The 120,756-nt window shown below is 42.3% G+C and overlaps 29 protein-coding genes across 29 annotated transcripts; 13 read left to right on the top strand and 16 right to left on the bottom strand.

The window, feature by feature from the left end:
• Positions 1-4,199: 4,199 nt before the first annotated feature.
• Positions 4,200-5,683, top strand: EAF01_006676 (uncharacterized protein; the record flags this gene model as incomplete). The annotated part of the gene is made up of 2 exons (XM_038914930.1): positions 4,200-4,522; positions 4,585-5,683. The coding sequence occupies 2 exons, from the start codon at positions 4,200-4,202 to the stop codon at positions 5,681-5,683; spliced, it is 1,422 nt and encodes a 473-aa protein (XP_038769885.1).
• Positions 5,684-6,269: 586 nt separating this feature from the next.
• EAF01_006675 (uncharacterized protein) lies at positions 6,270-8,687 on the bottom strand. Its single transcript, XM_038914929.1, has 2 exons — positions 7,979-8,687; positions 6,270-7,714 (listed from the first exon to the last, which is right to left on the bottom strand). Exons 1-2 carry the CDS (start codon positions 8,409-8,411, stop codon positions 6,285-6,287), a joined length of 1,863 nt encoding a protein of 620 aa, XP_038769884.1. The 5' UTR covers positions 8,412-8,687; the 3' UTR covers positions 6,270-6,284.
• Positions 8,688-10,290: 1,603 nt separating this feature from the next.
• EAF01_006674 (uncharacterized protein) lies at positions 10,291-11,769 on the bottom strand (the record flags this gene model as incomplete). The annotated part of the gene is made up of 5 exons (XM_038914928.1): positions 10,291-10,778; positions 10,870-10,937; positions 11,002-11,387; positions 11,452-11,556; positions 11,626-11,769. The coding sequence occupies 5 exons, from the start codon at positions 11,767-11,769 to the stop codon at positions 10,291-10,293; spliced, it is 1,191 nt and encodes a 396-aa protein (XP_038769883.1).
• Positions 11,770-16,983: 5,214 nt separating this feature from the next.
• Positions 16,984-17,289, top strand: EAF01_006673 (uncharacterized protein; the record flags this gene model as incomplete). Its single annotated transcript, XM_038914927.1, has 2 exons — positions 16,984-16,992; positions 17,047-17,289. 2 exons carry the CDS (start codon positions 16,984-16,986, stop codon positions 17,287-17,289), a joined length of 252 nt encoding a protein of 83 aa, XP_038769882.1.
• A 94-nt stretch (positions 17,290-17,383) lies between these two features.
• Positions 17,384-20,000, bottom strand: EAF01_006672 (uncharacterized protein; the record flags this gene model as incomplete). The annotated part of the gene is made up of 5 exons (XM_038914926.1): positions 17,384-18,088; positions 18,227-18,282; positions 18,332-18,801; positions 18,881-19,620; positions 19,824-20,000. The coding sequence occupies 5 exons, from the start codon at positions 19,998-20,000 to the stop codon at positions 17,384-17,386; spliced, it is 2,148 nt and encodes a 715-aa protein (XP_038769881.1).
• An 83-nt stretch (positions 20,001-20,083) lies between these two features.
• On the bottom strand, positions 20,084-20,482 carry EAF01_006671 (uncharacterized protein; the record flags this gene model as incomplete). Its single annotated transcript, XM_038914925.1, has 2 exons — positions 20,084-20,188; positions 20,237-20,482. The coding sequence occupies 2 exons, from the start codon at positions 20,480-20,482 to the stop codon at positions 20,084-20,086; spliced, it is 351 nt and encodes a 116-aa protein (XP_038769880.1).
• Positions 20,483-22,497: 2,015 nt separating this feature from the next.
• EAF01_006670 (uncharacterized protein) lies at positions 22,498-28,484 on the bottom strand (the record flags this gene model as incomplete). The annotated part of the gene is made up of 4 exons (XM_038914924.1): positions 28,114-28,484; positions 27,836-28,031; positions 25,871-27,785; positions 22,498-25,782 (listed from the first exon to the last, which is right to left on the bottom strand). The coding sequence occupies exons 1-4, from the start codon at positions 28,286-28,288 to the stop codon at positions 22,498-22,500; spliced, it is 5,571 nt and encodes a 1,856-aa protein (XP_038769879.1). The 5' UTR covers positions 28,289-28,484.
• Positions 28,485-28,711: 227 nt separating this feature from the next.
• EAF01_006669 (uncharacterized protein) lies at positions 28,712-29,193 on the top strand (the record flags this gene model as incomplete). The annotated part of the gene is made up of 3 exons (XM_038914923.1): positions 28,712-28,826; positions 28,890-29,121; positions 29,175-29,193. The coding sequence occupies 3 exons, from the start codon at positions 28,712-28,714 to the stop codon at positions 29,191-29,193; spliced, it is 366 nt and encodes a 121-aa protein (XP_038769878.1).
• A 192-nt stretch (positions 29,194-29,385) lies between these two features.
• EAF01_006668 (uncharacterized protein) lies at positions 29,386-30,563 on the bottom strand (the record flags this gene model as incomplete). Its single annotated transcript, XM_038914922.1, has 2 exons — positions 29,386-29,908; positions 30,067-30,563. 2 exons carry the CDS (start codon positions 30,561-30,563, stop codon positions 29,386-29,388), a joined length of 1,020 nt encoding a protein of 339 aa, XP_038769877.1.
• Positions 30,564-45,684: 15,121 nt separating this feature from the next.
• Positions 45,685-46,645, bottom strand: EAF01_006667 (uncharacterized protein; the record flags this gene model as incomplete). The annotated part of the gene is made up of 3 exons (XM_038914921.1): positions 45,685-45,738; positions 45,793-46,542; positions 46,595-46,645. The coding sequence occupies 3 exons, from the start codon at positions 46,643-46,645 to the stop codon at positions 45,685-45,687; spliced, it is 855 nt and encodes a 284-aa protein (XP_038769876.1).
• A 1,260-nt stretch (positions 46,646-47,905) lies between these two features.
• EAF01_006666 (uncharacterized protein) lies at positions 47,906-49,574 on the top strand (the record flags this gene model as incomplete). The annotated part of the gene is made up of 4 exons (XM_038914920.1): positions 47,906-48,250; positions 48,309-48,355; positions 48,422-48,862; positions 48,917-49,574. The coding sequence occupies 4 exons, from the start codon at positions 47,906-47,908 to the stop codon at positions 49,572-49,574; spliced, it is 1,491 nt and encodes a 496-aa protein (XP_038769875.1).
• Positions 49,575-50,787: 1,213 nt separating this feature from the next.
• Positions 50,788-51,554, bottom strand: EAF01_006665 (uncharacterized protein; the record flags this gene model as incomplete). Its single annotated transcript, XM_038914919.1, has 2 exons — positions 50,788-51,161; positions 51,218-51,554. The coding sequence occupies 2 exons, from the start codon at positions 51,552-51,554 to the stop codon at positions 50,788-50,790; spliced, it is 711 nt and encodes a 236-aa protein (XP_038769874.1).
• A 3,182-nt stretch (positions 51,555-54,736) lies between these two features.
• EAF01_006664 (uncharacterized protein) lies at positions 54,737-57,008 on the top strand (the record flags this gene model as incomplete). Its single annotated transcript, XM_038914918.1, has 4 exons — positions 54,737-55,174; positions 55,231-55,405; positions 55,453-55,707; positions 55,759-57,008. 4 exons carry the CDS (start codon positions 54,737-54,739, stop codon positions 57,006-57,008), a joined length of 2,118 nt encoding a protein of 705 aa, XP_038769873.1.
• Positions 57,009-57,797: 789 nt separating this feature from the next.
• EAF01_006663 (uncharacterized protein) lies at positions 57,798-59,276 on the top strand (the record flags this gene model as incomplete). Its single annotated transcript, XM_038914917.1, has 1 exon — positions 57,798-59,276. One exon carries the CDS (start codon positions 57,798-57,800, stop codon positions 59,274-59,276), a length of 1,479 nt encoding a protein of 492 aa, XP_038769872.1.
• Positions 59,277-60,114: 838 nt separating this feature from the next.
• EAF01_006662 (uncharacterized protein) lies at positions 60,115-60,933 on the bottom strand (the record flags this gene model as incomplete). Its single annotated transcript, XM_038914916.1, has 1 exon — positions 60,115-60,933. The coding sequence occupies one exon, from the start codon at positions 60,931-60,933 to the stop codon at positions 60,115-60,117; it is 819 nt and encodes a 272-aa protein (XP_038769871.1).
• A 464-nt stretch (positions 60,934-61,397) lies between these two features.
• EAF01_006661 (uncharacterized protein) lies at positions 61,398-62,767 on the top strand (the record flags this gene model as incomplete). The annotated part of the gene is made up of 4 exons (XM_038914915.1): positions 61,398-61,413; positions 61,547-61,673; positions 61,736-62,630; positions 62,678-62,767. 4 exons carry the CDS (start codon positions 61,398-61,400, stop codon positions 62,765-62,767), a joined length of 1,128 nt encoding a protein of 375 aa, XP_038769870.1.
• Positions 62,768-64,362: 1,595 nt separating this feature from the next.
• On the top strand, positions 64,363-64,788 carry EAF01_006660 (uncharacterized protein; the record flags this gene model as incomplete). The annotated part of the gene is made up of 1 exon (XM_038914914.1): positions 64,363-64,788. One exon carries the CDS (start codon positions 64,363-64,365, stop codon positions 64,786-64,788), a length of 426 nt encoding a protein of 141 aa, XP_038769869.1.
• A 359-nt stretch (positions 64,789-65,147) lies between these two features.
• EAF01_006659 (uncharacterized protein) lies at positions 65,148-65,843 on the bottom strand (the record flags this gene model as incomplete). The annotated part of the gene is made up of 1 exon (XM_038914913.1): positions 65,148-65,843. One exon carries the CDS (start codon positions 65,841-65,843, stop codon positions 65,148-65,150), a length of 696 nt encoding a protein of 231 aa, XP_038769868.1.
• Positions 65,844-66,186: 343 nt separating this feature from the next.
• On the top strand, positions 66,187-68,853 carry EAF01_006658 (uncharacterized protein; the record flags this gene model as incomplete). Its single annotated transcript, XM_038914912.1, has 5 exons — positions 66,187-66,399; positions 66,459-66,801; positions 66,851-67,069; positions 67,116-68,365; positions 68,419-68,853. The coding sequence occupies 5 exons, from the start codon at positions 66,187-66,189 to the stop codon at positions 68,851-68,853; spliced, it is 2,460 nt and encodes an 819-aa protein (XP_038769867.1).
• Positions 68,854-73,204: 4,351 nt separating this feature from the next.
• EAF01_006657 (uncharacterized protein) lies at positions 73,205-74,419 on the top strand (the record flags this gene model as incomplete). The annotated part of the gene is made up of 2 exons (XM_038914911.1): positions 73,205-73,484; positions 73,539-74,419. 2 exons carry the CDS (start codon positions 73,205-73,207, stop codon positions 74,417-74,419), a joined length of 1,161 nt encoding a protein of 386 aa, XP_038769866.1.
• Positions 74,420-76,084: 1,665 nt separating this feature from the next.
• Positions 76,085-77,847, bottom strand: EAF01_006656 (uncharacterized protein). Its single transcript, XM_038914910.1, has 2 exons — positions 77,219-77,847; positions 76,085-77,140 (listed from the first exon to the last, which is right to left on the bottom strand). Exons 1-2 carry the CDS (start codon positions 77,387-77,389, stop codon positions 76,259-76,261), a joined length of 1,053 nt encoding a protein of 350 aa, XP_038769865.1. The 5' UTR covers positions 77,390-77,847; the 3' UTR covers positions 76,085-76,258.
• A 5,022-nt stretch (positions 77,848-82,869) lies between these two features.
• Positions 82,870-86,020, top strand: EAF01_006655 (uncharacterized protein; the record flags this gene model as incomplete). The annotated part of the gene is made up of 4 exons (XM_038914909.1): positions 82,870-83,245; positions 83,294-85,596; positions 85,687-85,776; positions 85,877-86,020. 4 exons carry the CDS (start codon positions 82,870-82,872, stop codon positions 86,018-86,020), a joined length of 2,913 nt encoding a protein of 970 aa, XP_038769864.1.
• A 1,004-nt stretch (positions 86,021-87,024) lies between these two features.
• EAF01_006654 (uncharacterized protein) lies at positions 87,025-89,693 on the bottom strand (the record flags this gene model as incomplete). Its single annotated transcript, XM_038914908.1, has 4 exons — positions 87,025-87,753; positions 87,805-88,327; positions 88,377-89,009; positions 89,077-89,693. 4 exons carry the CDS (start codon positions 89,691-89,693, stop codon positions 87,025-87,027), a joined length of 2,502 nt encoding a protein of 833 aa, XP_038769863.1.
• A 664-nt stretch (positions 89,694-90,357) lies between these two features.
• EAF01_006653 (uncharacterized protein) lies at positions 90,358-90,858 on the bottom strand (the record flags this gene model as incomplete). Its single annotated transcript, XM_038914907.1, has 2 exons — positions 90,358-90,618; positions 90,829-90,858. 2 exons carry the CDS (start codon positions 90,856-90,858, stop codon positions 90,358-90,360), a joined length of 291 nt encoding a protein of 96 aa, XP_038769862.1.
• A 670-nt stretch (positions 90,859-91,528) lies between these two features.
• On the bottom strand, positions 91,529-92,590 carry EAF01_006652 (uncharacterized protein). The gene is made up of 2 exons (XM_038914906.1): positions 92,132-92,590; positions 91,529-92,078 (listed from the first exon to the last, which is right to left on the bottom strand). The coding sequence occupies exons 1-2, from the start codon at positions 92,518-92,520 to the stop codon at positions 91,637-91,639; spliced, it is 831 nt and encodes a 276-aa protein (XP_038769861.1). The 5' UTR covers positions 92,521-92,590; the 3' UTR covers positions 91,529-91,636.
• An 874-nt stretch (positions 92,591-93,464) lies between these two features.
• Positions 93,465-96,222, bottom strand: EAF01_006651 (uncharacterized protein; the record flags this gene model as incomplete). Its single annotated transcript, XM_038914905.1, has 6 exons — positions 93,465-93,575; positions 93,629-94,570; positions 94,634-94,744; positions 94,799-95,028; positions 95,088-95,847; positions 95,896-96,222. 6 exons carry the CDS (start codon positions 96,220-96,222, stop codon positions 93,465-93,467), a joined length of 2,481 nt encoding a protein of 826 aa, XP_038769860.1.
• A 686-nt stretch (positions 96,223-96,908) lies between these two features.
• EAF01_006650 (uncharacterized protein) lies at positions 96,909-98,336 on the bottom strand (the record flags this gene model as incomplete). The annotated part of the gene is made up of 1 exon (XM_038914904.1): positions 96,909-98,336. The coding sequence occupies one exon, from the start codon at positions 98,334-98,336 to the stop codon at positions 96,909-96,911; it is 1,428 nt and encodes a 475-aa protein (XP_038769859.1).
• Positions 98,337-107,524: 9,188 nt separating this feature from the next.
• Positions 107,525-111,169, top strand: EAF01_006649 (uncharacterized protein; the record flags this gene model as incomplete). Its single annotated transcript, XM_038914903.1, has 1 exon — positions 107,525-111,169. The coding sequence occupies one exon, from the start codon at positions 107,525-107,527 to the stop codon at positions 111,167-111,169; it is 3,645 nt and encodes a 1,214-aa protein (XP_038769858.1).
• A 5,972-nt stretch (positions 111,170-117,141) lies between these two features.
• EAF01_006648 (uncharacterized protein) lies at positions 117,142-118,951 on the top strand (the record flags this gene model as incomplete). Its single annotated transcript, XM_038914902.1, has 4 exons — positions 117,142-117,324; positions 117,370-117,549; positions 117,598-117,828; positions 117,887-118,951. The coding sequence occupies 4 exons, from the start codon at positions 117,142-117,144 to the stop codon at positions 118,949-118,951; spliced, it is 1,659 nt and encodes a 552-aa protein (XP_038769857.1).
• Between the last annotated feature and the right edge of the window lie 1,805 nt (positions 118,952-120,756).

Below are 120,756 nucleotides of genomic sequence, written 5' to 3'. Positions count from 1 at the left end.
AAGTATATCGATACATCATATGTATATATACTTTGCGGTCCAGGAATTACCTAGTATCTTATTTTGTATGGGGAAGACTTTTGTTGAATTTCGAGATTTGGAGTGAGAGGGGTTTGTAATTTCGAGATGAGTTGAGACGCAAGATGGGATATGGAAGATACATCGGTAGAGATGAAGATGAAGATGAAAGGAGAACTTCCTTCTATGTTAGCAAGAGACAGGTTGGTATGAAGAAGAGGGAGGTAGCTTTCCATGAGAATAATGAATGTTGATGAATCTTTACTTCTTCATTAAAAGGGGTAGAAGAATAGAGATGGGATGGATAAATGTATGTACAGGAGTATGTATCGTGTTGGGAGATACTTCTCTCTTTCATTTGCGGAAACACATATAATGTATGAAAGAGGTTGGAGTTGATTGCAAGAGTTTGATGGATCTGGACAATCTCATGAGTTGTGAGAGTATATATTTGTTTACGTATCTAAATCACTGTCTTGATCTCATCTCAAGTTTAGTAAACTGTAACCAAACACGTTCTCAACCCAACCCCGAGCTTGTATTGTGAGTAGCACACCATTCAGACGGGCTAGAATTGTCAGAAACTATTTCAGCAAGTCTCAATCAGTGGATCTAAATGAAAAGGTATAGTATCGTATTGGAGGAGTCACTATGTAAATAAGAGCTCGTATAAGAGTATCTTATGAAGAAAATTCAAGAGGGATGGATGATATACAGATATTCCAATTGTTGCTGAAAGGAAGGACGAGAAGAGATAACCTTCATACGGTATGTGCGACAGGAAAAACATAGTTATATGATCCTTAACTCCCCTTAATTTGAATTCTCGACTAGAATGTGGACTGGTCTATTGGCCCATTCTCGTCTGTTCTCTTTTTGATATCAAGCGTAAATATCATCAATGTTAGAATGAAAAATGAAATTTTTGAGTATTCTTGGATCAAACGAGAGATCAAATTGTAGTATCATTCTAGAGACAAGAACGTCGTAAGAAATATACAAAGTCCGATTTGTCTCTGAATGTTGATCTAGGATTTGTAGACTGGCAAATCTCCTTATGAATAGGCAATAAGCAGAGTCAAAAATGATAATTTCATATTTGGTGAATTATACTAGGTTCTTCCGTGACTTCAGTATAGATTAGATCTTACTTGTTGATTTCATAGAGGATTTGTAAATGTCTGTTGGCTTCAAGATAAGAACAATAATGGATCTCTACTTTGAGATATTTCGAGGAAAGTGGAAAGGGCGGGCTTTTCTTCTGGGAGAGATTAATGAATGAAGATATCATACGGTTGTGTACTCGATTCGACTGGAAGGTGATGAGTTTACTTGACTTACCAAGGAGAAAAAGCACACAAAATCCAATCCCCTATTTTCTCAACACAAAACGAGAATGTAAAGTTCATCAAGTCCCACTAATTCTTCGAGATACAAAGCCATAGAGCTAAGTGAAGCGAGCTCGGAGCAGAGCAATACTCCCACACAAGACTTTCTCATTTATTGAACTCTAATATTCACTCCGGTGGCTTAAGACTTTGTACTAACTTCGTCAATATTTCCCCAAAGCTAAACACGACGAGTCTGGAGGAATCGGGCCTATCATGGATTATGAGAATCCCGCTCCCAGCACAGATCGAGTGTCCCGCGTGCTCGACTAGGTAGGATACCGCTACTGAGAGTACACACCAAGGAAGTGGATCCGTGGAGTGCGCTCGCTTCTCCACCTGGAGACGAAAGGGGATGAAGCTTTGGGGAATGAATCATGAGTTTACTGATGGGGATCAATAGTGGATATGGGGAAATTGCGCGGATGGAGGTCAATGGATCTGGGAAGTGATGGATAAGAGTCTCGACTTCGTTCCAGGTTGTTAGGAAGTGGATGCGTGTGAGAAAGACCAAAGAATAGTATGAGTACCCATCTGCTCTAGCATGAAGATTGATGTATCATCAGACGTAGCTATGCGATGAAGGCCACAGACAAAATTAATGTGATGAGATGACATTCCAAATGATGATGAATAACCCACTTGAAGCAAGCCACAATCACCAATTGTCGAGTGTAACCCAACCATAAAGTTCCGATCTAGGACAGAGCATCAAACATCTCGTCGCCTAACACTTTCATATGTTCCTCAATCGTATTTGCCTCCTAGAGAAGTTTCCAGCCACATGAAGATTGTGGCATGATGGAAGTCACACTACATTAAGCCTCTTTGAAGTTTTGATAAGCTTCTAGAAGCCTTTTAGTCATTGCATTAACGATCAACCGATGATGAATGTGTTTTGTTCTTGGTGATAGTGTTCTGGGCGAAGACAGAAAAAAATAAAGTTCAGCCAGCGAGAGAAAAGGAAAGTAATATTGATAAAAATTGAAGCCTCGTGTTTGCCGATGAAGTGCCATAATTAGCGTCAAAAGATGCTTGAAGATGGCATTGAATTTACGCTAGACGAGAAGATAGCGCTAGAATTGAACTAGAAGCAGACTAGAAGGTTTAGAATTGCATACTAGATTGCTCACGGGCGTTGTCTAGATTCCAATATTCAAATACCATGCAGACGCAATATCAGAGAATTTTCCTCCCATTTTCTTCGGCATGTCCGTCTATCAATGATCGTTTTCATATGGTCTTGATTGATACCATGTTATCGCAATGCAGAAAAGATATGTACGGGTATGCATGAGTCCTGGATGAGATTCAGCATGAGATTCAGCGAGGATCCAATGATAAAGGGGTCATGATTGGAAGAGACGAGGAGGTATTCGAGTAGCCTATTCGTAGGTACATGAGAAAGAATGAAAGATGCTGATTACATCTTTGATCACGTAGATGAATGATGATTGGTTGATTCTCTTCGACTAGGTCATGAACATCCCCCGCGCCATTCTCTCTGTTCCTTGTCTTTCCTATCCTCCCTGTCTTTCCTATCTTCCCTGTCTTCCCCACCAACTTCAGTCCGTGTACGAGTGGATCTTTGGGGAAATTTGATATTATTGCCCCTCTTGCACATACCTGGATACTTACATGATCGTGGTCACTTGACCTCGACCTCATTCAAACCATTACCGACTAGATGCCAATCTGGATGTTTCCCCTTTGATCAATGAAGCATTCGAGGTTGGAATTGCATCCAAGTCCAACACTTCGATGTCTCCAAGATCCATAATAACCCCGATGACCAGGGCCATAATGCTGGGACAGTAGGAAGATCATGTACGATGTAGATGATAGTCTGGAGAAGAAGAAACTTGACCCAATCGAAGGATTGGTCCGGGTAAATGTGTCGAGGAAATCATGCTAAATGGTTAAGCTTTCACATGAAGCTTTCCTCGATTTGCCTTAGTTCTTCTAGCTTTTCCATACTTGCATTAGGTCTCTTGGCTTCTCCAGATCTTCCCAGCTTTTTCTTCCACCTTTCGCACTTCTTCAATAGATCAGCTGCGGGAGTTTCCTTGTTCGATCATATTTTCGGAGTGTCCTTAGGCGAATCAAAATATCTGACTAGGTATCTCTCCCTTCGAATAGAAAACCAATGGCAAAATAGCCAATCAAAGCAAGTCAAAACTTTCTTTTGAGACGAGATCGTGTACTGCAGTATGAATATGGCTTAGACGTACTTAGGAAACTCAGACGGTCAAAACACCTGTCTGTCTAGGTATCTCCCGATATTCTGGAAGTACGGGATAGGTAGAAAATAGTAAGGATCTTACCTAGGCCGAGCTAGGTAAGAATACATTCACTCCGACTTTGTATATCATTTGAATTTGAATAATTCTATATTTCAGAAGTGTGGATACCCTTATGCAATCATGGTGATTCAGTCTGCTTGATTGGATCAAATTATTCAAGGTCTAGGGTTAAAAAGTATAGAGTCGAATGATGAACATCTCCAGTGGTAGGTGGAGGTGGATGGAGGTGGATGAGTGGATTGAATGATGGGTCTGGGGTAATTGGATGGAGACTGGGGTTTGGGGAAGTTCGTCTTTGGAAATACTATAAAGATAGAGTAACCCAGCTCTAAATACAACATCAACAACATCAACAACAACAACAACAACATCATCATCATCATCATCATCATCAATTCATCCTCTCTCTTTTCAATAAGAACCTCATATTCTCTCTATACTCTTCACCTCAATAACAACAACAACAACACTTCCCTTCAATACCTTCAAAATGGCCGGTGGAATTCCAATTTCCACTACACCCCTTTCAACGGGTTTCCTTCGTGGAAAAGCTCTCATCCTTCCTCTCTCCCTCGTCATTTCTCTATTCTTCCTATGGGGTTTCTCTTATGGTTTACTCGACGTTCTCAATAAACATTTCCAAACAGTTCTCGATATCACCAAGCTTCAATCTACCGGTCTTCAAGTCGTTTACTTCGGTGGCGGTTATCTTCTCTTCTCTCCCATTGCCGCCGAAGTCATGAAGCGCAAGGGTTACAAGATTACTATCTTGATGGGTCTTTCACTTTACTCTCTTGGTGCCATTATGTTTTGGTGAGTCTTGGCATTGATTCACAGCTTTGTACCACTCGAACCATAGCTAACATAAAATCCAGGCCAACTGCTCATTTCTCTACATACGAAAATAGGATTGCCTCATTTGGTGGTTTCTGTGCTTGTACATTGGTCATTGCATGTGGACTTGCTACTCTCGAAACTGCCGCCAATTCCTATGCGGTTGTGATCGGTGACCCAGCATCCGCATCAGCTCGTCTTCAATTCTGTCAATCATGGAATGGAGTTGCTTCATTCATCGGTCCATTGATTGCCGGAAAATACTTCTTCTCGGATGAAAATGCTCACAACTTAACCAATGTTCAGTTCGTCTACCTGGCAGTTGCATGCGCTGGTGCCGCCATCGCCGTTCTCTTCCTTGTCGCCAAACTTCCTGAAGTTTCCGAAGAAATGCTCGAATCCAGCACCGTTAAGACTGAGAACTTGGCCCTCGATGAGTTTGGACATGAAATCGGTCAAGGGCCAATCTATAAGCAATACAACATGATCTTTGCCTTCATTGCTCAATTCTGCTACGTTGGTGCTCAAGTCACTGTTGCATCATTCTTCATCAATTACGCTACCGAGAATGCATCGTACTCTTCCTCCCAGGCTTCTAACATGCTTTCCTACGCTTTAATCACTTTCACCGTTGGTCGATTCATCGCCACTGCTCTCGCAACCGTTTTCCAAGCTGATTTCCTCATGATCATCTACTCCACCTTTGCTATCGCTTTCACAGCTGTTGTAGCTGCATGGCACGGAAATGGCGCTGTGGTTATCCTCATCCTTCTCTTCTTCTTCGAAGCTCCTATGTATCCTACTCTCTTCACCATGGGTACAGCCAATCTCGGTCGTCATACTCGTCGTGGTGCAGGTATTCTCGTCATGGGTGTATCTGGTGGAGCTGTCTTCCCTCCTATTCAAGGTGCTATTGCCGATTCTGCCGGCACTAGAATCTCGTATGTGGTTCCATTGGTTGGATTCGTTTATGTATTGGGATATGTTACTTTCCACTGGATTAGACATGGAAGACACATCATGAGAATTAAGGATGTCGTTGCAGCTGAATTTATGGGAGGAGGTGCAGGTGGTGTAGTTGAACAAGTTCATTATGATGGAGATAAGGTGATGAGTGTTGAGCAAAAGGAAACTATCTAAAGGATTTCCATTGTCCTTAATGATACCTTGGGAAATTTAAAAAGGTGAAATGGGATGGTTTGGGGTGTTTGGGATGGGATTATGAACATCTTGATAGATGAAACTTATTTATACACGCTTTTTGCTGGCAATTGCATGGGTGGCTTTCCTCTCTTCCTTTTCTTAGATGAGATTGAGGGATGGATGGATGAATACGATACCACAACTCGAAATGAAATGGAGACATAAATTTCTAATAAATTCACATATTCAATATTTAATTTTTGTTCATTTGGAATGTGGTGGTGCAACTGTGAATGTGATTTTATATACAAAATCTTTGAACTTTCCCATTGAAAATCACTACATTGTAGTTTTTTGTTCAACCGTACTAGATACTTTTCTACTTCTCTCCCTCTAATTTTTTATTTTATCAAACTCAGCTATATATCTAGCATCTTGGATTCATTATTTTTGTATATCTTGATACGTGTATAATTACTCGAACTAAAAGCTCGTATGTATTGTTTCTAGAGGTAGTTCGTTGAGATGATCAACCCTTTATCAGAGAAAGTTTGGATAACATGGAAATTGAATAAACATTAAACACCCATCTCACGCCTCATTCCACAACCACCTCCCCCTCACCCTCTCCCGAATCCGGCACCTCAGGACTCGGCACCGCTATTCTCGCCTCAGCCAAAAGTTCCGCATAGAGCTCCGGCTCTTCATCTTTCAACCCCTGTATCCACACCGGATGCTCCTCATCATCCACCTCATCCTCCTCCAACTCAATCCCAAATCTCAACTTCCTCTCCTTCACTAGTAACATCAAATGAAATATTCTCTCCTCATCATCCTCCGCCTTTGCCGCCTCCTCCTCCTCCTCCTCAATCTTCAAATTCCAATCCCGCTCCCACAATTTCTTCACATGCTGTTCCGAAAATCGATACTTGAGTACATTTTCCTGGGAGATGGCCCAATCGGGAAGACTCTTAAACATATGCGGAATCCTTTTCTCATACCCCATTTGCAGAAGCCTTCCTAATTTCTTCTCCTCGATCCTCTCTTCCCGATCCTTCTCCGTCGCTGCCCCAACTACTTTATTCAACTGCGCACTATATATCCCCTCAATATCTTCTTTCGGCTTATCACCTTGCACTCGCGTCGCAAACTGATATATCATATTCCCCACCGTCCACACATCCGTGCGCGCATCATAGAATTCTTCATCTGGGGTCTCAGTCTCAACGCCCTCTTCGGTGGGAATGCGTCCTCCGGGGGGAAGAAAATTCGCCGTCCCAAAATCCCCAACCTTGATATTGGGGTATACATTTCGTCGCTGCTCCGGGGTGACGGCATGAGCCGGCCATTGCAGAAACACATTCTGCGGTGCGAGATCCATGGTGATGATCATGGCGCGATTTTTATGTTCCGGAAGCGTATTGTAATCGGTATGTTCGTTGTGTAGAAAGAGAATCGCGGAGATGAGCTGTGAAAATATGTGCCAGAGGAAGAGTTCGGGAGGGAAAACACGCTCTGCTACGGTAGGGAGAGGGACATAGGGTTCGTGTCGCCAGGCCCGGCCTATGTTGACGAGATTGGCCATTTCTCTGTCTGCCTTTGCGCCGTCAGTTTTTCGATGTCCTTCGTGATATCCGTTGAGGATGCGGAAGAGATCGCCTCCATCGCAGTACTCGTAATAAGAAGCAAACATCACGATTCCTCGTTCTTCCACGGCCCCGAATTGCGATGTAAAATCGAGAAAGGCGTCGAGGGCGCAGATGTATGGATGTCCGCTTTTGATGTATTGCAGATAACACCGGTTTTCGCGGTAGCGTTTGGAGAGAAGATTGCGGGAGGTGATTAGGGTGGGTGAGGTGATGGTTGCTTCAGAGGATGGGGTGATGGGGGGTGTGTGCGAGAGGGGATCGGGTGGAGTGTGTGGAGTAGGGGGCTTTTCGCGTTTGCGCCGCGAGAGACGTTGGTCGGTGGTTTCAGATTGGAGTTTTAGAGCGTAGCGTTTTTGGGTGAGAGTGTTGAGAACGAGGTCTAGAGTGGGGGAGGGGGTTAGCTTGTGAGTTTGGATTTTTGGGGATGTAATGGGATAGGGGTAGCGAGAATACTGTGCTCTAGCGCTGGTTATCTGATCTATTTCGTTCTTTCTCAACGCTCAAACGCAGGTAAATCAAATACCCCTCATCCCATTCGACTCCTTCTCCAGAAAACATCCAACAAAAAAGCAAGCACAAAAATCTAAATCTCCCCAAAAAAACAACAAGCACAAAAATAAAAAACCAATAAAAAATAACATACAAACACTCCCAAACCCACCCACCCCCAAAATCCCCTCAAAAACCTGATTTTCCAACCCCCCCAACCTTGGATCTTCTCTCCACTTATTCCGTCTAATACTCTTCGGTTCCTTTTGCAACGATTGATAATAATGCGCTAGTCTTTCTTCAGATTCACGGATGTCGCGTTTCTTGAGGGTGGTTTTCTGGGGTGGGGAGGGGGGAGTTGCTGGATGGGAATCGGAGTGCGAGGAGGAAGAATGGGAGGGTGTATTTTGAGAAGAGTGGTGAGAGGAATTATCATCATCGTCGTCGTCGGGGTCTGAGGGATCATGACCATCGTTTGGTTCTGAGTCTGAGGTTTCTTCTTGGTCATCTGGATCTGCGGGGGGTGCTGGGGCGGCTGGAGCCGGATTATGGAATAATCCCAATGCTTGGAAAAATCTCCTGGCCATCTCGCGAAGATTCCCGAGGAGGAGGAGAATTTTGGGGGGGATGCGAGGAGCTCCGATTAGTGAGGGGTTGTGGGGTGATGCGGTGTAGATGGTGATTATGAGGGAGAGGTAGAGGTAGCAGTAATTGAGTGTGTTGCTTATGATGAATAGACGGGAGAGTTGCGAGATGTTGGGGAGATGGGGATGGGAGGGTTTGGGTTTGGGTTTTTGCTGCACCCGCACGGTTCTGTTTTGTTCGGTGAGTTCAGTGAGTTTTTGAGTTTGAATGGATTTTTACTATTCTGGGATTTGAAATTTGGACGACATGTTGTAAGTTCTGTGCTTGGAATTGAAATTGGAATTGGAATTGAATGAAATGGGTGTTAATAGCTTGAAGAATACTGAGCTACTGATTGATAATGCTGAAAGAAAATTAACAGGTATCAGCTTTGTTACAGATGGCTTTACAAGAAAAATTCATGAGAACAAAGAAATCTGCCGCATTTGTGGAGAAAGATGGGATTGATGGCTTTGTTGTTTAGGTTTATGTGAATGATTAATATATAGTAGCGAGAACTTTTCGTTTAGAAGGTGTTGAAAGTATGTGATCAATCAACTAAGGAAATTCTCCGTGCTATTTTCTAGGATTTCTCGATTTTTGGATTGGGGTATGGTTAAATAATACCTGAGTAGAGGTATGATCAAATACTAGCATAGCAATTGTAGCAATTGTAGGGAAATGAGATATTGAGTTTTTTCATTCACAGAATAAAAAGGTATGATAGATATCCTTGTGTATGTTATGGTGAGTTAGAGATAAACTATTTCTACAAGATTGATATATATCCATCTTGGAATTCTCTCATGTTATTGATTGCTGATGCGAAAATTACCGGATGTAGGTATGGTCGCTTGAATACTCTTGCTCCTTTTATTAATGAGAAGGGGAAATAATGAAGGGGAATATACGATGAGTATAGTATTATTTAATCTTCTAAATTCAAAGGATCGGTGGATCTCGAGGGATTGACATCTTATCTGTTGTATTAATATATGTGTGTATGGAAGAGGGAAAAGGGGATATAAAGTGACTCTACACACTGACTGACTGAGCGATAAACCACTCTCTATATCCCAGATTAAGCCGAGCCATTACAAACCAGAATATTTTATCTGTCAAGAAGGAATAGGTATATTACTAAAGTCAAAATCCATCATTGTTATCAGGCTTTTCAACTCCTTGCTGCTCTCTTCCCAGCAGAAAATGTTGAGAAGAATGAAGCGAGAAATCTCATTAATAAAGTACTACTATTGTAGAAAGAATGAATAATGAATGATGAATGATGAATTATAATAAGCGCATCAATTACACAGATACTAAGCGAGCGTTAAATCGATAATCTCACAAAATGGGGCTTAGAAAGCAGGATTCTGAATAGATGCTTTGGTCCCTCACTTGGACTTCAAAGTCAACAAAATGGATTCTAAATATCAACTACTCTTTTTGACTCTCGAGGCGTCAGTTTTGATAGGGTACCCATAAGTTATTTGTGTTCGCCTCCTTTTGATATCGCAAAATTGGGAATGTTAATCTGCCATAATAGCCGTGTATCTTTTAAATAACTTCCGTCGCTAAAGCAAGAATGATATCAAGAAGACTATTCTTGACTTTAGAGATTGATGAATGAGAAAGACATACTCATAAGGAGGTGGATTTTGAAAATAAAATAAAAGGAAAAGACTTGCTAATATAAACATATATATAGTTCACTCGGAGGGTATATTTTGTTGGTCTCCTTCAACTCAGATGCATTTAACTTTCCTTCCTTTTATGCACATATCTACCAACGCCATCATTATACAAGATATTTTACATTTCATCATTAATATCAAATGCAAATCAAACCATATCCCTCTCCAAATAACTCATTCTCTCATCATATTCAATCTGAATCTCCGTCCGCTTCTCAATTCTGTCATTCGGCCTCGAGACTAATTCATATTCCTCATTTTCCCGTTCCCCTCTCCTTTCATTATCAGTAAATCTTCTATTCGGACTCCCCAAGATTCTCTCCTCACTGTATCCACTTTGCCCACTCCAACTCGTAACTGTCTTCAGATTCGAAGATTGCGTATGAATAGTAGTCCCCAGAGTTAATTCATTTGACTGACGACTCGCAATGGGGTTACTCCCACCAGGAGGAGTTTTCTTGAATCCACTCCAAGAACCCGATCGTGGGCCTCCAGGTTCGGTATCTGAGCTTTCCTCGCTAGAGAAACCAAGGATTTTCCAGCTGCGAAGAAGAGGACGGAGGGTGGCGATTGATGCAGCGACTATGCCGAGGGCAATCTCAATCGTGGACCAGATGAAAACGGGAGCGATAGAATCTTTGTGTGGGAGATGAGATATTAGTCAACGAAGTGAGTTTACGCGTGTGTTATTATTTTGAATGATAACGCTAGCAAGAAAAAAACTTACACAATGAATCTGTAACGTTCAGAAAAGCCACCAGATACTTAAGACGAACAATCGTAACAGCACTCGCACTATTAAGGCACAGCTTCATGTCAGTTTCCCTGTAACTACAAAGACGATAGATTGTTTCCTTACACAATTCCCAAACTCAGAATAATCATAATCGAGAACTTCAGCCGAAGACTCATCTTGATTTTCCACAACATCGGTATTGGCAACAAGGCAAAAAGCCAGTCAAAGAAAATCGTCTCGGCCGAGATGGCATATGCAAAATTCGCAATGATACGAGGTTCGAGACAGACTCCTGGAGTTACTGTATCCCATGCTGCTTTTAATGGTCTGCATTGTGCACAACCAATAGCAAATGTAACTATTGTCCATATCCATACTATAACCAGACTGGTCCAGATGAGATATTTGTAAAAGGTCTTGACAGAAGTAATGCGAAGGAGGAGCAACCCGACGCTCGTTTTTATAATGGCTGTGCAAAGAATATAGCCGAGTTCGACGATAACTTGATACTGGATGTGTTAAAATCTTTCTACGCATGGCAAATTAACAAAGGATATAATTCATAATGTATACCTTTGCAGCATTGATCAACTGATCGTAAGTGAGCTGAACTGCATGCACTCCAATTCCATAATTAACACCAAGGTATGCAAACACTGATGCGGCAGTATGCCCGGCCTGTAAGTTCGATTAGTTGAAACTTGCTTGAGATTCCAACGCCATCATTATATTTTCGGATCCACTCACCAACCCAAGAAGAATCCAATAATCATCACTTCCAAAAGTCCTCGAAACGATTGTCCTCGTATAACATCGCAATCCAACACTCAACCAAGAAAAAAACAGACCCACGGTCACTACGGTCAGAATCTGGATTTGTCGACCCTCCATGATATAAGCAACCTCGTCGTAGTGGGTAACTATTCAGACATTAAGAGGATCAGTCATGATAAGATACAGATGTAGAATTTTTTTTCATATACAAGTTTCCGATTTAGACCCAAGCGGTTCCACATATATGAGGGGATGAAAGACTGCCTCGACTGCATGTTCGACTTCCGTACCTAGATCGCTTTAGCATATTGAGAGATAGAGGGGATTTGACGATCCGTGCAGAGATACCATACCGTATGAGCTCTGATGTCAAGTTGGGGAAGCTGAGCGATATGTATGGATGCGAGAATTAACCCTAGCAAAGTCGATACTTTCGAAGAAGAGTTTAATCCAATTTTGCTTACTTTCCGTCAAAATCCCCGAGATTGGTGCGGAACGAAAGCAAGCTAGAGCTGATTGTAATAAATACAATAAAAAGACTCATTATCCGTTTATGGAGTTTGTAGTTGTAATTGTGCTCGGTTATGCAAGGGGAGGAATTCTGTAAGACTTGCATCCTGATGGTAGGTAAGGAAGGGTCCTCGGCTTGGCAATGAGTGATGCAATTAAAATCCCCGAGGAAAAAGATCAATTGATTGAGATGCATACTACTTTAGACTTGCTCGACTTGCGACCGCTCAGACTTTGAAGTTTGAGTCCTCGGCATCTATTTTTTTTACAAACAATCAAACGACAATCCAAAAGTCGAGCATCGAAGTTAAATATTATCCTAGAAGTCGATCTGTGGGTCACGAAACTCTATGCCGGGTCAAGACCTAACAAGCACCAGAAGGAGGAAGTAACGTCTCGTCTCTCAAAACCGTATGAACTTACCGAACAGATTCACTCTCTTGGCAACCAGGGCCTCAACGATTGGCGAGATTGTCGTGTCTAAGGAATGGATTCGACCATAGTGAGCCACAAATAAGCTATAGCCTGCTCTACCACATCTAGCCAACCTTGGAACTCCCAGATTTCCCGACAGAATCAATCTGTGAACCATTCGCCCGGGAAGACCCTTAAATACCAAGAGATTGAATCTACAAAGTTTTCACGGGTATTTTAGAGGGTTCTTTCCGTGGTTGAGTTCGCTAGTTAGGTGGGGTATCAAGAGATCATCTCTCGTATTATCCGAATATAACTAATAGCTCAATACTCATTCTCCATAATAGAACACTAGAATCATGAAATTTATCTTTTGTACCCAGCGCAGTGATACACTAAATTGACTTAGGTACCTAGGCTCATGACGAATATATCGTGCATGAGCATAAGTATACGTAACACAAAATATTCTTCATCTTCCTTCTCCGCAGTCAACTGCAAATGGAAGAAAGGAAGTATCATTACCGACCCGTTACGCTCAGTCCGAGGGGTTGCCACCTCCTTTGTCATCGCTTGATATATATATACCTATCTAACAATCTAGCTATTGAAGATCTTTAAGTAGAAATCTTTAACTTGAATAGAATAATACTGTACGTTCCACTATACCATGACAAATACACATTTCCTTCCCGAGAAACAAGTGCCGGAACCAGACTTCTCAACGTTTTGGAGATTTACCGAATGCTAGATAAAAAACCAGCTCACGCCCAATCTTAAAGGTCGAGGGTCTTCTTACTTTTATAACACCCTTTTACATGCCAGCCTACCAAGAGAGGCATCTGGCGCACGTGATACGGATTGATATGCTGCGATCGACCGAAATGATTGGGATCAGGTTTATTATTATAATAACCTTGGTGTATAGCATATAAACGAGGCGCTAAACCCAATCCCGACCATTTCCTGTGATATACACCAGAACCCTCATCTAGCATACTAAGTCGGGTACCCTACTTTCTGGTCACCCCTGTTTTGAGCCACTCATTTACACTAAAAATGGCTTTCTTAGCTTATTAATATCTCTATCAAAATATTATATAATTTATCAAAAATTCATATGTATATAATTCAGATCATTTTAAGCTTATTCTGAAAATGTTAGATTTTTAGGATTTTTCTAGGTGGAGATCTGAAGCTTTAAAATATTGATTTTTTGATTTATATAGGAATTATATATAAATTTAAAATCAGTTTTAAATCTTTAACAACTTTTTAATGAAAATTGTTAAAATTAAGTTATAAATTTTCATTATTTATAATATAAAACATTCAGAAAAATTAGAAAAATTTCAATTAATAAGTATTTATAAAATTACTTTCAAAATTACAGGGATTATTTTTCCCTACTTAAATTATATCTCTATAACTATTAATTCTTTTTAATTTTTTCTAATTTCTATATAAATTCAAGCTCAAAACTTTCAAAAGTGTAATTAGTTTCTTTTTATTAATTATAATTGAAAAGTTATTAAAGATTTAAAACTGATTTTAAATTTATATATAATTCTCATATATATTAAAAAATCGATATTTTGAAGCTTCAGATCTCCACCCAGAAAAATCCTAAAAATCTGAAATTTTCATAATAAGTTTAAAATGATTGAAATTATATATATATAGTACTAGGACACAGCTATTCGTCGGCCGGATTTTACTCGGGAATCTATTAATACTATTCTCTTATTCAATTCTATTTATTAAATCAATTCTTTAATATTTTAATATTAAATTTTGATAATCTCTTAGTATATATATATATACATAATAATTGATATAATTTATATAATAATATTATAGCTTAAGCTCTTAATATTTAGTATACTAGTCATTTGTTATAATATAATGTTACGATGGTCTGCCACAATAGACGTCACGTGACCCCGACGCTTAGGTAACCGGATCAGAGGGATCATTAGTGATCCAGTTGATCGGATCAGAAGGATCATTTGTGATCCGACTGAGCACAGAGAACGAAGGTCTATATAAGGGAATGGGTTTCATTACAATGTAGAGCTTCGTGCTCAAGAACAATCATTAGTTTCATTACTATAGTTACGAGAATTGCAACCAGTTACAACCTTATTGAATTCCTACTTGAAGTCTAGTCTAAACCACCTCGAGAGATCTCTAGCCACTTCCACGTGACCCTAGAGGCAGCTCCCGTAACATTGTTTTTGAGATATTTTTGAATATTGTAATAAACAAAAGTAAGATAGAATATATTAGGTAGAGGTTTGAGAATGTTTTATAGATAGCTTAGAATACATTAAATAATTAATTATTTATAAATTTGAGAGCTAATATGAGGAATAAAATAGAGACTTATATGTTACGGGAGCTGCCTCTAGGGTCACGTGGAAGTGGCTAGAGATCTCTCGAGGTGGTTTAGACTAGACTTCAAGTAGGAATTCAATAAGGTTGTAACTGGTTGCAATTCTCGTAACTATAGTAATGAAACTAATGATTGTTCTTGAGCACGAAGCTCTACATTGTAATGAAACCCATTCCCTTATATAGACCTTCGTTCTCTGTGCTCAGTCGGATCACAAATGATCCTTCTGATCCGATCAACTGGATCACTAATGATCCCTCTGATCCGGTTACCTAAGCGTCGGGGTCACGTGACGTCTATTGTGGCAGACCATCGTAACAAACAAATGCTTTTAGATGTTACGATGGATCAAGTAATAGACTGTAGAATCACCAACTTATAGGCTATAATGGTATTATAGGCCTCGGTGATTCAATTATAGTATACTGGGGGACATTAGGCATTTAAGGACACTTCAGGTATATATATAGTATTAGTTATAGAATACACTGAATCATAGGATGTGGTTCCTAGGACAATAGGGTTCTAGGAAGAATAAGTAATACAGGGCATAGTAAGCAAGAGAGGTCTTACTAGGATTAGTAAGCTCCTAAGGGATTAGCTTTAGAATAGGAAATAAGATAGAACAACAAGATTCACAAAATTAGTGTCATATAATAGATTGTTTTATTAATCCTATTAATTATTATTAATAGGATTAATGGGATTTCATTACTCTTATTACTTTTAATGAGTAAGATTGGTGAGATAATAAAGTGTGAAGGTTTATATAAAGGAAAGGGTTTCTTTATATATAGAGCTTTATGCTTAAGAACAATTATTAGTTTCATTATTATAATTACGAGAATTACAATCAGTTACAACCTTATTGAATTCCTATTTGAAGTTTAGTCTAAACCATTTCGAAAGATCTCTAGTCATTTCCACATAACCCTAGAGGCAGCTCCCGTAACATTAGATACTATTAAATGTGTTTAATAGAATTGAAATCAGGATTATAAGAAAGCTTGAAATTAATTAAAGGAATATTCCTAGCCCTAAATTATTCTAGTACCTTATTAGCTTAATATATAAGAATATTATCTTATATAAATTAATATCCTTCATCTCATTCTTTTTCAAATGAAATTACTTCCGTATTAAAGATTTTAATGTAAAAATTAATATTATATTCAAACTTCTTACTCTTGAAATCTTTATTCATAATATATAATTGATTTTTTTCAATATTATTAAAACCTTCCTATATCATAATCTTTATATTCTTGTATACACTATATATTTAAATCATTTTCCGCTTTTATTTCTAACTTAGAAAGTGGAACACCTCCTAGTTGATAAGAGAACTAAAGACGATCAAGCACATGTAAGTTATAGCTTTATATGACGCCCTTGTGAGGACGCGAATCATAACATCCTGTATCGTGTTTTATGTGGCTTGACAGTAGGAGTGGTTGAAGTTTTAATGCGCGGCATCAGAATTCCAATAAACCAAGAAGATGTAAATTTGTAGAGTGCGTACCTAATATGAGATTTAGTTGAGCCCAGATCAAAATAATGATAAATGTTTTCTGAATCATTACAGCCCAATTGCACCGGCGCGCAATTCGGTCACTATCGGGCGGCTGAGCAAATTGCATGAGCATAATGACCAACCTTGCCAAACTCAGCCTAACCCCACCAAATCTTTCCCTATATTTATTACATTTTGACAATCTTTTTCACGTCCCATATGGGATATTCATCCCTCGCTCAAGCTTTTAACCTTCTACATCAACTTTATCTCGATCAGAAGAATCTGCAAAGTGGTGTATACATTTCTTTATACACATCCACCAGTATCGCTAACTGAATAACAGCCAGTTGATTTTGATTATCTTCGCCAACCCCACTTTGGAAAGAGTTTCTCGACAGATGCACATCCATCCCCTTTTGAAATTTCTGCCGCTATCGCTAACAGAAGTAGTACGAGAGAAATCCGAAATCCGGCTAAGGAGATTCGGTTTACCGCAATGCCTGAAGTAGGGCCGCCGACTATATCCACATTTGTACCAATTCTAATGCGAAGAACGCAGGTCGGGGCTGTGGAAACTTCCAAGGGAGAATACGAATATATTGAATGGTTTACTTTTGGGGCGGCTACCTATCCGAGACTTATGTCATGGAGGGCCTCTAAAAACGACTCCGGCAGAATAGGTATTGGTCCAGGATTTGTGGGCCTTCGTGATGCAAATGTAGATGTTGAGGGTGAGGAACTTCCTGCGGGAAAGACCGTTGTTGTGTCAGAAATGGAGTTTAAATTAGTGGCAAAAACATAGCAAAGATATTCTGCATTAGAATGGAAAGATAGTCTTGAAAATGAATGCTCCTGTGCTGAAGCCCAACATTGCTTCAACTCTGCAATCGCTGCCACTATCTCCGCTGTAATAAGGTCTTTGACTCTTCGACCGGTCTCAGTATTGCCTCCGCAATAGTTTTCCCAATTGACAAACACACCCAAATCTCCAACTTGAAATCCTCATCGCCATCGGGAAGATGCAACCGGACAGTATCGGTCAACCTCGTGCCTCCTTCTTGATGTCTCTTCCAACTTGTCTTGATACCTTCATAGAAAAGGCAAGCTCCAAAGGTGCTCTCTAGCTTGTTGATATCAGCCATTACTGCTATGTTCGTACTCATGGTCTCAACCTGGAGAGTGCCTGACATTTGAGATGTTCCATTAAAGTCCACATCTTCCAAGGTATGGTTGACACTAATTTTACGTTGTTCGTGTGTAACTGCAGTCAACGGTACGGAGAGGGATGGATCCTTAAATGCAGGTCCGTTCGTTGATTGAGAGGGGGTCGAATCGTGGTTGGGGAATGAATCATCACGCCTTCGTTTGGTAAGCGGGCCATTCGCCTCTGCCTGTGGCTCTAAACTCCTAGCAGCCCTTTTGCCAATCGCATCCTGTTTATCAGTGGTAGAATCATGATCGTCCTTCTCTGCGAGCTGATTGCTGTACACCCATGGGAGGCGGAACAGATTCTCCTTCACATGAAGACCACGATGAGCGTAGGATTTAAGTTTAAGAGCGTTGCAGACTTCTGCATAACTGTCCCATTTAATTAGTGGCGTCTTTAGCAAAAGATATTAGCGATTGCATTCTTTTTATTGAGAGCGACACTGATGCAGAAAGCAGGATTGAATTGGTATTGCAAGTTATTCGCTGGAATCTGCTTTCCACTGAGAGTTTCCACAATAAGGGCGACAAACCATTTGTCGTTTTTCTTGAGACAATCTTGAGTAATTGTGAAGAAGAAATTTCTGCCCTGAAAACATGTTAGAGGGGTCTTTATCATTTGGAAGATGGATTTTTACTAGCAAAAGCCTCATAAACCAAATCCGCCTTCTCACCCCAGGTTTTTGCCAGTCCATCGTCGATCATATTTATCGCATCAGCTGCTACGGTCCATCTCTGAATAGTCCAAAGTGTTTTATCAATATTTTCGACCGTTGGTTCACTACAGCCTGTCTGGCCAAGGCGGACAATACGAAAGCAAGACGCGAGAAACCTGTAATTCCATGCCGTTTTTTTTGCTTGGTGAACACATTTAGAAGACTGCAGCCACAATTGATCCTCGATACATTTGGATAAACTGTTCTTCACACCGAAATCCACGATAGGTTGTGTGTTCACTTCATCAACCTCGTTTTTAGGAGCCTTCAATCCCAAGAGGATCTTTCGCACAATAGCTGTTGAAATTTTCGTGCACTCTACCAATACCGTTGAGTCCTCAACAGATTTTCTACCGCCATTACTTTCATTATTGGAGGTTTCTTGGCTAGAACTATTCGAGGTAACGAAGCGTGTTTTTTTACGGGCATTCTTGCCCGTAATGCTAACGCGACTGGATTGCTTTTTGGTACCCAGGGTGATGAACAAAGAAGATAGTACGTTCCCGAAGTGTTAGAAAGGAGCCACAAAGACCTATGATCTCCGATAGAGCTTCATAATCGCTAAAAACTCTGTCAAGCATGTCCACAAAAGCCATCAGCTCGTCCAGCGTGACGGGCCGGTACACAGTCGAAACAACAGCCAGTATACTTCTACAGAGCTCAGCATCTTCTGAATGCATGATTTGGTCTAACATTCGCTGGTAGAGGGCATTGAGTCCAGGCGGTAATAACGTCACCTTCTGTAGAGCTTTCCATCTCGAAACATTTGACAGCTCTTGGCAGATCAAAGCCACCCAAAGAAAAGTACCGTTTGCGTTTAGTGTTAAATACTGCTGGATAGCTTCCCGTGTATCATTGTGGTATTTGTTTCGCTTTGCTAGCCACTCCACCTTGAACTGGATAAATGTCGCAACAGCAGCAGAGACGGATTTTTCATTAAGCTCGAGACAAAGCCTTAGCTTCTGCGTTACAGTGTCGAGGGTCCTCTCGATATTTGGCCAGTTGCGGCTAGAGACAATCCACTTAATACGAGGAGATATTGACGAAGTCTGCACGATGACGTCGAACAATTTTGGCAAGTCTGCTACACATTCGTCGAGCGTATCGACGATTAAGTACACGTAATCTAAGCTGGGGTCTTGCAACATATTAGCGATGATCTCGGAGAGCACAACCCAAGTATTTGTATCCTCGAAGAGCGTTTTACCAGCCTGGTCATACTTCGTCCGTATGTGCGAGATGAGAGACGGCTGTTGGTCAACAAGCAAATGAATTAGACCTTGTAACACGGCCGTGGCGTAATTAATCCGGGAGTCAGTGGCCTGGCAGAAGAAGTACGATAGAAGAACCGACTTGGCTTTGGACCTCTCTAGCTCGTTGATAACTCCGCAGAGTAGCATCGTCTTGCCCTTACCAGGATCGCCCTCGATCCCAAGCAGCTGGCTTTGCTAGTCGCTGCGCCATTGTCAGAACTCGGGGTTGTCGAGGGGGAGTTGTATGAGTCTTGTAGTAAACCACCCTTGGTGCCCTCAATACGCTTCTTGTTATCGCGCGGATCAGAAAGCCGTAAGTCTTGGATACATCTCTGCATCTTGTGGAACTCGTCTAGGAGCCGAGTGTACGCACTTGCTAGTCCTTCGCCGTAGATAGGGAGTATATAGACATCAAAAATGCCTAGTAAGCAGTACGCTTTATCTTCTTCCAGCTTGGTCTAGCGATGTTGTATCCACCGCAATCGCTCCTCAACGCTAAATTGAGACAAGGAACATCCCTCAAGCGCTATATGAGGAATATTGGTTATTTCGCAAATTTATCTTATTAACAAACTTTTATCACCAAGTCGCTTGCCTTCTCGAGAGAAGAATTCGACAGAAGCCAGGGCAAGGAGCTCTTAGAGCGTCCAGCCCCGAGTGAACCATCTGCTTTTCCGGAAATCCGATTCCCACAGCCGCAGCATACACTTGTGGTTACCGCCGACGGAACACCCAGAGATGTCCGACAAATAAACATAACATCGAGTTGCGTTACAGTACTAACGAAACATAGAGTTGATAGATCGTGAGAGTTCGGCATTGTTGCTCTTGTTGATACAGCAAGTGCCAATCCAAAAGTAACATAGACCATCCTGCCTAGCCTGTTCTCCACAGAATCGGATTTTCTCGTAGCCAGGCTTGACCTCGCCAGTACCGTTTACTATATCCTCAAAGGTAACTTCCTCGTTGTCTGGTCCTCATGTATGCGACAGTATGGCGTAGGGGGGAATCTGATCGTCACCAATGAAGTCCTTAGTGAGGGTGAATTTGCCCGTCTCGTTGTGTAGAAGACGCATGACTAGGTGCGGAGCCAGACGCTAGGAAGCAGTTGAAGTCGGGTGGGGTTCAGAGACAGCAGGGTGGAGCGGGGCATCAATGAGAGGCGGGTACCTGACGATTGAGGTTAACAATACAAAGCAAGGCGAGGACATCTAATACGTTATAAAAAAAAGATTGCCGTCCTCTTCTGAAGATTGTGAGAAGCTTTGTTTCATGGGCCTGACGTTCTGGCTGCACAGCCCACACTTAATCACAATGAGGCTGAATGCAACCTTAGAGCTCTTTAGCTGTATGCAAGGAGACTTCATCATAGATATTTTAAAAATATAATTAGCACATCAATATATAGATAGAATGAAGCTTTAAAACAGTTATGGATTGTTCCGAGGAAAAGTGACAAAACCTAAATGATCTTCCGTGGAGGATTGGAATCATGATTACTAAGCATTGTCTGAATCGTCAGACAATCAACTGAGCCTCTTACCTAATAAGTGCCTAAGAATATGTTGCTTGAATACTGGACCTACACATATCCTTTGCACACCGCGGGCAATACAGTTAGCTACTGTTGCAATCTCGCCTGATTTGAATTTTCATCTAGGACAAATGGCTTAGGCCTTCGAACATCTCAGGGTCACCTAGATCGTAGGAGTGATATTGCTGTAGGATATCGTTTATAGGACACATCTCCTATGGCTGTATATGTCCCAGATGGTTTGTCCTATATACCCTCTCATCCTAGGACAAATATCCTAGGACAGATTCAAGTCTAGGATCATTATACCAGCACAGTTATCACACTAGGACTACTTCAGTCATAGGGCTAGTGTCCTATCTAACCTTGTATCACAGGACAATATTCCTAGAGTACTTTATACTCTAGGTTCCCCAAGATCCATAATTTTCCTAAGCCATTACCCCAGGGGTGGCCAGAAAGTAGGGTACCCGACTTAGAGCGTAGTGACATGTAACTTACAAAACATCTCGACAAACCAAACAAAAGCAACATTTTAATAAAGCTTTGTCTAAAACATCTATCACTTTCCACCCCCTTACTGATACTCTTTGTTGCTTTTAAGTAAGGGTTGGACATGCTGTGTACTCGGTATTGTCAGGTAGGTATCGCATAAGAATTCCAGATTTTAGAATTAAAGATCAAGCTCTGTCTTTTCTAGCAAGGAAGACGATACGAACTACCGGGTCACTAAGACACAGTAAACTAAGCCGTCCACGTCACTTCCACCATCATAGGACAATTTTTAGCCTTATCAAATACTTTCACGGAATAATTTCTTATGATACTTTGCATTGTTCAGACGATCCCTCGTTGGAACTCGCGAAATCATGTTCATGAGCCTCGCTCTTCTTGCCGAGCACTTGGATCAAATGTTGAATGATTAACTGTTGCTTTCTATTAATACTATTTACTAATGTATGATATGATTGATTAAATCAACCAAAGATATCTATTGATTCCATGGGACCATTTTCATCTAAGCACCAAGCCAGATGCTAGCCATTTTGGCATGCCAGATAGACCATTCCCACCTGTATTCCTATGATGCGCAATTATTTATGTAGCACTTCCTGATTCAATAATCCATCCCAGAAAAATGATTCCAGCAAAAAGTAACATTCGATGGAATGAATGCTCAGGTATCTCGAATGATAAAAATGTAATTCCTTCCCGTCCCAAACCGCCACTGTACACATTTTAGAAGCCAAGCGAACGCCACAAGTAAACTCCTCTTCAGAATCATGCTGGATGGCTTGGAATCAATTATCCCAGTCGCCTTCATCGTTGCGCTCAACAGAAGCTCCCTTTCCGGAAATTAAACTCGCTCCTTTTGGTTTACCTCGTCCTCTTGAGATTGAACTGGACCTAGCTCGCTTCTTTCGCCCCCCTGTAGATCCATTGGTACCAGCCTTTCTCTTACGGCCTCTTCCGCTGCCACCCGGCGGGCCTGGTGTGCCGTCTTCATCATCACTAGGCGTACTCATTCTACCTCTCTCGTCAATCTCGTCGTTTTCTGCTGAAACCTTGAAGTCGTGATCTACATTGAGTAGTTCCACAAAGGCTCGACATTGCGCTTCCATTTTGTCCTCAGACTCGCAACTAGTCATTCTACCACAAACTTCGCTCCAGAATTTGTCTCCAGAGACGCTTGTTACCTTTACCGGAGTCCGGCTAAGATCTCTGGTTGCACCTTTGACTTTTCCATCTCTATTCATCAATCCAAACTGACGTCGAAGATATGTACGAGCCTCCCACAAATTCGTAAGCATGATTGAAATTGCAGTGAGTTGTTGTAGGCGCATTAGATCTCGCTTTGGTACTTCTGGATGAATATGACCATTTGCATCGGTTTCATTTGCTGGTTGGTCGAGGCTGATATGAAGGACCTCTGTCTCAATCGCATGAGCAATGCCCGTACCTGTACCAGCAACCAATTTTTCCATCGAATCGATAGTTGATAATAATTCATCCACAGTTTGATATTCGAAGAAAGCTAGATTCTCGATGATGAATTGTGCGAAATCCAAATGATGTGGTAGATCTTCAATAGTGTCGAGTTTTGCCGGGTCAAAATTGATTCGAGAGCATAGGCTATCGAACAATTTCTTTCTGTTCTTGACTTTACTGATTTTCATGATTTCAATCATCATCCAGAGTTTCGAAGTGAAAGGATTAAGTGTAGCACCATGAGTGTCCTTGACTACATCTCGCTGGTATGCGTACGCAGCCAAAACAGCTCGCATATATTCCTTCTCAAGAATCGTCTCATGCTTCTCGTGAAGAGCCCTGTGCTCCCTGAATGCAATGTCGGCAATTTTGCTGGTAGGTGAAGTTTCCAGGGCGATGAGGGTGCAAGCAGTTTCCTTGGGATGGACAAGACCTTGTCTATTGATGCTTGCCACAACCTCTGCAGCAAGAAGTGCTTCCTTATCTTGGCTACCAAGCGCAATGCGAGCAATATCTTTCAAAAATCTCTGTGCGATGTCCAATGCAACACCGTCACCTTGACTGCCGCCCATGACACCCAATTTCGCCTTTGAATCTGTGCCAGTGCCGACCGCACCATCGCCACTTTCCTCTGATCGCTTTTCCTCAATCGAAAGATATTCCTTGAAGGCTCTCATCACAATCGTCTCCAATTCTAAATCCTGATCACTAAATACTTGGATAAATGTGGTGTAAACGTTGGCGGCGGAAAAGTTCTTCGGCCAAGATTGACAGACCATACCCATTGCATCAAGCGCATGCTTCCGAACCTCCATAGGCTGAGAAGGTGTCGCAAATGGTGCAAAAGTATCAACCATCAGTTTCGAAACCGAGTTGCCTTTCATCTTTGGAAACTCCTTCTCCTTGAAAATCTCATGTTGAGGATCAAGGTCGCAGTGCTTACCACACATGCCACAAATAAGGAGAAGTTTTGTCAATTTCTTAACAAGATCAGCTCGCTTCGGATCGTTCAAATCGATGCTTTTCATCTTCTGAATACCAGCCAAACTAGATAATACGACTCTTGTTAAGTTATGATAATCGTCAAGGACACTACTAATGATCCATAAACACGCAACAATGTCATCTAAAATAGATTTGGGACTGCGTGTCATGGTTGGCAAAAGATGCTTCCTAATCTCAGTGAGGAAACCATGTTGAACCTTAGGTAAACTGGGAAGGACGTAGCGGAAGATGATAACAACTGAACGATAGATAGCAGCTTCATCACCACTACCGACGTTTGCAACATATGGCTGTAATAATTGGATTTGATCAGCTGTGAATAGATTTGCATTGGACTTGGCAAATATGGTGAGTACTTCTAGAGATTCCCGAATGTTTGGTGCATCGGAATCCTCAGAAGCGGCGTTATCAATAATGGTCTCAAACATAGCAGCAACAAGTGCTTTGCAGACCTTGAAATTCGCGTCAGGGTATTTCGACTTTGGTGAAAGTAGATTTTGAAGCACTTTGTCTAACACACCAGAGGTTCCATTTTGTCTTTGGGCCGTCTTGACGATCAAGGTAACGTGATCCGAAATAGCAAGTTTTGCTTGAACTGATGTATCTTCAGATGCAGTTATTTTGTAGAAAGGTAACATCCAAACTTCCTCAATCGTTGACCGAGCTAATTCTTGAACACCGTCATCAAGGTCGGTGACTCTATAGAGGATAGCATCTGCAATAGAAGCCCTGACATCTTTATTGGTGTTGTTCAAATAGATGTCTTTTAGTAGTTTCATGGCTCGTTTTCGAACACCGACACCACTATCATTGACACGGTGAAGGATACTAGGAGTCATCTCCACCTCGAGTGATGGTACCAATGAGATGCATTTTCCGATGAGACCCAATGCCGAATCTCTTACACCAACTGAAGGATCATTTGAGCACCTCAAAATCATTTGCTTGGCGGTAGGCTCTCTTTCAAGAATGGTTGGATCTGTTTCCAGAACCTGGTTTACACTCTTCAGACTCTTACTTCTGACGGTAGCTTGTTCGCTGAACATTGATCGAAGTAGTATATCCAGCACACGACTGAATGATGTACAAAAGGTTGAATGCAACAAGGTCACAGAGTAAGCTAAGCGGGCATGACTAGGATCAACTGAGCCATGACCATATTCTGTAGAATACCATTTTTTATCTGTGATCATCATCCTAAGTCGGTATGCCACTTTACCATAGTTCTCCTCGATGCGCTCGTGATCAGGATCACTATCAGGAATGTTGTCATATTCATCTGCTAATTGTGAAGCCCATTCAACAATCAAGAGAGAAATACTGCTGGCTAGCTGAGGATCGGCAAAGCAGCGGCCTTCCATGAAATCTAGGCACATGAAGTAAGGTCCACCCCATGTCAAGATCTCATGAGTATTTGCTTCGTGTTTAAGTGATTCTTCAACCATTCTTGAAAGAGCCTGTCCCATGCGTCCATCTCGATTTTCAAGCGAGGCGGCACTCTTTCGAACATGGAAGTGCAATTCCGAGATTGCTGCACCCATTGACCCAAGAAGATCAAGGGCCATATTCTTGGCAGGAGCAGGTGTTTTTTTCTGCCTCAGCGAGCTGAACCATTTTGAAGAGAAATAGGCGTAAGAGTAGTTCTGCAGCAGGCCAGTCCGGAGAGTTCAAACATGTTACAAAGTCTTCGACAAAGAGGTCTAGCAGATTCCGGTAAGGTGTATCGCCATTCTTCGTAGATTTAATTGCTCTACTAACAATGAAGTTGACCACATATCCTGTGTTCTGTGTCGCACTTTCCAGTAGTGAAGCTCCGCAGTCTTTCAGCTCTTGGATCGCTGTGACGTTCTGCTCGATTGCTCTTCTTTCTGTATCGTATCGTCGACGATTATCAGCATCATTGATTCCATCCTCTTGGCCCTCATCATCTCCAGTTAGGGCATCCTGTGCCTTTCGTCTTCGCTTCTCTTTCGCATCGTCCGTCTTGCTGGCACTTGTCTGAATCAGCTTCATAATCAATGCCGAGACAAGTTGAATGCTTCCCCCATCCGCCAATTTAAATTGTCTAGCGCTCTGTTTGGTAACAGGAAGCTTCTCCAGGGATGTCAGGATTTCATTAAAGATTTCTGCTCTTTCTTTTGGATTGTTGTTGAATACTTGTCCAAGTACATCCATCGCTATGACTCTAAGATTGTCGAATTTGGGGATACCAAGTACGGAGTCTTTCTCCGCATGAGCATTCTCGACAAATATTAGTTTGGAAGCTGCATATTCAAGACTGTTGATGACCGTTTCAGATAAATCAATATTGGCCACGAGAACTGCCATGAGTGACAAAAGGCGTCTGCATTGAGCAAGTAGATTAAGGATAGCTTTCTTCTGGGCAGATAGGAGCTTAAACAATGTTGAAGTCGACCCCGTGCTACGAAGTTCCACAATCGGGATTATGAAATTCTCCATAATATTTTTGAAGGCATTCAGAGCGGATTGAATTAGGTCTTCCGAGTATAACTGCTTCTCGTCACGCCCGCCAGTCATAATTCTGAGCGAGGTGCGAGCAGATTTGAGTCCAAGTTCTGCATTCGAAATTTGTAAAATCAGACTTTCGACATCTGACTCTCCCATCTCCTCGTCGATCTTCAAGTCGAGTGTCTCAGCTTCTTTTAAAGCAGCTTCGGACAATTTTTGAATTCGAATCAAGTCTTCCAAGGGAACCTGTTTGATTCTGCCAACTTCAATAATCCTGTTCAAGAGGCCCTCGAGTCGCATTTGAGCATTGGCCGCAAGGCCAATTCCCTCGTTCGTCGAGATAAGAAAATTGCTAGAGATGTTAGTTTCAGGCTGGAATTGATTTTCGGCCTCAAAAACATCTTGAAGATATTCTCGAAGGTTTCGCGCGGCAATATCGGCCTTCTCTCTTTGGTCGATCACTCCAGAGACATTCCCTTCATATTCATCAGAGCCCGCTCGTCTTCGGTTCTTGGGAGGACTTTCAGGAGAGTCTGGAAGAGGTTCTACAACCTTGTATTCCTCTGGTTTTATCTGTGATTGCGGAATGACAACGGATATGCCTGGTTGTGAGGAAGATAGTGGGATGTTCTGACTTTGCTTGCCATCCTGGAAAGCGGCCGGTGCAGCTTGTGGAGGGACCGATGATTGAATAGGCGCTATTTTGGGACTGATCTTCATGACATGTAAATTTGACGCAGGGCTTGGACTTGGTTTGTGAACAGGCGCAAGTGCCTTTGGCAAAGGAATTTCGACCGCGATTTGTGACTTTGCTTTAGGCGCGACGATCGCATATTCAGCAGCAGGCTTCGTGGTAGTGGCTTCAGAAAATATAGTGGTGTTTGTATTCGCAGTATGGGCCTGCGAAATCGAATTCACATAGCTGCTACTTGAATTTCTCGACTTGGATTGCGACTTGGTCCTCTGCTTCTGGATTTTATGCCTCATAGCTGGCACTTCTAGACGCTCCGCTCTCTTATACTCCACTTTGGTTGAGTCGTATAGCATCTGTGCAAAGGGTGAAAGGTTTGGTTTCAATGAAGTAGCATCAGGAAGTGATGCGATCTTTGGTCCGATCTTGAAGTTACTTTTTCGAACGTCAGTCAGATCGAATTGTTTTCCGGATTTCGAACTTACTATATGGTATGATCCTCTGGTTTAAGCAACTGTTCAAGATCTTTCAGAGTTCTCTGCAGGCGCTGCGAGGTCTGATATGGGTTCGTTGCTTCGGCGTTCAAGCTTTCTAGACTTTCTCTGCCTTGTTGAGTTTCTGCTGCATTTGAAAATAACGAAGAGGAAGAACCAAGTCCTATTGTGGGTAGAGGGATAATATCTGTAAATTTAATGTTGTTAGGAAGACTGATAACAGTAATTGCGGATAGGACAGGTTTGAAAGTGAAGAGAAGGCAAGGTACCAGAATTGAAGGGAACGACAGAAGAAAAAGGTGAATATGGAAGAGCTTCGTCGACGGTGAATGGTCGTGGCCTCATTTGACGGGTTTCACTTGAGGAAGACGCGCCAGTTGACCCATTATGGCCATTCTGGTAGTTGTATCCATAGCCATAGCCATACCCATGACTTGAATCCATGGTGAACTTGTTCGGCGTGGTGAGGCGTGGATGGGCGCAAGGCCGGAAGGCTCGTAGAGGTGTGATGCGAAATTAAAGACCCAATAGAATTGAATTACAAGATCATATCGTTGTACAATCCAAAGTCGTTATCCCCAATACATAGTGCTCCCCTTGAAGCATAATAATAATAAAGGTTGTCGGCGAACGACCAATTTGACTTCACCATTGAATATTATTCCTAGTAGCCGTCCGTTACAACTTATGTAGGCAGCCTTGCGCTAAAGATCTGGATTGGATGGGCCGTCACTAGCGGCTTTTTGGATTTCACCTTTGGGCCTTGCATGCATACCTTGTAGGTATAGAAATTTATTTTTGAGGAGCACCAAAAAAATATCAAAACACCATATTCTTCAAACCTTGACAATCAAACAGAAGTTCAAAATGTCTGCAGTTGGATCTCTCGTATTTTGTACAGATTGTGGAAATCTGTTGGAAAGTTCTACTGGTAATAAGAATACTATCTTAACTTGCGATTGCTGTGGTGCAGAAAATAAAGGTACGCGCAACTTGTTTCTTACCATTATTAGAGTGAATAGTACTGATCAAACTTTACTTCTAGATACTGCTTCACAAACAATCGAGACGAGAACGAAAGAAGCATCCTTCCCCTCAATATTGCGCCAAAAAAGATCGGTAGTTCAAACGGTAGAGAAGTCGGATTATGAGAATCAAGCAATGAGTAAAACACCATGCCCAGAATGCGGCGCAAAGGAGGTCAGATTCACAGCAGTACAATTGAGAAGTGCGGATGAAGGAAGTACCATTTTCTACAACTGTACCTGTGGAAACAAGTAAGTTTGCATTGTGTTGATACAATAGTTTCCTCCCTATTGACATATACTAGGTGGACCGAGAACAATTAGTTTACGACGCACGGCGCATGGAGATATTACCTCACGATTCACGAATTGTATATCATATGGTATGGGGAACTTTTTATCTGGTGTTTGAGAGGGAGATATTGTGATTATTTTAATGGGCCAAGCACTTTGGCACCAGTCGTCTATTTAAGTAAAATAAATACGACAAATTTATTTGGAAGAAAATAAAAAGACTTATGCGGTTGCGACAGCTTCCTTCTCTGGTATCAGCGCATACTCGGTCTCCCCGCTCTGCTCGAACTCCGCCATATCCAACGCAAGGATGACACTATCTCTCACTACCGAATCCTTATCGTTCAAGAACTTCTTAAGTATATCATCGACGCCTTCCTCGTCACCTAAGCTTCCCAAAGCCTCGGCCGCTTCATGTCTAACCATACTGACTTCATCCAAATTACTCAAAGAATCAGTAAGGGCAGGAATGGATGCTGGATGAGACAATTGTCCGAAAACGAAAGCGATTTCGTGTCTGAAAAGTGCAGATTTATCATGGAGACCTTTGGCCAAGGCAAGAACGGCAGGGACGGCGGTAGGAAGATCCGGGGGTGATGCAAGGTCTCTGAGACCAAACATGGCCCTGTATCGGATGAATAGAGGAACCTTGGTATTCAGGAAGGTTGCCTCAAGTTTCTCAACTGATAGTGATTCTGAGTTTTCTTCTGCGGTTGGTGGAGCAGGGTCAATAGATGCGAAATCCCTATGATTAAAGATATTGTCAGTAATGCAATTCAAAAAAATTACCCAGCAAGTTACGGAAGAAATGTCTTAACCATTTGAGAATTGGAGCGTATCGCTACGCTAACTCTGCCATGTGCATGTTCTGTTTCTTTTGAAACATAGAAAATGTTCACTCACGATTGTCGTAACTTTTCTGCTTTTCCAGCGTCCGAATGTGCCCACTCGATGTTTTCCACACTCAATTCACAGGTTTCCCTAACCTCGACCGGCTCATTGGGATCATCCCTCCTCTCTTTAAGCAACTGCAAACAATCTCTATCTGCCAAAGCACCCAGAGCCTCAGCGGCCTCATGTCTAACCATACTATCTTCCTCTCGATTCTCCAAGACTCCTCTCAAGAATTTAGAACTCTCGAGATTCCTGGTCTGACCCAAGCAATACGCAAGCTCATGTTTCAAGAGCGCTGATGGAGAGGCAAATGCAGCTGCGATGGCTTCGATGGCGGGAACATTCAAGGGTGAAGATGGCATACATGCGAAATGTTTAAGGGAAAAGAGGGCGCGGAATCGGAGACCGATAGGTTGTGATTCTGAGCAAAGGGTTTTGCGCAGACTGAGGATGGTAGCGGTTGTAGTAGTCTCCTCGGGAGCAGGAGATGTTGCTGATGGAGCCATTTTGATATTTTTCTATGAATACGTCTCTAAATAGTGTGGTGGTAGAAATGTGATGGTTTTTAAAGAAAGAGGCAGATGGGGGAAATAAATTATCAAATGATTGACTTATAAGGCGCATGGGAAATCAAAAATACAAAGAGTGCCCGCACTAAAAGATTCGAGAAAAAATTGTGGCCGATTCGCGGGGTCTATCTAGATTACGTAATATGACACATGCATCTGCACCTACTGGGTTTGTAAAAGCGGATCTTTGCACCAGAAGGGAAAATCAGGGACAAAACAACAACAACCAAAAAAATGTCAATCAGAGAACCGGCAAAAAGAAACCCGCAGTTGAACTTCAGAATCGAACTGAGGTAGCAAACAACCTTCAGATGAGAAGGTCGTAATAGGAATCGAACCAATATCTCCGGAATCAGAATCCGACGTGCTAACCATTACACCATACAACCATTTTTGGGGGTTTTTTGTTATTGTCGGGACGCCTTGTTTAAATATATTCTTAATTTATAAATAAGATCATGATGCATAATAAATCACATACCACAACGGATTCCCATGTCTATATTCAACATCGCATCTGATTTCAAATCCTAACAGTGTCTGAATGTTCAGTCCGAGTCTGAAAACTGAAACTATCTAAAAATACCAGTTAATTTTGAATACTAATAATATCTGAGTCTTGAATTCGTATCGAACTATTAAAGGTATTCCAACATCTAAGCTAGTTTATATTATCCAGCTGTTAAATTCAAGTTAAAGTACCGAAAGTATTCATTTATTCTTAAACATCATTAATATCTAATTAAAATCAAAATTAATAATATACAAATTACTTTAAGACAATATAGACAATAGTATATTATAATAAAATAATAGTATATATAAAGCTTTTAATATAGTAGATAATATATATTAAATGTTACGACGGTATTCAACATACCGCGTCACATGGTCAAACGGTCATGTAATAAACCTAGAGGATCTAAGGGATTGAAGAATAAATATCTAGATCTATAAGATCCAAAAGATTTAAATAGAATAGAGCCTTATAGTTTTATAAAGAATAAAGATTTATATAAGGAATAAGGTTTCTTTATATATAAAGCTTTATATTTAAGAACAATTATTAGTTTTATTATTATAATTATAAGAATTGTAATTAATTATAATCTTATTGAATTCCTATTTGAATTCTAGTTTAAACTATTTCGAGAAATCTCTAGACACTTCTACATAACCCTATGTTACGACAGACATCACATGACACATTCGCGTGTCACGTGAGGGAGCCTTGGGGAGCTACGGGCTCCAGGAGCATACGGATCCCAGGGGCTCCAGAGGACGAAGGTCTATATAACAGAATGAGTTTCATTATAATATGGAGCTTCGTGCTCAAGAACAATCATTAGTTCCATTACTATAGTTACGAGAATTGCAACCAGTTACCAACCTTATTGAATTCCTACTTGAAGTTTAGTCTAAACCACCTCGAGAGATCTCTAGCCACTTCCACGTGACCCTAGAGGCAGCTCCCGTAACACCCTAGAGGCAGCTCCTGTAACATAATTCTAATAACAATCAAATTAAAAACTATTTATAAATAATCCTTTTAAAAAAAGTATTCAATATTATTATATTTAAAGATATTATTCGATAAACAAATAATAATTTAAATCTGAATATAATTCTAATACGTATAATTATTCCTAATATTAACAAGCTAATTAATAATCTTATTAATAAAGTATATGAATTATTCTAACTAATTAATATTATATATATAATACTTTAAAATCCCTATGCTTTGTTACAACGGATTAGTAACAGGCTGTAGAATCACTGACTTATAGGCTATAATGATATTATAGGCCTCAGTGATTCAGCTGCAGTATACCGGGGGACACTAGGCACCCAAGGAAAGCCTCAGGCATGTATATAGTATTAGTTATAGAATACACTGAATCATAGGACATGGTTCCTAGGACAGTAGGGTCCTAAGAAGAATAAGCAATACAGGACACAGTAAGCAAGAGAGGTCTTGCTAGGATTAGTAAGCTCCCAAGGGATTAGCCCTAGGACAGGAAATAAGACAGGACGACAAGACTCACGGGACTAGTATCACGTGATGGACCATCCCATCAGTCCCACCGATTATTATCAATGGGATCAGTGGGATCCCACTACGCCCACTACTCTCAGTGAGTGGGATCGATGGGATCGCAGAGTGCAAAGGTCTATATAAGGGAAAGGGTTTCTTTACAATATAGAGCTTCGTGCTCAAGAACAATCATTAGTTTCATTACTATAGTTACGAGAATTGCAACCAGTTACCAACCTTATTGAATTCCTACTTGAAGTCTAGTCTAAACCACCTCGAGAGATCTCTAGACACTTCCACGTGACCCTAGAGGCAGCTCCCGTAACACTTTGAGCACCATTTCTGCTTCAAGTACCAATTCAATACCAACCGACGATATGGCACCCACCAATACATCCGCGAGCAGTCAGGCACAAGCACCCGACATCAACGATATCGAGATGACCGACGCTCCCAAGGAGATTACCATCAACGAAACACTCAAGATTGCCTTACCAGACAAATACCAAGGAATTCGACAGGAACTCGACACCTTCCTCTTACAACTTGAAATCTACTTCAGATTCAACGAAGACAAGTTCACCGAAAAGGAATCCAAGAGTGTATGGGCTGTATCATATCTCAGAGGAGAAGCAAGCAAGCGGATTCAACCATATTTACGAGACTATTTCGAGCATGACGACCAGGATCGCATGCAACCCACTCGAACAATCTTCAACAGTTTTGAAGGATTTAAGACAGAGATTCGTAGAATCTTCGGGAACTCCAATGAGCTAGAGGTAGCGGAAGATAAGATCTTCAACCTCAAGCAGACAGGATCAGCATTGAAGTATGCTACGGAATTTCGAAGATATGCTGGAACAACCAAGTGGGACGAAACCGCCATTATGAGTCACTATCGTAAAGGACTCAAACCAGAAGTCAGACTGGAGTTAGAAAGATCTGCCGAGAGTGTAGACTTGAACGACCTAATCCAGGACTCCATCGAATCAGATGATCGTCTTTACCGATATCGACAAAGTCAAAGATCATACAAACCCCAGGGAAATCAAAAGCAAGAGCGTTACCGCAAGAATGAGGGAAGACCACGTTACAATCCACAGAGATATGGAGACCCTATGGAACTCGACGCTACGCACCACAAAGGTGGGAATGATGATCCGGAAAAGAAACGAAGACGAGAAAATAACTTATGCTTTGAATGTGGGAAAGCAGGGCATCGGGCAGCAGAATGTCGAAGCAAGAGAACAGGGGGCAAGAAGGGCAACTTTAAGAATAAGTTCGGCAAGGGCCAACTAAATGCCACCTTCACGCCACAATTGTGTGCTGCTAGCATGACAGGGCTAGCCACGCCACCACCAGCTTACGAAGAAGAGCTCGAAGAAGAAGAAGAGGACGAATGTCTCTCATGGGTAAACAAAGACCCGCAGTTAGGAGAATCATGGTCTATTCGGGAAATTGACCAATGGAACCGTCGTATCTGGAAATTTGGAGATACAGCCGAAGGAACTATGAACGAGGACCTCAGCGTAACAGACGCTGAAGAGGGCGAATCGTATGAGGTTCGGTACGTCGATCAGCATCGAATTCTATGGTTTGGAATCACTACGAACACATCATTCATAGAAAGGATCAGTACCGATCACCTCCAGTGGCCAGACAGAGGAGAGCTATGGGAAGTGTTTTATCACCACACATCTGAAAGAAATGAGAATCAGGTTCTATTTTTATGCAGAAGAGTAGGAAAAGAACACCGGGTCCAGGCTCAAGCCATATTACCACCACCAGTCGTGGGTACGATAATGAAAGTCACTCGAGGGAACTACCGGTACACCCTATGGAGGGATTTACTTGATGACAGAGCTATATCAGGGACAAGCGCTGTCTATCTAGAAGAGGAAGAGCCTCGACGTGTAACATTTGCCGATGAGATCATCCAGAATAGCGAGAATAAGCAAATTACACCACAGCTGAATGCTACAGGACAAGCAGGACAAATATACTGCAGAGTCAAGATAAACGGACAAATACAACAAGCCATGATAGATTCAGGGGCTACAGGAAATTTTATTGCACCAGAGGCTGCAAAGTACTTGGGAGTCCCACTCCAGAAGAAACAAAACCCCTACCAATTGCAGCTAGTTGACGGACAGCTAGCAGGATCTGACGGGAACGTTTCACAGGAGACACGACCAGTACGAATGAATATGACCCAACATTCGGAGGTTATACAGCTTGACGTTGTGCCATTGGGCCAACAACAGATCATCTTAGGAATGCCATGGTTGAAGGCACACAACCCTAGAATAGATTGGTCACAAGAAACAGTGACATTTGATCAGTGCAAGAACGGTCACGACGACACGTTCAAGGCGTCCGCGAGACGTAACACGCGCCAAGGAGAGTTGAACGCGAACAACACCGGCGACGTAGGACACCCAGTCCAGGGTCCTTCATTAAGAGCGAAGGACAGTACACCTCCTCTACAAATGCAGAAGCCAACGACACGGCACGAAATCGCAATTAAGGCAAAGGAGCCTATGATACCAGAACAGTACAAGAAATACGAACATGTTTTCAAAGAACCAGGGATCCATGAGGCTTTACCAGAACACAAGCCATGGGATCATGAAATAATATTGGAGGAAGGCAAGATGCCTGTGCACACCCCAATTTATTCAATGTCGGCCGATGAGCTAAAGACGCTCAGGGAATATATCAATGACAATTTGGCCAAGGGATGGATCAGGGAATCCACGTCCCAAGTGGCAAGTCCAACTATGTGGGTAGCCAAGAAAGATGGTACTAAGAGACTAGTTGTGGACTACAGAAAGCTCAACACGCTTACCAAGAAGGATCGATATCCACTTCCATTAGCTACGGAATTAAGAGATCGATTAGGCGGAGCTACCATATTCACCAAGATGGACCTGCGCAACGGGTACCATTTGATCAGAATGAAGGAAGGCGAGGAATGGAAAACCGCTTTCAAAACAAGATACGGGCTATACGAGTACCAAGTTATGCCGTTCGGGCTAACTAACGCACCAGCTACTTTCATGAGACTCATGAACAATGTGTTGTCACCATACTTAGACACTTGTTGTATATGCTACTTGGACGACATCCTAGTATATTCAAACAACGAGAGCCAACACATCAAGGATGTTAGCAGCATCCTCGAAAGCTTAGCCAAGGCAGATTTGCTATGTAAACCAAGCAAATGCGAATTCCACGTCAAGGAAACAGAATTCTTAGGGTTCACCGTATCAAGCCAAGGGCTCAAGATGAGCAAGGACAAGGTTAGGGCAGTGCTCGAATGGAGGCAGCCAACCACAATCAAAGAAGTACAGTCCTTCTTGGGATTTGTCAACTTCTACAGAAGATTCATCAAGGGTTATTCAGGGATTACTACACCCTTAACCACGTTAACCAGAAAAGATCAAGGAAGCTTCGAATGGACCGCCAAGGCGCAGGAGTCATTCGAGACGCTCAAACAAGCAGTGGCCGAGGAGCCAATACTGTTGACATTTGATCCAGAAAAGCAAATCATAGTGGAGACCGACTCCTCTGATTTCGCTATAGGGGCAGTTCTGAGCCAGCCGGGCCAGAATGAGAAATAGCAACCAATCGCATTCTACTCTCGAAAACTATCACCAGCCGAGTTTAACTATGAAATATACGACAAAGAATTACTGGCAATAGTCGACGCATTTAGAGAATGGCGAGTTTATCTGGAAGGATCAAAATACCCAGTACAAGTGTACACAGATCATAAGAACTTGGTTTACTTCACCACAACGAAGCAGTTAAACAGACGACAGGTCAGATGGTCGGAAACCATGGCCAACTACAATTTTAAGATTTCATATGTCAAAGGATCAGAAAACGCTAGGGCCGACGCTCTTAGCCGAAAACCAGAATATCAAGAAAACAAGTCGTACGAATCGTACGCTATATTCAAGAAAGAAGGCGAATCACTGGTTTACAATGCACCGCAGCTTGCAGCAACGCACCTGTTGGAAGATAACCATCTCAAGAAACAGATCCAATCATACTACGACAAGGATGCTACTGCCACACGCATACGCAAGACAATAGAACCAGGATTCACGATAGAAAACGAGACCATATACTTTCACGGGAAGGTATACATTCCGAGTCAAATGACCAAGGAATTTGTGACGGAACAACATGGGTTGCCGGCACACGGACACCAAGGAATCGCAAGAACATTTGCAAGAATACGGGAAATCAGTTACTTCCCACGAATGAGAACGATAGTTGAAGAAGTTGTTGGAAATTGTGACACCTGCATACGAAACAAGTCATCACGACATGCTCCGTATGGTCAGCTCCAGACCCCAGACATGCCTTCTCAACCATGGAAGTCCATCACATGGGACTTTGTGGTCAAACTACCACTCTCAAAGGATCCTACTACAGGAGTTGAGTACGATGCGATACTCAATATAGTAGACAGGCTAACGAAATTTGCATATATGATACCATTCAAGGAAACATGGGATGCTGAGCAACTAGCATATGTATTCCTTAGGATCATAGTAAGCATACACGGAGTACCGGATGAGATAATCTCGGATCGAGACAAGCTCTTTACCTCGAAATTCTGGACTACCTTATTAGCACTTATGGGTATCAAGAGAAAGTTATCGACATCTTTCCACCCACAAACAGATGGTCAAACAGAGAGGACCAATCAGACAATGGAAGCATATCTTAGATGCTATGTAAATTATCGACAAGACAATTGGGTAGAACTATTACCTATGGCACAATTCGCATATAACACATCGGAAACGGAAACCACAAAGATAACACCAGCACGGGCTAATTTTGGGTTTAATCCACAAGCGTATAAAATTCCGATACCACAAGAAGTTAATGCCGAATCAGCAATAATACAAGTCGAACAATTAAAGGATTTACAAGAGCAGCTTGCTCTCGATCTAAGATTCATATCATCCAGAACAGCAGCGTACTACAATACGAAACGTAGTATGGAACCTACGCTTAAAGAGGGGGATAAAGTTTATCTGCTACGACGAAACATCGAAACTAAGAGACCAAGCAATAAACTAGACCACAGGAAACTAGGACCATTCAAGATTGATAAGGTAATAGGAACAGTTAATTATCGATTGAAATTACCAGACACAATGAATATCCACCCAGTATTCCACATATCCTTGCTCGAACCAGCACCACCAGGAGCGCCAAACGCGCCATTTACAGAAATTGAACCAGTCAATCCAAACGCCATATACGATGTCGAAACAATACTAGACTGCAAATACGTCAGAGGCATAGTCAAATACTTGATCAAATGGTTAGATTATCCACATACCGAAAACTCATGGGAACCGAAAGAAAACCTCAACTGCCCTGAGAAGTTGGAGGCATTCCATCAACAATACCCGGATCTGCCCAGAAAGAAGGAGAATCCATTGAAGCAAGGATCGAAGGATCCAAAGAAGAACCAAAATCGAAAGAATCGTCACCAGCAACAACGGAGGAACTAGAAGCTTGTTCCTTCTCCTTTTCTAGACGTTCATTTTCCAATCGTTGTTCCTCGGCTTCAAATTCCTCAAGGGCCTCGATGGTATGCAAGTCATGTTGCAACATCTTACCCGCCTTTTCACGAAGAATCTTTTGTTGCCTACGAATTCTCATTCGACGAGCAAAAGCTTCTTGCTCCAGTTTTGCAGCAGCTTCTTCCTCCGCTTCAAGACGAGCTTCTTCACGCTCCACGCGAGCCCAGTTACCAGCAGAATGACCATAAACGTTACAGTCACCACTTCCTACGCTTTTGGCGCATTCACCACAACGAGAACTATTAGGAAGAACCCTACATTCCAGATTTTTATCAACACAACGACTACACCTAAACGGCATAATGATTCCTTTTTCTTTGGAACGAAAATAAATGTTTTTTCGACTGCTAGCAGATTTTTCAGAACGAATGGCTGGCATAATGAGAAAGCAAAAGCATTAGAGAGAGCGAACTCCTGAGTGGGGAAGCTTACTTTATGAACGCTTGGGGCAAGCGCTAGGATAAGAAGGGGATAGTGTTACGACCGAGGTCGTCACATGACTAGATTGATTAAAATATCACCTGACCAAGGTGTCCCACTGAGTCCCACTGAGTAAGGCCCAGTGGGACACAGTGGGAAGCAGTGGGACAACAGAGAACGAAGGTCTATATAAGGGAATGGGATTTCATTACAATATAGAGCTTCGTGCTCAAGAACAATCATTAGTTTCATTACTATAGTTACGAGAATTGCAACCAGTTACCAACCTTATTGAATTCCTACTTGAAGTCTAGTCTAAACCACCTCGAGAGATCTCTAGACACTTCCACGTGACCCTAGAGGCAGCTCCCGTAACACTTAACTTATTATTTGAATCAATATAACTTTATTAAATTCAGACAAAGTTACTAGAACTCTATTATCACCCGCCTGCCCCGTGATAGAATTCCATATTATGTATATATATATTTCGAAAAAAAATCAATATATATTATTAAACTAATCTATATACAAATTATAAGAAATACTATTGTCTATACTACTTTAAGGTTTACTTGGTGTATAACTTCTTTCATTCGTTATATGTTATACATCAATACTATTTAAGCGAAGAAGTATCTAGCTGATATAGATAATTGAACGTATTTGTAATCTGATTTCTTATACTCTCGTCTTCAAACATTATCTTAAATCGTTTAGCAACCTTACTCACACCGTCTTACAATCTTCTCGTCTATTAAAGATTAGTTTTTTTCCCTAGCAGATTGAGATTGACTCAGCTCTAGTTTCATTCGATATATTGGGATATATATAAAGTATCAAATCGGGTTGGAGAAAAAGATCTCACTATCGGGAACGTTGAATCTTACCCAAGACATATCGTGTCTTTCAAGAGTGAGAACTCTCTGAGTTGATATGCTAGATATACCTAGCATCTTCATTTTCTACTGTGAGGGGCTGCAACGCTCACTTAGAGTAGCCATCAACATGACTCTTTTAGCACAATACGGAAAGCAAGAGTAAATCCTCGAATGTAGCTACAACCAACAAAAGGATTCCAGGATATCAAATATCAAATCACTCCGGCATTTCAAAACGTTTCAGTACATCAAGCAGATTCAGATATCCAGAATCATTCATTATGGGACTGTAGTCTGGACTATCGAAACTATAGCCAAGGAGGACATTACTCTTGTTTCAGGCTTCAAAAGCGCCAAGTAGACTGTGATCAATAGTTTAAATAAAGACTATCTAATTACAAGGTCACTAACTAGGTACTTCAATCTGCTTTAATTCATCTTCTCCAGGACAAATACAGGGCCCGTCGTGTAACCCTCATTCTCGGCTAAATCAATAATTGAGGATTATGTTCGTCGGATGATAGCCGAGGATCAATGTTGGCGTAAAAGGCCAGTTATGATGATTCGCCGCTCGAAGATGTAGACTACGCAACGAGTACCCCCGGGGCAGACAATGGCCTTGACAGACAATCGGTGGATAACCTGCTGGCGGAGTGGGAAATTTAAAATATGGGAAGGGGAACCCGCGGAGCGGATTTCCTGCAGCTTACCCAAAGGTACGGACAGCTTTTGCGCAGCCTAGGAGGAACGGTATCTGGATTCTGGAACTGATACATCTTTCAAGGTACTCTTTGGAGGAAACATCTTTGAGTCGGTGGATGAATCCTTGAGAATAATCTCAGATATTCCAAGACTGGCGGCACTGCGGCGGTGATCCCGGTGACTTCACTTTCTTCCCACGTGTCTATAAGCGAGCATGTTTAGTTAATTCTCGTGCGTTGCGTACAGAATTGAAAGATGATAGATTGGGATCAGTTAGGGACTCCTGTCCTGTTATGCATGAACTTCTTCGAGAGATACGAGTGCTCGGTGGATATCAAATACTGGCTCACTTGTAATCGTAGATGCTCCCCTGGGAGTTAGTGTTCCCTTTAACATGTTCATTATACACAAGTGCTGAGAGTTCTTTAACATTGTCTTGTGGTTTCCTTGGCCAAGGTTGCTTCCGTGTGATTTAAGACTGCTGCTATCGGTGGTGTTGGCTGCGCAACAGATACCTGCGGGATGGATAGTAGAGCTGACAGATAATCCGAGGATTATCTGTAAGAAGCGGGTAATTCCAAAGTCTTGACAGATAAGCCACAGGGCGATTAGGACCTCTAATGGGTACAATCTTGGCGGGTGACCCACGGGGCAGATTATCTGCAGACCACCCGCCCTATACAGATAATTCTGCACAGCCTAAATGTCCCAGTCATCCCGACACCATCAAGGCCGTGGCGGGCAGGCAAGCCACATCCCTTGCAGAGCCCGATCTCTAGCGATACCCTACAAGGTTTCCAACAACTCCAGCTTTGATCCCCATAAGTTTAACAGTATTAGATGATTGTAATATCGGTGCTGTAACGTCTAACAGCAGTCTCGAGTGTGCCAAGAGAATTAGCTATGGATAATCGGGGTGTATCTGCTGAATTATATATATTCTCAACGATACTTCATAATCCAACACCTCTTTGGAATTCTCAAACCCGCAGGCTTTACCAATCCATTTCAGAGATAGTGTTGAATAGGCTGCGCAAAAAAAAAAACATATACTCATATGTAATCCACAAGTAATCTAGCGAATACTATGTAGGTTATCTATCCCAGATTTTGAATTTCTCATCTTATCGACACAGCATCCGCAGATTATCGATCAAGGCCATGTTCCACCCGTTACGCATCCTGATGTTGAATCAGCAAGATTAAAGGACATATGTGGTTAACTTCTTCCTTGTCAAGAAGAGCAAGATAGATGATATCATTTTCTCGTGGCATATCTCGTGGCATATCTCGTTTAAAATCTGTAAGCCTCGAGATAAATTGTGCCTCAAAGTCCTTCCACTGAATGAGTTCTAGGCTGCGCAGACATTATCTGGACCTGTGGGCAATTTGCAGGTAATCCGCCCCGCGGGTTACCCATCAGAGGTCCTACCCGCTCCGCAGATTATCTGCGGATTACCTGTGATCTCACTTTCATTTAAACTCGAAGCTATTCCCAGACCTAACGGTGATACAAGCGTAGATATATCCTAACATTATACAATATACAAAGGTGAATACCCTTGGATAATCTGCACATAATCCATGGGTTACCCGCCCCGAATTTTGAATTGTCCGCCCCGCTGACCCACGCGTATACGTTGCGCAGCCTGAAACGTTCCAAGGAAGTTGGGGTAAGATGGTGGTTTCAACATCTCGACATCGAGCCTGTTCCGTAGCATATAACAAGCTTGTTCTCGCGACATCACCTGCTCGACATGCAAGTGCCGCTACCATAACCACACTTATGTCTTTGTATAGATTAGATGTATATAATCAAATGTAAATGTCCCTGGTTAATGGAGTCAATCCAAAGCTCACTACTCATACCTATGCTAGATATGTACCATTGCTTAGATGCCATGCAAACGTGGCTAATGATGAGCGGCGAGGGCTGAAGATATTATTATGTACAGGGCAACATTTGATAACGCTAGACTAACACACATCGACCCCGAATTGAAAGGGATCAAAGCTAGCTCTTATATATATCTCCCCTCACTCATGCGAGACCGCTCGTATAAAACATTGCATAATTCCTTGTAAGAAGCATCTTTCACAGCAATGAATAGCTCGAAGAATTATGGAATTGGATCCAAAAAGCCAGTTTGAATAACGATCCAAGAATCAGGACACATCTTTATTTACTTGGATAGAGGTGCAGACCAATGATTCAAAGTTCCGAAATCTCATCATTCATTAGTACAGGTTGATGTTTATTTTGTGAACTGGCGAACTACCGACACTTACCAGGTCAATAATTATGGGATAATGCATTATCACGGACCCGTAGCAGGAGAGCGTCGAACATCAAAAACTATTTGTTACAATCTCCAAGAAATGATCTATCTGTTGAGGCATATCACCGATGTATGATTCTCGCCCGTCATTTAGGCTGCACAGAGGGCGGGCCATGCGTGGCACATGTATGAATACTGAGAACCCCGAAAAGTCACAAATAACCAATGGATGTCTTTCTCATTTCAGAGGAGTTTGCCGAAAACTTGAGTGTTGCTTGCTTGAATCAAGTAGCCGGAATATCATCCTCTTTCAAATGGAATGATGGGAAGACATAAGAAATATGAATACGTTCCTTTAACGAGTGAAGGAGAATGCACACAGCATATCATTCCCATCATACTCATCCGAGCAAGTCTCTTGTCTCTATAAAACCCTCGCCATTTAAAGGTAGCCTGGAACTCGAGTCACCTTTCATCTGGCGATGTACCTTATACAGGAAAAGGAACGACACGGTCTTCGTATCATGACCATGATGTGCATACCTCATCAGTCCAGCTGTGATGTGATCTAAAATGTCAAGAATGCTCGCATCGAGATAGAGCTTGAGCTGGCCTTCTCTGGTTGACAGGAAATGAAATACGGTTTTGTGAGTCTTTTGAATATCTTCATTCACATTTACCAGGTGAGACAATAGTATCTGATGTCCATGGATATACCGGTCTCTGAATATTCGAAGTTGTGTTTTACAACAAGAATTTTGAAACGTCAATACAGAATAGGACTTTGGATTATTCCAAAATAGAATCACACAACCAAATGGTATTTCACATGACACAAAACTTCGAAATGACGTAATCCAAGCACGAGAGAGTGGAAAGGGAAAACCAGATGAACAACTATGTCATCGGAGTTGGAAGTCATATGCATGAGATATGGTATGGAGTTAGAGTAAACCAACTTTCTGAATTGCATTAAGGCAGAATATGGATATGCACGACGAGGGTAGACAGGAGTCCATAAAATTTGGAGTCTCGGGAATCCAAGTAAGAAGCCACGCAAAAGGATGTTGGACTTGATAGGAAAGGATTTGAGGACTGTGAAATATCACGAATACTTAGGCTATTCTGCATCAAGACAGATTTGGGAAATTCTCTTTGCGTTGGCAAGGTAGATCGATCCCTTGTTCGAAGAGCCAAGTGTTGAGAGAGCAGAACTATTTCTACTTTCAGGGTTAAAGCTATGACTGTGTAGAAGAAAGCTTTGGCAGTCGAAGAGACCTGACGCCCATCATTCAAAGGACATTGGGTCGCTCCTAAGCCCTATACTTAAGGTTGACGTTTTAACTTCCAACTAATGATTGCTAGAGGTAGGTAAATAAGGGAACCGACCACATCGGAATCGGCATGTGGGAGACAAATGTTTCTTTTTTTTTTTTGCCGCGCAGAGTCAATTATTCCGGGCCAGAGCGCTTGGTTCGTTGTGGACAAGGGTTGAAATAATTCTCAAGAAATGAACTACGCCTAGTAGTGCGTAATTTAGTTAATGAATATCAGCTGTTTATAGATGCCTAATTACTTGTTGGCAGGATCTTACACTTGTTTTAACTGCATTGCGAACTTGATGAGGACATGTTCTGTCTCTGGTGCAACCAATCACCACGAAGCACGGATTTCAACCCAAAGCCAAGGTTATCACTGCAAAACCTCGTCCTCAAAGAAGAATGATCGATATAGAAGGTCTGAAAATACACCAAACAAAAGATTACACGTTTGTTGGACTGAATCGCGGAAGGACCACCTGTTCTTACAATGTACATATATACATACGTACATACACACATACACACATACACACATGCGCTCTACATGTACATGAGGTACGTGCAAGGTGGAATGGAATATCACATGATTGTCCGCCAGAAAGAATGGAGCTCATGCATGTCTTGAGTCTTCGGCCCACATGTGTGAGAGGGGACCCATGATTATTATATGGAGGGGTTGGCTCAGAGTAATGGATCGATCATAAAGAGAATAAAAACATGGCTAGAGGGGGATGCAGAAGAGCGAAGAAAGGACAAATGAAACATGAATAATTGCTCACGTGGAAAAGCAAAGGTAGATAGATGTCCGATCAGTACAATCATCTAAGATAAAAATAATGTAAAAAAAGTGATGGATGCCCACTACTGGAATCGAACCAATGATCTTAGCATTTCCGTATTCAGAGATACGCTGTTGGATGTTAGAACAGGTTCATGTGCGTAGAGTTAGAAGAAAACTTACAGTGCTACGCGGTACCACTGCGCCAAGTGGGCAGTTTTGAATTTCTGTTGATAGAAGTGCGATCGAAAATGGACTAGATATTCACACATATGTGGTGGGGGTTTAGGACATCAAAGCGGTGAGAAGTTATCGACATTGATCATATAATTTATAATTCCAGAGTGTAAGCTTCATGGGGCACATCGAACCATGCATATAACATACAAGTAGTTGCTTCACTCCGTTTCCACAAGTATTTATAGTTGGTGCATTACTCTACCGGAGGGTGATAATATCTGCTCCGCGGACCTTTTAGATCTATCGGTGCTGATACCGACCGGTATCTAATCTTTGATTTCCACGTGATCCTAAGATGTGATTTCAAGGCCACCAATTATCAATCAGGCATGAAGTGAATTAGCCACTAGGGGTTCCATAATGACCTGAGACGACTGTTATTGAACTAGAAGGATTTCTATACCTTAATTCTACCTCAACTTCACGACTTAATATATTAATCCATCTATGGGATACTCCGCAGTACAGCTTTCGATTTATTGCAGTCCATGTCAAAGTTTGATGGTATGGACATTCAACTAATCTGTATCGTAAAGCTACACCTGGAAATCATTTCCTCCTTACTCATTGTCGCAAAGTCATCGAGTGGCGAGAGAGTGGCGAGAAGCAACATCAGCCGTCTTTTGGCACATTGTCGTCTCGCGCCCCACTAGTATATATACTCCATAATGACGGAAATGAGAGGATCCACAGGACCACCGGAAGATTTCCCGTCTCGATCGATTCCCGATGAAGACCTGATCAGATTTGTCCAATACACAGATCCCAGACCGACATTCAAATCTACGACTGGCTATCTCCAACTTCCCCCATACACCGAGTTATTTCCACTCCATCCTATGCGAACATGGTCAGAACACTCAATCGAACAAAGTACCCACGGCAACTTACTGGTTCTCCAGTGGGCTCGAAGCTGTTGATCAATTGGCTGTCGTAGATGATTCTGGGATTCCCTTTGATTCCAGTGTCTAGAGCCTCAACCCCACCATACTGAGCGGCAGATCGTTTCGCAAACCCATCAGTATCCAACTGTCCCTCCTGCTTCAGCTTTTGAAGTTTGTCCTCGACACTGCTTCGCACATACTCCAGATATGGAGGATTTCCTGGACTGATAACATTGTCGGCAGCAAGAACCGTTCCTTTTTTGATCAGGCCCAATTGTTCACATAACTTCAGGTCGGTCGTGTATGCTGGCTTATAGTGATCTAGGAACATCATATCAATGGTCTTCAATCCGCGAGAATGTAGTGTTTGAATCCCCTCGTTACTAGGACCAACGATCACTTCAACAAATCCTTCGAGACCAGCAAATTCTACGAGAGCAGTGATAACTTTCGCGAACTTCGGACTTCTCTCCAATGAATAATACTTCACTCCCCCAGCATCCCGTACTGCTGACCCAAAAAGTATTGTAGAATATCCACAATACCCTCCGAGCTCAACCATTATATGAGGCTTTGTTTCACTGATTATCTTGGTGACAATAGCTCCTTTGTCCTCTCCTACATTCATGAGATATCTCATCGTTCGTCCATACTCATCGATAGCTTTGAGAACGTTCGCCGGCGAACCTTGAATCTTAGATCGATCGTGATGATTTCGCACAAACTCGACAAGTTCTTCTTCTCTACCGTCATCGAACTGCGGGGAAAGTTAGCAGTGCAACGTACTCAAATATAGTCACAAAACCTACAAATGTTTCTTCCTGTGAAGCATATGACTTCGTCTTGTCAAATGGAGCCATATCGTTGTCTTTGCAAAAGGCGTTGAGGGCAACTTGATAACTACTATTGATACTGCTTGAAGTTTCTTGTCACTGTCTACTAAGCAGTAAATCTAATACCTAGCACAAACATCTAGGAATGGCCTAGTGAAAATAAAGATGTCTGTCTCACTGCATACAATCTTCCGAGATTCGTGGCCTTACTTTCTAGGCACAGACGTCGTAATCAGATCTTGATTTTCGCATAGTTTGAAAGATGTTGGTGTCATTGACTTTCTCGACATGTCGTATTCGGTGTTCCAGTATCGAACTATACCCCCCAGGATGCATGCATCAATGCAGCTAAATGCGCTAAGGCTTAGACTACTGTTTTAGCGTGACAGGCTATGTGGGGGAGCTCGAGGAGCTTTCCTTTGTTTATCAAATCTTTGAACAGAGGTCGGTGCTTCGATGAAAGCATGCAAAATACGACAAAGCTACAGAAATGTTACCTTGTAGTAGTTTACAAGATAGCAAATGTACCCCAATGGAAATGATAAGCAAACGCACGCCTCCAACCTGAAGTAGTACGGACGGGTAGATGCGGATGCTGTGCTATCATACCAAGTGTCAAGATTTCCGAACAGCAAAGCTATGAAGACAGTGCAAGGTGAACCATGGACTAAATCTACCCGAGATCTCGAACCAGCTGATCGTGGGGTCATGAAATTCGCTCGTGCTAGAGCATTAACATGCCAGGCGCGGGCCGCGAGCCACATCCTTGCCTTTTACATTCTCTTCGCGCCTGCCTGTTGCATTTTCGTTGTAAGTTAGCGTAGAGGCACGATTTCGCCCGGCAATTCAAATTCTTTGTATTTGCTTGTTCCTGGTTTCGGAATTGACCTCAATGTAGTCTGGAACGTTGTTCGATGGCTGAACCCTTCCTGGTTAGCGTGGGGTGATAATGTCATAGATTGAGTTTGTGGACTGGCTATTGTCACCTTGCATGTTTGACTGAACAATCTCCGTAACTCAACTGCTTGCATTTGATCAATATCGATATGTTACTTCAAAGGAGTCTGATAATCTGCGGTGCACTAATGAGACATAGTTTGATCTTGATGTATGATAGTGTATAATGGTGCAATATTAGTCGTACTAGTAGAAAAGTCTTAGTGACGTTGACTTCTTCCTATCCCTGTCGAGGGGTGCTTAAAAACCCTCCTCTCCCAAGATTTGTTAAGAAAACTGCAATCAGAATTTCAACAATCCATCTCATACTCTCATTCAACTCTTTTCAACATGTCAGACCTCAAAGCAACCGTTTCAGAGACCACAACTAAGTCCGGCCATGCCGGGTTCCACGTTGAAGGTTATGAGAAGATTGAATATGACTTCACTTTCATTGATGGTGTCTTCAATATTGACAATCCAAATCTTGCCGAGTGCTATACCCATTGGGGAAGATGTTTAGCCGTCACTGACATGAACATCTACAATGTTTATGGAAAGCAGATGGAGAAGTACTTTCAGCATTACAACATCAAGCTGGTATTCCACAAAACAAAGATCGGAGAGAAGGCAAAGACCATTCCTACCTTTTTAAGTATTGTGGATTCCATGACCGAATTTGGGATCTATCGCAAAGTTTGTACTCTGACCATCGCTTGATAAATTGTCATGTGTCATACTAACATATTTGTAGGAGCCAGTTCTTGTTGTCGGAGGAGGTCTTGTTACTGATGTTGCGGGGTGAGTTGCATAATCACAATAATATTCAAGTCATGTGAATAAAGTCTGACATTTATCCTTTTACAGATTTGCTTGCGCAGCATACAGACGAAACACTAACTTCATTCGTGTTCCAACTACTGTCATCGGATTGATTGACGCATCAGTGTCAATCAAGGTTGCAGTCAACTATGGGAACTACAAGAACAGACTAGGCGCTTATCACGCTCCTATTCATACGTTCCTTGACTTCACATTCTTACGAACACTTCCCACTGCGCAGATACGTAATGGTTTTGCCGAGCTGATCAAAATTTCATCCTGCTCTCACCTACCTACTTTCGATCTACTAGACAAATACTGCGAACAGCTCATTGAGAATTCTTTCGGTCGAGCTGATGGCTCTTCCAAGGAGTTGATCGATGCTGCAGACACGATCAACAGAGGAGGTATCCACGAAATGTTGAAGTTAGAAACACCAAACCTTCATGAGATTGGTCTGGATCGTGTGATTGCCTATGGGCACACGTAAGTGGTTCACTGCTATATACTGCAAATTGTTCTTAAGTCTAACATTATTAGATGGTCACCTCTTCATGAGCTTGTGCCGGAAACACCCCTCCGACACGGCCACGCGATCTCCATTGATATGGCTTACTCGGCAACTCTTGCCAATCAAAGAAAGCTCTTGAGTGATGAGGAGCATCGCCGCATCTTGAACTTGTTCTCTCGTGCAGGCCTTTCAATGGATCATCATCAATTCGATGAAGAGATCCTGGCAAAGGCTACTGCCGCTATCCTTAAGACCCGAGATGGAAAACTCAGAGCCGCTGTTCCAAACCCTCTCGGGTCATGCACCTTCTTGAATGATGTTTCTGCCGAGGAGATGAACCAGGCTTTACATCGCCACAAGGAGATCATGAAGGAGTATCCTAGAAATGGAGAAGGACTCGAGGCATTTGTCGATGCTTCTGACACCGGTTACACCGAGAACGCGAAGATGGAAGAAGAAAGAATCATTGAAATGGCAGCGAAGAAGGCCGGTCAGATGAATGGATCTAATGGCCATGCAAATGGAACCAATGGACACACAAATGGAACCAACGGTCATGCCAACGGGACCAATGGACACGCAAATGGAACTAATGGGCATGCTCCTCACATAAATGGGAAGGCGAATGGTCTAACGAATGGGCACAGTAATGGGGCATTATCAAATGGTACGACGGGCAACTACTGATGCATGGGTGGATTGAAAAAGTGAAGGTTAATGTTTAAGATTGTAATGTTGTTTGACTACGGACGCGACTTGCATGATTTCTTTAAAGCAATGTCTTTTCGGAAGATAAATATGATGCTTCCAATTCAATGACCTACTGCATGTTTGGTTGCACAATGTGATGCCAATTATAGTTCAATTCAGTGTTTGTATGCTACCAAAATCTGTGCGCATTAGGTGATTCATTAGTCTTCTCAAAGTAAGCTTTGCTTGTGTGATGGGGTGTTAAATGTGTTGAGTTTGGGTGCGGCTCCTAGCGACTGATGTCTGTGGTTCTTTCAATAGCGTCGGGTCCGAGAGTCCATCAATCGGATTACCGGATAGACCAAATCATCTTAGTGCGTCTCAATTAATAGAGACGTGCAACAAAAATTTAAAGTTTCATCACGCTTTCTTATGTAATGGGTTTGGTTTAGTGAGGGGTGAGGTTGATGAAAATATTATGAGGTACTGAGGTACTGTGATGTTGGCTTGAGGTTGAATGTTTGCGTACTGTTGATCTTCTATTTCAGTGGAGATATATGGTCGTTATTGTTATTGTTGTTATGGCTGTGGCAGTGGCTGTGGTGTTTTTTTTAGTGTTGGGTTGATGAGATGAGATGCTTTGTTCACTGTATTTATTGGAAGCTTTTGATTATTAGGAGGAAAGTAGGATCTCCCGGATATCCTAACTTTATATTCATCCCAGCCATCAAATACGCTGCAAAATAGGTTACCATTTTGAGGTTTCTGGAATTAAGTTCTCGTTTAGCCATCTAAGGCTTTTCCTTTCTCTTTCGAAATGTGGGTTCCACACTCGATTGTACGAGGTACTGATGGTAAGCTTGACTTTACGGATTCTCTTCACATCTCGGTACGCAGAATTACCAGGTTTCTGTTGATTTGCAAGGCGCCTGTGAGTTGGTTATTCTATAGGAGATATGGATAGGATATTTGGGAAGTCAAGGAGGTGGTGATGGTGAGTATTTGTAGTAGGAATTCGAGTCCCTTTCTATGTAATCTTACCCGATTTTGATTTTGCGGAATGTTTTATAGGATTAAAAGCTATCTATATCAAATCTATCTGTCATCTCGGAATAAAAGTGAGTTATTTCAGAAAATATTCTAGACTGCTTAGGTGAAGTTACCTGGCGCCGAACGCGAAGGAATACCCGAGTGCTTCGAATTCTTCTTATTAATGCTCTGAATAAAATCCTTCCTTATTCAAAGCTATGATTTCCTTCATCTTTTCATCCAAAGGCTTTTTTTTTTGTGGTTTATCTATCGACACTCTTCCTGCATTCAACGATGTCATTGGGTTATCTATTGTAGAAGCAGATACATTATTTTCAGAGTGGCGTTTGGATTTAGGCTTGGTACTCGCATCGCTTGTTTCGGAGATTGAAGTCGATCGCTTTCGCTTCTTTGTGATGGTGTTCTTGCTGGATGTTTCGGTGGCGTGGGTTGTGCCGCCGCATGTCAGTGAATGGTTTCCGTGCTTAGTTTCAGTTTGCGAAGCAGAAGAACTCGGTTGTGGATGTTGGTTCATTTGTCGATAGCCTAGAAGAGCTGGTAAAACTGTTGATTAGCATTGACACCGATGAAAGACCACGATCAAAGCTTACATTGTCCGACTCCGGCCGCGATGTTGTCATTCTCCGAGCCAGAGCCCCAGGCATCTCCAGTCGCTTGAGAATACGAGGAGTTCTTTCCCTTCTTCGTGTACCAGCAAGCGTACGACTCGTCCATCTGAGTGACGAATAGTTCTAAACCTTGTCTCCTCACTTTATATTCGTCTATCATTATCTTCATCTTTGCCGTAATGGTTCCCCGCCATTTGTTTTCCGTAATTCTGCTATCCTGCCTAACTCGCTGGGTTACGAAAATATCAGGGTCAAAGTAATTCTCGAGCTCGTTTACAATCAATGGCTCCTTTGGATATCCTCCATTATCTCTTCCCATTCATCTTTTGATGAACTCAACGAAGACCTACAAGCATCTCTGAGCATTTTTAAGATAATCCGATATTTCCGACGACGGAAGTAAATGGTTACGGTTGAATGTAACTCATTGAGAGTTTGCAGTCGCCATGTTCTCGAGGTTCTCAATAAAGTCAGTGAATCGGGCCGAGCGTCTTGATTCGTCATCTTCTTCATTGAGCCATGGATTCTCCATGTCGAGCGGCATCATTGTCTTCAGCATGGTACTGCGAACTCCTCCCACCATTGGCAGGCTCGTAGCTCTTCTGCCAGGATCCACCGAACGTATTCATCTACTTGATTAATCAAGCGGATCAATTTTGATTCTTTGTCAGCAGTTGCGACTATGTATGGGACGGGCCTGGTATTGGATCTTTCGGTCATCTTGGCTATTCAAGTTAGCTAATCGTTATATTTCAATGTTGATGAATGCACTCACTCTGATAACAAACCTTCGAGTTGTTTCAAAGGGTCAAATGATTGATTGTGCTGAAAGTTCTTGATTGGAAGTCTTCCCATTCGAGAAGCAAAAAGTACAGGTGATCGTTATCCTTAGCTTAAACAAAGAGAGGTAAATTTCAAATCGGGTTGGAAAAATGGTTGGAAATTTGAGAAAAGAAATTTTATTCTGTGGAAGGTATTAAAGAATTGAGAGACGATACAAATGGTTTGAATATCGCTTAGATAGGTTAGTCAGTAGGTTGAAGATTGAGAGATCAGTTGTTTTGAATACCGGAGTGGAACATTGAAAGATGAGATGAGGCCAGCAAGCTACCAATTAAGTAAACTCACTTTTTTATATGTGAATCACAGGAGCTATATGGACCGCGTAGTAAGTAAGTGAATATAGTGCAATACTCAACACTCCCAGAAGCGAACTCTGCAGCCGGGCACCTACATAATCCTTCAACTATTTTCTCTATTTCAGATTTCTTCATAACTTTCTCATTCCGCACACTCAAAGGTTACAGCAGAAAACCTCAACACCTATTAACTCATTGTCACGACCGAAGCACTAAAGCCTCACAATCTTAAAGTTGCCACTGCCACGCCACACGCAATGGATAACGGGCAAGCTATAAATGTATCTTCAAGTCATATTTTACTAACTCTTCCAATTACTTCAAGTGCATTCGTAGTCGCTAACATCAACAATCATTTCCTTAGATTATTGGGCTTCTAGAGCACCACTGAAAGGAACTCCTAGGTCCATCCGAGACTCTATCCTTGGCCATGGAACGTACAGTAGAGGTTTTTAAGAAAGTCAGAATCGTTGAAGACATCAGAATCATGGCATCCAGCTTTGGTGCATTGGCGCGGGTTGCAGTATGTTATTCCTCAAGTCATTGAAAGCGTCGTTCTAGTCCTTAAATATAGTTGGACAGGGCCGCTAAGCTCGAACGAGCTTCAGGCTTGCTAACGATAATCGAAGAGAATACACGTGTAGCGAAGAAGTACAAAGCCGACATGAACGAGGTAATCAAGAAATGGAGAGCCTACAAGCTCAGTCTTGATCCCGATTGGAAGATGGAGGCTCAATTTGCTGATGTTTTCCACTCGGTCGGATCTGATGGTGTCTTGAAATTGCTCAATGGGGGTCGTGGTTCGGATGAAGCTGCATTCTTGTCTGTAGAAGACTACATGGAGAGTTTATTGGAGCTAGCTGCAGAGAATGAAGGAGAGCCCACTCCTGACGGAGGAAATTAGTTGTATTATTTGAGGAAACTCTTTTGGATACTTCCAATGTGGTCTGATAATGGCCCATGTTGGGTTCAGTGAGCGAATTAATATAAGCCATGGGGTTTGATGAAGGACCAGTGAAAGGACTCAGGGTCTGAGATCCAATAGCTTTAGAAGCACATCTAGCACAAGTAATTCTTTCTAATTGCTTTACTAAAACCAAACATTGTACTCATGATTAAACAGCAAGGAAGACAACAAAAATGTCAACAGTGATTTTGTTCTATTGTTAAAGTAAGATTCCACAGCGGGTACGACAACATTGATGGGACTTAACATGATTGCTTGTAAAGTGTGTCGATATAATATGCAACATTGAACAGAATGGCATCGATCATTATAAAATTACCACACTGGACTAATTCAAGTAAGACACTAGCTCTTCATCTCGAGATCCTTTTATTTGATCCGAAAGATGATGCCTGGAGTGTAACATATAAAGAGAAACAGCAATCAATGCAAGATGATGACTTTACAGAACATTGCCCTTCTCAACACGAGAAGAATAGAAAATATTGAACACTTGCATTGGCAGGATAACCGAAATCTCTTTTTTCTCTTGATGATCAATTGATACATGCATGTTGGTGGGGGAGATCAAAAATTCTGAAGACGACGATTTTGTCTTGTAACATATATTGAAACAAGCACATGGACATTCAATTAATCGGCCGGATGGTGTAGTTGGTTATCACGTGTCCTTAACACTTCAAACCTGTTAACTACGGACAAGGTCCTGGGATCGTGCCCCAGTCTGGTCAGTCATACATATCTTTTTGCACTTTTTGAAGCTGCTGCATTGGAAGTTGTGTGCACTGTGTAGTGATTGAGGTTGTGTTTCTGCTCTATGTTCTTCCTTTTTGTAGCGATGTTGAAAGGGTTTGATGCTGGGAAACGCGAGATGACATAAGCGAGGCTAAGTATACCTAGTAAGTATGACCTCTGGAGGGACGAATTTGAGGGAAGGCGAGGGAAGGCGAGGGAAGGGCAAGTGAGATCCCGCTGCAAAGGAAAATAATTGGGGTCGGGTCATTTGGTTTGATGGAGATAGTAGATGGAGAGCATGGAGCAAGGGTTTTTGATGTTTGCGGCAATGTCAGTATCAATAACGCCAAGTCTCATCCAAACGTCCGTGCACTGTCTATGTGTATGTAATAACCTTAAACTCGAGCTCTCTGACGAGTACGAAGTAGAGTTCAGATAATATCAAATCAATACAAACTTCATTCATATCCATCATTTCCTTCTTTTGAACACTTCTTCCATTGATCTGTTGTGCTGTTGAATCGTAATTCTATAATCGTCTGTATATCCTTATGTGGAAACTCATCTGAAGTTCTTGCCTTCCTTACCTATACCTTCACACTTCCACAATCTAATCGCATGGCTATTCTCTCTTAATCAGTGTGGGAAGCGCACATAACAATGCCTCTCCCACCAAGGCTTTTCCATGGCGATGTGGAATTGGGGAAACGAGACGATGATCATAGGCCTGGCTCGAAAACACCATTGGGAATGGCATGGCAACATCGAAGGCCACATGTTCAACGTCGATCAATCAAGAAGATTATAATAGGTCTGCTGGTCGGAATAGGTCTCTATTACTTCTATAAGAATATGCCGACAGATCTTCAGAATCCGCGACAAAGACCTCATTATACTCAGAATGGAGGAATTCCCGCGCAAGCTGGTTCCAGAGCTCCATCTCCGCAGCTCAATTCGAATCAAGCTTCGAAAGTAGATGACGATGAATCGACCGAGACAGGGCACAACTTTAATGGTCCCATTAAATTCTATCAATTGGCGACGACTTTACATGCAATGTCTAAGGTCAAAGGTTCTGATCCTGTCAATAACAATGTGGTATGTTCTCCGTTTGGCAAATGAGTATAATATTTCACAGCTAATATAGAGCTTAGTTATTTGCCGCCTCGAGTTTAAAGAGCGCTTCGACTTTGTTACCTATTGCATGCGAGATGGCATTGAGAGAAAGAAATTATGTACACTTTGCATTCATGGGAAGAGATGACATACCGATGGATATATTGAAATCTGTCAATGGGGTCAATAAGGATTGCCAGATCTTCTTTCATGGTATGAACTCTTTCCTGAAGGTTTGTTTGATATTCTAACACGATTAGACGCACGGCCAGATTATTCTCTGCAGAGTTCAGATTTTCGGATGGAAGTCAGTTGTTCTGCAGGTTTCAATCACATCAATACATTCGTCCATCCTCAAGCTGTTCTCATTGACGCATCTGAGGATGAGGATAATTTCTTACTGTCCGCCTTTAGGACCAGGGCCAATGCATTAGAAAGAACCTTGATTGAACTTCCTAAAAATATCGAACAAAATCTGATGTGGATCGTTCAATTAGATAGTGCCGCATTGAGTGGTGAGTACATCTTTGAAAAAGGAAACGTTCCCGTTTAGCTAATGTTTATAGCTTGGACCAAAATCAGCATTGATATAGTCGTACACGCGCAACCACAAAAATCTGGATCTTTAATCAGGTTACTCACATCTCTTAAGAAAGCCGATTATTTTTCCAGCAACATACCGCGATTAACGATAGAATTGCCGCATGACGTCGATGAACCTACCAAACAATATCTTTCGAGGTTCAAGTGGCCACCAAAGCGTAGTCAAGATGAGACTAGTCTCCTGACACTTCATCATCGGATCCCACAACATGGACTCACGCCCGAGGAAAATTCGATTAAATTCATGGAATCGTTTTGGCCTGCTGATCCTATGTCTGCTCATGTTCTTGTCCTTTCTCCTCAAGTCGATCTTTCTCCACTATTCTTTCATTACCTCAAATTTGCACTATTAGAGTATAGATACTCTTACAATAGAGCAATCGGCCAAAAGAATATGCTTGGAATAAGTCTTGATCTACCAACAACTTATCTCAATGATTCGGCGTCATTTACACCACCGTCGAGTACAAATCCTAGTCCATTTCTATGGCAAGCTCCAAACAGCAACGCTGCTCTTTATTTTGGAGATAAATGGGTGGAACTCCATGATTTCATAGCTAGATCAATGTTTTCCGAACATTCCTTACCTCCACCAGCCACCTTGAGAGAAAAACACGTCAGCAAAACCTACCCTTCGTGGTTAGAATATGTGCTTAAATTAGCAAGGGCACGTGGGTATTGGACCCTTTATCCTCATTTCGAGAATTGGGATGCCTTATCTACCATTCATACAGAACTATACACAGCTCCAGAGGAATACACGACTGAACCAGATGAAGCAACAGATTTCACAGCAAATCCAACGGAACATCTATCTTTAAAACACAAAGAAGAGCCATTGATTTCAGCGTCTTTGCAAACTCTCCTGTCGGATTTACCTATCGAAATAGCTGAAATGCCACTGATTGGTTGGGACGGTGAGAGTATTAGCCACGAAGAGCTACAATCAAAAGCCAAGGATTATAGTCGAATCTTTAGACACGAAATTGGAGGATGTGCCAATGGAGTGGCAGAGAAAGAAAGAAATTACATGCTTGCCGGAGATTTATTTTGTTCGGGAAATGAGCCATTGCAGTCTATGGAGCAGCCATTGGAAGCACCAGCGCCCTTGGTACCAAAGGCACCTTCCGTCTGGGATTCAAAGGACACTAACATCAGACCCGCCACAAAATTTGATGGTGAAGTTGCTGTTGAAGATAAGCCTTCTACTTGAGTATAATTAATAGTCTGTTTCATGGCATTTCAGTGATTGAAACATCCTGCTATGTAGAAACGGATTGTCACGACTTGAAGTGCGACAAATCGATCTAGAAGACTATTTGATCTTTGCGGAGATCAGCCTAGCCTTTCAAGTACACACCTTGATTGCTATTGGTCTTTGCTCGTACGGAGGCTTGTTCAATGCCAAACACAAAGAAAACTCCCCACGATTCTTGAAGCTACTCAGGCACCAATTTCGGGTTATTCCTTAACCCTTTCATATGTGATTCAAGTCTTTGGCTCTCTTGAAAGGAGGATGGTCCGACCTATAACGAGGGGTGGATCTTTTCAACAAAGAAACGATGTTACATCTCTGACTTAATTGGTAGCGATCTCGTGGTAATCCCACTTCTTTGTTCTATTTGACGCGGAGATACCTAATATTAATGTCGAGACAACACCGGTCCATAAGTTTTCGTGAAAGCCTCTTACTCTCACCTTCCTGTTACCCCTCCAATAGTGAGTATGTAAGATAGCCTGAGAATTTTTATGTTCTTCTAGTAAGTCAATTCGCTACGATTCTGGGCGGAATTACTAGTGCTTTTTCTTTATTGGAGATTGCTATATACTTGTTGTACCAATTTTCAGACAGCGTCAGTGTATCCTCCCTCAGCAGCATCATTCATTTGACTTCTTTGAAGACCGAATTTATATGTTGTCACTCACTTCTTGTAACGAGCAATATCATTCCCAATCGTGTCAAAAAGCAAGCAAAATTCCGTTCGCAAGCCCTTTATATGGAATGGCAGAAAATCATGAAACCACTTCACCATGCCATGGTAAATCTATTGATAAATCCCTGAGTCTAGTAACAGGTCTCGCGCCGCCCTCTCAACAATCTTATCCCCCTCAGCATTCCCAGAATCCTCAAAATCCCAACTCTGCATATCCGATCTCAGCTCCCCCTTTAGCACACTATAACCAGATCAATCCACTATCCGCTCTCCCTCTAACTCAAAATTATCCCCTTGCAATTAATCAACCACAACCATGTCAAACCCAACTCTTCAACCCTGAACATCATTACCTTCTCCTATCACTCTCTCGAGAAAACTTCAAAGCACTTTCTCTACGACAGAAAATTGCAGCAGCAGAAACTAGCCTCGCTTCTATACAAATAGCTGCGGAGTTGGAGGGCGCAGGGACGGGTATCACATCTCCTCTCTCCTCCATCTCTACACCCACGACACCGCACTCGCAGGCACCCACTCGTCGTAAACTAAAGAAACAAATCTCGTGGCTGAAATGTCGGATTAAGGAGTGTACGAGACAGGAGAAGATCTTGGTGGAGAGGTTCCAGCAGATCGGGGAGGAGGAGGAGAGGAGATGGAGATGGAGATGGATGCAGATTGAACGGCAGAGAAGGATTAATGAGGAGATGATGGAGTGGCAGAGGGGGTATTGGAATTGCTTTGTTCGTCAGGGTGGGTATGGATATAATTGGGGTGGATATGGATATGGATATGGATATGGTCATGGTCATGGGGGTATGTTGAATGCGAGCACTCCTGCGTTTCAGCCCAGTGGTAGTGTTAGTGTTGGTGGTGCTTGTCCTGGAGATTCAAAGACGATTGTAGGAGGAAGAAAATATTCAAATGAGTTTTGGAATACGGACGCGCCTGTTTTTTCCCCGGTTAATTTCTTTAAACCTTCTTCTTCTTCTATTTCTGTTTCTGCTCCTACGTCTACCGCTCCTTCTGGTATATCGCAGAAAATACAAAATGAAGAGAAAGAGAGACTTAGTAGGGGATGGGATGAATGCGAATTGTCACCTTTAGGTGAGGAAAGAAGAAAATCTTCTCTGAAATGGAGTGTGGAGATTAGAGATGGGGATAAGGAGGGGAATGAGAAGGAAATAGGAGATGAAGGAGAGAGTTCTGGAGAGGGAGAGGGAGAGGGGGAAGGAGAAGCGGGAGATTCTTCAACCGAAACGGCGATTACGACGCCCACTCCGCAACAGAGTGCGAGGATGTCGCCGATGGGTGGAGCGAAGAGTTGTAGTGATGTTATGCTGGGGGTTTTTGATGGGGAGATGGGTGACGAGGAGAAGAGAGGGGTGGATGGGAAGGAGGGGGTGAAGAGGGTGAAGAAATGGAAAAGTTTGCCGGGGGTGCAGAGGGGAGTGTGGGAGGGGGCTTGTGGGGGGAAGGGGGAGGGGGAAGGGAAGTTGTGTGGGAAAGAAGGTTTGAAGGGGAGGAATGAGATTGATCAGGTTTGGTAGGGGTGGTTTGCGTGTATTTTCATGTTGATGTTGATGTTTTTGGGGTTGGGTATATGATGATGATGATATATTTTGTGAAAGGATCTAAAGGACGATGATATGAATAGATGAGGATAGAGTGAAATGAAATGGATAGAATGAGGATGCGAAGAATGAGGATGAAAAGTTCTGCTTGTTGAAAGATTCGAATCACTATCAGATGGTACATGTGTATTTTTTGCTTTGGAGATCTTTTGTAACATTATATACATACCTGGGTATTTAATGCGGATTGTGTGTACATAGAATGGATATTTTTACCTGACAGTTTTGGATGGTAGATTTTATTGTTTGAAATTCTCATGGGAGATGGGATATACACGTGCTTTGAATTTTAGCCCATTACTGTAGATTGCATGGAGATGATACTTGTGATGTTGATTCATTCATATCTAATAAATTGACAATAAGTTGAGTTTCATGTAGATCTAGATGCTTTGAACTCCATTCCATTCTTTAGGCGCCTTGGATATTGTCCCATTATGAGTATTGAAATATCTTGCTCTGTATATGTGTTTGTGTGAGCTTTCTTGAAACCTTCTGGTGAAGACTGTAGGCTCGGGTCTAAACGAAAGGCCACGATTTGTATACCCGATTATCAGCTCCAGGTCACATCCTGCAGACGACAGTCAGTACCAGGCCTTGAAGATGCCTATCACTTTCGATTGAGGAGAGATTAATCTCTCAAGATTCCTTGGCAAGATTCCCCTATGCTTTGTCATCTCGTGTCCTTGCGCATCTCGTTTGTATCTTCATATCCATCTGTCTAGCTTGCTCACGATTGTCCATCAATAGTCCTCTATTGAAACTCTCCAAATTCTCCATCATCAAACCCTAATTCCTCAGCGGATGGTTCAGGTATTGAAGGTGCCTCCATATTATTCTGACTTAATCTCTTCTGAGCCTTGATCGCCTGTGCACTTGGAGGTGGTGGTAAAAATGCCCCCATACCTCCTCCGCCGGGCGGAGGAGGTAGAGAAAACCCACCCAACCCTTTCTCAGACTCTTCACTCTTTTTGGGTGTCCTCCTCCCCGCACCTCTCCCTCCAATACTAACCGTAATTGTCTCTCCCTCCTTCAAACTAAAATCCCTCTTCACCTCCGATTTCTCCTCTCCTTTCTTCACCCCCGCAGATGGTGGTTTACCTCCTCCTTGTTCTTCAATCCCCAACGTCTTCCTCACTTCCTGTAATGCCACACTAAAATCAAATGCTTCCGATCTCTCTTCAAATCCTATTCCCAGAACCGCTTTCATTCCTCCTTCTCCTTGCACTCTGACTGCGAAAAATCGTGAACTATCCAGTACTTGTTCTACCACACCCGTTACTGTGTATGGAGCTGCGGCAAATAACTGTCCATTACTTGGATCTTCTAGTAATATATCGGCTTTGACTTTCTCCTCGCCATTTTTATCCGGGATGGCTGTCTCGAGAATACGAACTCGCGCGGTGAAGATTTGTCGTTTGTTGTTGTCTGCAGTCCAGGTAGCAGCTACGTAGCCTTTGTTCGAGGTAAGAGGTGGAATGTTATAAACGTGGACTGAAGGCGCGATGAAGAGGATTCGTTGGAGTGCATCGGGTGGTAGAGGTCTACCTGTGGAGGGGTCGATAGTTTCCATGATTTTGAGAGGAGTTGTTTTATTTCTGGGTCGGGGGATTGCTTTCTATAGCATCATGAGAAAAACAAATCAGTTGAGACACACTCCTCTCTTTGAGGTTCCCGATGTTTGACTTTATGGTTGATGAGACAGAACTGAAAGTTCTACATAGTATGTGTGTGTGTATATATGTATGTATGTATGTATGGATGTATGTATGGATGTATGAATGTGCTCCATTAGAGGAGATGCTAGGTGTTCGGCCTTCTTTCCCCACAGCCTATCGTTGTATCATAAGGCTACACGTGACATGATCTCTGATTGGCTGACATAATCCTTCTCTTCTCTAATCATGAATTCATTGTTTCGATAATGCTTGGAGTCATGACTCTATTGATATTCCATATAACGAGTACTTTTTGGAGGAATCCTTACAAACCTACTTGAATTCTTGAAGAAATTCAAACGATAATCATCTACCAAAAATGAATCCAGAACCAGGTATGTCAAATCTATAAATTGTCAATGCGATTTTGATCATCCATTGCTCTAGCTAGCTCTTGCGCCGTCGAAAATCCATTTTGTGGTGCGTCACAGCCTTGCTCTTGCTAACAAAATTTCCCCTCCTCATTAGCAACACCTCTTTTCGAAGAAAGCTTTCGTAGTACAACTCCACCGGCACTTTCTGGATATCCTCCTGCTCTAAAGAAAATGGCTTCCATAGGAAATATTCCTCAAAAGAAGGATGCAAAACAATTCGAGTACATCTCTCTATATGCAATTCTCTAAAGAACCCCTCACTGACTCATAGCCCCTCAATCAGTATAGTAGAAACCTACCATCGACTTCTCAACGATGATCCCGATGTTACTATGCCAGTCGCTGCCATCGAAGCACTCATTGAACTTCTGGCTTGCTCTCGCGCAGTCACCGTTTACGAAACTCTCGATTTAGTTAAAACCCAGTCCGATTACCTGAAATCTCGCATTCCTAATTCCATATCATTATCTGCCGGAACGGATTTATTTCAAAGATATATGATACAATCTCTAAAACCTTCAAGTACCGGAAACTTCGAGACCGTGCGACAGCATCTTTTGAGCAATGGAAGATTGTTTGTTACGAGAGCAAAGCAGGCGAGATACAGTATTGCTACTTATGGGCGAAACTTTGTTAGAGATGGAAGTGTGGTTTTGACTCATGGAGGAAGTAGAGTTGTGGGAGCTTTATTAGATAAAGCTGCGGAATCGAGAGCTACTGGTGGAAATGTCAGATTTAACGTTATTTATGTTATGAATGATGCTAGGAGCGCAGAAAGTAAAGCTGTGGTTACATCATTAAGGGCTAAAGGTGTACCAGTTGCTACAATATCAGAAGGTGCTGTTGGATACGCTATGGGTAAAGTCGATTTAGTTATTGTCGGCGCAGAAGGTGTGGTAGAAAATGGAGGAGTCATTTCGAGATTGGGAACATACCAAATCGCATTATTGGCAAAAGCGGCGGGAAAACCATTTTATGTCGCTGCGGAAAGTCATAAGTTTGTGCGATTATATCCTCTAGGACAATATGATCTTGGTATTGATCAAGAAATTATCGATTTCCGTACCGAGGATGATGAAGGGGATAAAACTCCGAAAATTGAGGAGAAGTCGGAATATTTTGAGGCAGGCAAGATTGATATATCGAAACCGGATGCTGTTGATGCGGTGGACTTTACGGTAAGTGTTTTCTATCTGTATTTGATATAATACTGACTATCTTGTAGCCTCCAGCTCTGATATCCGCACTTATCACCGAATCGGGGGCATTGACTCCAAGTGCTGTTAGTGAGGAACTTATTAGTTTATGGTATTGAGTTGTGATTTGTTACGGATAGAAGGACTATGCAATATAGAAAGCTCATCCGCACAACCGATAATTTCATGGCGTCAGGAGTACAAAACAACTTTACCGAGACCGAATGATCGAAGGATGATCAATGAAGCTAATACCCATGAATGTCTTCTGAATTTGGTCAGATGATATGTAGGAATGTTGTACGATATAGGAGAGGGGTCGGACAAGAGTTGAGACTGCAGCTGAAGGGATACTTAGCATTCAACAGGCTGTGGGTAAATTACATGTAGGATGATGTCAAAGGTTTACCTATATATATCCCTGAATGGGGGGGTTAATTGAGAAGTCTAAATGGCAAAGAAACAAAAGATCAATATGGCTCGACAATGGCTCCTTGTACAATTAGGAAGTCTGAAGTGACGCGATGAAAACCATGTTTGAGAATCCGAAGTTCTTGAATCCTTTCCAGTGAGAATCGTTGTTGATATCTCAGCCGTTTGAGCCGAAATAGATATAAAGCTGAAAGCAGGACATTGAAGCAGGCAGATGAATTTCTGTAATGAAGGAAGCTGCTAGATAATTGACCAAAATTCCTAGGGTTGAAGGCTTCTCTTCGTGATTGGCGTAGTATACGATCATGTCGTTGAATATGAAGGATCGTTTGATTTTATTTATCAAAGTAGCTGGGTAATCAACCAAGATACATAAGATAAAAGTACCTTTACGGACCTACGTAGGCAAGATTATAGAAGAGCCCTAGAAATCAGCCTTACAGCCCTACATCTATCATATCATAGCATGGGTAATACGAAACATCATGTTATGTATCACATTTCATATACCTATATACACACAAATAGTATAAGCCTCTCGACACCCCCTGATATAGCCGAGCGCTTACTGCCTAGATAGTTACTCACATCAAATCACATCTCATAACATCAAATCAAACAAACTCCATATGCACCACCTCCACCTCCACCTCCACCTTCACTCCAGTACCATTTCAATTTTTCCCACAGCCTCTCTCCCACATTTCAACGCATCATTTGTATTTATATCTATGTAGAATACCCCCGCTCCCCCCTGACACATTACGACATGCCCAAGATGCATTAGATATTAAATATTGAATATTGAATAAATACTGTGCCTCTCTCCCTCCCTCTTATCTCTGAAACCTTTCGAACAACAGTTGTAAGACGAGATAATACAATGTTATACGTAAGTACTAACAGGTTGGGGAGGATGTTTTGACAGGTGGATGGATGAGATGAAATGAAATGAGATGATTTGGAGAGGAAACGAATGGTGGTGCGAGTAGGCTGCAGAGCCACGCATTGGAGTGTATCAGATGGGGTTTGGGGGAGGCGCAGAGGAGTGAAGGGTGGGAAGGGAGAGGGTGAGATTCGGTATATGGAGTGGAGTGGTTGTGAGTTTTCATTTCTGAAGGAGAGTTTTTATTTTTGTTTATCAGAAAGACTTCGATCTTTTGGCCTCGAAATGTTGTGTAGACTTAAAGGTTGAGATATCTTTCGATTCTCTATTTGCGCAATAGGATTTCATAACTACACATTTTTGATCTCTCACTAGGACATCGTATCCTCAATCAACATGTCCACTTTCAAGAATATTCTCCCCATCCTCCTCCTTGCTCTTCCTATGGCCATGGCAACTGTCGGTAGCGATTATCCTGAACCCCCATCGGATTCACAAGAACGAGATTTCAATACCGGACACAAGAGTTCTGTCACCATTCCCGTAATTATCAGCGTGGTCATCCTCGTGGTTTTCGTCATTATTCTAGTGACCTTGACGATGCTCGGTTCACGGAGACGAAGAGAAAGACGCACGCAATACGCGGGAAAGACGTATAATAGATCGGGAGTGAATGCGGCAGCTCCTCCTTATAGTGTTGTGGATGATGTGAATTTGCCGGCCTATTCGTATGCGCCGGCGAATGGGGAAACGGTTTTTGCTCAGCAATCATCGGGAATCGCACAGCCAGCTCCAGCACATGTTTCGAAGGATGTGGTTTGAAGATTGGGTTGTATATAATTTGATTTTGAGCGAAGTTCATGTGCAGTTTTTTTTGGGCATGATATGCCTGGACTTTAGGTCGTATGGTGTCTACAATGGCTTATTTCCGTGGTTTGAGAAGCTGGATAGATGATGATGGCGTTGATGCAATGTCTTGTTTGTTGATTGAGTGTTCTTCAATAGAATATTTGTGATATCCAAATTACATCTCCCAACACCCATCCCAACGCTCTCTGAACTTTTGTGGAATTCTATAACACTGTTGTTTTGGGCCCGGCGAGCCATCGCATGCCAAAAAGTGTAACCTAGAATTGTTTCATGAAGAGACCTCGAGATGAAAGATTTGCCAATTTGATCTTTCATACATGAGGTAAGAAATGTGGTTTAAATTTCTTATTCGCACGATCTGCTGCTCGATGCATAAATTGTTCACCATGTAGTTCAAAGACCAATTCTGTGACGGAATTTCCATCATCCTCTGACTCGATATCCTTCTTGGTCGCCTGGATTGGTACCGTAAACTTGAAAATGGTATTTTCCTTTGGCAGAACCTTCAAATCATTATTCTTCGTGATAACCTCGAAAACTCCCTTGGAATCTTTAATAACAATTCCCTTTACACCAACTCTACTCACACATCTACTTCTCACAACCTCAAGTTCCGCTCCATGATAATCCGCACTGCACAATTTAGCAGCCGCAGATCCAGTAACTGGCATACAATTTTCTCCTCCCAATACTTCCGAAATATATCCTAACCACATTTTGTTCAAAGGTTCGTAAATGTTGTATTTTTGGGCCGATTTAGGTATATCGTATAGACATAAAGCGCGTTTCTCTCGAGCAGATAGAGGGGCAGGCTTCAATTTCTTTCTTCGTAGAGCCAATTTTCGCTGTCTTTCGAGACGACGACGTTGTTGTTCGTTATTTGGTTCTGTGGGTTTTAGATGCAATGGTCGTTGTTTGACTTTTTCGGTGAAGATACGACTTGAAGTATCTGGTGAATGCGCTCGCGACAATAATTGCGTCGCTATGTTATTATCCTTCGATGCCATCTTTTCTGTTCTGTTCTGTTCGTAGTTGAAATAAATTTGTCGCAAAATATCAGACGCTTGAGAAGAAGGCCAGAGCTACCAAAATTCACATGCTAGAAATACAGTTCCACAGTAAGACATGGACGCTAAACTAGTTTTGGTGACCCCAGATTTCGCTGTGGTCCTCAAGGCAATGGATGGCGCGCTCCGGCGTGCCTCACTCACCGAGGCTTAAATATTTAATTGACAATGCTTCATCGCACCTAGCAGGCTTGCGGTAATAATGCGTATGTTTGTTTTCGGCATTCGATAATACTGTGCGACAACGATAATATGATAACATCATCTTCCAATATCGATCAACATGGCAGACAACAAAACCTCATCTCCTCCAAGGACTTCGGCTCCTGATCTCGAAATTTTGGGTGATCAAGTAACATTGCATCCTAGTGGTTACATCGAACCTCCGGAACGACCCCACGATGGAGAGAAAGAAAGGAATTTGGTGGAGCACATGGCTAGATTTAGGTCAAGTCCTCTGGAATTTCTGAGAGAGGTCTCTTTACATGTTTCAGGAGTAAGTACTTTCACTGATGCGCATAAATCATCCATTGCTGATATCTAACGCTCCTACAGACAGGATGGCGTGCCTACGATCATTTCATCGGACAACCTATATTTTATCCTGGATTCTCGGAAAATATGACAGCTGCGGTCATGTCTACACCTATTTTACAAACACGAATATCTGAATTGGCCGAGAAAAGGATAGGAGTTGAGGAGCAGGAAGGTTTATTGAATGCAGATGACCCATTGTACCATTCAAAGAGATCACAGAGGAAATCTGCCATTGAACAAAGTTTGCAAGAGCTTTCGGAAAAGTTGACGAGCGATATGATATGCAAAATGGAAAGTAGGCCATTTATCCGAGGAGCTTATTACCTATGCACTCAGCTCTTGACAAGAGCATATCACCAAGGCAAGATAATCTCACATAGCCCCTGGTTTGCTCACTAATGATTATGTAGGCATTCATGTGTCCAGCGAGGAAGTCCTGAGATTACGAAATGTTGCCGAAAAGGCACAAAAAGACAAAACATCCATAATTTTCCTTCCATGTCATAGATCTCATGTAGATTATGTTTCTTTGCAACTGATTTGCTATCGATTGGGTATCGCATTACCAACAGTTGTAGCTGGAGATAATCTCAATTTTCCTGTCGTGGGGAGCTTCCTACAACATGCTGGTTAGTTAATATCCCCAAGTGCTCTTGACATATAATAATTTTATAGGGGCCATGTGGATACGTAGAAGTTTCGGAGATGATGCTCTATATACCACTCTTGTACAATCATACATAGATACCCTTCTACAAGGTGGCTTTAATTTCGAATGTTTCATCGAGGGAGGTAGATCAAGAACTGGAAAGTTGTTGCCTCCCAAATTCGGTATCTTGAGTTTCATCCTAGATAGTATTCTTTCAGGTCGAGTCAAAGATACAATCATATGTCCTGTCAGCACTCAGTATGATAAAGTCATCGAAACCGAAGGTTATGTTGGTGAGTTACTTGGAATTCCTAAGAAGAAGGAAAATTTAGCCGATTTCCTCTCGGCATCATCAGTTCTTTCTCTAAAATTGGGTCGTGTTGATGTCCGATTTCATGAACCTTGGAGTTTACGAGATTTTATATTGCAACAACAAGCTCGATCGCTGGGAATACCAAAGACGCTTGATTTTGAGAGCATCAATGTACCTAGTGTTCGGCAAAAGCTACTCAGAACTTTGGGTTACAAAGTTCTATCCGATATCAATGCAGTTTCGGTTGTCATGCCTACTGCATTGGTTGGAACGGTATTATTGACTTTGAGAGGCCGTGGTGTTGGAAAATCTGAGTTGATTCGTCGAGTCGAATGGATCAGCGAACGAGTTAGAAACAAGGGCGGGCGAGTGGCTCATTTTGCCGGCGCTACCACATCTACAGTTGTTGAGCGGGCTCTTGAGGTTCTTGGTAAAGATCTTGTAGGCAGGGTAGATGGGTTGGCTGAAGAAACCTACTACGCTGTCGATCGATTCCAACTGTCTTTCTATCGAAACATGACAATACATTTGTTCATCTCCGAAGCACTAGTTAGCGCCAGTATGTACATGAACGTAAAGCGTGGTGGAGGGAAAGTTCACCAAAACATCTCATATGAAGACCTTCGAAGTCAAGTTCAATTTCTCTCTCAGCTATTTAGAGGTGAATTTATCTACCCGACAGAAGGATTGGTTGTCAATCTGGACAACACATTACACGATTTAGAAGCCGACAATATTGTTGAACTTATTCGAGATACAGAGGGGAAGGTATTGACTGTTGGTTTATCTGATCATGAACGTTCCGTTGGACGCGAAAACTACGATTTTTACTGTTTCTTGATATGGCCATTCGTCGAAGCATTTTGGCTTGGTGCTGTTTCTCTTATGGGCTTTACACCACCTCCAAGCAAACCGAACGATGTTTGGTTGGAAGTCAAGAAAGCTCATGACGGCGCTCAATTGGTAAGTCTCTTTATGTTGTTTGCCGTCCATGACTACTTACTAATGATTTCAAGCTTGGCAAAACTCTTTATCACCAAGGTGATCTATCTTACTTCGAAGCCGTTAATAAAGAAACACTTAAGAATGCATATCAGCGTTTTGAAGATGAAGGCATTGTGATAGTATCTAAGAGTAGAAATTCCAAGATCCCACCACGATCTCGACTTGCTCCCGAATGGACACCACAGCGAAATCCTGAAACTAGTATGATTATTGCAGAAGGAAAATTATGGGATTTTATTGAAAAGATTGCGAAGTCAAGGCGAGAAGGAAAGAATAGACGAGACGGAGCAACTGTATCAACAAGAGTCTTGAGACTTGCGGATGAGTTGGGTCAGACATTGTTTGCCGAAGGATCTGGGGATATAGGGATGTCAGAGGAGGACAAGGAGGAATTGCAAAGAAGAGAAAAGAGAAGACAGGCGCTAAAGGCTAGAGCACACTTGTGATATATGTTTGGATGTATTGTACTTGATACCAAGGATTTAATTGGGATATTTTATTTGATACATGGGTCTGTTTTTTTATTTTCTGGCATTGCTAGAAGTTTATTGCCGCTCGCCGCGTGGGCTTTGATCCGAGTAAGGGGAGTATTGCGAGGACCAGTCATTGGCGAAGACGATGCGCTGGTAACTAGTTGTGAAGTTGGCTGGGCTAGGAAGCTGGATAGTTCGCAGGCTTCATCGAATATAGAAGGTCGCAAACCTGATCATAAATTGGTTTCATAGAACCCTTTTCGTGAACAGTTCACCCACTGCAAGGAAGGGTCGTAGGCTTTACTCGGCAAGTGCTTGGTCATTAGCATGTGTCTGCCATCTTTTCTTGTCTCATCGTAGGGCCTTCTGACTGTCGCTGAAAATGTCATTGCATTTGTTTTCTGCTGCAGATGCTTTTACCTGATGTTTGATGTTCAGTACTTTGGAAAAAAATAGATTTGCAAGAGCGTGGTAACTTGCTTTGATCGAGCTTCTTTGCCAGGAGTTGGAAATCCATTTGAATGATCAGGTCATGTTTTCAACGTTTTGTCGTGTTACCATATTATATACACCACTTGAACACACTGTGTTGCAACAAGATTCACTCGACGTATGTCCATTATCTTTTCGCTTTTGGTAGATCGAAATCGTCATTTATTTACCTATACACATATCTTTTCACTTCTAATATTCAACAACTCCAGATATATTGTGGTTACTCCAAGTCAGATCGGGGAACGAAAGGATAGCTATGAGATTTACATTAAATTCATGCTTACGGTCAGTGACAACGATATATCAATCTACAAGAAATCGATGGCGCTCCTCTGAAACTCGTCGTCGTTGTTCACGTTATCTTCGCCATTTTATCAAATTGCCGCTTTTCTATATATGGTTCAACATGTCATTTATTTCGAACTTTCGGCTTGCGTTTAACTACTACATTAGTCTACCATGCGGTCTCAGAATCTAATAGAGATCACGGCAGCCTAGGAATTCTCGCTGGCTATTGTAGAGGTGGCTCTAGCAAAAGAGAATGGGCTTGGTACAGAGCTTCCTTATATGCGCTGCAATTGGTTGACTAAATCACATTAGCTGTTGATCTTGATCCTACAATTTTGACACAATCTTCAAGTGAATAACATGCGTGAATGCAATGAAATAGGAATCGCGCTCTTGACATGTGGACAATGGGAATTTGATCTTCGAACTCGATCATCATATCTATTTAAGTATCCTCCATCTTGATATCTCTCCAACCATGTTCCGCTTGCAAGACTACGTAAAATGTAATCTAAGGAGCCGCAAATCTCTCTTCCTGGTAGCACCAAAAGAGTGATATTATGATTGTCGATGCGGGGATATCTGATCGTCTCTTATATCGGCCCATAGAAGTTTGTGAAATTACTGCCATTGAGATGGGTGATAATCGCTTTTTATTGTCAATCTCAACGTGGTAAATCAATGCTAAGATTTTCCCGTCCACCCTCGCTTCGTTCAATTTCGAGACCCTATTCCGCCCGACAAAACTTTAAATTTGCGAACACAGGGACTTGCCTTGTAATTTGGGTATCGCAGCCCTATATACAGCCCATGCGTTGGCTAAATAGATTAAGTCTTCGGCACTCTCACTTAGGGTTCTAGCACACGTTCACCATCTCTATTCCTCCTAGTGCATCTCTCATACCTTGATGTCGCCCAATCACGGTGGATAGAGCTTTTACTTCGAAACTCGAGTTCTATCTTCTATGTATGAAGGTGCTCTTAGATCTTCGAATTAAGGACAGGAACAGCCACGAAGATAGTGAGAACACACACGCAGAAGGATTTCCTTCCCCAAACCCCACTTCGTCGAAAGTTAGGTATCTTCTCTTCTAATAAGTCTCAATCATCTCATATCTTTCATTCTGAGTATATTTCATCTCATACTGTCAACAATCTCGCCACTGTCGTCGCTATCATTTTTCTGCTACTCTTGTCTCATCTGCTCACCATCATGAGAAATCTTCTATCATTTCGCTTGAAATAATCTTAGGCATGGCGTCCAATAGTCCGGACTGCAGTCCAACAAAGAAGATTATTAAAACCTCCAAACCAATTAGAATATTAAAATCATACAAGATATTAAATATTATTAGAACATTGAACTATTTTCGAATTTTCAACTGCTTTTAGATATCCAAAACCTTAAATTGTTTTATTGCTGTCGGGCTATTAGACACCCTGATATCGATCTGTAACTAACAGCAGCTTATTATACCAGATAAGATTTACGGTAGATAGGGAATTCGGGGTAACAATCTCTAAGCAGATTGGCTTTATGTCCACGCGTATCTGATACGAGATAGCTCTGGCTGAAGCATCTCTCGGAGAACTTTCGAGTTTGAACTTTCCATTTGAACCTCAGATACCATCAAGGTACGAAGAGCCATTGCCTTTGTATTGATATGTTGAGGTATGCGACAAAGCCTTTTGAACTCCATGGTACTGAGTATAGTAACGCCTAGCGTTTTTATGATTAGTGTTCGGCTCTGATGACCCTGTTTTCGATGCTTTCAACCAGATGAAGTCATTTAGTGGTAAATACAACCGACTTTTTAGGGATTTAATACCCAAAACTCGAGACTATTGGCTTGGGTCTCCATTCACTGTTTGGATCGCTGTAATGATCGTGTGGGGAAGGATGTTATAGAATCCGAACTGTTTGTTCAAAGAAAGATGGTACTTTGAAATAATTTGTTGCAAGTCAAATGATGAATGAAGAAGAGGCAGACGAAGACTAATCAGTCTAATCCTATTGTAAAATAGTAATGTGGTTAATGTCAGGGGGATTAGATCGTATCTGCAAGTTGTCAAAGTGAGGGGTGCTCGCAATCATGTGTTGGATTGAGCGGGGTACCATAAGATAATGGTCAGCGATTGGAGACATTGAGGTGGGCTGTAAGATTACGATATTGGCTTGGTGGTAAATCTGTAGCTAATAATTTGAAGAACCAGTCATTTTTGTCAATCACTTTGATCCAATTCCTATCCAGATATCTGTCGGTACCATTGATACTTATTATACTTGGGGTAGACCTATACGTGGATAGGCCCGCGTAAGTTGTTAGATTGATTGACTCCCCTAATGAAATCAGATGAACATCTTTTCGATCAATTGTAGATCATATCGTGAATCATTGAATACTCCGTAGTCTATCTTGGCTCAACGATTGGGATTGGGATTCGAGAAACAAAGTACAGCAGGCACTTGTCGTGAGCACGGAAGTGAGATAGAACCTCGAGTAGACATGTCACTCAAATGCTCAATGGAATGTATAGTAAGGTAGGAACATGCCTATGTCTCAAAGAATACCTTTCGATTGACAGATTGCGAGATATAGCATTTATAAACGATTCCTTTCGTTCCTGATTTGCCTCGTAGATTGTATCAATCGATCGATGCAAAAGATGAGATCTAGACAGTTCGGATTATGGAGAGCCGCCAGTCGACAAGTTAAGTTAGATGGGCGGTAAGGTTATCTAAATTTCTATCCATAGAAGCAAAGTAAATTAAAGTGTGCCGAGGCAAGAACGGTCGAGGACTTCCTATTGCGGGAGGTGGGAAGCTGTGACTTTTATCCTTCTAGGAAGGAAAGAGGAACATGGCAATCAAACCGTTAGCAGATAAGGCGTGAAAGCTTGAGTTTTGGTTGCAGAGGATCCATTGTTGCTAAAAGACCCTAGTATGCATAACTGTTAATAGCCGATGGTGGAGCCGGCGCGGCATACGTCGCCGAGACGGGAAGCTACAACTTGGCTGGCACCAACAAAGCTTGTATTTTGTATAGATGGAGTTTCTTCGTGAAGAGATTTCGAGATAGCACGGGATTAGATCAATTTGAATGAAAACGGTTGCCCCTCTCACTAAGCCGAATGTGTGTGGGAAATGAACACCATCAGCCGTGCTCTACACCCCAGAAATAGAAACTCACACATATTTGTGAAGCCTGACTTCTTCCCCTTAACATGGCAAATGCCGACATTGAACCTTTTCTATACTGACCTGCCAAGAACAGTAAGTCTTATCTTTGAAATGCTTCGTTTCAATGAACAACCTGTATATCGTCGTTCAACGCAATACATGGTGATAATACGCCATCAAAGCTTTTGATCGTGACCTTCCTTTCCAAGATGGGGTGAGGGATTAGATCAAGCATCAGGCACGGGTCACTGGTGAGACTTGGAGTATAAATAAGACGTCTCCATCTTCCTCTATCTCATCATCCTCACAGCTTCATCTTCTTCCTTGACTTGCCTCACCAGTTCCTGTACTTCTTGCACCATGTTGTTCACCAGCCTCCTCGCATTCGCCGGCGCCGCTGCCGTATCGGCATCCCCAATTGACCAAATCAAGTCTGCCGTTCTTCCCTTGGCCAAACACCACAGCGTCACCTCCATCAAGAACATCATTGACAAAGGTCAAGCCCGTCTCAACAAGATTAACGGTATTACAACCACTGAGAAACGTGCCGGCTCTGGCGCAGTCACTAACGATGATGTCTCCTACCTTGCCCCAATCGTAATAGGAGGTGCCACATGGTCACTCATCGTCGATACTGGATGTAAGTTACTTCTCCCATCTTCTCTTGAAACTCTATGCTAATGATTCTACTCAGCCTCCAACACCTGGTGCGGTGCTCAGGCTTCTTGCGAGAAGACTTTAACTGGTGTATCCAGTGGTGGTACCATCTCCGTCTCTTACGGAAGCGGTTCGTTCTCCGGACGAGAGTACACAGACACTGTCAGCTTCGGCGGTCTCACCGTCAAGTCTCAATCCATTGGTGCTGCCACGAGCGCTTCTGGATTCTCTGGCGTCGATGGTATTCTCGGTGTTGGTCCAGTTGACCTTACTGAGAGTACCGTTTCTGGTCTCTTTACCGTTCCAACCTTCATGGACAACCTCAAGTCCCAAGGTTCCATCGCTAGTGAGGTTCTTGGTGTTTACTTCAAGCCAGAATCCGGAAGCGATGCCGACGACAACAACGGTGAGCTTACCCTTGGTGGTGTTGACACTACCAAGTACACTGGTACTCTTACCTACTTCCCCAAGGCTACATCTGGCCAGGCCTCATACTACTGGGGTATCAACATCGCTGGTTTCACTTACGGCACTACCACCCTTGCAACATCCGCCACCGGAATTGTCGACACTGGAACCACTTTTATCTACATCCCAACCGCAGCTTACAACAAGTTCCTCGCTGTCACTGGCGGTCAAACCGAGAGCTCTAACGGTATCGCTTCCTTCACAACCAAGCCAACAGCCAACTTCTCCATCAAGTTCGGAACCACCACTTACAGCCTTACTCCCGCACAATACTTGGTTCCAACCGCCCAATACTCCAACTTCGGTCTTGACTCCGACAGTTACTACGCCTGGATCAGCGACGGAGGTTCTTCCGGTGTCAACACCATCATCGGACAGAAGTTCTTGGAGCAATACTACTCCGTCTTTGACACCACCAACTCCCGCATTGGTTTCGCCACTGCCGCATAAAGCAGCATGGATTTGGCTTGAAGAACGTAGTTAGAATCTGGCACCTAGTACATAGCAAATTTACATTCAGTCAATAGTGTTTCGTTTTAATATTGACATTGAACCTGTGATTAACCAATTGATTTCCGAAGACGTGATTTCCTCTTGAGTATAGTCTAATCCGATCAACATTCCTTCTACCAGTATATTAGCCCATCAAATAACAACATCAACAAGTGTAATTTCAAGAAGTGATACCGCATATTAAGTGAAGACGAACAAAAATAATGGATTGATAACTCGAAACTGGTATCAGCGTATGCGAAGTTTCTTTCACACAAGCATGATCCGAAAGCTGTTCGATAATACCTTGGAAGCGGCGCTGGCTTTTAGGGAATCAGCGAAGCATACACATCAATAATCAAACGATCAACTTATGTGAAATATGATTATAATCTCATGTGGCAACATTTCATGTATTGATACCTCAAATCTCAGAGTTTATAAGAATAAATCAACTAGAACTAATATGTACCAAACCCCAAACATCATCTATACTAATCGAGAAACTAATACATGAAATATCACTCTACAAGTTTGTAACCGCAAAAGGTATCATCAAAGAACAAGATCCTCGACCTCATGATTCGCGCTGCCTTCAGGATTTTAGAACAAATCGTTCTGTCTCCCCATATTGGATCCCAGAGGACTAGCAGAGTCTCATTTGATTAATATTCGTGGAGCACCACGACACCGACGTTTAGATATCCTTGATGAGACTGGCTTTGTGAAACCCGACCTATCTGTTCCTGAGCTGAGGACAAAACGGCCTTGTAACACATAATACATGCAGAGCCAGAATGCAACAGACGCATGCGACTTGAGTAGCCCTTAAATTCAACCTTAGCAGAGAATGGGTGAAATCACCCCATTGTATATATCTCCAGGTAGGTATCTCCAGATATCCAGGCACTTGCTTTGCGAGAAGATCCACTCGATACCACAGTGCCATTTCCAAACCATCTACTCCTCACATCCCCCACCCATCGAATTCCCACATATCTGATGACGAGAGGAGCTCGCGATAAATCGCAATGCCATGCTTTAACAGGCACACAAACATTTACAAAACCCCAAACATCCACTCGAATGCACCCGAGACTTATACAGGAATAAGTTCAGCAAACTATCCAGCTCCAATGAGAACTCTGCTGTTGAGGGTTCCAGCTGCAATCCTACAAGACCATATTGTAGGAATCGTATAGAACCATCATGCCCCCTTTCTCTCGATCTATGAAAAATGCAAACGTTTACAACTATGCGAATATCAGAATTCATAGCACCGGAACCATAGCCTATATGAAGGGAATCCCAAGTACACGCATGAACAAAATAGGGTTTATCAAGTACAATCCTGTTGTTGAAACACAAATGTGTACTGTGCTGTAAACTTTCGTACGCAAAAGAGTTCCAGCCAGCAAACTCTGATTGTCAATTTGGTAGATGTTAACAATGTAAAGGTGGGACAAGCAAGGTGAGAGGAAGAATGAGAAACCACTGATAAAGTTTGGATAGCGAAGCAGGATTCCAAGAACCTGGATCTTGTCGACTTTGAATGTTGTTTTTCCGAGAATATATGAGAATGAGAATTTCCAGAATGCAAAATGGAAAGAGATAAGAAAGATGATATAAATGAGTTCTAAATTGTGAGTATGGATACGATCTAGAAAATTGCGTATGAGGTAGAGTTTCATCCGCACCCGCTTTTTTTATATATAATATACATTCATAATATGGTCAACCTTGAATCCTGATAGTACCGAATTATCCTAGTACCCATGGTAACATGCTTACACGCCTCTACTCGATTTTAATGGCCAACTTGCCAAAATGTTTCTGGTCCCACATATATTGATAAGCCTCCTTAAGCTCCTCCAGCCCGAAAACCTTTTCATCAACCACTGGTTTGATTCCATTTGCATCAATTGCCCTGTTCATGTCCTCGAACATTTCTCTGCTTCCTACGAGCAAACCTCTAACCGTACAGACGTTTGTCAAACAGTCCAAAAACCCTGGCTCCTTTTCTTTTGCTTGTCCGCCCACAAAGCCAATTATACTGATAACTCCGTCGATCTTGATGGCTTTTAGAGATTGTGCCATGGTAGTAGGACCGCCGACTTCGAGAATGTGCGATACGCCAGCGGACTTGGGAGTAAGGGATTTGGCATGTGCACCCCATTCTGGAGTGGTTTTGTAATTGATTACATGGTCGGCACCGAGTTTCTTGAGCGTCGAAGCTTTTGACTCGGAGGAGGTTGTGGCAATTACCGTTGCCCCAGCTGCTTTGGCAAACTGGACAGCGAATATGCTAACACCACCAGTTCCTTGCGTGAGAACCACATCTCCAGACTTCAGCGGCTTTAATCCGTGAAGAGCATTCCAGGCTGTGACGGCTGCACATGGCAGAGTTGCTCCTTCGAGGTATGAAAGGGAGGAAGGCATATCTACGAGCCCATTTTCGTTAAAGATACCGTGTTGACGAAGTGTACCATCCATGGCACCACCCAAGCCGCTTTGCATAGATAAATGATCGAGCGAACCGCCATAGTGAGTTTGACTGAAAAGAGTAAGGACCTTGGCCCCGGGGGTAAATCGAGTTACTTTCGATCCAACAGCAAGAACTTCGCCAGCACCATCGGAGCCGGGAATTATGCCATCTCTGAGTGCAAATGGATATTGGCCCTAAGGAAAAAAATAACTGGTTAGTTTCACCTACGGGAGCAGTGTTACCCCAAGACACCAATGGTCTTGCAAACTTACTTTGGGGATTATCAAATCTCTGTAGTTTAATGAAGCAGCATGAAATTTCACGAGAACATCGTTGGCACCCAATTCTGGAAGTGTAGCTTGAGTATCATATTTCAAGCTCTCAAATCCGTTGAATCCTTCGATTCTCCAAGTTTTGGTGGTTTGGGGGATCGATTGAGACATGTTGATGAGTTGTTAATGAAATATATATATATATATATATTTATAAACGTGAGTATAGTACGAGGTTCGACAAAGGGGAATATAAAGCTGTTAATGGTGTCAATGTGATGAAGATGTGAGCAGATATATACCAGTACAAAGAAAATGATCGTTAGGATCACCCCGCCTTGGTGGATTGTTAATGATCCACAACCTCCTATCTCCTAGTTTGATAATGTAGACACATCGGAGATATGATTCTTGGCCATTGACATTGTTTGATGGTATTCTCTTTGATGGAGAAGTTTACTTAATCAGAAACGTTTGATTCCTCATCGAGAAGAAACTACTCGTACAAATCCTTTGATACTTTAGTAATAACCTTAACATGGAGGAATTGCCGGATCAGAAACCAAAGATTCATCGGCACAAAATTGAGCAAACAGAATGGCCATACGTGAACTGAGTTTCAGGAAGGTTAAAGCGGTATTCCATAAGGAAGTGGAATAGATCAAATAGATGGCCATCTTGTCATGCCTTGATATCCTTTTGAGGTTATTCTCAGTAATGAAGCATGTTTGATAGCAAGAGAGATGACGTCTAGAAGCCGAGATATGAGCGAACTAAACTCTATCGAAGATCACATGATCGTACTGGACCTCTAATGGCTGACAAATGATAAAATTCTACTCGTCACTTTGCAAGTAAACCCCCCATCAACAAAACAAAAACTTGCCACCTGGGCATTCCACGAAACGGTTTCAAGTACTCGGTAAACAGGTATGTACACTGATATTTGTACTGTATAGGTATGTACACTCATCGTACGCACGAGATAATCTCAACTATCTACTAAACACATGAAACATGTCGTATATTTACACCAGCTACTGCATAACGAGGCCTTCATAATTCTCAGAGACTTTGTTCCTAGGCAGGATACTTCAAGTGCCTATGAACAGACTTTGGATTCTCATCATGCTTATCATATTCATCTGTGAGGAAGAGCAAAAGAAAGCAAAGGAAAGCAAAGGAAAACAACTAAAACAACAGAATTTCAGACAAGGTTGACATTCGGGATCGGGCATCCATTCATTATCAATTCGGCTGTACATGTTCGGCAGTCCCCTTTATTATCATTTCGAGAAATAACATAATTCACATGCTTGTCATGAAGCTCAATGCCTTCGAGGTACTACCCTTAGTAACTTTCAAAGTACCTTCCCAAGTAGGTAGGATCTCAATACAGTCTAGAATTCAATAACATCTGTAGGCATAACCATGGAGATTCGGCTTAAGGTAAAGAAGTTGAAGTTGGGATTGAAGAGATGAGTATTGGGTTTACAAACGCCCCAACTGGCTGACCTCGTAACATGTGGTTTAGTGATGGCGTTCCTGGCCGCTGACATTTCAATAGGTACAAAAGTCGCACCGTTAAATCGACTCGAAAAAATCATTCCAGCAAGGATGCTGGCAGGATGGCTTTCTAGAATTACTAAACCTACGTGGTAGAATCGTGGTGGTACCGTATACACCTGGTCCAACCTTACAATACTGCGACATTGATCTCATGTCGACTTCAAATGCAGTACCACATCGCCTCGAGTTATTCAGAGTGACACGACATCAGAATTGTCACTCGAGTTGGCATGCCATGTCATGGATATCAGCGTCTGACCTCTAAAACATGTCCCAACACTCATTGTACAATTTCGGCAATCTCCCTATGAGAGCATCTTTTGCATTGAAAAAGGCGTTTCTGACGGTCTTGTTCAGCATGTTTGTTAACACGTGTGGCTGGGGCGAAATGCATCTTGCTTTGTGATCCCATCTCAATTCCATCCTAGTTCCAGAATGGAATGTACTAAGCCATCAAACTGTTTCGAATTCCTCCGATATCAATCTTTCGCCATCGAAGGACCGATATGAGTTTCTACATTGGTAACCATTTTCCGACCCTCCAAAGTCGTGTTTGGTGCGATCGAAGATTCAGGTCGTGATCACCATATGTTAAGAAAGCAAGAAGTAAGAATCTTCAAGTCAGCTGGTGTTTGAGAGTGAAGAGAGTCAACTAAAAACCATAAGATTATCAAGCTGTGAGACTTATGGCAAGAGGCTCATTGATCTGGGGTAAAAAAGGTAAAAAAAAGGTGCGGGAACATCGGCCCATTCACCGCAGCGCTTCTTTCACAGTGCAGGTTTCACTAGAACGTGGAGTAATCGGAGATTTTTCCGTGGTTTTAATGTTCAATATTGGTCAATTTGTTCCTGGAAAATCAATATATCGGTACACGGGTCCAGGCATTTCTTTTACTCATGATTCGACAACCTCACGAGGCACTTATGAATTTAGGTTGAGAAAAAGGGGTCCCCGGGATATTCTCAATGTATGAGAATGGCACGTATATTTTCATCTTGATAACCTTTTTTAGTATATCGCGCCAGTATTAAGATTTCCACCTCGATGGCGGCGGATTTCGGCTCTTGAAGAGACACGGGCCATGTTGCGCTTCTCGGGTGGCTGGCTAAGGCTTATCGTCTAACTTAATTTCTTTGACAACCTAGACACGGAGTCCGAGACGAAATGCCTACGTTATATCTGATCCTGGCACATGATATTACAAGGGACAATGGAAAGTAGGATTATCACATCTAGATACCAACCATCTGCCACCCTTGGATGAATGAGAGAAATGAATGATTCGCATGATGACGAAATCTAATGTCACCTCGACAGAGATGGACTGAAAAAGAAAGGATGTACGTACCGGCTCTGGAGAAGAACAGAGTTACTTCTGATTCTCAAGGGAATGGGGGAATTTCACGGGGAAATTTAACATGGATCTCCTCGGGACTCCGCATTTTGGTCCTACTAACAGCTGCACCTGCATATGGCAGTTCCAATTTTCTCACGCTTATCAAGGCCTCGCAGCTGGTAATACGTGGGGATTCTTTTGATCTGGAGAGGGATGGACCTTCAGGATTCTGTTGGGTGTGCATATTGCATGCTGCACCCTTTGGAAAGCCTGACGTGATCCGACTGTTACCGACCTTGGAGATGAGATAGAGTGAATTTATGAATTGTTTTTATTGATCACGGCTTAAAATGTGACTTTGCTTACGAGCTTTCATCAAATCAACACAATCAACATGGGGTCGCCAAGAAGTTGGGGTCGGGCACAGAGTCACATTGGGATTAGAACAACATATATAAACGTGCAAGCGAAAGCATGTGCAGACGAGCAAGCTCGAATAAGGACGAGGAACATCGGACCGTTTGGTGCTTGGATGGTCAAGTAACCAGGAATACCCACTAACAATTCATGAGAACAATACTGGTCGTACCATATCCGATTCCTTTTCGGTAAGTAAGTATGTATGAGAATTGACATGCATTTAGCACCAGCTAGACTCGAGTACCTAACCTCGCTAACGTACTCTTTACTATCCATAATCTCATTGCCGTGTCATGAATGTTGTTTGCATGTGCTTGTTGCATTGATCTTCCCAGAAAATGTGTGGTTGTGTTCGGGAAGATGCTGCGAATGGAATGCAGCGTTGAAGATTGGAAACTGCTGACCATAAAGCCAGAATTTGGATTGACGATTGAAGTGTGGGGATCGTGTGTGGTGCCCGAAAGGAAGTTACCTCGGGCTGAAAAGGGCGATCAGAGAGGGGGGCTTGATGTACCTCACATCGAGAATATTATGCGCACAATTAAGATGGATTACGATGGAACATTTATTTTGAATTCAATATTTGAGTACATGAGAAAAGTATCCAGAATATTTAATACGGCTGGTATAAAAGTGGACACTGAATCAAATGCTGATGTTTCATTGGCGCATTAATTGTCAAGATAGAGTTGGAACACAAGACTCATACCGAGTACATACACATACACACACTACCAAAACATAATATCTAATCAGAAAAAAAACAAGCAAGCAACTAAGCTTTCACTGAGAAATGTACGAGTGCTTGCACATCACATTACGGATCTCAGCACCGTATCATCACTAAATTTACGCCACCCACTTTCACCTCTTCTTTCGCATTTGTCTCAACTCCATGTACCCGAGTATATTAAGATGGAAAGGGGTGTGGGGAAAGGTAATTCTAAAAAGCTATGGAGAAATAAGGTCTAGAGGGGGAAAATGAACACAGATCATTACCTTGTCCCAACGACGATGATTGTCGTCCTTAAGAATTCTTAATTTTTCCTGGTCACACCAACGTCGCAGGAGGGGGGTCGATTTGGGTTGAACTGGGTTGAACTGGGGTTGACCTGAGGGGAGCCTTGATGATCACTCATTTGCAAATTTCGATTCCAAAGGATGTGCAATCTGGATTGTCTTGACAACTTCCTGAATAACTCACTCGTTCATGTGTGCTACACTACTAAAAGACAATAGTAGAGATCGTATCCCTGGTCCCGTTTTCTCGGGGGTGATTTATTGCGCAAGTTCATGGACTAGAACACTAGAACACTGTTGACAAGATTGAGAACTGCCAATTGAAGGATAGAGCCGTGTCCTACCGAGTTGACTAATTTTCCTCTTGTCCAATCCTTTTCAGTCCACTGAATAGAGTTGACGGATGGCAAATATTAAGATTTCGCCAGAGACTAACTCCACTCCGTTCTCCACCCCAACAGCCAGCTAAACGAGCTACTACTACTACATATTTGGATCCCATGTCAATTTCAACCAGTCATTGATTTATTACTGGCAAAACGAAACAACGAGATTATGAAAGTACTGTAGGATAGAGAGAAAGAAAAACGATAAGTGATAATATGTTTATCATACCACTTACCTACATTGTCACTGGCTGCCCTCATTTGTATTGAGTATCATTGGTTGAGAGATGCAATTTCAACAAAAATCCCAAACCTTGTTCACACCAACCACCAGAGCATCCTTGATGATTCAATCTTCGATTTCAAGATTTTCGGAAAAAGTATGACCGAGGGGAAAGACATTCGGAGGTGATGCCACCGTGGGGTAGGCTCTCCGAGACCAAACGACCAGCATCTGCATACCCTGGACCTATTCGCTGATTTTCTTAATCCTTGTTCTCTCCATAAGTTAAGATCAATAAACTTTAGGAAAAGAACATGCCTCTTGTCCTTTACGGTACTTCATGCGAACCCCGCCATATAGTTCATAGACTTTATTAGTTCATGAGCTCATGCTAGAGACATTGCCCTGTCATCTTGTGGCTATTGTTTTAGCTTTTTATGTCTCCTTCCAAGACGGTCCTGCTGATATACAGGGAGCCAAGGTATATGTCAGTTCCATGCCGCATTCAGGAGATATAGATGCTCGAATCGCACTCTGACAACCATCTTAGAACCTTATTAACTTGCATCTTCTGGAAAGCTCGTCAGCTATCGACTGTCATATCTGTCAACCATTAACAGAGCTTCCATCACAGCTAGATTAAGTCTCTTCAAACCAACCTTATTCTGGCAACTTTGTTTGCGCACCAACTCCAAAATGCTTTCCAATCCCCTTCATCGTTTCTCGGCATATAATACTATGCCCTCAAACAATATGCTGTCTAACGGACACTTACCATCCAACCATATGCACACTTCAGGCTTAGACACTCTTGCTCATGGCTCACAATATGCTATCTCACAGCTTCACCAACAACAAGTGGACATTCGTCAAAACTCACAGAGTCACAGAAATGCTCCTTCAAAACACCGACAGCATCCTTATGCAATGGGAATGCCAGGAGGAAACGCTACATCTGCCAGAGGAACCGGGAATTCTGGGCCGATTCGAAGAAGAATTAGCAGAGCTTGCGATCAGTGTAATCAACTCAGGACTAAATGCGATGGGCAAAGTCCCTGCGCTCATTGTGTCGGTAAGTATTTTCATTGAGATCTAACGGATAAGGCTCATGAGGATATAGAATTTGGACTAGGATGCGAGTATATCCGTGAACGAAAAAAGCGAGGAAAAGCTTCCCGAAAAGATCTCGCACAACAAGCCGCCGCCGCCGCTGCTGCCAATGGACAAAAGTCGCCTACTGATCAATCTTCCGAAGAGAGATCGCCAGTGGAGTCCCGCAATGATCCAACTTCCGCCATTTCCTTGACAAACGAAGGTGTTGAATTCCCACGACATACACCATCTAGGTCTTTAAGTCTTAACACAGCCGCAGTTGAAAAGCCTTCAGCTCGCGAATTGATGAAAGGAAGAATTCGCGCCGGTAGTCTCGAAAGCCTCACAGAAGTACCATCCCAAGGACATCCGCCCCACGTTAGCCGCGCAGACGTCGATCAAATCGGGAGTCCTGGGTCCCTGAATTTGCATGGCTATTCAAGCATGCACGGTTACCGCTCTACTTTAAATCCCCACATGATGAACGGCAGTGGCAGTCATGCAAACTTTAACACCTCGCAGACCGGTTATTCAGATCTACCCTATGCTATACAGGGCCAAAGCCCGCCCAATTTTACGGGTAATACCCAAGGTCAGTTTCGTTTAGCCGAAAGCCCTTTGACCGGTTTTCCTATGGGCTCTGAGGCCCCTTCACCCGGTGGGTGGATGTCATTACCCTCCCCTTCAAACCAGTACCAACACGTGACACATCAGAACTTCAATGCACCTCTTCGATATCCCGTGCTACAGCCATTGGTGCCTCACCTTGGCAGTATCATCCCCATACCTTTGGCTTGTGATCTACTCGAATTATATTTCGCAAGCTCGTCATCAGCCTTGATGCACCCTACGTCTCCTTATATTCTCGGTTACGTCTTTCGCAAACACTCGATACTTCACCCTACGAAACCTCGGCAATGTACGCCTGCCTTACTTGCTAGCATATTGTGGGTTGTGGCACAAACTAGTGACGCAGCTTTTCTAACAGCCAGTCCATCATCTCGTGGGCGAATTTGTCAAAAATTACTCGAACTTACTGTTGGTCTTCTTAAACCTCTTATTCATGGAACGTCCGGAAGCAATGAATCTGCTTCCAATTTCTCTAATACTGTCATTAATGGTGTGGCGTTGGGCGGTCTTGGTGTAGCAATGCCCGGTTCGGTATCTACAGATGCACTGAATGAAACAGGTGCTTTTGGTGCAGCTGGCACCCTTGACGATGTTATAACTTATATTCATCTCGCTACTGTTGTGTCAGCTAGCGAGTACAAAGGAGCGAGCCTGCGTTGGTGGAATGCGGCTTGGTCATTAGCTCGTGAACTTAAATTAGGAAGGGAATTACCCCACCATCCAGCACCAATGGCTCCAGAACAACCAAATGAAGGAGCCAATGATGTCGATGCTGATGGAGAAGATGATGATGAACTACCTCGAACTCCAGGGCCGATAACTGAAGAAGAGAGGGAAGAGAGGAGAAGGATATGGTGGCTTTGTTATACAGTAGACAGGCACCTCGCATTATGTTACAACAGGCCACTCTTTCTGTTAGATATAGAATGTGATGGCCTTCTCCAGCCAATGGATGACGCATTATGGCAGGCTGGAGAATACTATACTGGTGATTCAAGCATTCATATTACTTCCCCTTCGGGCACTCATCGTATACGGAGGCGCGGACCTAACTTTGAGTGTACTGGACATAGTATATTCGGATACTTCCTACCCCTAATGACGATTCTCGGCGAAATCGTAGACCTCTACCACGCCAAAAATCATCCTCGATTTGGCATTGGCTTTCGCTCTGCTCGTGAGTGGGACGATCATGCTAATGAAATCGCAAAACAACTCGATGCCTATGGTCAAAGTCTACGAAATTTCGAATCTGAACAAATTCCTCCCTTGCCAGATGATCAAAATGATCAAAACATAGAAGGAAACAATTCATCCTCAACACCAAATAAACCTCTTGAACACAACGACATCGGCTCTCCTTCAGTTCATTCAGTTCATTCAGTTCACACCGTATCCTCCAGTCACGTCACCGAAGCCAATATTCAAACACGGATTGTGGTGGCTTATGGTACACATGTCATGCATGTTCTTCACATCTTATTAACGGGAAAGTGGGACCCGATTTCTTTACTTGACGACAACGACCTATGGATCTCATCGCAAAGTTTTATCAACGCAACGGGACATGCTGTTAGTGCAGCAGAAGCCATTAATAATATTTTGGAATATGATCCCGGGTTGGAGTTTATGCCTTTTTTCTTTGGTGTGTATTTGTTGCAGGGTAGCTTTCTATTGTTACTTATCGCCGATAAACTTCACGTATGTTGTGATTCTGCTTTGATTCTTCTCGTCTACATTCTTCTCTTCTAGAGAAATAATGTGAATCATGGATCTAACATAGATAAATAGGTCGAAGCATCACCCAGCGTAGTAAAAGCCTGTGAAACCATCGTCCGAGCCCACGAAGCCTGTGTCGCAACGCTGAATACAGAATACCAGGTTAGTTCCCCATTAATTCATTGATTCATTCATCCACCCCCCTTCTTCCCCTCTCCTCCACTTGCTATCACATCCACAAAAAACTAACACACCACCCCAGCGCAATTTCCGCAAAGTAATGCGCTCAGCACTCGCACAGGTGCGCGGCCGCATCCCAGAAGACTTCAACGAGCAACAGTTGAAACGGAGAGAAGTGCTCTCTCTATATCGCTGGACGGGCGATGGGACGGGTTTAGCTTTATGAAATTTTCCTTTACTTCTTCTCGGGGGTTTCTTTCTTGGTGCGCTTTTGCTTTCTTGCAGTGCGCGATGGATTGCACTGGACGGAATGGGATCGGATGGGATGAGATAGGCAGGGAAGGCAAGGGATGGATACCGGACTGGGAACACGTACATGAATATGAACTTGGAAATCGGAGACCCTCTTCTGGAAATCTGAAAATGGAATGGATGGGCAAGAAAAGGTTAGGAAAGGATGGGAAATTCATGAAATGGTCAGGCAGGAAGGAATCGGAGATTTGATGATCTGGAGTTGGATCCGTGTGTATCTTTTTTACTTGCCTCGACACAGATATATATGATCTTTTTTGTGTCCATGATTCCGATGTATGTACTATGTAAAATGCTTGCTTGTCTATCTTTATTTTATGTTTATGTTGGGATTCTGGGAATGAGAATGTGGTGTGAGGATCTGTATCGATTATGAATATATACGAGCATCTGTTATCTATCTGTATGTACTATGTAGTTGTTTTGCTTGTCTTCATCATTCATCAGAAACATTCTATAGATTCCAATGCTGCATTCTCCTATCAAAATCATCCATCAAAGCATAAGTGGCATAGCCATCACAACTGTAAAAGGGGGGTTTCAATACATTCACACCACAGTACACATCTCTCCATTCCTCTTTCAAACTTCAAAATATCAACAAAATTACCATTACTTCCCATTCTAAATTACCATTCCATGCTACAATATATACAAATCTTCATTCATCTCAACTCATCTCATCATTGAATACAAATCGCTCATCAATCGGTCCATCCCCAAATCATGCGCCAAGCAATGCTCGCTCATTCGCCCATGCGCCCATCAATCATATAATGGCCAATCCACATACAGCCCATCAACAAACAAACAAACATCAAGAAAGCGAAAACAGGAAATTTCTAGCCCAGCAACTAAGTGACTCATCCGCCAAATTTTCGCTCACAACACCCACTAAGCCGCTATAAATATATACAATCATGTACCCGTAATATCATGGGGTAAATTAGTAGCATCTGGATCGACCTCAGTTTCTGTCAATCTCAACGCCTCTTCCACATCTTTGACGAAATGTTCTCTGCCGCCACAAGTTTCCAAAATCCCACTTCGTTCCAATAATCTCCAAATGTGAGTTCCTTCTTGAGGACCACGGGAAAAGAAGACTCTAACACCTCTATTTCTATATCCTCTTACGATTTCCTCTAAAACCTGTGTACCTGAACCATCAAGTCCTGTGACGCCATGAATATCAAAAATGATGTTTTTATTGTGTTCAGGAGACCGTACGCGAGGTAGTGCAGGATGTGCATTGTTTGTGCCGTATAATTCTAATCGTCTGAGTCGATTTTTGAGATCACCAGTGTTGGCGAAGGTAAGTGGCTCGGGAATTTTAACAATGAGACATCCCTCGATGAATTCCAGTTTCTCTGGATTGTCTTCCGCGTTTTCGAAACGATTGGTACCAGGAATGCGGCCTAGAATTTGGATACGAGGACGAGTGGAGTGTTTGATAACGGAGAGAAGAGAGAGACCGACTCCGATAGCGATACCAAGGGTTAGTGAGTAAAAAATAGTCGAAGCAAAGATAATAAGCATAAGACCCAGTTCAGTATATCCACGAATTCGAATGAAAAATGCTATATCGTGAGGAGCTTCTTCAATCAAAGAATAGGCTACCACCGTAATCATTGAGGAAAGAACAGCCTTCTAGGACGATATTAGCTCAGGAAAAGTCTTTGGGAAATCATGGAGACATACCGGAAGATAATAAAACGCAGGCAAGAGGAACAAAATACAGAGAACGGTTAATAAACTTAGGAAAATGCTACTCATGGGAGTTTTTCCACCAGTACTAGCATTAACTTTGCTTCGACCATACCCACCAAATGCAGGAACTGCTTGAAAGCAGCCACCAACTAGATTTGCAACTCCAAGAGCTACCAACTCTCGATTTGGACTGAGCTGTACTCCTTGTATCAAGTCTTTCCCCTCTGCCCCAGCAAGACTTTTCGCCGCTACGGACGACTCGAAAAAGCCGAGAAGTGCGATCAAGAAAGACGTCCCCATAGATTCTCGGACATGCTTCATATGGGAAATTTGGAATGGCCATCTGAAGGTAAATGGCGCTCCGCCAGTCGATTTTACCTCGCCCAGGATCTGGACTCCGAGGTCTTCCCAATTATATTGCCAGGCTAGAATAGCCGAAATAACTACAACCAAAAATCTATCGGGTATATATGCAACACTTGGATATCGAGGCTGAAGGCGCTTTTTCATCTCTCTAGGTCAAATTAGTAGTGAGCAGAACTAAGATTTTTCGTTCTACATACCTGAAGATCATAATTATAATAAAACTGACACCAGCAACAATACAGGTAAGCTTATGCGCTTTGCTTGCATGACGGATCAAAAAGCCCAATTTGTCGACACTGCTGCCATGAGCGACACCTCCCATTTCGTCTGCCAGTGCTGCTAATCCCATCTCTGGTATTAATTGATCGACCATAATAACAAAACCGATCGCAGAAATAAAACCTCTTAAAAATGGTCTGCTCAACACACTGTCTAGAAATCCTAGGCGAGTTAAGCCAGCAATGAAGATTACTGCTCCTGCCATACCAGTAACAATACCGGCAACTCTCGCGTGCATTAAATCGTCGTCTTCACCCCCATTACCGAGATCGACAGTAGATTTTACAACCGTGCCAACTAACAGACTTCCTGCGGCTTCAGGACCAACAACCATTTGTGGGCAGCTTCCCAATATTGCATATATAAGTGGATTGAAAACAAATGAGTAAAGACCGTTAATTGGAGGAACGTGTGCGAGATTAGATGCATAAGAAAGTGCCATCGGTAGGTAGAAGGAAGCCATTGTGATAGCAGCTATTAGGTCGCCCCGAAGATGTACCCATCTATATTGTCGAATCCATGTGAAAAATGGTATGTAGTAGTTTATGTACCTGTTACGCAACACGGCGTTAGCAAAACTCCATACGAGATCCGGACAGGCTTAGTGTTTATACATACATTCCAGTAGTGTTGGTAATTCCATGTTGTTCTGCGAGCCAACTTGTAGTGCTCATCCTCTTTGGTTTTGCCATTGGACCATTCCTCACTCCTAAACCTTTAAGTAACCCTCCAATGATCCCGTCGCTAGCCTCTCCGTTGCCATTGGGAGATACTGGCGCAGAACCTCCAAAACTCCTTACACTGTCCGCACGACTCCCCAGCCTCGGACTGAACGTTCCATGATTGCAAGGACCAGGATGTGCCGCATTGCCAATCGATTCAAAAGGCTTCCTCAGTAAGGCGGTGGTCTCATCGGAGAGCTTTCCTCCAAACCCAGTGTGTTCATGCGTATGGCCGTCTAGTCCATCATCTGTGCTTGCGGATGTATCGGCGCGAGTAGGATGAGCATGCGGTAATGGCTGTTCAGTATCGTTCCTCGAGTTCTCATCATTCCTATTATTTGATCCATCTTCTTCAACATGCCTAGTCGCCTCCGGACTCGTCGCAAGGGTGAAAGATTCCCTCAATCCGCTAGGATGTGTCGGTGTGAATTGCGAAACATTTTGACTTCGCAGACTTGGAGTTCTGGAATTTGATCGTAAAGGTGGAGAAGTCGGTGATCGTGATGAAGTCATGGTTAACTAGGGCGTGAATAAACTGCCCTGAATATAATAATCTTTACATCAATGTACACCTCAAAATGAAGTAATGTTTTGATTAATATTCTGGGGTTTTGGGGAGACGTTTGAATGGAGATGGAGGAAGTAATTTGGAAATAATTGGGTGGGGAGGGGACCCTTGAGATAAATCAACCAATGAGATCAGTTAAATTGATAATTATGGGCCCAGTGGATTATCAAGCTACCGACTTTATACCGTTGAGATTTTCATTTGTAATTCATTCGTATTAGGTATGTAAATTGTATATCGTCAATAACAACCAGACAATGAGAACTTCAAGAATCAACTTTTCTCAGATAACTGCATCTGGTGTTGTATCGATTCAAGCGGAAGAACAAGAGGGAGGGAGGAAGGGAGGGAGAGAGGCAGAGAAAGAGAATGATAATTTGGAAGATGCTACTACTTGGTAGCAATCCTTCAACGCCCATTGCAGCTCTCAAATAGTCTACATCGTACATCCTCTCATAAGTACATAGGCTCCTAGGTAGGTAGAAGTTCTTTGCAGTTTTATTACATTTTTATTTTGCATCTTATATCGTACATTGTACCCCTCTACATTTGAGCGATTTCAATCTTTGTTTTATCCCTCGTCTTTTGTGCATTTCAATCGTCTGCATTTCACCCGAACAATGCGGTGGTTGTGGCATGTTTGCCAGCACTGGAGCCGATGCACAGTATCGACAAGTCTACCATAGTTCCCAGAATCAAAATTAGTGTACAGAAATGTGTGTTTGATATTTTTGCGATAGTTCGCAGGTCGTATGGAGAAGGTCTTCGGAAAAACTCCCAAAGTATCATTGGAAACTCAAGTACTGAGTGCATGAGAAATCTTTGGGGTGCAGGATTTTCAAGAGAGCGTTTGTATGAGACGGTGAGAAGCTATTTTCCGGATTCAGAAATGGCCAAGATTGAGTTTTACAAACATACTCAGTGGACATTGTACCAAAATCAGTTTGGGAAAACTGGCTACTCGGCGTGCAAACTAGGCTACTATGGGGCACCGGGCGTACGATGGACCGAATCTTTCGGAGGAGGTTCTGAGAGAGTTGGAAGGATTGAAGATAGATAGACTGAAGGAAGACAACTTACTGTATAATTGCGTTTGCTATTGGCTGTCATGCAAAATTTGAAATTCCTACAACTTATTTCCTGAAGCGAGTCAAGAAAAGCTTTTTGAAACAATTCAATATTCTTTCAATGTCTTCGCGTTCGTATTCCCAATTTAATCAAAATTAATCAAGGGCCCTCCTTCGTATATTTGGTCAAGCTCTGGGCCTACAAAACTTCTTTGCGGTAATAAAAGATAGATGTACAGACAGAATCCAGTTATTCATTTGCCTTGATGTTAACTCTTACACAAACTGTTCATTTTTGGCAGGGCATTCAATGTTTAAATTCTCGGAAACTCTGATTCTTGGTTCTTTAAACCCTCTGCACAGTCATCTCCTGCTTTCCGCACTACATCGTGCTTGTTATTAACATACGCTAGGTTAGATGAATTGAGTTCTGCGATCTCTCGTTCATTATTGGTTCTGTTTTATCTTTTTAGTTTACTCATTAGGTAATAGAAGCACGGAAACCGTGGTGAGAACAATATGATGGCACCATGAGGCCGAGGGATAGTGCTATTACATTGATTTAATTCGATGATAGAATTCCGAGGCCAGCTTTTCGCTACAACCGGCCCGGAAAGCAGCGTGTCGATGTTCTATGAAGCATAGACGGGATCTTGCTTGATTCCATTTGATAGATTCACTTGCACATCATGTCATTGAATAATTTGCGATAGTCAAAGTATCTTAAATATAAATTGCTATATATTCAGCGTGTTATATTAATTTATGCATAGGAGACAATTATGTTCTTCGATATCAGCTTTAAAAGCATCAACCCCTACTCAAATCTTGCTCGGCACCCACAGAGGCTTTTTCTTCCCTGCAAATGCTTCTAACCCAATCTGCATGTTCTCTCCCTCGAACAATTGCTGATCATACCTCTGCGCAACGATCTGTGTAGCTCTTTCCACACTTCCTGTCTCCCAAGCCTCTCTCAGTCCCGCTCTCGATACAATTACCGCATCCGGACTCAGAGCTGCAATTTTCTCTGCGAGCTCAATACCCTCCTTCAATACTGTCTCCGGTGATTGAGCAACTCTATTAATTAGATTGTATGAAAGCGCTTCCTTTGCGGTAAGTTTACGATTAGTCAATGCGATTTCTGTGGCTATTTGAAGCCCACAATTGCGCACTATGCGCGGAAGACCACCCGCTGCGGCGTAGAGGCCCACAGCCGCCTCAGGAAGACCGAATGTTGCCAACGGAGATGCGACAACCAGATCGCTAGCAGAATTTAGTTTACGTATTTCAATATCAAAGTAGCAACTATAATATACCAATTTAAACAAATCTCAAACCCTCCGCCAAGCGCGAACCCATTGACCGCGGCGATTACTGGCTTCTTGCCCACCCGTCTACTAATACCACAAAATCCGCTGGGTGGATGTCTACGCGTTGACATTGGCGGAGGATCAATTTTGAATTTAGCTTGCTCGATTAAATCTTGGCCCGCGCAAAATGCCTTTTCTCCTGCTCCGGTGATAATAGCAACGCGCAAATCGGGGGAATCGTCGAACCAGGTGAGAATAGCATCGGCTTCCCAATGAGCGAAGCTAGGTATAGAATTCATAGCTTGTGGACGATTGATGGTTATGAGGAGGATTTGGGGTGTTGGGTAGGTGAGGAGAAAAGAGGTGGTTTCGGGGGGCGCAGTTGGGGCTTCCATGATTAACTTTGGTGGAAAGAGTGATAAGTTCTGGATACTTTGGTGGACGTTAATTCTTTTTGCTTTTTACTGATGTAAATTGAAAGGGGAGCATTAGTATGGGGAATTAGTAGAGTGGAGCTCCCCCGCAAATGAAGGACACATCCGAGCCGAGGTTTAGTCTGACTGAGAGCACGTGCCTAGTGACATCATGTGATTCTTCGAGGAACATGAGAGAACAGAACAAAGTTGGTCCATCTCTTTCGGCGCCATCTTCGCTTTGGACCAATATCTGAGTTCATTATTCATTGGAGTACCCCGTCTTTTCTCCTGGCTGCAATCTCCGTCCAAATTTATCACGAGAAATAATCGCAGTGTTTGAATAGCAAGGGATTAGCAAGTAGCGTTCTGGACAATAATTCAGCTGTATTTCTGCTATTTATATCATGCGATATACATGAGTTGTTGCAAGAATTTCCCCTGCTATAAGCTACGAATCTTCTAGGATGCTTGCAAAGATGAGAGAGCTCACGATGGGCGTGGAATCCGCGAACCGAGTTGTATAATCCGAATGGTGTTTACCACCGGCTTTCACAATTAGATCCACCAGGAAGTTTTGAGTAGATGGACAGAACGGAGTAAAAACACACACATAGTCTTGGATGTGTTCCAATTCTAATCTCTGAGGTGGTTCTGGGGGAAACCCCTTGGAACTCTCCACCTCAAGTTTGCATGTAGTCAATCGTGGGCCACAATGCAATTCTTAAAGAAGAGTAAGAAATAGGCAAATTTGTTATTTTGGACTGTTATCCCTGACATTAGTCGACAAAATTAGATGGTCTATCATTGTTTGCCTACATGTCGGATTAAGTTCCTCCACTTATGATAATCATCTAGTCAAGTCGGATTACCACATGATGTATCCGAAACCTTAGGCCATTGCGTAGAATTTACAAGCATTTCTTCTATCCCCAAGTCCCTTTTGGTGGCCCAAAAATCTCTCCGGGGCCAACCTTTCTTTGTACTGCTGTCTCCAGATAATCCATTGTATTCCCTGGTACGCTATTACCCCACCACTATAATACAATTAGTCTTTCACTATAATCCCATTCAACAGGGAGAAACTTACATCTGGAAATCCCGTTCCGGTCAGATTCAAAGCTGCGATAATAACAATTGTGCAGATCGCTAATCCAGCATCTAGCCCTGCACTCGTAATATAATTGAACCTCATCCACCATCCTCTCCATCGATTCTTAATATATTTCTGGAAGATGAAACCATACAAACACCAACTTAAGTAGTTTAGTGGTGTGGCAGGTGGTAATTCTGACATACCACCGAAGAATATTGGGGCGCTAAAAAGTCGTATCTTTGATTTTGGGAATGCTCGTGCGAGGAAATATATAACGAAGGGAAGAAGTGCACCTGCTAGCCAAAAATACTGAAGAGAGCCATAGATAGCTCCGGAGCTAAAGATGCGTTGAGGACCAATCAATCCAAAGATTACGCTGGCGTTAAAGAAGACTCTCGGACCAGGACATGTAAAATTATTTTTCTGGTCACTGGTGCATATACCTTCGATATGGCCTAATGCCCACTCCAAAACGCCCAATTGAACAAAGCAACTCCAAACCGTTGCGATCAATTGGCCCCAAAAGACTGGTCTTTGAGGAATCTTGAGGTAATGAGCGAGTTTCAAATCGGATAGGAAAGCATGTGCTTGGTTCATAGTAATGTATCCGTATGTCTTGAACAGCATGAGGGCAATTGGACGACCGGGAAGCATATAACCCAGTATATATTCAGTGAAGACATTGAGACCGAGATGGATATTGGTGGTTGCGTAGATTATACCGATGGGGATAGTCCAAACCAGAGAAATTATGAGTGCGATGATTAATGCCCACCATGTCAGATGCGTAGGATATGCGCATACAGCTGCTAGAGCCATAGCCATCATCACGAGAAAGAACACGATATACCACCATCCGGGTACGGGTTTATATTTTCGCATCATTTTCGTGTGGTTATCGTCTAGACTTCCACGAATAGCGCGAGCGAGTATCCACTGAGAGATATGGTATTAGTTTGTGTAGCAAATCACGTATGAAATCGGGAAGCTTATACTTACAATCTCTTGGCCATGGAACAACATAGTATGGAATATCACCGCAGCAATAGCAGCAAAAGAAAGACCATAAGTAAGACTAAAGGTAGTCGAAAGAAACAAGGGCGAGTATTCCTATGATGAAGTTAGTTCCGCTTACCCCTAGTCATTAAGCGAGAGAACGCGTACCTTATACTTCTCAATATCAAGCGTGTACTCTGGAGTTATGATCTTGGTAACATTGTAATGTTGACCAGTATTATCATAACTATTTGAATCAGAAATAGGCAACCATTCAGCATACCAATGACCTGAGAAATGAATCCTAGCCGTCACAATCATGAACCAAAATACAGTACCAATAGCTGTGTTGGCAATGGCAAACCAAGGTGGAATGAGTGGGGACTGGAGGTTATATCCTAGAAACCAGTGAGCAGGTTTACGACCCGCAAGCCTGAGTTCGAAGGTAATCACTTACCAGTAATCTGAGTCCAATCAAAAGTAATGGGAAGAATAGAAATACCCGTCCAACCACCAAAGACCTGGTTAAGAACGACACTATTCGGTCGGATCCACGTAACGAAAGAAAAAACGCTCAAGAACTGTGCGATATAGCCTGGAAACCAATACCAGACGAAAGATCCGATAAAGACATAGAAGAAATACCTATATCTAGCTATGGACCAACCATTCGACTTAGCAGGATCTGTTTTGCTATGGTCATGTAAGGCATAGATGAAAGAAGTGCTAACGAGATTCTGTGGCCAGATCATGGACGCGGGCTCAACCAGAAACTTCCGCATCATACCTGCAATCCCAAACCCAATACATTGTGTGGAGAGTGCAAGTAAGATGTTGAAACCCCAACCGAAATTCTGTCCGTAGAATCCTCTTTGTGCGGTCAGTGTATCAGTGAAATATGCTACCCCTTGACCAAATGCAGCATTGGCCATGATTACGATGAGACCATGTTCCTTCATGTTGAATTTTCCTGGGCTAAGATTCCACTTTACTCCACAGGTGGTGTAGGTCCGGTCTGGAAAAACCATGGTCCAACCTACTCCTAGGGGATATGCGACCATTTGTACGACGATAGACGTGATCGTCAAAGAAGGAGCTCGGAGTGAAAAGAGAGAGTTCAACCCGGACGCAATGGTATTGAGAACCAATCCGATTACCCACGCTCGAATTGTGTTACATGGAAGATCTTCGTCATAATTTCTGACCGCTGCACGAACCTATTCTCAAGTCAATTGGAGTGACAAAAAAGGCTCACGTTGTCTCACCTCAGGATATGGCGAGTTCTCAAAGACTTCATCATAGATTCTTCCTTCAGCGTTACCGTCTCGCCTATTGATGGCGTCATCGATTTCTTCTAGTTGATCTTGGCCTAGATTCGGATCCCATCTATGAAGTTGCTCGAATGCGGTTAATTTGCGATTCGTTTCAGCCTCTTGTATGTCACGAGCAGTTGGTACCGCGTCATCCTTCTCTTCTGCCCTTCCGATGGTATCTGGTGGAGTGCGTGACTCTGCAAGAGAGTCATCTTGTGAAGGAATACTGGCAGGAACGACAGGATCCCGAGCTTGGAATCTCTTGAAAACTCCAGCCATGATGGAATTTAAAAAAAATACAAATCAAGCAAGAAGGTGTAACATGAAGAATAGAAATGAATTTGAATTCAGAATAGAGGGACATTTAAGTGAGCTGTCTACAGGCCACACACCCTCGTGATAAGCTATATCAGAACATACCCCCTCTACAATGCAAGATAACAAGTGATAACGATTAGTTTCATGCCTCTAAGAAGAAAACTACAAAGGCCCGCTATGCAAAACCGCTATAGGCAGGTATTCCCATTTCATACCCTTGACAACAAGAAAACATCCAACTGCCGTGCAATGTTGTATAGATGTTGTACCTGACCATGGGCCAATCAGAACACAAGATTTTTGCGTATCGAGCATGACCCCGCATGTTCAGCCAGGCGGACGATAAGAGCTTCTTTATCGAGAATCTATTATCTTTAGAGGGCCAATCGAAAATGATGTCCAGTAAGATGATACCGGATTTCTATGTTTGTATGTGTAGAAGACAAAAAGTATATCTAGACTCTTTCGACGACTTGTATTTTCGGGCGACCCACCACGGCTAGTACGGCATGCTTGATCACTGTGTGGAGACGACGAGCCGAGCCCTTTTCCAACATCCTCCCTGTTGTAAGCAACTTCTTTTGATCCAATCATCCAGATTTGGTCAATCTGTTCTTGTAATTTTAGAGGAGACAAAAGAATATGGATCAAAGATCTGTTCTATATACCCGTCGTACTTCAATTTCAATCCCCGTTACCGCACTTAATCTGTCGAGATGGAGTCGCATAGTACGATCAAGTTTGTATAGATCACGGGTGGGAGTGGAGTCAAATTCCTGATAGTCATACATCAGTAGAAAACGAATGCTTCGAAGATGAGGTGTTGAGATTTTCCAAGCACCCAACCAAAATTGAATTGCCGTGGCTATCCTATGATAATCAACACAATTGTTCCATTCTAGTTCTTTATCATCAGTAAGTGTGAGAACCTCAATATTCTTAGGTACAATGCGTTCAAAATATAAAGACCGGCCATACGGAGGACGACAGCGAAGTCGATTACTCGGGCTTGCGGTAGTTCCCAGCATGAATTCCAAATTAATCTCAAGTCTTTTCAAAGAGTTGAAATTGATGAGTTCATGTAATGATCCTGCGACTCCGATGGAATAAGAATCCGCATTAACCACTTCATTTTCTGCGGAGATAGTGAGGTCAGTCAAGGTATCTCGAACGAGCGACAATGCATCAGTGATAACGTTGTATCGGATCGTAGTTACACTATTGCCATAATGATGCCATCTCCAGCGTAGAGTCTCGAGTCTAGTTGTAACACTTAGGATGTCATAAAGCATACCTGCCTTTACCATGTCAAGATCTAGCGACGTAATGGTTGATGCGACAGGCCTTGAATTTAGAGGCCACCAGTAATCTATGGGAGTAGCTATTGCAGCCGATAGACAAACAATGTTTGGAAAAGATAAAAACGGAAGGACGTCTTGTGGGTTCAGATTTTTGCGTCTAAAGCGACCTATGGTTGTCTGTTTGAAGGTCACATGCTGAAGTCGTTGAAAAGACGCAATTCCACAATTGCCATCTTGGCAAAGAGTCGATCTGAGGACCAAGCCAACGATTTCACTACCATGCGAAAAATTCGGATTCAATCGAAAGTATATCAGATTCGGGAGTTTACACAGTAAGATGGCGACGAAAGCGTCCATATTCCTGTTGCGCAATTCGCTGATCCAAATATCTTCATAATCAGTGTTGAAGGTCTTGATGACCTCAATCAATTGTTCGAGGTCAGTTTCATCCACGGTGAGTCTAACGTCACGAATTGTGGCAAGGCTACGCAGAGATTCGCCACCGCTTCTACCGAGCGTGAGACCTTTTACACGAACCGCTAGGTGGGGTCTCGAGAGTATATTTTTGATGAGTGAAATGATTCGGGGTGGTCTCGAATGTTTCCTCCAATTCAATTGAATCTCAGAGTACAGGAACGGCTCCGCAATCCTATTCAATATCTTGCATGCCCAGAATAAACCATAGAAATGTTCGGCGGAGAGAAACTGAAAGATCATGCAGTGAACTTCGGTTGGACAACGAAGGAGCCCAGCAGCTTGGAAGATAGCTCTCATGTTTAGAATTGGAGGCCTTGATAGAGATTTTGACACGATGAAGACGTGTATGAGATCAAGCTGCTTTGTATACAGAGAAGACCACAGGCGAAGTTAGTGGTGGAGATGAAAATATTTCGAATCTACACTGATCTTGCAGAACAACGATATTTCATCCGTACAATTTCTGTTCTGGAAGGTGCGCTTATCTAGATGGTTACAGTATTTGAAGTTATGAAACTACGCAACTACTCTCTCTGAGGGAAGGTGCCACTCATCTTCGATTTAGATTAAAAAGTCCAGTGACCACCTTCCCCCCATAAACCATAATGTTTGGATTTTTCTTGGGGTTGGAAAGGTCACTGTAGAGAGTAAATAATATGAATTTCGCAGATACCTTCGATTTTATCCCCGTCATTCTGGATATAGCAGGTGTGGAGAGGGGGGATAATCTCTGGAGTAGTTTCCGTAGCCCCATTCAATATTCGCTAATTCTAACCAAACAACAGATTGCCCAAAATAGTATATGCTTTCATATAGAACATAGCTAATAACTCTATCAGCTTGAGAGCTATATATCAAGCATATCGACGGATGAAAAGATCAAAATATTTCCTAATACACCGGGTTACCGTCCGACTGCCAAAAGGTTGCCAAATTTTGAGTGTTCAACTACTTTCAAACATCGAACTGTTCTTCAATTATTGCATTCCTTCTAGATGTTTAACTACATTTAACTACCAAAAATCCCAGATTTATGGGCCACAGTCTTCACCAGTAGATACTTTGAGTTTCCACAATAGGAGGAGCTACGAAAACAAAGTACTCCGTGAAAGAAACTAGCCAGCAATATGTAGTAAATGCGATTGAATATATTTGATTTTCAAATACTTGTTATACATGGAAGATACTGTGACCAACATGATATGAGAAAAACTTCCTGAGATATCAGAAGACCAATAAAAACAGCCAAATGTTGAGTGTGATCAAGGGGCCAGAATCATGAACAGTAATGGATCTTCCTTGAAAACTTCATGTAAAGTATGGCACCATCTTTGATTCTTCACTAGCGATTAAACCACTGGGAAATTCATCAGAGGAGGTTGGGAGACCCAATTTCCAAGCAAATTTCTCTAAGATCAAGTCTGCAATTCAAGAAAATTGCAAACAAATACTTTCTTTCGGGCCCATTGAGAATGCAATAGCTGATCCAATCGCACGGAACAAAGCAATCAAGGACTATATCAAACATCAAAGACGAAGTAAGATTCAAGTAGGCGCAAGAGCTGAAGGGCAAACATCACTGTTTGTTACCTCCCTAACTGGCGATAGCCATCTTACTATCCAGGTATGGCGAAATAATTCGTGTTGCAGGAAAACGATTTTTAGCTCCAAATGAATAACACGCATAACTATCACTCAGCGGAACCACCTCTCCTGTTCCTTTTGATCACTCGACCAAAGTTGATACGCACGTCTATTCTCTTTTTTACATTTCAATTGATGCAAGAAGAGCCATAATATTTCAAGTCATAGATCGAGTATATCCACGAGTCGCCGTTGGTGCGGAAAGAAGAACTGGTAGAGTGTTCGAGCATGGAATACGTTTTCTATTTTGATGTCACGTATACATCTTTCTGCAAATGATTCGATATCGTGGAAGATAGAAAGCATTGTCCAGTTTAAGGTCACAGACCAATTCAACGTGCTTGAGTTTCTAAGTCGAAGGTAATGGATAACACTGAACATACTATGATATCTTTTTACAAGAGGAAGATGTTACATCTGAGGTCACGTGGAAGTGTTCAGAGCTCTTTGAGCCACAACAACAATAATTAGCACCACTTACAACTAATAGCAAGCCCTACAACCAAAACCATTCCTCATCCTTCTAGATCTTCATCCCCTTGGCCCACAACGCTGCCCAAATGCGTCATATGTATTTACCCTCTGCGACTCCACAACCCATGATCGTATATAAAGTTTAACAGCCGAACCTCATAACTCCACTCCACACTCATCAACCTCAACTTCTACATCTACGATAAAGGCAAGGACACTAACTAAATATCCGGAGACTAATAGCCATCGAACAAATAGAAGGCAAGCAATGCGATGAAACATAACAGAGTTTGGACAAAAGCAAGGAAGATAGAAAACTTTATTCTAGAAAGATAGGTAAGGTTAGCGAGATAGGGAGATAGAGGAATGTAAGACAGTAAGACAGTGAACATCAAAGCGCGATAAGAAAATTAGAAGCCTCTTTCTTTGGATTATGTGTGAAATCCCACCTCACCTGTAGATCGATAAATAGATAGATAGGGAGCTAAATAGTTGCTTCCCCGCAGAGACGATGTTTCCTTGCTGTATAGTGTATACAGTGAGTGTATTTAGAAAACTCCGTAGCAAAAACTAGAAGGAAGTGGAGTTGGCATAAAAAGGGGTAGAGCTTCCCCTCCGCCTTCTAGGATTCCCGCTAACCAGGTTAGGTACAAAAGACATCTGATAGCTCCAGCTTCCAGAAGGAAAAATATTCCTTATCAGCGCGAACTATGTATCCGTGTACTCATGCTTAGGTACTTTTAGAACCTAACCATCCACCTAATCCTCATATATCAGATATCAAGTCCTACCGGCCAAGGAACCGACCAAGAAACCGGATGCGGATAAAGTGATCCGGAGGGAAGCCGAGCGGGAGCGGATTGCTGACCGTTATTCATATTGACATCGATATCATATATCATATCATATCATAGCGTTATATTCGTACGACCCCACGAACATGATATGATGCTATATAGAAATCTAGCTCTAGCAGATGTGATATACAGTTGAGGATAAATCGAAGTATAATTTTTATGGTTTCACGGATGGGGAGGATAAATTGGACATGTGAAGAGTAGTTATCTAAATACTCTGTACAATAACGTAATACCCAAACCATATTCTCGGGACGGTCATTTCATGTGATCGGTACAGGTTTGTGCGTGTGCGCCAGAATTTAAAGAGGGAGTTAACAGAGTTGGGAATCTAGGAAATGAACTCGGCAATAGGTGATTATGACAAGACTTGGGTAAAATTCTATTTCTAAAAGTCCGTGTCGGTGTGGTTGTGGAGGTAGAGTAGAGCGCAAATCCATCCATTCACATCTAGATACTTATTGATCTATTCGCAACATACTCTATATCTGAGATATACCTCATGATTTATCGTTCTTACCTACCGCCGTACATATGCCGTACTCACCCGCAAACCCAAACTTCCCTTCCCTCCAATAATCAGCCACACAATTTCCAAACCTACCACGCATACCCAAGCATTCGGGAGGGATCAAGGAACTTATATCTATCAATTTCCCATGCTCCCACCCATTCATCCAAATAATCGTACGGCGTATACATTCGTTCATACCCTATCCTAACCATCTATATCACTGCTTATTATATACTTCTATGACCTATCTACCTATGATCTATATATTTGTGCGCCTTAAATTTCTCACCGACTTTATTTCCTTCGGGCGTTTGTATCAGCCGGTAGTTTTCTTTCCTTCGTATCTTGTTGTTGGGATTTGGGATTGGGATTGGGATTTGGAATTTGAAATTGTTGCGGTGAAGGGGTTGGGAGGATAGGGATTAGGATTTAGATGGAGGGAAGAAGATGCATGGATATGGATTATGATAAATCTAGGAATGAGCTGATGAGATGATGAGGTGAGTCTTACAACAGGAGGGCGGCGACAAAATGTATCCCGCGGAGTTGAATATGAGGTATGGAATAGAATGGAGAGGATGGGGGTGAGATATAGATAAGATATGATAGGAATGGGATGACGGCATGATATCTATCTATACAGAGTAGACATGTATTGACCAACAGACACTGGGAAGACAATATTAATTTTGGATAGCGATCGACCTGATCTGGGATTTCGATAATAGGGAGTGTCTAGATATGGTTTTTGATCTGATTACTTCTGACATCAATGATAACGATGAAACAGGAGAATTGCTTCATCAACCCACAACACGATATACTCACTCACACTCCACTCTATCTCCTGTTAAAACCCCGAGTAACTTTCTAGCCAACGCATCGAGTGTTTTAATTCTCCATATCTCTCTGCGCGTGGACTATGGATCGGATTTTGTTACAAACAAATAAGGCTGTCTGGATGGAGTCGTCACTGTACAAAGTATGTATGGAGCCCTTAAGGATGCGTTTGCGTGACCACCATGAATCCATTCACGGCAAAACAAAAGCGGTGAGATGAATGATTCTATCTAGCTACCTACCTACCTGCGTACCGATCATTATCCATACCTCCATCCCATTGATATGATTATAATCACATCTCTCCGATTTTGATATACAACGTTACAAAGAAAACAGTACATACCTACCCCCTATCAACCCAAGCTCAAGCTCAGCTAAGCGGATAATAATGCTGTATTGATCTGGGCATTTTGTAGGGGAGTCTGAATGACAGGCGTGGGATTGTCTATTACTACATATTCATCTTGTTTATGAAGGATTTACTTACCAATATTAAGTACTCTATTTTCTAGCCACCCTCTTTTGAGTCATTCATTTACATCAAAAATCACTTTTTTAGCTTATTAATAACTTTTTTATTTATAAATAAAATTTATTGAAAATCTATATATATATAATTCAAATCATTTTTAAGTTAACTTATTCTGAAAATTTCAGATTTTTAGGACTTTTCTAAATGAAGATCTAAAGCTTTAAAATATCGATTTTTTAATTTTTATAGGAATTATATATAAATTTAAAATTAGTTTTAAAACTTCAATAACTTTTTAATCAAAATTACTAAAAATAAATTATAAATTTTTATTATAAATTTTCATTATTTATAATATAAAGAATTTAAAAAAAATTGAAAAATTTCAATCAATAAGTATTTAGAAAAATACTTTCGAGATTATAGGGATTATTTTTCCTATTTAAGTTATATCTCTATAACTATTAATTTTTTATATAAATTTAAATTCAAAACCTTAAAAAAAGTAATTACTTTCTTTTCATTAATTATAATTAAAAAGTTATTGAAGATTTAAAATTGATTTCAAATTCGTATATAATTCTTATATAAATTAAAAAATCGATATTTTAAAGCTTTAGATCTCTATTTAGAAAAATCTCAAAAATCTAGAATTTTCAGTATAAGTTTAAATGATTTGAATTATATATATACAAATTTTCGATTAATTATATTAGTTATATTTTAATAAAGATATTAATAAGCTGAAAAAGTACTTTTTAATGTAAAAGGGTGGTCTAAAACAAGAGTGGTCAGAAAGTCGAGTACTCGACTTATATATAAATAAAGGGAGGAGCAAGGTTTTACTATTTATTACTATAAAATGTATCTAGTAAGTTAGTCATTTGAATACATATTTATTATAGTAAAAGCAATTCAACCTCGATATCAGAAACACTTACCCCCCTCCTCTTTCTCAGCCTTCAACTCTCAAAGCATCTCCTAGAAAAAACAGATTCATCCTCTCCCGTAAGTTACAACGTTCCTTAAAAAAAGCTAATAAAAAAAGTCCAAAACCGATATGCATGCACGCACGAGACACATAACAAACAAACACTAACCCCCCAGCCGTTTTGCTGAAGAAAATATACCGGAGGAGGCGTTAATCGTGGATGATACTCTATACTTATATTATATAAGCACATGTAGGTGATTGATTTATAAACTTATCATATTATATTCCGTACATGAGGCGTGCATGAGGCGCACATAAGCTACGAGACGATACGATACATACCAGTAATAAGTAAGTAATATAATATCAGAACAATCGATATATATTTCCGTGCCGTGCCGTTGGCGTTAGCTTGGGAAGTGGGAGGGGCAGATCCAACTTCCGAGTGTGTTTGGAATGGGAAGTTGGGGCGGGAAGGGAAAGGGAGGGGGGAATTCTGGATGTGATTGGGATTATGGGGGTTTGTTGTACAGCGTGAGATGGATGGATGGGTGGATGGATGAGGGCGTCGTGTGGGAGTGTGTTGTGTATTTTGCTGCAGTATCTACCTGATGACTGACTTGATGACTTGGATCATGGATGGAGAGATGGAGTAGAGGAAGGGGTTTGGGAGGTGGGGGGAAGGGGAATTTGACTTTTATTGATGCTTAGATATTTGATTTCTTGGATATGTAATTGGTGATTTTGAGGGATGGTTGAATGGAACGATAATAATAATAATAATAATAATAATAATGTTTTTTGTTGTTCCTAGGGTGATATGAATACAAAAGTTATTACTACTTCTAAATACACATATAGTGTGTCTTCCCCGGATATCTAAAGATGTGAGTCAGAATGTCGTTCAAAGTACTAGTAAGGGATGATATGTGGTTGATGATCTTTGAGGTCGATTTACGGAATCTAGCAGGTGGCAGGCAGATGGCAAACGTAACTAAAGGTGTCAGTCAAAAATGAGAGATGTCAATATCGATAGAGATTGCGATTCGATAAGATTATACAAATGGTCCGAGAACAAAACCAAGAACCTAAGATACCTACCTAGGTACCTCGCTACTATATCTGAACCCACCGGACTGTATCCTCATTCCTACTCTAGTTGAACTCCGAGATCCTTCGGTTGGTCGGCCGGTAGTCAAGCATCAAAAGTACCTAGGTACGAGTATTTCTGACAATGACATCCATCCATACTAGCTGAGGTGAGGCTGGACTAATCATGGAAGGGCCGAGAGAAGAAGGCAAAGGCTGACGAAGGGAAATGATGACCTTGGCGTATACGCAAGTCATTGGGAGTAAACCATTCTAGGACTCCGTAAAGGTAACGCATTCTAATACATTTCTGTAACCCATCTCGTAACAATTGTACCTAGGTATAATATAATCGTTTTAACTGGTTAACTCCCCTTTGCGTACTTGGCTCTTTGAGGAAAGACAGCTCCATCAATCTTTGAAAGTGTTACCAAATAATACTCCATATTTACCTAATTGTTGATGGTGCTCGGGGCAATAAAAACTCTCCACATTATGTACGGAGTGAGTATGTGTTTCTGTGCTCTGTATCTATTTTGCCGTTTCAATTTCCTCAATTTCTCTTTCTTTGCGGCCCGGCTTAACCTATGAAAAGGTCTTTTTGATTTTAGATCGTTTTAAGTGGTGTGGATGGAGGAGTTGAGCTTGCTCGAATGTATTTTGCACACTCATTTGGATTCCGTAGTGTATGAGCTTTGAAGAAGCCAGAAACTTACTCTTGGTATCTGAACTCCTCTAGTTTCTATCGGAGTTACTTGTGCTAGATGAGGGTCTTCTTTCCTAAAGCCTTGTTAAATTTCGTATTGCCTTTTGGATTCATATGAAGGAGGGGAGGAAACGAGGAATTTCCTTATTGTGATGTATGAATAGAAGCAAAGGAATGGAGTATAGAAGCAGAAAACTCTATTCATATCCCGATACATGAAAGATTTATTTGTATGACCAGATATGTATGCACTTTGAAATATTGGAATTCGCCTAGCAACCAATGACCATAGATATATATTCATTGAACCTGGCACGGATAAGAAATTCTGAGGACATCACTTGCAGAGGACCTCATCCAAAAGCTTATGAGAATGTTAGAACGCTTTGCCAAGTAAAATGGAAGTAAGTGCAGTCAGTGTGCACAAGCACAAGCACAAGCACAAGCACAAGCGCAAGCACAAGCACGTACAAGCCTATAAGGCGAGGCAAGGTGAAGGAACTGAGAAACTAGAGATTAGAAAAGAGAATCGTCGTTTTCTTCAAATGGATGTGAATTTGAAGTGTGATCAAGGAAAAACCTGGAATGTATGGACTGATAAGTCTAGATTGGGACCACAGTTGTTGTTCCCCCCTCTCTATTTTATGTGTGGTATTAGAGTAAATCTTGATCGTTTGACTTCCTTCTAGGTTTATATTGCTTGACCGCTTATTCCAGAAATTCTTGATCGAGATAGAGGTAGATGGAAGGCATAGGTGTGGATGAGGTAGTTTGGTGAAAGAATATACCATGAGTGAGTGAGTGCGTAGCTGTTTGAGTAGTGTCCTGAGGACTAGGTGGTTAGTTATATTCGATGATATATACATATATAAATATACATATATATACACCTAGCGATCAACAATATAGCCAAATGTGTTTTATACCAGAAGAACTAGTCAAGCTTAAGATAGATCATAGAACTTAAGGCTAAATCATGAGACGAAAAGTTCAAACTTCCAAGATGCTACTGCGTAGACGTGCTAGGTAGCTCCTAGGACTAAATGACTGCTTATGTACATACTAGGGAGTAGCAAGCGTCACAAACTACCTACCTTCTTAGAATCCTAGATAGTTTGACTTTCTCATCGAACTTATACTCAAAAGAGAATATTTCCCGGGAAAGAAAGATTCATAACGAGATCCACCATACTACTATACCACCATACTACTATACCACCAAACCACCATACCACCATACCACCATACCTTAGACCGACCCATGCATGATGACCCATAGACCCATAGCCCGAGAATCACCCCATGTACCATATCTAACAAGAACGGGAACCATCTGATTCGGAATCTAAATCTGATTCTCAAACCCTCTAACCTGATGACTTCCAAAATCTTTTGATCTTCTCCATATACATCTACATCTACATCCACATATACATATACTTAATGGTTAAAATGATCAAGAATTGATTTGAGAAATCATTAAGATTCTTCATCTTACATTTTGGAGTCAATTTCAACACATTACTCATCAACAACACATCGATTCACTTCTCATCCACATTCTCAGTCCTATTATAGGTTATATCATCGACAGCCAAAATACACCAGACACGACCACGACCACGATCACAATCACGATCACAACCACAATCACAACCATATCTACTCATTCACCATCTCACTCCTCACTCGGCTCAATATTCTCATTCTCATTCGTCTTCGTTTCGCGTCACCTTTACGGAATTAATAATACCTCAACCAAAGGATCCTACAATTCAATTCAATACAATACCCCAGTCATTTTCTTTTCCGTCGCGACAATGGCCATTCCGAAGCAGCAGTATCGTCATGCCTTCTGCTAAACTCAACTCTCTCAACCCTCATAAGTCGACAGAATTCAAAAAGATAAAAACACAACCTAACCATTTAAATATATTCGAGTACCTTCCAGCATGTCTCTACTGGGGAAATTGTTCTCTAGTACACCATCTGCTGGACCAACCACCTCAAGATCTTCCAATCCTCTGGATTCCAATTTGGAGGATCATTTTACCTACAACTTACTCTTCCCAGATGCCGAAGCTTTGTGTCACAAAGACCAACTCTTCCCCTTCTCATCGGGAACCGTACTTGCGCCTGCAAATGCGCACACTTTTGACGTCAATGGAGAAATCGATTTGGACCTGCGCGATGTTCGAGTAATTATTATGCAGGAAGCTACATCAACCTCTGGAACTCCATACGTATTATACGATAGTCACACACCTCCGCCAACTTCTCCTTCTCTTGAAAGACAAAATTCAAATGGCTCTGCATTCCCTACAAGGTCCGAAAACCGGCGATCGGTCCCTCCACCACGAAAGACATCCGTAGGACAAAATTCAAGACCGGTCGTTATACAACAGGATACTACAACTGCTCGAGGTTTTGGCGGCGCATTCGATCGGAGATCAACACATAAATCACATTTAAGTTATACAGAAACTGAAGGCCAACGTTCGCTGAGGGAATACAAAGAGGAGGTTACAACTATCTCGAATTGCATATTTGGAAATTCCGAAGTTTTGGCATACAAAGGGACTGGTACAAAGGTTCACATCTTGCCATCGGAGTCAAGATCCTTTGTAGGACCTAGTTCTTATGCTGCAGACGGTTCTTATGGCAGATCAAGTATGCGAGGTAGTAAATTGACACAATCTTTCACTTTGGAAAACGTCGTAGGTCCTACTCCCGCTGGGCTTTCAACAACCACATCTTCACGGGGACAAGATCGAAAAAAGGTTCTCATTACGCGCATGTTTCCAGTACCTCTACCAAATGATGACGTCGAGACTCAAACACCAATTGCAGGACCAGACAAGGATGGATATCCATTTCCAAAAGTTAGTGTTGCTGGCACTCCTGAAAAGAAGCCTCAGCCAAAACAGAAACGGACTCCTATGTATGCGGTCGGATTGATTGTCCATTTGCCAGCTTCACCACCTCGTGCACCTTCAGTGCCGAACTCTCGATCTAGCTTTCGCGCATCAAGTTCCTACAATGAACAGGATTCATTTCCATCATCTTTCAGTTCCACAAAACGTGCAGGTTGGACCATGCTCGGTTCTGGTTATGGCATCGACTCTTTGGAATCTTCGATTCACAGTGATGTGGATGATCGAATTGATATGATTACTCAACACTGGGACATTATCACTCGAACTCTCACTCATCTCCAAGCAGTTGCAACTGAATCTTTGGTATGCCTTCTTCGACAAGCCGATATCAGTTCCCCTGGACCTCGTCGCGAATCACACTCTCGAGCCCCTTCGGCTAGTGTATCAATCGCTGGTAGAAGAGCAGAGGACGCTAAGCCATTCAAGTTACCCAAGACAAATGCGAAATTAGTTCAGCTTAGTCAAAATTGCTTGGTACAAATTCACAAAATACATAAAGAAGTTGATGCTTCACGCCAAAGGATTGTTAGTGGTATCAAAGGTCTTCAGGTGATTACTGGTCAAGGTCGATGGGGAATTTGGCGTGAAGAAGCCAGATTGGCTGAGAGGTGGGCTGGCGGAAAGGATAAGGGATTTTTCTTCTTCAACTTACTAACTGGGTTTTTGGGTAATCACACTGAATGGTTACAAGCATTGGGACCTAGTTGGTATCGTCGGAGACACTATCAAATTCAAAGATCTCACAAAGATGAAGAGATACCTCTTCCCGCGCGAACCATCATTGTTTCCAATGACAAAATGGCAGCAAGACGGTTGATCTTTTTGCTCTCTGCTTTTCTACCCGCGAGTCCACAACTTACATCTCGGGCTCATCGGCCTAGCACGTCGATATCTTTGGGTGGATGCTCACAATCTCCTCCATCTTATATCATACCTATCTTGAGAGAAGATTCACTTCGCCGCAAGATCAACAAACGCTCTAGTACATCACGAACCGCCCACCCGCGATCTGTGAGCTTTCCCGCTCAATCCGCTCAAACTTCACAATCTTCTAAACCTTCATCGGAACAACCCAGTGGCCTTGGAATTACAGTTCATGATGGTCAACAACGTGACAGATCATCATCCGATATTTCCCAAATTAAAACAGCAAATTTGCCAATTCCTGGCAGTGACGGTGGAACTCGAAAGAGCAGCACTGCAACAACAAGGACTGCCACACCAATCACAACAGTTCCACATTTCTCCACGAGAGCTCCAGTCAGAGGAACTGGACCTATACCTAGACCAGGAAGCAGTGGTAGTCTTGCAGCTGATGATCTACTTCGATCTTTGAAGAGAGGTGAAAGCTCCGGTCAATACAGTAATGTAAGCAATGATTCTCAAGGTCAGAACTCAAGATGGGGTAGCATGATTAGTGGTTTCTGGAGTACAAGAAGAAGGCCATCTACAACCAACACGTCAGCTACATCAACGGATGAAGTCGAAATCAATGATCCTTATTACAGAGATATCACTTCACAACCTCGTGGTAAGTTATCAGATACCACTGAGACTGACGCTCCTTTGACAAAGTCAAAAGACCAACAAGATCGCGAGTTAAGGAACTCGGAATCCGGAAGTACCGAGACCGCCAGAGCAATCGAGCCAAGATCAGAGCAACAAGACGATGAGATTAATGAGCAAGTGATTCAAACACCGGAGCGAAGACCAGATCCTTCGGGAGCTTATGAGTCACCAGTCAAGACTACAATTGCTGATGATGGTGCCATTGAAATCGATGTCCCTCTACCTGATTATTTGGCTTTCGAAACGGCTGTCAGCTCGCCATCAAGCAGTGGATATTTGTCTACGCCTGGTTTGGGAAATGGCCTCGAAGGTTTCGAACATTACTCACGTGCGGGACCAGATTCAGACACTACGATAAATGTCGGCGGTTACCTACCCCGTTATCATCCAGATTTTGCATTACAGGCAGTGCCTTCCCATGCGGATCTTATCGCTGAAATTAAGGAATCAATGAGAGCAGAGCCAACACCTCTCATCACATCAACACCCCATGCGGAAGATGGTCGCGCAGATCGATGGGTTGATATTTCTAGTGCATTGGTAGCTGATACTACCAACTTCACAATTACTCATATTCGTTACAGACGACTTGTGAAGCTTAAGGAGAATGTGGATCCTACAACTCCAGCTATCTCCACTTCATTAGAATCAAAATATGGTAATGTTTACTCTGCCGTACTACTCACGCCATCTTTTGAAGTGTATGACGATCACGAAGATCAGTTTATCGAAGATCAGTTAGTCAGCATGGATGAAACATTGATTGAAGCTGTTGAGAGAATTATTGCTCGATCAGGTCAAGCTTCTAAGCAATCATCAGCATGTTCATCTAGATCTACAAGCAGAAGACCTGCTATTGGAAGGGAAAGATCCAATTCAGATACCAAGACTGTACCTGAGGTTAGGACGAATCTCGAGGTTCCAAGAAATGAGTGCAAGAAAATGGTTCTTAGTGCTCTTGAGGAAATCGTGAAGGAAGTAGCAGAGAGTCGAGACGAGACTGTTGGAAACCACAGATTAGAGGGCAGGGAGAAAGAAAGCTTCTTAAGGGAAGGAGTCAGAACTTGGTTAGGAACTGTGGAAAGTGTGTAATAATCACCATGACGAAGAGAGATTCATGGCATTACTGTTTTTTTTTTTTTTTTTTCACGTTTGTATCAACAACACAACTAAACTAACGGCCAACATCATACGGTTCTCAACGATACCCAACAGACAATGTACCACCAATACCAAACATTAAACATGGAGTCTTTTTTATTTATAGAATTTTAGCGTCGGCGTTCGGAGGAAGAAATCTTGCTATGATTGGACAGGGCGAAAGCTCGACACGGCAAAATTTGCTTTTTTGGCTCACAACGCTTTCATGTGAGCAAGTATTCTAGGTATTTCTGCGATTATACCATTTGCATTTTAGGGAGAATGGTTGGGTGGATTGTTATACATCGGGGTCTGGAATGGGTTGGGAATTTTCATTTACACGGATGGGGTGGGTATACAAGGATGGCTGGATGGACATGATAGGGAATTGGGTTGAAAGAGGAGTTCTTTTTAATGATCGAGGGAGGATATGATGAGAGATGAGATTTATTTTCGCATGAATGCGAAGAATGGATGATGGACGATGGGCATGATATTGTGGCAATAGTCATGCAAGGTATAGGAGCAGAGAATATTGTGGAATGGATAGAATGACTTTTAGGTCGTTCTGGATACTTCGATGCTCATCTCTTGGTTAATTTTCCTTTTGTGGGGTGGAGAAAACTTGCTCTGAATCTTACAATTTGCATTTGCTACTATCTTCAATGGCGTGGTGGGCTGTGCACGTGTGCATTTGCATATATGTTTGATGATGAAGCGAACTATCCGTCCGAAATATTACCATGGCGGATGAGTGGAGAAGGTGGAGCCATTCCGAGTAGGGGTCTTTCATGGTCGGTGCGGTGATTGGAGAGGCGGGGTGGAGAGGGTTTTTTAGAGGCACATGTGCTGTGGAGTGGAGATCTATGGTTGGTTGTCATGCAATTACTTGACACGACATGGATGATTGAAGATTTACCTAGGTATGGATTTACTTTAGAGTAGGTAGGTCGATTAATGGAGAAATTCAATATCGGAATTTGATTTGACGCTTCTGCGGGTTTGACTGTTCATGTGATGATATTTTGTGTACTGTGAAGAAAGGAAAAGTTGAAACGAATTATTGTTTGGTTGTTTTTTGATGAGGCGAACGTGTTGAATGGATTTAGTGTGTTTGGTGCATGTGTAAGTGATGAGTGGAGTATGAGGGATTTTCAGGTCGCTGCAGGATCTTAGTAGCGGGGAGTAGCGCGAGGATAGCTTGAAATTAGCTTGAAAACATATCGCTTAGTGTGTACGAATGGTTCGTTTGTGCTGAGTGCTTGTGTAGATTTTACGCTTGTATGTACGGAGTATGAGTATGTTGTTATGCATATTTAGTTTATGTGTGTGTGTGTGTGTGTGTGTGTGTGTGTGTATGTATATATGTATGTATGGAGACTAGTGTAGTGAGGGTAGTGTAGTGTAGTGTAGTGTAGTGTAGTGTAGTGCTAAAGCCTGAAGATTGAAGAATTTAAGGATTGGAGAACTGAATGATAGATGATGGATGATAGATGATGGATGATGGATGATGGATAATAAATGATGGATAATAGATGATGGATAATGGATAATGAATGATAGATAATAAATAATAAATAATGGATGATGGATTAATGTATGGACTTGTATATTTATGTATGTGTATGCGTGTGTGTGCACGCGTGTACGAATATTTTTGTATATAAAATGGATATTATAGATCATGTGTTCTGGGTGGGTGATGGATGTAAATAAAGGGTATGTATGTATGTATGGTTACTGGTTAATTGTTACTGGTTAGCTAGATACTGGTGCATGGGGTATAGAAAGAAGGAAAGAGGGGTAGGGGTAGGGGGGATTTGTAGATGGTCATTTGCATATGGGAAAAACTTGTATTTTGTGGTGTGGGACTTAAGGGGGTGGTTTATATCTGGGATTTGGGACTTTGGGTGGTGGGATAGATGGGGAGACGATGGATATGAGGAATGAAAGGGGGATGGGGAAGTAGTTGTTGGTAGTCTGGAGTTCTGAGAATGGGGTGGAATGGAATGGAATTGTGATGGGAAGTCTGGGAGTTGGGTAATGAAAGGGGGGTTTTTATCTAGGGTGAGGTGAGCCGAGGGGTTTGGAGTGGTTTGGAGTGGTTTGAGTTGTTTTGAAGGGGGAGAGAGAATGGTGCGAGAAGGCGAGAGAAAGGAAAATGGAAGAGATGAAGATGTTTTGGAGTCTGGATTTGGATTTGAGAATATTGTTCATTTTATTTATGAATGAGGAGAGGTACTGTACGAAGGGGGATTTGAACGGATGTGGATGTGGATGTGACTCTCTTAAATGGGGAGGGAGGCGGAAAAGAAACGGGAAAGAAGGGGAAGAGGGAGATGTAATGAGGGAAGCTGCTTGCTTGCTCGCTGTGAAAATCCAGATCGAAGATACAATAGAGATTGATATGAGCTTGAAGGGTATTGCCATTTTGGAAATTTAGAAATATGGGTGGGTGTCTCCTGAGTCATAATTGGAAGTTGTGCGGATGGGATTGGGAGGTTGGGACTTTGGCAGAGATGGGAGTGGATGTGGTAGATTTCCATGGATTTGGGTGTATTTTGAGGTTTGTGTTTCACTATTTACTAGTGCGGGAGTTAAGGTTGTGAGGAGTTGGGAATAGCGGATGTGAGATATGGGATATGGGACGGTGATATATGGAGTAGGTAGGTTGGTGGTTGATGGTGGATGGCTTACGGGGAGGGAAGGAGATTGCGAAAATCAAATAAGGTTGTGTAGAAGAGGGACTAATCAGAGTTGTGTTGGTGATGGGCAGGTTAGTATGTGGAACTGAGAGGATTGTGATGGGAGTTGGATATGTAGGATTTAGAGTTGGATGAGAATAAGCCAGAAGATTGCAGTGGAGTGAGTATGTCTGTTGATAGTTCTTGGGATAGGGAGGAGAGAAGTATTGAGTGGGAAGGAGGACATTTTTCTATATTAAGAACCGAGCAATAATGGATGCTGGATGTTACATGTGTATTAAAATATAATTCGAGACATACGATGACTGTTCCAGGTTTGCGCAAAAGCATCAGTAACGGTGTACTTGAGTAGACAGATAGGTGTAACTAAGTATATGTATATTTCTGAAAACAAGAATCTTGATAGATCACGCCTACTTGAAGTATGATTTCTTGTCATGATTAGATTTAAATTAGCATATTTGTTCTACAATCGATATGAAGCAAGTCTTGTTCCAAACACATGAATATTTACGAAGAAGTCTATCGATAACTAGATTTGTTTTGACGATACAATCTCTTTTCATTGATTTCAACGTCAAGAACCTCCATGTTTGCCATGCGTTTAGCAAGCAGATGAAATATTAAATAAATTTTGGATATGATTTTAACGGAACTACAAATTCTCTGTCATTCTCCTCTGCTTGTAATGAGATTTGATGCATTTGAAATAGTTTCGCTGTGTGCTATCAATTTTAAGGGGCTGTCGGGTAAGAATTTACTCGGTAGGAAGAAAAAGAGCACATTCCGAAGATAAGCCGCGCTGTGCTCCCTCTTGCTTTTCACGGTGATAATTACAATACTTGCTCTTTTTCAGAAGAATGCGTAAGCAAGGAATGTGCCAGCTATTTCGAAGATTTCGGAACTTTTTTTAGATTGCAAACGTGTCCGATTTGGAAATGTAGATATGTCATATTTTGAAAAGTTTGTCAATCCATGACTCACGTAAAAACGTGAGAACATGAGAATCACTGTACACGAAACGGACTTTGAAAAGTCACCAGCGAGGGGAGACTAGTGGGAAAAGAGTTTATTTTAGGCCCGCTTCGATACCTCAAGGCATCGAGAAGTGAAAATAGCCTCTAAATACATCATGGGGATTGAGCTTGGCTATTCTCGGCCCCGAGGACATGATTCTATCCAATAGGTACCAGGAATCGTTTGCATGATGGATAGAGGTGACTCTGTTCCAACAAGTTCCAAGATTAGGTAGAGTTCAATGGCTCTCTTGGGGTTTGACTGCCGTTCTACAAAGTGGACGAACCCCGTATTGTGTGGAATCCCGTGGGTGTGGAAATTCCAAATTTATCTAATGTGTCCCTTTCTTCACATTTGATCGAAACTATATGCAATGACTTTTGAAAATCAACAACAAGTCATTGCAATTCTAGAAGGACGTCAAAATTAAATGATGGATACATCCGTTTGTGAAATAAACTTTTAGGGTTGAAGCGGCTGAGGACTCAGTGAAGAGATGTGAAGATTAGATTAAGGTTAGAGTTCAACTAACCATGCTCGGCGAAGTAGCTTGGCTTGAGGCCGACTATCTCAAAATCCGATCTTAAATCAATCAAATCTTCACAATCAACCAAGAATATATCCAAACAATGGCGTTATAGAAGGAATCTTGGACGGAAGGCCTTGGAGATGTAGAAGGTAGAGATCAGATTGCTTATATATTTGGCAAAGTTTGATCGTAATTTATCTGATCTTCGAATTTGGCACTAGTGTCGGGACCGAGAATATCTGTAAACGTAAAAATAAGTCGTCTCAAGTATGAATTTACAGCGCTAGCTCGTGCCTTGCACAGATCTTGGATGAGGGAAATTGCCGCGATACTAGTGGCCTCAGTATTAAGTAAAGGAGACTAGGAACCATATTTATATAAAAAAAAGCATTGTTCCCGAAACCTGATCTATGCGTATGCTCGCTGATGTCGGGACCGAACTGTCTTTCTTTGTCTGAGCTACCGGCATGAACACGCGTCTTTGTTGCGTGCCGAATAACTAGAATGAAGATGGAAGGACCTAGTGCACAATGCGAGTCAATTTAAGGATTAATTGAGTCGTTTCGGGTTTAGGGAAATACAACCTGACTTGTGAGTCAATGTGATAACGTCGTGGAGCGCTAATGGTATCCCATCCCCTATTATATGGTTTGTATGTGAGAAGGTTGAAATGGGAAAATACCGGTAGCTTGGGCTGACGACGCTGGTGTTTTTCAGACGAAGTTATTACCGTGCAGGTGAGTTTCACAAACTCGTCAGCGTGCGCGGGTAAGTTGGCTTTCAGATGAATTTCGGATGACTGCTGTAAATTCTCGTAGCCTCAAGAAGACTGGGAATGGTCTACCAATACCAAAAATTCTTGCTCGGCTACTAGCCAATCTCGTCCGCGGCTCACCATCGGAGACTTTTTGGAATAACCTTATTGTCTAGTCGACAGAAGGACTTAACGCAGAAAGATGAGAATCCTTTGTCGTGAGGTAAACTTATGTTTAATGCCAATTGCCATTATCACCAATATGACTCTGACGTCCCTTCTGTGTCTGCTCTAGCCTCCCGGACCTCGCCTTTGTTCTATTAAGCTCGTTCTGGTAAGGTGCTACCCAAAGAACTTTGATTTTAGTTCAGTTCTAAGAGAGCGGTCAAACTAATCTGATAAATACAATGGAGACATGATGGAAACTTTCCGTAGTAAGGTTACGCGTCTACGCAAATTTCCCAGCTCCAAAACGCTTCCACTGCCGGTCCGCAAGTCTAGCTAACAAGATCCTGACCGGTATGTCAATTACAACCAAGGCATTTCATACTCTTTGACCATCAAATGGCTCTACCATAATTTCAAGCAAACACAACTAGACTATTGAGATTGCGCGTCTCATAGGGCGCAAGCAATAACACTAGGACTTGCGTACTTGCACGGTGTATGCTGGGATGCATGGTGGCGTGTAACATCCAATCTAGTTATTGATGCTATGCTGAACGTCGAGTCGAGATCGACAAGGTGGGACAAACGTTTCCATCTCTTTTCTCAATGTTTATAATATCTCAGAGTTCTCCTCCAGATTATTTCTCCTCATCATCAGATTTCAGTCCTTTCATTCGCTTACCACCCGACGATCTGAACTAATACTTCAACTTCAACGACATTCTTTCTATTTTATTTTTCGATTCCAGTTATGCGCCAGTCGATGCGAACTGGAGCTGTTGCAGCTATTGCTGCTTCAACAGCAAACGCCGCCTCCCTTGCAGATGTTTGCACTGTTATCAACGTCCAAGCTGCTTTACCCGCAAACGGAACATTGAACGGCATCAACCCAATCTCACCTTCCGTTACCGCTAACGCCGTTTACAACGCCACAGTTAATTCGGTAGCTTACAACTACTGCAACGTTACTGTTACCTAGGCTCATCCTGGTAAAGACGAGGTTGTCGTTTGGTACAACTTTCCAAGCCCAGAGGACTGCAAGAGCCGTTTCTATGTTGGCGGTGGAGGTGGATATACTCTTGGTGCCGACCCAGCTTTAGGATTACAATATGGTGCCGTTGCCGGTGTTTCAGATGCAGGTTACGACGCCATTGGTGGGGTCAACCTTGACTATGTTGTCTTGACTGGAAACGGATCTCTTAACTAGGATAACATCTACATGTTCTCATACCAAGCACTTGGTGAGATGACCAAACTTGGAAAGGCCATGACTTCATTGTTTTATGGTAGCATTAATTCAAGCGCAAAGGTCTATACCTACTATGAGGGATGCTCTGATGGTGGACGTGAGGGTATGTCCCAAATTCAACGATTTGGCTCCGAATACGATGGTGTCATTACTGGCGCTCCAGCTTTCCGATATGGACAACAACAAGTCGTAAGTTAACCCCTAACCCAGAAAAACCTAAACAATAGCAATTACTAATCTCCACCAGGATCACTTGTTCTCCAACGTTGCCGAGGTTATGATGAACTATTTCCCACCTACTTGTGAGATGGACAAGATCGTCAACATGACAATCGAGGCTTGCGATCCGCTTGATGGACGTACCAATGGTGTCGTATCCCGAACTGATCTTTGCAAGCTCAACTTCAATCTTAACAGCACCATTGGCGCTGCTTACTATTGCGAGGCCTCATCTAGTAGCTCCCTTGGATTTGCTTTCGGTCAAAAGGTCAAGAGACAAATGGGTCAATCCACCGCCTCTACACCTGCTCAGAACGGAACTGTCTCTGCTGAAGGCGCTGCTCTCGCTGCTCAACTCTACGATGGTATGATTAATTCCAAGGGTCAGCGTGTCTACCTCCCATGGCAGCCGGCTTGTGCATTCCAAGATGCTACTAGCTCCTACGACAACACTACCGGCACATGGGGAGTTGATATTGCTTCCACTGGAGGTGAATTCGTTACCAAATTCATCCAAAGACTTGACCTCGACAACCTTGCTTCGCTTGAAGGCGTCACCATGGACACTCTCCAAGAATGGATGACCGAGGCCATGGTCATGTATATGGACAGTTTACAAACCACTCTCCCTGACCTTACTGAGTTCCAAGAATTTGGAGGAAAGCTCATTCATTACCACGGAAAATCTGACGACAGTGTCCCAACCGGTTCTTCAGTCCACTACTACGAATCTGTCCGCTCGATTATGTATCCAGATCAAGAATTCAACGCTAGTGTCTCCTCCCTTAAGGAATGGTACAAGCTTTTCCTTATCCCAGGAGCCGCCCATTGCAGTACCAACACTCTTCAACCAGGCCCTTACCCAGCCGATAACATGGCTACCATGATCGACTGGATTGAGAACGGTATCGAGCTAGAGAGACTCAACGCTACTGTCGGTAGCGGTACCTACGAGGGTGAGGTTCAAAAGCTCTGCGCCTACCCATTGAGACCTATCTGGGATGCCGAGGGTACTTTCTCTTGCGAGTATGACCAAGCTTCCATTGACAGCTGGACTTACACTTTCGATGCATTCAAGATGCCAGTCTACTAGATATGTCTTAGTGTTATACCAAGAGGTATACCAGAGATGGAAATGGTGTGCGAATAGAGTGGGCGGGTGTATCTGTAGCATTTGATTGGAGTCGAAAAGGTTATCGCATGCGTAGCTTGATTTTTCCTTCTTCACTTCGTGTATATTTTGCCATTCTGCATTAGCAGTCTTTTATATCAACCAATTTCTGCCTTCACCTTAATTTCCCTATAACATTCGAGGCCAAAATTAGCCTATTAGCCTATATAAGGAGCATATTATATATATCTAAAAGCTCACGTATAAATAATTTCCCTGTGAGCTTTCATTTAAGTTGTATCGATCGACAAAGAGCCGCATAACAGTCAGAAAAGATCTAGAGTATCAGATATAACCCTTCTGGGAAAGAAAAGATTGTGAATCTTTCATTTCACCACACTAAACTCGAAACGCATTAGAATGCACAGAAGCTAAAGTGCTTATCTGGAAAGCGCTTCGTTAGGATAGATTCTGAATCATTGCAATGCGGGACGAGGTAAATCTATGCTAGAAGTTTAGAGATTGTGATACTACAAAGTATGTGCAGGTGCTCATGTACTGAGGTGGATGTGTGTGTTGGTCAACAGTTCGCATATCTGATCTTTCCGATATTCCAGTGGAGGTGATTTTTATGGCGCCCTTGTGAGTAGATGTAGATCACACAAATGGGATAAGTCACCTGGTTACTTGCCAGATCTGGTAGAAAAAGAGTTCCAAGAAAATCACTACTGTATTGAGAATACTTCTTCGTTAATCCGTGGTTGGTGAACACTAGGTCATTTGATAAATTGAGGGGTCGAGGTGGATAGCGCTAATGGTGGGGTTAATTCTATGAGCAGGGTTCGCATGAAGCGCAGTTTATTTTATTTTTCACTCTGCATAGAATGTGGGGCATGAATTTATACGTTTCATTATTTTTTCATGTGTTATGATGTTGTATTGTGCGTTGTACAATTGTGTTTTGTGTTGATCTGAATGACCCTTCGGGGTTCGGGACGAAATTACCAGCAATGTGCTTGTTGATGTCGTGATCCAGCATTAGCGGTTTGTGGTAGAGTGAGGCGAAATGGAAAAGAGTGGTGTATGAAGCTCAAGGATGACCGTTGATTAGAGATTTGAGGATATGTCTAGCAGCTTACCCATGTTTATGCGGCTCAAGGAGGGGCAATGGAAACTAAAATCAGGATCCAAGATCTTCCGTTGATAGGGGTCTAGTGGTCCAGTGGCGGTTAGAAGGGATTCCAATGCTTTGTGTCGCCTCTACTTGGGACAGAAACAAGTAGCACAAACTCAATGTGGGTTTCTTCCATCGAACCACTTGAATGCCGCAAGCGCGGATGATCAATGATCTATTTCGGTGGCAAATCACCTCCATGGCGGGGTGAAAATGACTGGAATCAGGGTCCAAAGTTCATGTCGGTGAAGAAGTGCCAATGCACTCCTGGTGGGGACGTTGATGGGGAGTTTGCCATGATTCTAAAACGTTGCTGCCGGACATTTATAGCGCTCATGAATCATCGAGCGCTGTAACCGCAGATAGCACGTCAAGAAGCTTTGAGCTTGGGCATGAGCATGAGCGACGCTGTTGAGGCAGTATTCTAATTGGAACAGGACACCTTTAAGTAGCCCAGACCTATTGGGCTAATATGCTCCCTTGAGTAGTTTTGGTCTTATGGAATGTTAAAAATTCTAACCTTACAAGGTATCCTAAATATCATGCACAAAAGCAGCCGAAACTAGTGTTTTAGCTGACTTACTTGATTTGGAAGTAGTTCCTATTTGGGCAA

The sequence above is a fragment of the Botrytis porri genome, assembly GCF_014898465.1.
Source record: "Botrytis porri strain MUCL 3234 chromosome Unknown BPOR_008, whole genome shotgun sequence".
NCBI classification, from domain to species: domain Eukaryota; kingdom Fungi; phylum Ascomycota; class Leotiomycetes; order Helotiales; family Sclerotiniaceae; genus Botrytis; species Botrytis porri.
This window is presented reverse-complemented; position numbering and strand designations above follow the sequence as displayed.

Coding starts and splice junctions, on each gene's coding strand:
- EAF01_006675 (XM_038914929.1), bottom strand. CDS start 8,411: ATGGCCAGGAGATTTTTCCAAGCATTGGGATTATTCCATAATCCGGCT. Junction 7,715..7,978: donor GGGTGGGTTTGGGAGTGTTT/GTATGTTATTTT, acceptor CCCCCACTCTAG/ACCTCGTTCTCAACACTCTC.
- EAF01_006656 (XM_038914910.1), bottom strand. CDS start 77,389: ATGTCTCAATCGATCCCCCAAACCACCAAAACTTGGAGAATCGAAGGA. Junction 77,141..77,218: donor GAGATTTGATAATCCCCAAA/GTAAGTTTGCAA, acceptor TTTTTTCCTTAG/GGCCAATATCCATTTGCACT.
- EAF01_006652 (XM_038914906.1), bottom strand. CDS start 92,520: ATGGAAGCCCCAACTGCGCCCCCCGAAACCACCTCTTTTCTCCTCACC. Junction 92,079..92,131: donor TTTGAGATTTGTTTAAATTG/GTATATTATAGT, acceptor AAATTCTGCTAG/CGATCTGGTTGTCGCATCTC.